Raw genomic sequence first — 115,573 nt, 5'->3', positions numbered from 1 at the left:
GGATCAGTTACTATAATGATTTGTGGAAAATTACAGCGCATTAACATTAGGCCCAGCGGTATAGATCTGCTTGTACATGTTAGATAAACACAAACACAACATTTAAACACAAAATGTTTTTTTCTTTGATTTTTAGTTAAAATAATCTAAATATTTTAACTGTCACATACTCACAGTCAGCCTTTATAACTTTACTACACAATACATGTTATGAGTACGTCTCTTCATTCAGATATGGTTTTATAATGTTGATTGAGACATAGGACGTTTTTATAGTCAGACACTAGGCCATCATAATAATTTGCTGTAAAAAATACCACGTGTTAGATTGTGTCGTGTACTGTACTGTACTGTACTGTAATGTACTGTTTACCACTTTTTTAACAGCATTTTTGTTAACCAGTGATTATGTTCTTTATGTACTATTTCAGTGAAGTGGAGGATTTTAATCGAATCATAGACAAACAATTGAGAAAAGAGGGGAGAGCATCCATTTGGTAGTGCTGCTGCATACATCACAATGTGTCCTTTAAATACTTAATATTTATATTTCTCTCTCTCTATGATTATTTTTTTTCTCAGTACAGATGGACTTTATTGACATGAATGTTTCAAGAACCTTTGTTCCTATATTGAAATGAACAGTAAGCAATAACAGTAATATGAACATTACCTATGTTGTTCACGTCATGAACAAACTTGTTTTTGTGTGTGTTCAAATTTGCTTGTTGCAATATATAATTTTATACAATATACACGAATTTTAAATCTACCCTTAGAGTCGTCCTTGTGTATTCCCTCTGTACTTGAATATGTGATTGACTAAAAAGGCTATACATGTAGTATGATTCCTTGTTTATTTTACTTGTTGAGTTATTAAATTATACAATTTAGACCCAATAATTACTCAAAATTCCTAGAAACCAGATTTAATTTCAATAAAAAAAGCATGCAGTATTTGGGTGTAATAAACCTTAAAAACATCTAAAACTCTAAAAGTAGTAAAAATTGGGTAAAGGCATCTGCCTGCACAACCGGAGGCTGCAGTTTCGCTAGGTGGCGCTGTCACAAAAAAACTAGGGTCCTAGAACTGCGGTCCTGAAACTGCGGTCCTGATACTGCAGCCTTGGTTGTGCAGACTGATGTCACACTGACGGGTGCCAAAAAACTCTCGCAATGGCAAGGCGGGCTCGTTGGATTCTGCAGTCGGGCGCAGTTGCTCTCCACCGACTGCGTTGACGAAAAGCATGATGGCAAAAGACTTCCTGACGACATAGCTTAAAGCTCATTGGCCCGGGGATATCAGCTGATGACTTTTTAATTTTAAAAACCCCACTTACTCTAGTGGTTTTTTAACCACTAATCTAAATGCATTCGTTGGTATTTCAGTTGCATCTATTTAATCCGCGATAAAATACGCGAACGCAATCTCTTCCATTGCTGACGTTTGCAGTCCACAACACTGGAAGGAAGTGTCCGGCTTGCCTGCACTTTCACAACTCCCCTTACTGCAGCCGCCTACTCTCGCCTTTATTTCAGGCTAGGCAAGGTGCATTACATTTCAAACAAGCCTTATGTTTTCACTTCAAGAGGTCAATAAGAATAGTTTCATAAAGCGATGCATGCCTTGTTCACCAAAACCAATTGACATCTGCAAGCCCCAACCTGAAACAACACATAGAGGTAAGTGTTAGTAATGTCTATTTGGACACTTTTAATGGTCATTTCACACACTGAGTGTTTTTTTGTCATATGCACTCTTGTGCAAGCGATACAAACAACACATGTTCACATCTGCACATTTCCATATCATTTTCCCACAAAACTAAAAAAACTGAACAGCATAATGTAAGGACGTCTTACATGTATACACAAATCCGGACACATCACTAATGTGTAGAAAATACATTCAAATAAACAGGATTGTATTTTATTTAAATTCTTCCTAAAGAATGTATACACTTATAAAAATAAAAGAATAAAGTATGTATTTAAAGAAACATGTATTATATATTATAATAAATGTAGAGTTGGTTTGCACAAACAAATAAGTTCCATATGAAATTCTAAAATGATCACCAGGGGGCCCCCAATCGTTTTTTTTTTTTTTTTTTGTTAACATTTCAAGTGATTTTAAACAATTTAACCAGCAAAAAGGCGCTAAAGTTAGCAGCTTTTTGGACGCACGTGCGGTTGAATGTGTCCAGTCCAGCTCCAGTCAGACTATGCCCTTCTGAGATCAGAACTCTTGATGTTTAAACTTTAGAGAGAGTTACGCTACTGTGTTTCATACTGTAGTCCATTAATATACATTTGAGGAATAGAGCACTGAAAAACAACACAACGTTTTTGTGCTGCGCCATTTGTAATTCGTTATCCGTCTGTGTGTGCGTGCGTTTAAGTGCACTCAGTAGTGCACACATGGAGAGACGCATTTCAGAAAGCAAACGAACATAAAATCTTTCTGTTCTTGACAGGGCACATACAAACACAATGATCTCCACAGTACTCTTTTTCCAAAAAAAATTTTGTTTATGTCTTAGGTTTATGTATAGATAGGCAGAAACCAGGTTCTCTTAAAGAGACGACGTCACGTCGTGACCGACGAATTGGGAACTCGCTTAGAGAGACCAATCTGCTTCGTTTACTACTAAAACGCCAATGAACTTGGCATTGAGATATTTGCATAATGCTGGCGCCGCCCCGCCAGGTGCGTATATAAGCAGCAGGTGCAAATATGGAAAATAGCTTTTTCGCTTCGAAAGCTGGCATATCTGCTACTGAGAAGCTACTCTCTGCTCTTCTGGGAACGGTTGATGAAGTTGGTTTGACAAGCAGTACTACCACAGCGGACACCACAGTTCCACTGCTCTTCTTTATTATTTTGAGTTTCAGTGTGTGCGTTGCCTCTCCCTGTGCACATCACCAGCTGAGCACCTATAGAGTGATTTCCCTGAAAGAGTGATACGTGAGAGCTCTGTGTCTTGTTAAAGACAGCCACTCTCTCGTATATTCGGAGATCAGCGTCCTTTTCAGGATAGCTTTTTTCAGGTCCCGATGGAGACCGCAGACTCGTGTTCTACAATTTCTGCCTAATCCAGTGGACCTCCTTCTGTTCCCGTCACTTCAGCAGCATCAGAGGGGAGCCCCCTTTCCATCCGAGGCGGAGTCGTCCCAGAGATAGCGGCCGTGCCCGCTCGAGCGGCAGAAGGGGTAGAGTTGGAGGGGTTAACCCCCCTCTGCCCAAACCGTCCCGCCTGCATGATTGGTACTTCGGAGCTGCTCGGGCCTCTCGGTCCTCACCTCCTGTGCCTTTCCCGTGGGCACGAAGAGCTGACTCGAACATGAAATTTTTGGCCGTCTACGGCTGTTCAGCCTTCACCCCTCACCTCCCTTGCTGATGGAGCCGCTAAGGGTTATGTCAGCTTCCTTTTGGTGAGCGGGGGGTCGCGATGCAACTGTGTCCGGCCCCCGCTGCCTCCTGGAAGGACCGGCCGACCCTTCCTTCGCGGGCTTGGAGTCCGAGCCTGTGGAGAGGCGGCATCCGTTGCATGCTATCCGTTGCATGCCATGGGACGTGCAGGTCCAAGTGAAGGCTTTAAGATCTGCGCGAGGGAGGCCACGACCCACGGTCATGCGATGTCCACCACAGTGGTCCAAGAACGCCACCTTTGGCTGTGTCTGGCTGACGCGACGGACGCAGACAAGAACAACTTCCTGAATGCTCCTGTCTGACAGACCGCCCTCTTCTGCTAGTCCGGGAGTCGTTCAGCTCCACGACGCAGACTGAGGCGTTCTCCTAGGTCGTGCCCTGACGGAAGAGAGCTGCCCTGGTCCACCAACGCCGGCTCCTCAGTCTGCCTCTCGCCGAGGCCGTCCTGCGAACCGGTCGTCAGCAGCTCGCCCTGCCCGCTCAGCCCGTTACCCGTGGCAAACGGAGGTTCAGCGGTCCCGAGTCGGGCGACCCGGAGTTGGAGAGGATCACTCTTCAGGAGACAGTGAAGGCACCGCTCCCTCCCCCGGAAGAGGGCCGGGGGAAAATCTTTGGTTTCGTTTTGTTCCACCGGCTCTCCAGGTCTCCAGAGGATCGAGAGTGCCGAGAGCGGGCACACACCAGCTCACCCTCCTCCTCCTCTATTGCTAGCGGGTGTTTTTCCAGAGTCTGCGCTTTCCGCGCAGGAGACCAGACGACCGTCACCCTCAGCGGGCTCAGGTCAGTGTCACACACTCACTGTAGATGTTTGTGCTCCCAAGGCACAAGCACCGGCAGTCACACCTGCCCCGCTCAGCTGCCCCACCGCGGGTACTTCGGTAGTGCTGTTAATTCCCCTCATACGGTCCCGGGATGCTTGGCTTTAGCTCCCCAGCCCGTCTGGTTGGGTTTTACGCATGATCCGCCTCGGTACGATATACAATTCAACCGGCACACCCACAAATTCTCGGGCACTCGTTCACTATAGTGAAAGCGTCCGATGCACATGTACTGCATGCAGAAGTCGATGTCCTGCTGGTGAAGGACGTATCAAGCCGGTCCCTCTTACCGAGATGATGATAGGGTTTTTCCAGCCTTTATCTCATAGTACCCAAAATACGCGGCAGATTACGACCGATTTTGATTTACGCGCCTGGCTCTCCAAATGAGACCCTTCAGGATGATAACACTGAAGCACATATTTCAATGTTCAGATCGGTTTGCAGCCTTAGACCAAGACGTGTACTTCATGTGTCCATCTCCCCTCGCCACAGGCCGTTTCTTCGCTCTGCGTTCATGGGGAGGGCATATTAATACAGAGTACCTCCATTGGAGCTGTATCTCTCCCTGTGTCTCCACGAAAGTGCTAGACACGGCATTAAAACCCCCGAGAGAGAGCCTTGTTCGCATTCTGCTTATATTTACGTCGGCTTATAATAGCTCGTTCTCGGCAGAGGCTGCGCGAACACAGAGATTTAATGCTTCGGCATCTCGCTCGTTTAAGTCTTCAGGTCAACTGGGAAAAGAGCAAACTTTGCCCCGTGCAGAGGATCTTTTTTCTCGGTGTGGAAATAGACTCGATCGATTTATCGGCGTGTTTAACAGAAGCGTGCATCCAGTCAATTCTGACTTGCCTCGGTTAATTTCGTGGGGAAGAACGCGGTCCCTCTGAAACCATTTCAGAAGCTCCTGGGGCATATGGCAGCATATGCCCCAGGAGCTAACCAAGGGCAGCCTCGGCGTGGATGCGTTGGCACACAGCTGGCCGCGGGGGATGCGCAAATACGCATTCCCTCCAGTGAGCTTAATCGCACAGACGCTGTGCAAGGTCAGGCAGGACGAGGAGAGCCTTCTACTGGTCGGGCCTTACTGGACGACCAGGAATTGGTTCCCAGAACTATGCTCCTCACGACAGCACCTCCCTGGCAAATTCCCCTGAGGAAGGATCTTCTTTCTCAAGGAGGGGGCACGTTATGGCACACGCGCCCCGACCTCAGGGCCGGGTTATCCAATGGGCATTATGGCACGTGCCCAGGGGCCCACGCGCAGTTCGGGCCCAAGCGACGAGAGAAAGTAAAATATAAAATCTATTGTTAATTATTTAGATTAACTATTTAAGCGCAAATAACCCCGCGCTGAATCGAGCGGACTGTGGGTGGCATTAGTCTTTATAGTTTAAGTTCAGAATGAGTGAGAAAAGCAGCAGTGCACAGTTGATTTATCAGATGGTCCATTACTTTTCTTCATCTATCCCGAATTTGTGAATGTCCTGTAAATGTAAATAATCAGTGCTGCTCTGACAGCCTGGTAAAGTAATCATTTGTATAAGAAAACATTTGTACTGCATGTCGAACGGAGCCATCCGCGCTTGTCTGTGGTTTAATATGCTTTGCATGGAAGCTGCGCGAAAACGCGCCCGCGAGACAAAGACAGACGCGTAAAGTTTGTCATATTTGCCCTTCCTCCTCTGCATCTGTGCGCAACAGTGCAACACACATCGCCAACAGACAGACAGGTAGGCATGAGCGTTCCCCATTAGTGTAAAGATGTGTTAACACCAAAGTCACATTCTTCCAGCTTTCTCAGCGAAAAGAAGCTAATTTCCATGTTTGCACCTGCTGCTTATATACGCACCTGGCGGGGCGGCGTCAGCATTATGCAAATATCTCAATGCCAAGTTCATTGGTGTTTTAGTAGTAAACGAAGCAGAATGGTCTCTCTAAGCGAGTTCCCAATTCGTCTGTCACGACGTGACGTCTCCGTTCCCTTCTTCAGGGAACGAGGGTTACATCCGTAACCGAGACGTTTATGTGGTGCAGCTGGTCTTAATTTACAAAAAGTTATTCATCTGGTAATGAGCAGATTTAACAAACCATTAAATGAGGTTATAAGTGATTATAGGGAATGAGCAGATACACAGCTTTTTGTTGTCATTTTGTTATTTCACTTACCATTATCCTCACACATGTAAATGTCATCTGTGTTTTGATATGTAGTTGGATTTTTAAAGGCAATTATTTCCATAGGAGTCTCCTCCACTTTGGGTATTTTGGGAATCTGTCTGTCCTGATTCTTCATATTATCCTCATCTGTACAGATCAAAATAACCATAATAATTTTATATCACTGTCAAACATGTTTTAACTCTGTATGCTGATATGTTTTTCATGTTAGCAGCATCTGAAGTTCAGACTTACTATGTATTTGTGCATTTCCTCTGAAGCCTTTGAAGTTTCTGAAACATATAAGTAATCGTTTTCTTCTGTTATTTTTATATTTAAAGCTTTCAAAATATTTTATACTGACAAGTTTACTTTAAAAGTTTTAATCACCATTATAGCACCATTTATTCTACAAATACGGTATATTGCAGTGACTTTAGACAGTATGTGACAACATGCTTATTTTATGACCAGTGTTGCGTAAGTTAATCAAAAAAGAAATGAATCAAAAGTTACTAATTACATCTTCAATCATGTAATTAGATTAATTTACAAATTACACTCTCCAAAAAGTATTTACTTATTACTTTCTAAATCCTATTTAGTACATGATATAAATGGCTCAAATGAAAATAATATTTGAAAGTACATCAATTATTCTGGTCACTTTAGGGTCCAATTCTCTCTATTAACTATTTACTACTTTTGCTTCAATATACACCCAACTACTGCTTATTAGTACTAAAGAAGTTATTAATTTTAAGTATTGGAAAAAATGAGGAGGGTTAAGGATGTAGAATAAGGTTTTGCAGAATCAGGCATTAATATGTGCTATTTAAGTATTAATAAACAGCCAACATCTCATTAATATTAATGCTAACAATCAACCAGTTAATAGTGAGAATTGTGAACTAAAACCACGTTAAATCCACTATTGTATTATAGTATACATAATTGTTTTACAGTCCATATACAGTATTTAGTTACATCAGAAGTAACTGTAATTAGATTACAAGAAAGATAAGAGTAATCCCTTACTTTACTTTTTTCAATGGAAAGGTAATAAAATTACAGTTACTAATTACTTAGTAAATACTTACACTCAACACTGTTTATGACTTACCGAAAGTTGAAAAACATACTAACTGCCAACAGCACTAGTAATATAACTCCCACTACGATGCCTGCTATTTCTCCAGGAGTCAGCACAGAGGTACCTTTAGTACACAGACAACCCACACATCATTTACAGGAGTCCAAAGTATTTAAAAAACCTAAAGCACATCACTTACAAATGTCTTCATATCATTTCAGAATATTGAAATAAGTGGCATTTTTGGAAGACAAAAGGAAAAACTCTAACATTCCACTTTAACAGGCTTCAAATACACTCACCGGCCACTTTTGTAAAGGACACATTGCTAGTACCGGTTTGGTTTAATTATTTGTGATTAGATTCAACAAGGTGTTTGAAACTGATAGATTTTAGGATCTAAGGATTCTTAAAAGCATCCGTTGTATGTCTGTGTATTAGAGAGATGACTCGAGAGTGTTGTATTTCATTTAATTTCATATTTTTTACTAGTTTTTATGCATTTAATTTCTTAGTTATCTTCATTTCATTCTATCTAGTCATTATATTCTCCATTATACTGTTGTTTAATCTTATTGTTGGTATTGTCTTTGAATGCTGATATGAGTCTCCAATGGTCTCCATCTTAAGGTTTTATTAGTGTCACAAGAATGTTCTGAACCATACATTTCCACGGTCTGTGATTGGTATAAAATCACCTGCTAAATTAGCTTCTAGTCAGACAAAGTTAGCCAGAACAATTTTTTTCATCAAAAAAAATTTTTCTGAGTGGTTTGGCAAACACATTATCAAGTGATTGAAACTAAACTTTTATGAAAACTCTTGCTAGGGTGAAGATTTTCAGAAACTGTTTGCAACGTTGTGGTGTAGCTAGTTTTTGGCTTTTGAGGTTGTTGTTCGTGCTGAAGCAAGATTCTGCAATGGTTTCTGATTGGCCTACAGTTGTTCTTTCTGGCCTTGCTGATGTCTATATGGTTAGAGATGTATCCCATGTGTTGGTTTGGCATGCTATTTACAGTGCTTTATTCTGGGTTTTTCATGTTTGTGTGGATGCTGGAGATTTTTTGAAGAAGCAGTGAAAAACTCGTGTATGAGTGGACTAGGCCTTGGTCCATTCATTGACAAAGTTAGACGAAGCTAATCAGACCATCGACAAAGCTAAACTGAGCATTGAACGCAACTAAGATTATTCAATAAACCATCTTTATTATTACAGTACATCACTGTGGGATGGACATGATCAGCAACAATACTCAGGTAGGTTGTGGAATTTAAACAATGCTTAGTTGGTAAGGGGCTCAGAGTGTGCCAAGAAAATGCCCCCCACACCATTACACCACCAGCAGCCTGAACAGTTGATACAAGACAGGATAGATCCATGCTTACACCAAATTCTGATCAAAATTTTTCCAATCTTATATCGTACAATTTAAATGAGCCTGTGCAAACTGTAGCCTCAGTTTTTTGTTCATAGCTGACAGGAGTGGCACCCGGTGTGGTCTTCTGCTGCTGTAGACATCTGCTTCATGGTTTGACGTGTTGTGTGTTTAGAGATGCTATTCTGCATAACTTGATTGTAACAAGTGGTTATTTGAGTTACAATTGTCTTTCTATCATCTCAAACCAGTCTGCCCATCCTCAGACATCTGACATCACTTGATATTTTGTATTTTTGTTAAATCCCCTTCTTTCCCCATTCTGATGCTTGGGTTTGAATTTCAGCAAGTCGTCTTCACAACATGACGTCTAAATGCAGTTTTGCCATGTGATTGGCCAATTAGCAATTTGTGTTAACAAGCAATTGAACAGGTGTACCTAGTAAAGTGACTGGTGAGTATATACACTAAAGAAAATTATACATTTTTGCCCCCATATTTCATGAGCTGAACTTAAATATCTAAGACTTTTTTACAAAAAAGGCCTATTTCTTCTCTTTAAAAAGGCAGTGCTTTGCGCCTTGCGTTTCCAAGCGTTTAAAGGAACACGCCCAGATTTTGGGAATTTAGCTTATTCACCGTATCCCCCAGAGTTAGATAAGTCCATACATAGCTTTCTCATCTCTGTGCGTGCTGTAACTCTGTCTGACTCTGACCGAACTCTCTGCTCCTCACCAGGGGCTTCTCAGGTGCTGTGAGCAAATTACTCCGCCCAAGTAGCAGTGCTTCTTCTTCTGAGAAAATAGTTCCCAGTATGTATACTGTTAAAAGATGGCTGTGTCTCATATGACCTTGTTATTTGTACACGGTGCGACTATACAAATCACAACACATAATTAGGAAAATGTTCGCGTTATTTTGTCACTTATTGGGAGCAGTATGCTAGCTGGAGCCATTCACTTCCAGTCTTTGTGCTAAGCTAAGCTAGCGGGGGCTGTGTCAGACAGAGTTACAGCACGCACGGAGATGAGAAAGGTATGTATGGACTTATCTAACTCTGGGGGATACGGTGAATAAGCTAAATTCCCAAAATCTGGGCGTGTTCCTTTAAAGCGTGTTTGGTGTGATTAACCCCTTAGGCAAGACAAACATAAATGTCAGGAAAACATAGCCTATATGCCAATGTCCACAGACTATTAGTTGTTTTGGTCACTGTTAAGTCCAACTAAATTCAATTTAAGCTAATAATAGTCAGTTTTACTGCCGTTTTTCGCCGCAGCCGCAATGAAAATCAGCCATTTTGTTGAATTTTTTGCCACTCAACAGGGCGACCTCCGGCATGGTCACGTGGAAAAGTGAAGTCAGTGCATACTCGCTCTCGTATGCATTTCTTGACGTCATCCGCCTGTCGGTTCTTGCGGCACCGCATGAAGTCAAACACGTGTAAAATTGCTGACCTCGACATAATGGAGCAGCTGTATTTGCAAATACAAACACACGAAACGAGTTTGCACAAACATAAATGTGATCATGGAAGTGTTCAGAGTGGCAGTCACATGTAAACATAGGTTCGCACTTTTGACATAGGTGCCAGCTCTGGCACGAGCTCTGTCGCATACTGTGACGTTGGCTGCCTAAACATCCGTTTGTCTCACTTTACATGCAAGCGTGCAAACAAAGGTTTTCAAAATCTCCACTTTGGCCGGAGTTTTAAGAAAAAATCGGTTTCAGAAGCTAAACCTACGTTTAAGTGTAAACGAAGTTAACCCTTATGTGTTGTTGGGGCCATTTTTGGCCATTTTTGCAATTTTTTTGTCTTAATTTGGCCACAACTTTCTCTGTGTTTCAGCAAATGGAATGATTTTTGGTGACAAATCTTATATTTACACATATTTTAAGAAAATGCTTTGAAATTTTTCAAAAACTTAACAATATACCGTGGGCAAATTTACTACCCTTACGTGTTGTTAGCGGCCAAAAAAGGCCACTAAATTAAACTGCTGTAAAATTTTATCGGATGAAATTTTTTTCACATTTTTTTTGCATAAATCTGTTAATCAACCTCAGTACTGATCAAAACTACCAAATGTTTGCAAAAATTCCATGATTTTAACTCTTTCATTGCCAAGTTTATAAGTAGTGTCACTGATTTGGGGAAAAAAAACACACAAAATGACAGATTTTCAATATAAAACGTGACTGTGGACTGGATTTTCTTTTACCTTTTTTACAGTCTTGGGCATGCCAAAGATTGGTAAAAACATTGGCTTTGATGCATTTTTAGTTTTTGTGCAGCATCAGATTAAATTTTTTTCTCCCTCATTTATTGTTTGTGGCCATTTTTTCCCCATTGACTTCCATTATAACAACATTTTTTGATTGCTGAGCCATGACACCTTATTACCATGCATTCTTGATTCTTTGTGCCTTTTCCTTTTGCAAAGAGGTAAAATTTGTCATTTTTACTGTTGATCACCATGTGGCACCATTAACCCTTTAGTAGCCTGTGCAAAAAAACAGAGCATAAATTCTGGTTTGTACATTGAGTTATATGGACTATAAAACCATTGTGTGTGTACGAGTGTGTGTGTACGAGTGTGTGTGTGTGTACGAGTGTGTGTGTGTGTGTGTGTGTGTGTGTGTGTGTGTGTGTGTAGGGTTAGTGTTAGTATTGAGGAGAGAGCACCTCCCTCGCGCACCAGTTAGTGCTGCACTGGTGAGAGGGATTTAGTCTCCTGTAGCTGTCCCTCTAGACACAAATCCACAGACACCAGCAGGCACCAGCAGCTCAGGAGTGAAGAGGGGAACATGCAAGTGGTGTACAGAACCAAAAAAAGAACAGTCAGCATTTGTATCCGTTGTGGTAGACACACTTGCAGAGAGCACCAAGTAATATGCTGCAAGTCCTGATAAAAAGACTGAACACACACACGTACACATATACACACCAAAAAATTAGTTTGATTGTTTAGTTCTCCATCCATCCTCTACTCTTGCTTCATTGTTCAGTTTATTTGAAGTTGTTTTTGCATTTTGGTTCATAATAAATGTTGTTAATAAATCTGATGAAGAGAAGATTTTTTACAGATTTTTCCACACAGACGCACACACATGCAAGCACGCACGCACACACACGCACGCACGCACGCACGCACGCACGCACGCACGCACGCACGCACACACACACACACACACACACACACACACACACACACACACACACACACACACACACACACACACTCTCTCTCTCTCTCTCTCTCTCTCTCTCTCTCTCTCTAATATGCTGTTATAGTCCATATAACTCAATGTACAATCCAGAATTCAAGCTCTTTTTTTGCACAGGCTACTAAAGGGTTAATTGTGCCACATGGTGATCAACAGTAAAAATGACAAATTTTACCTCTTTGCAAAAACTAAAACCACAAAGAATCAAAAATGCATGGTAATAAGGTGTCATGGCTCTGCAATCAAAAAATGTTGTTATAATGGAAGTCAATGGGGAAAAAATGGCCACAAACAATAAATGAGGGAGAAAAAAATTTAATCTGATGCTGCACAAAAACTAAAAATGCATCAAAGCCAATGTTTTTACCAATTTTTGGCATGCCCAAGACTGTGAAAAGGGTGAAAAAAAATTCAGTCCACAATCACTTTTTATATTGAAAATCAGTGATTTTGTGTTTTTTTTTTCTCAAATCAGTGGCATCACTTATGAGCTTGGCAATTAAAGAGTTAAAATCATGAAATTTTTGGAAACATTTGGTAGTTTTGATCAGTTCTGAGGTTGATTAACAGATTTATGCAAAAAAATTTGAAAAAAATATTAATCTGATACATTTTTACAGCCGTTTAATTTAGTGGCCTTTTTTGGCCGCTAACAACACGAAAGGGTAGTGAATTGGAACAAGGCACAAGGGTTAAATGTCTCCGTTTTTCAAAATAACCATGTACGTGTAACCTAGCACAGATTTAGACCGATTTGTTATAAATATTTAAGAAAAATAGGCCTTTTGTGTACATAGAAAATGTCTTAGATCTTTCAGCCAGCTCATGAAAAATTTGTATGTATCCATTGCCTGTTGTTTCAGTTTTAGACAATATGTTTAAGTTTTAAATAAGATACTGTTAAAACCTGAGTTACCTCGTACTGTGAGGGTGTGTTTTGCAGATCTTATTTCTCCAGTGATGTTGTTTGATGCTGAGCAGGTATAGATTCCACTGTGGCTCAATCTGCTGTTCTCTTGCATGTATAAAGCTGAGGTTCCAGCATCCTTATAATTTACTGTCCATATGAGAGAAGCTGGAGGTGCAGACGACACTAAGCAGTACAAAAGGATGTCTGAGCCTTCATCCAATATCTCTGCACCAAGTATCTTCACATCAGGCCCATCTTTTACACAAAATAACCCCATCAATGATTACTCACGTTATCACTGTTACATTTTGTATTACATTACATATAAAATGTACCCATTGAATTTTCCATGCACATATTATACTTTATATACATATCTTTTATATGTTTCTAATATCCTAAATCCTATTTTTTTTTAGCATTGTGCAATGGAATTCAACAGATGTAAAACTATAATAAATTTTTGCATACATTCAGGGAAAATGGTACAAAGCTATACCTTGGATGGTACCCTTTAAAAAGGTCCTGTATACATTTGGTGCTGATATGTGCCTTTGATGTACTAATATGTTCTGTACTCTTTAGGTACAAATGTGTACTTTTTGAAAGGTTACTGCCCCAGTGACAGCTTTTATAACTTTATCTGAGTGTGAAGGACAACATTATGCAAAATATCTTATAGACCAACTTTAACATAACATATTGAATACTCACAGAATACAGTAATGCTGTAATTAGCCTGATCATGTATGATAGGATTGCTGAGGTTGCAAATGTATTCCCCACTGTCTGATCTGCTCACTGGATTGATCGACACTGATCTGTTATCAGCTGAGAAGATGATGCGGTCGCTTTCAGATAGACGTTGTCCATCCTTCAACCACTCAGTAGTAGTGATGCTACCTTTTCCATCACAGCTGAATTTAGCTGAGGTTTTACCCTCCACAAGAGTGATGTTCGGACCCGTGATCGATACATTAGTCACTGGATCTAAAAAAAAGAGAACCATAAAGTGAAGTTAATGAGTATTATAGTAATAAGTTGAAACTATAATGTCTGGTCAAAATATTTATTTAGATGCTTTGGATGAGTGTTTTAGCCCATTGTTTAGTGGTTGCTAGGGTATTCTAGGTGTTGCTATGGTGTACGTCTGACGGTTTTTTTTTTTTTTTAAATAACAGCACTCAACAAGCTGAATGATTTGAGGTAATAAATGTGTCAATTTATAAATGCATGGATCATACACAAATTGCTCCTATATTGTTGGGAGAAGTTTTGGACATTTTGATATCATTCTTGTCTGTGCTTTTTGGGACAATTACGAGAGAGCACACATGAATGGTCTCCGGATGCTTCATGTTGGCAAGTCACAGGACTCATGGTAGCGTTCGCCTTTTCTTCACCAGACAATCGATTTTCCAGATGCCCCAAACAGTTGAAATGGAGCTCGTCGTACTCCCTGCAGAATTCCAATATTGAACAAGTTCTGTTCTTGATGATCCGGTAAATGTTTATTTCACGTGCAATATTCTTTGTAACATTCTTTCTGTGTTTCTGAAGCTTTGATTGTGTTTACAGTGTGGAATATAACGTGTTCATGTTTTACGTGTAAAAAAATGTGGTATTTTTTAAAAAAATTACTTATCTCTATAGCTGTTTTCACTGTCCTAAAAACAGGCTGATGTCTTCCTTGTTCTATGAAGTCGCTCCTTCAGAAATACGTAATGAGTTCTGATTGTGTTGCTTGTTTAGTGTGTTGTGATTCAACAGCAGCTTAGCTTAGCAGAGCCATTTAAGCTTAGCTGGCGACTGTCGTATTCCTGTGGGTGGAGTTTAGTCAAAAACTCTTATATTTACGTCAATTAACTGGGAAGTAGAGGGCTGTAGCCCAAACCGGTCGTTGCTGTAGGTTTTGAAATGGGACTTTTGTTAAAGAAAATATATCGCTTGGCAGTGAACTTTGAGCTTTATCATTTGGCAGGTATTATTTATGATCTAACAGCAACATTACACACAAACTAAAGTAAATATATTAACTTATCATAAATTCTGTGTAATCAAACTGAAAAATAAGACTACTAGCTAACAGCAATACGTTGTTTCATTTAATATGTTTTGTTTTGTTTAGTTTAATTAAAATTCCAGGTTTGAGATTGTGTCATTAATTTCTTTTTGGGGGTCCGGGGCACGAAGGGATGCACCGTACACAGGGAGGGGTGGAATGGGGTTGCATGCCAAAATGTTTGAGAACCACTGACTTAAAGGAATAGTCTACCCTTTTGCCATAAACTATGTTATTACCTCAACTTAGACGAATTAATACATATCTATCTTTTTTCAATGCGTGCACTGTACAGCGCGTTGTGAATGTGTTAGCATTTAGCCTAGACCCATTCATTCCTATGGTACCAAACAGGGAAGCCACCAAACACTTCTGTGTTTTCCCTATTTAAAGACTGTTACATGAGGAGTCATACCAGTAAGTATGGTGCCACAAAATAAAACTTTTTTTTTGGTACCATAGGAATGAATGGGGCTAGGCTAAATGCTAACACATTCACAATGCGCTGTACAGTATACGCATTGAAAAAAGATAGGTATGTATTAATTCGTCTAGATTGAGGTAATAACATTTACAAAACATTTAATAGGGCAAAAGGGAAGACTATTCCTTTAAGTTCTCATTTCCAATACTCTTTTCACCAGTGGTTCGATCCCATTTTGTCATACATACAGACTTTAGATTGATTTTATATGCAGGCTTACTGTGAATGACAGACTTCCTGATGTACAACCTATTGCTCAATATAAATTAATAAATTAAATTTTCTTATTGAAAAATGGTTCAGCAGAGAAATATTACTCACCAAACACCTCTAATACAGTCCTTCCATACAGTGATTGTGACCCATCTGCTGGTACTAGAGTCAAAGAATACACTCCAGAGTCAGTCAGCTTTAACTTTTGTAATGTCAGATCCCCAGTGGTTTTATTCAGAGTCACTCTGCCTTTATATTCTGAACCCACAATGTCAGGGGCTGGAGGGGACCATGTTATGACGTTCATGCCCCCAATGCTCCAGCTGATGCTCATAAATTCCAGCAGGGGAGGAATAAAGATGGTGTTGAACTGCACCTCGTCCCCTGTGCTGCTATATACAGGCCCTGAGTCCAAAACATTTTCAGCCCAGCTATATCCTGAGGAGATAACAGTGATTTTATCAGACTGTTTCTTTTAATGACACATACTTTTTTCTTGTTTATTACTTCCTTGTAATGTATAGGCTCTTAGTGTTTCTTCAAACATAATTTTCATCATGGACTCTACTGTTTTTATTCCTTGTCCTGAAGTCTTTGTTTAGTGTCTGAGGTTAATGTTTCTTTTATGTGTATTTGTATTTCTTTTAAATTTACATTAAAAGCCTTCTCGAATCCAAAGTCTAATTCAGAATTACTAAACTACACAATAAGGTGGTTTCCCGATAGGGCTTATCCTACTGCCAAACTAAAATGCATGTTTGAGCTGCCTTAATTTAAAAACATTTATCAAACAGTGCCATTGGTTTATCTCAAGATGCACACCAGTATTGTTTTTGGTAAGGTAGCCCTATGTTTGTAAAAACTACTTAAATGTCTTAATATAAATAAGGACCTTCTGGATTGATCAAAAACCCTGTCTGGGAAACCACCCTATAGTATGGTAAATATGTACGGTAAGTGATCTAATAAAAGCTATCGACTGACAGAGGTGAACAAAGTACACAACTTCCTTAGGTAAGTGGAAGTACTATTGCTATTTTGTTTGTAATACCTTTAGTACCTTATGGCTCCACAGCAACCTAGTAAATATACTGACAATGTGGAAACTTTTAAAATGTTACAAAACCTATAGAAATTAAACAACCTCACATTGCTAGCCTATCTCACGGCAAGTTGTGTTATAGTCACGAATAATAATTTTTTATTAATTTATTAGTGTTATTGACATGATTTTTCACTATTTTTCATGCCACTGGAGCCAAAATGTCTTTTTTGTTTCACTCAGAACGAATTTCTATAAATAGTTTTTCGTGTCTGTGGCATGACTTTATTACGGAGCCCCTAAGGGGACATGGAGCAACGTGAGCACGCAAAAGTTTCATGCGAGCACGCGAAAGTTTCACGTGAACACATGAAACTAAACTTTGGATATTTTTTACTCCAATGTCACCTTAGGGGCTCGGTACTATCTTAATCGTGTAATTTTTTTTCTCGTTGTTATTTCCTATTTTTAAATCTTTGTCGCTTGTGGTTATGGTTAGATTCAGGGTTTGCATTATGATGTAATTTTATGCATTAGTTTACATGTTTTTCTTACGCTTTTAAAATTATTCTCGCTTGAAGTTGGGGTTAGAGTTGGGGTTTGGGTTAGGATGTCGCAGAAAGTGATTCTAAAAAAATAGGAAAAAACTAAATATAAAATGACACGATAAAGAAAGTCATTCCACACACACGAAAAACTATTTATAGAAATTTATGATGAGCAGTGTTGGGGAAAGTTACTTTTAAAAGTAATGCATTACAATATTAAGTTACTCCCCAAAAAAGTAACTAATCATGGAAAGTAATGCTTACGTTACTTTTTAGTTACTTTTGCGTTACTTTTTCTTATTTGGTCTGAGGCTTAATCTCTTTCAGGCCTTGCAGGTGGCTTTTATGACTGAGAAGTTCTGCCTTCAGAAATTGCATATTTCCATCGCAAAAATGCTCTGGCCTGCCATCTCCGTTTCTGATTGAAACTGTTCCCGCTCAGGCGCGCACGCATAGAGTGCGTAAATCTACGTTAATATGTTCAGTTTAATGCAATACATTGGTTTTTCACATCAAATTTACAAAATCAACTGAAAAGTAACTTGCATTATTTATTATTATTATTATTTACTGACTTGCATTAAATATTAATATGTACATTTATAAAGTAATGCATTACTTTTCTCGTTACTTCTCATTACTTGTAATGCGTTACCCACAACACTGATGATGAGTGACACGAAAAAGACATTCGTGCTCCAGTGGCACGGAAAACAGCAGAAAATCGTGTCAACACAAATAAATGAATTAAAAATTTAGTGACTATAACATGACTTTCCATGAGATTAAAGACAGCCATGATCATCTTCATTTTTTTATTTAACACTCCTACCACCCCATCAATGCTTGTAAACTATCATTATTACCAATGTGCAAAGATATGGCAAATAGGCAAGCAAATACATAATTTTCCTGACAATTCTTTATAAACTCTTAAAAATAAAGGTGCATAAAAAGGTTCTTCACAGCGATGCCATAGAAAAAGAAACATTTAAGGTTCTTTAAATAACCATTTTTTCATTCCTTTGAAAAATCTATTTTGTGAAACAGAAATGTTCTTCAGATGTTAAAGGTTCTTTATAAAACCATTTAGACAAAAATGTTCATCTGTGGCATCGTAAATCACCTTTATTTTTAAATTGTGTACTGGCATACACTTTAAGTATGGCCATGGATGTGCTCACTGCACTGAGAATCTGCCTTTGTCCATTTGCCATGAATGCCACCAGTTGATCATTATTGGTAACACTACAGTAAGTTTGTATTTGTTAACATTAGTAAACGCATTAGCTATCATGAACTAACAACGAACAATATAGTTTTCAGCATTAATTAATTTAGAATAGATTAAATACCTATTAGCAGGATGATGGTAAAGCTGGTGAACACAGGTCTTTTCATGGTGACACCGTTCTTATGATTTAATCGAGGCTGACTAGTTTCACTCTCTTATCTCAAAATCCTAAAGAGACATTGTATAAATGCAGCTGTTAACAACCCTATAATGTAGTGCCCTTTGATTCATGGATCTAGACAATACATCATTTTATGATACTGACACATTTACTATAACAGTTACTGTAAATTATGTAGGCCCCAGGGGTGTGTTTTTAATAAATGTTTTTGTTTGTGTGCTTGCTTGTGTATTTGTTTGTTCGTCTGCAGTCATACTTTAGTTAAAGCTGTTTATTTTTTATTATTATTCTTAAAAATAAAAGCTTTTCTGTGAGCTTCTAAAGTGTATAAGTATAATGTAAAGTATAATACACAATGAACAGCAGATGGAGACAGATATTTCCGTTTTATCTACACAGAACTAATTGTTATGCACATATCACTGCTGATGAATGTGTTTGTTATATACATAAATAAAATACAAGTATTTAACTAAATAGACACATATATTTTTTTTGGGCCATTTTTGCCTTTATTGATACACAGTAGTTTGAGAGACGACAGGAAAGTAGAGGGTGGAGAGAGGCGTATGGGATCGGCAAAGGCCTCGAGCCGGGTTTTCGAACTCGGGTCGCCGGAAGTGCGTTTGCACATATGTCGGAGCGCTGCCCACTACACCATCGGCTCCGACATCTAAATAGACACATGAAGACATCAAGAATCAGCATATAAAGCTAAACAATGGTCACAATCCACAAAAAGCATCATGCCACAATGCATGCTGGGTACACAAGTCAAAGTGTAAAGTGTTATCAATATATATTTTTTTAGAAAACCAGAAAAGATTGAATACCTGTTAGATGAAGGTAAAGCTGGTCACTCTTCATGGTGACTCTCGTCTTCTGATTTACTTGAGGCAGGGTTTAAAATCTCAATGCCCCAAAGGGTTATTGTAATAATGCAGGTGTTTAACAACCCAACAAGGAAGTGCCCACGTTTATCGATCAGGGCAGTTAATCATGTTATTATCTGACATGTTTACTGAAACAGTGATTGTAAACTGCACAGCATGTATGTAGGCCTCACCTGGGGTGTGTTTTCTCAGCTGGGGAAATGATTTGTTAATGTGGAGTGTTTTTTAGGACTTTTTCATACAACTTAATAATAAGGTTTTGAAAAGTTTTTTGTGTAGCTAGCTAGATGGTTCAAGAACCTTGATATAACATCCACAAAACCTCTCTGTCAAAAAATGTCCTCTGTAGTTTCTGCAAAACTATTAAAAGGTAAGAAATGAATGTTTCTTTACTTTAAATTTAATTTTGTAAAACTAATAATTATTATTCAATGGCATCACTGTGTGAAAACTTTACCCTAAATATAAAGCAGTGGTCACCAATCATGTTTCTGTAGATCTAGGCTGTGTCTCAAGGCTTAGGCAGCTGACTTGTTGCCTCACTGCCGAGACAAGGACTTTGGAGGCATGAAGGCAGCTTCGAGAAACACATTTGGAGAGACCATATTTGGTTTCTTCGCGATGACTAATCCCATATTTGAAAACTACAATAGGCTACAAATGTCTTGCTAAAAATGCAATTAAAATATAACTTTATGTATTAAATGTAAAAATTGGTGCTCCAGCCACATTTTTTTTTCGAACTTGACCAGGCTCAACCAAGAACATTCTCTGTGGATGCCCGCACATAGAATTGTGGGACAGGACAATAAGGGTATCTCAGGAGACGTAAGTAAACCTAACATTGGATTCAGCCGTGCCTTGATGCCTTGGAATGTTGCCACATAGTAGCCCCGGCAGTCATTAGCAATGAATTATATTTATCGTCAACATTAAAACACCTTAAATCAGTATTTATTCAAACTGATTTTATTTATGAGTAAAATACCACATTTGGCAAGTAAATTAAAGCAGAGTAACAACACAATAAACAGCAGATGGAGACAGATATAACCAAGAGATTCACTTTTATAACAGCAGAATATTTTTTCCATCAGAGATAAACATTTTGTAGAGAAACATATCATGTGTTTCTTAAGAAATGTTCAACTATTGCAGTGTCATACAGTTAATCATTTAAAATACTGTAGCACATGGTACCACACATTCAATATACTGACAATAATGCTAAAACAAAAGAACCTGCATAATATTGCTGGCTTATTTTATCATTTACATCAATTCATCAATAGTCATGATAGAAAATATTAAGTTGTAATTTGATTAAACTTAAAAAAATTAAGTCAGCTACATTTTTTACAGTGAGATACCAGTCGAGTAAAATATGTTACAGCCCACCATTTAGAAAAAATAAGAGGTTTAAAAAATAATGGTAAGGAAGAATTAGCATTCTGAGAACAGGCACTGAAGTGTTTATTACCAAATTATATATAAAAAATGGCCAAAAACATATATGTGCTGAAATATATTTTGAAATATGTTTAGAAATATATATTTTTCACCAATATATTTTGTGGGCATTTTTGGAATATTTTGAAATATACTTTGTAAAATGAAAAAAAAAAATTTTAATGAAATGAAAGCATTTATATTTACATTGCATTGGCAAACTTTGTTTATGTTGCAAACCTGTAAACATATCAGGTTTGAAAAGGTTAAAATTAAATATATTTTAAAACTGCAAACATATAAACTTTTATATTTTGGCCAGAAAAAAATATTTTTTGCTGTATGGTTTGTAAAAGTAAAAATGTTGCCCCTGAAATATATGAAGGATAAAACTAAATATATTTTCAAATGTAAAAAAATATATTTAATTAAGCCTTAATTGATACAATGTATATTTAAAACATATTTTTGGTCAGGAAAATAAATGTATTTGCTCTATGGGATTCAAATGCATTTCGTGTGAACAGGACTTGCAGATTGAGATAAACTTTTGCCTTCTCTAGATATGCGGCAGTTTTTGTGTGTTCTTACATCACAGGAAATGGCAAAGTGTTTCCTTTTGTGCACCCAGTAAATTTCCTGTAACATTCCTTCAAGACTGAGCACAGATTGATGGAGAGATGTACTGAAGAGGGAGAAGCCTTCATCATGTTCTTTGAATTTACTGCACTTTTACACTGTCACTCTTTTTAAAACAACTTCTGCATAATCATTAACTAACACTAAATTACCTTCTTGTCTTTCTCTTCTGGCTTTCATCCTTCTCTTCTTCATCAAGAAACGGAATCCATTCACAACACCTACAAGTCCTATACTGGTAAGAAGCACGACCAATCCAAGAGTCAGTAGGTGTGATGGACCACTGTTCTTATACACTGAATGATCCCATAACCCCAATGCCACCACACTCAAACCAACCAGACTTCCCCAAACCCCAAAGGTCAACATACAGGAATTGCAGGACAGCTCCGCTCCTCCAGTGACCACAGTGACACCTGCCACAGAAACCACTCCAGGTGGTAATGTTACTGTTTCAGACTTTGGATCATAAGTCACGGATTGAGTCGGGTTAGGTTGAACTGGAAGGTCCACGTTTGTTGCCATTAATAATGCGTTCCAAAAAAGTAATGTCTCAAAATCATATAACGAGTTGAAAAACTTTAAAGTTACATTGGCTTAGAGTTTTGCCAGAATCTGTGTAGTTATGTATTGAGCACAACCAAGTTTTTAGAAAGCTTGTGTGATCTTCATTGAACTCCAAGGCTGTGCTGCTGCTTGCAGTTGTTTTATACTTGCTTGTCGTTTCTAATCTCCTGTAAATTATATAAAAAATAAAAATATATTTTATTCATATTATGTATCACCACACAAACTGAATACACTGTAAAAAGTGAAAGTTGGGACTACTTAAACAAATTACTTCAATTGGTAACACTTAAAACAATTATGTAAAGTGGGCAAATGTAAGTTGAAATGCAATCTTGTAGGTTTTACCAATTTAAGGTTTTTTTTATCTAACTTTTACAGTGTAGTTTGTCTATAAAGCCTATAAATTTCAACAAATAAAACATGGATTGTTTTATAGATATAGATTCTGAACAGATTAACCAATATCTTTGTTAAAAAAAATAGACATTAATTTATTAATATAACATGCTAATATAATTTTTTTATGCCAGAAGACCAAGCGGTGTAGTTATAAAATATAAAAGAATAATATTGCCTGTAAGAGTGTTAATATTTTATTCATTAAGCGCATATAATAAAAAAAATTTCTATCTATTCCCAGTATACCAGTTAATAGATGTGATGTAAATGTCAATGTAAAACAAAAATGTACAATACACAAACATGTATTTCTTACCTTTGTTTCTTGCTGGAAAAGGATTTTTTTCCAAACCATTAAAAATGATTTCCCCTTTACAAACTGAACAGATTTGTTTATTAATCCAGACTTTTTCTCCTAAAATTTCCATTCAACACCATGTTCAGAGACAAGTTTCATCTAAAACAAGAACACGCTGAATGCCAGTACAATGTTCTGGAGGTGTACTGTTTATCACTTGTAGACTGAGCTATGCCAGCCACAGAGCCAGTGAACTTCTGTTATTATTTTGCTTATCATTTGTTTGTTTCCATTGCCCTTTGTGAAAACTATGTCTGTCATTAGACTTCATTATGAACCATTAACTTGTATTTATCTAAGACCCCCTCCCTTCCTCTTCTCCTTCTTCACTCCACCCTTTGCTTTAGACCTGGTTGGATTTTTAAAGGAGGTATTGTTTTCTAGACAGAAAGTTTGGTCTGTCTTTTGAAAGAAACTTCCCTTTTTCGTCTCTCCTGACATTTTAATTTCTATACAGTACTACAGGCTTAGTCTTACAAAAATGAATTCAGTCAACTCTTGGTCAACTCTCATTAAACCCAACCTCTGAAAACCCCAAGTTATTTTTTTGTGTGATTTACTGTTCGGTCAATGACTGAAATCAAACTTAAATGCTTATCTTTTTATGAGACTTTATCTTAATTATGCTAATATAACAAAATTATGCTATTTTATTACATGAGCCTTTTCAGTAATTAATACTGAATTGAGATGGAATTTTTGATCATTGTTTTTTTAAATATATTTATTTTTTTGGTTCTATGTTTCATGTTTGTGTATATTTCTGTTTTGTATTTGCATTTGTTTTTTTGTTTTTTTCCAGGTCCATATAAACAGTGTTGGGAAAAAGTTACTTTTAAAAGTAATGCATTACAATATTAAGTTACTCCCCAAAAAAGTAACTAATTGCGTTACTTAATTACTTTTCATGGAAAGTAATACTTACGTTACATTTTAGTTACTTTTGCATTACTTTTTTTGGCTGAGGCTTGATCACCTTCAAGCCTTGCAGGTGTTTATGACTGAAAAGTTCTGCATTCAGAAATAGCATATTTCATCAGAAAAATGTCGAGCCATCTCAGTTTCTGACTCAAACTGTCCCCACACAAGCGTGTATGCATAGAGTGCATAATTTGACCAAGTTTAGTTTATAATTCAGTACATTTTTTTCAAGCTAATTAATTAACTAAAAAAGTAACTTGCATTACTTTTTTTAAAAAGTAATGTGTACATTTAAACAGTAATGCGTTACTTAACTCGTTACTTCAGAAAAGTAATATTATTACGTAATGCACGTTACTTGTAATGCGTTACCCCCACACTGCACATAAACGTGCCCTCAAATGATATCCCACACAAAACCATCCAGTATAAGCTAATAGTACACTGTTAGATGTCGCTGTAGATTTAGCAGTACATTACTGTAAAAATCCACAGTACTATACTGTATGTGTACATTACAGTACAGTACTGCAGTTCATAATGCATTCTGGGTAAATTTGTTTGAGCGGGAAAATTTTACAGTATATTTTGGTCTTGATGTAACCTTGCTGTAGCCATTGCTGTAATGTGCCAGGTGTACTTGCAATAATCAGAGAAAGGGCGCCAACGTCAAATCACACAGAGGGAGAGAGAGCACAACTCTTGGCTGCAGCTGAAGGAGGACGATTGATTTCTGGCAGTTCGGTAAGTTTGAAATATTTCTGTTTCATGAAAACTTAATTTTTAGTTTAAGAATGTTGTCAATATTTTGTCACAATATTGTTTTAAACGTGCAATGAGAGAGAAAAACGGTCGCCAACAAAGTTTCAATCTCCCTCAGAAAGTAAGCTAACGTTACACCCAGATGTCTACCGCTGCTTTAACTCGCTTTATACCCTTATTAATGAATATAGGGTTGTTTTAACTAAATTATGAGGGTTTTGGTGAGTTTATATTGTGTTGAAAGTGTGGTGACAATGAAACTATTTTTAACGAAATGGACAAAGACCACCCGCCAGCGCAATCTTGCGGTCCCAGCATAATGGTCGTTTATCTCTGCGTTTCATCCGTTCAGTTAGCGTCAGAGAAAAGTATTAAGTTTGACTGTTTGGCAAGGCTGACTCGTGGTTGTAAACAGACAGGACTTGACACGCCGTACACAGCATACTGTAGTACCGAACTCCTCCACAGAAGTGAAAACAAGAAACCTCATATTTAACTGGATACATGCATCGAACTCATCGCAGCTTTAACTTCGACCAAATATCATTCAGACCTGGGCTCATCTTAATATCAGATGAACGAAAGGGATTGCCGCGCTTATTGTTATTATATTACGGTAACGTATATCAGCAAAAGCAGAGAATATCTTCTCTAAAGCGTTTTTCACGTCCAGTAAGTTGTCCAATACATTTTTATGGCATATTGTTTCCACCACTTCAGATGCATTACATGCAGTATATATAAGTTTCCAAAACACATCAAATCAATGCACGAAAAGAGAATGGGCTCCGCATTTACGTACCTTTGTCTTCTCGTCTCTGTCATCTGATCCTTCATCTCTGGATGTAAAATAGTCCATAATAACATCGTGTAGGAAACTGGCATCACCAGGATTGCTCAGATTTAGGCGATCATGTTTATCTTTAAAGTGAGCAGCTAGCTACTAACTTAGTTAAAAAACTTTGCGTGAAATAGTGTTACACCGCAGCCGTCCGGGTAAAACATTAAAGGGACAGTCTTTTTACCTTGTCACTATAAATCGCTATTTTCTGCACTAAACGAGACATTTTCAGAGATTTTCTGTAGACAAGATATAGAATAATAATAAAAAAAGACTTATTTAGATATTTATATATAATATATAATATAACAACTAATATATATATATATTTGTTTTACAACTGACTAAACACTTACAGAAAGGTTTTATTTGTTAGCATAGCATGATAATTAATACATTTTTAAATCAATCACTTTGTCTCTGCACAATGAACATTATCAAATATTATTAATGTTGTAAAATATATTGTTCATTGTTAGTTCATATTAGCTAAGGCATTACCAAATGTTAAGGAATAAACTATTGTAGGAAAGTGTTACTAAATTTTCTTTTACCATTTCTTTCACAATGTCTACTTATTTCTATGGCTAACAGATTTTGTAACATTTGTCTTTTTTACAGTCTTACCATTGCTTGTAAGCTGGATTGGGTAAGATCGATCATCTTTAAAGGCACAGGCAAGTACATGAAGTACAGTTACAAGTCATGTATTTTTTGACTGCAATATTAAATGCTTTCACGTCACATGTAAAAGTACACAGGAATGTGGCTGATCACTTTTTATTTGTAGTTTACCTGAGTGTCCTTGCACTTTTCAGGAGTTAAGGCAGATGTGGAGGCACAACGGGTGATACCAGACACACACCAAGCACATTGTGTTCGGTAAGTTTGTACTTTACCACTACAGTTTCTTTAAATACCCATGTATACACTCATTCACAATTCCCACACACAACACTGTAACACGACCATACACAACATGTACACAATTGTCTTTGTTTGCCATGTAGAAATATACAAACTATTCAGAATATTCAGACTTTGGTTATAAGAAATTAAATAATTGTATTTATTTAGCAGAGGTGTCCCTGGACTTTATTGACAAAAGATTTTGTTTTCAGAATAAAAAGTTGTGTCCAAATCAGTAACAATTGCACTTTCTGTTCAGGACATTCAATCATGACAGGATCCAGGTGGATGCTGTCCATTGAGGAAAGAGTTTGTTCAGCGGTAAGTGAATCTTCTGTATTTTAATGTAATTAGGTGTGGAACAGTAGAATAAGAGCAAAAGGTTTCAGAATAGGGGTAAATTCAAGGCTGAGTTAAATTTTTTAAGAATCTTTTTCTATCTTATATTTGTTGACTTAATGTTTATGATATTTCTAACAGGTTTCTGGATAGAATTAATTCCAAAGATGGGAAAAAGTGCACATCCAGACAAGGAGCAAGCAAAAAGACAAGGAACTTGGTGCAGAGAAAAGCTGTGGCCATTAACCCCCATGTGAACAGCTTCATGCAGTCCCTGATTGAGTTCGAATGGACGACTTCAAAGTAAAGGCCACTGTGGTCTGTCTGCCACAGTTTCATTTTTAATTTATTTTTAGTGTTCAATGAAATTCAAGTAGAATATTTAAAACTATGGGCCAGTGTTGTTTTTACCACAGTGAAATGTTACCTTTTAGTCGATGATGGACTTTAAACTGAAAACTTCAAACTATGGAACAGTGTTCTATTTGCCAGAGTTAAATATGTTACAGCAGGGGTCTCCAAACTTGTTTATACTTATTGATTTTATTTTATTTAACTTGTTTATATGTTTATTATTGTTTAAAATCTTGTTTTAAATATGTTTTGTTTCAATTAAATGTTTTTTTTTAATAAAATTTTGATACATACATTGCTTGGATTGCCTTTTAATTCATTATGTTTTAATTTAGCATTTTTACCATATTAATAACTATAGATTTAAACCTAAATATCTAGCTATTATATATAATATTATTGTATTAACTGTAATAAGTAATAAATAGTATTTATGGGTCAATATAGACATTACAGTAAATTACTGTAAAAATAGACTACTGTAATAAAATATTGTAAAATTACAGTACAGTACTGCTTTGTAACTATACAGTACTAGTTTGTGTACTGTAAAATGTTATTACAGTACAGTACTGTAAAACTAAGATACAGTAACTTACTGGCAACCGTGCTGCCAGTACCGTACTGTAAAAATACAGGGAAATCGTTAACAGTGTACCAGCAACTCTTGTTTTGTACAACGCATGTCACAGTTAGCTGTTAAGGTGAGCACACTGTAATTATCTCTGACAGTTAATCCAATATACATGCATTTGGTATTCCTGGAATAGCACAGAGTAGCAAATCCCTGCGCCAGAAGAGGGAAGAGTGACTACTGTATGATTTTTTCAAAGGAGTTAAATAAATCCTGTGAGATTAGAACCTGTAACACATACATGTTTTGGTAAATTACAGTTAAAAAAAAACAGCTAAATGTGTAACAAGAATTCACATACTGTCGGAAAAAAGTATAACCTTACCTACATACGGCTTAATAACTGATTCAATAATTATTTTTATGTGTAGTTTTGAAATTGTTAAAAACAACAAATGTATCAAGTGTAGGATGTACGGCAAAAACTCTGGCAATTGTTTTTGTTTGCTAGGGAATTAAATAGGACAAGAAATGGCCAAAAAGAAACAAAAGTATAGGGAAAGGATAAAAGGAAAGTTGTGGAGAAGTAAGAAGGTTAACCAAGAAGATTAAAAAAGTGGGATGAGGGATAGTTCTTGTTAAGGCGGTTATATAGCAGATGTCAGGTCTGAGCTTAAGGATCCCCTTATTATCACATGCCACTGAAACAGCACCAAACAAAACACAGAGGTGTTTTAATAACATTGAATGGACTTGATATCAGCAATATCACTGCTTCACACTTTGTGAATGTGTTGACTAAAAATTCATTTTTGCATTGCATTTTAATTTTTTTCCCCAATGTAAATTATTTAAAATGTCAACCTTGTTTTTAATGTACCTATTCTTATTAATTTTTCCTAATGTATATCTAGAATAGAATAGAATAGAAACTGTGTAATTACATCCATATTGCGTTCATTATTGCAGGTGATTCATTTGCAATATTAACGTGACATTGCTTTTAAGTGAATTATGGCTCTGTGTAGTAAATGTGTAGCTCCATCTGAAAGCAGGTGATGCCAGGTAATTTACTACTAATTACAGAGCCGGCTTTACTGGTGAAAATGCGCATGACAATCACATCTGATATATCACCCATCCCTATTCTTCAGTGTTGGGCAGTAACTTGTTACTAGATATTACAAAAAAAATGATAAGTTACTCATTACTTTTTGTCAAAGTCCACCAAGTTGTTTAAAAATAGTTTGAGCCAGTTTTATGGATTTACATAATGTAATAATTACCCATTTTTTGAGATGTAAAGAAGTAATGTAACTAGTATTGTAACTGATTACTGTTGTTGGCTGTAAGTTAAATTAACCCAGATAATCTTTATATTTGACCCAACAATGGCTTAAATAACCCAACATTTTTACCATTAAATTACAACCCAAATGGTTAGGTTCGTACTGTTTTGACACAAAGATAACCAAGCATTTTTAGAGTGTATTTTACTGAATTAGTGATATAAACAAGCGCTCAATATTACCTCCACCACTCATCGTTTCTCTGATTCTGTGAGCTCTGAATAAGGGCTTAAATTGTATCCAGGCTCTGTTTGGAAGAGGATAGACCCGAGCTGTTGATCTGAGGCTCAGCGTCTCAGCCATGTCAAATCCCTTAAAGACTTAAACCTGCATTCAAAGGTAACGGCCTAAGTTCACCTGCCCCACCTCCATACATCTCTCCATCTCTGCTACAGTCATCAATCTGTGCCTCATTTCATTCTGTACATTAGAGAGTTTCATTCTGAAGACGCCTTATATTAGATGCTGGTCTGGTAACATCTGTTGCTTTGATCTTTTGGCCATATTACATCATTTTTATCGACTTTATTATTAAGGCACCTGACCAAAGAGAAAAGAGATCATCTAGTTATTATTATATACAAAATTTGTTTGGACCTGAAGAATAATTAGTACTTGCTTGATCTTGCCTGTGATCAACTCTCAACAATGGGAAACGCCAAAAGCAGCGCTATGTCCAAGGCGATTTTGGAGGACCTGAAACTTAACACCAGATTTTCAGAAGAAGAGCTGTCACAGTGGTACGAGAATTTTCAGAAGCAGTGCCCATCCGGCCGAATCACACCTGCTGAGTTTACAAAGATCTACGAACGGTTCTTCCCAGACAGTGACACCGCGTGTTACGCCCAGCATGTATTCCGCTCATTTGATACAAACGATGATGGGACGCTGGATTTCAAGGAATACATCATTGCTCTCCATATGACGTCGACTGGAAAGACGGAGCGTAAACTGGAGTGGGCCTTCTCACTGTTTGATGTTGACAAGAATGGCTACATCACCAAGGCAGAAGTGAAGGAAATATGCCAGGTATGTACAAGATATAAACAAATGGGAGTATAGATGGTTGAATCTTCTGTATATTCACATAGTGTACAGATAAATGCCACTGAACTACGAGTTGAACAGTAAAATAAGCAACCAAGCAAGTTAAAACATAAATGTATAACATTTAAGTACAACTATGTTCATCTGAAAAATGATTGGGGATGTCTTGAGGGTAAGTAAATCATAAGGTTTTGGATAAACTATCCCTTTAACTAACTATTGAGGGCCAGCTCAAGATCATGAGCCTGCACTGTAGTTCTGCAATTATTATTTTCAGTGAATTTTCATGTGTGGATTACTTAGATCCTATTTTATTATTAAGTCTTTGTGGGCAGTGCTCAAAGCAAAGGATTTTTTTGCTAGCTTGGTCAGGCAAGTGGTTAAAATTTTTACTCTCCCTGCAAAAAACTGTCCCTGGCCGCACCGTAAAATTTTAAAAATAAACAAAATCAAATAGGTCTAATTATTGCTTTTGACTCATTTTAATTTAAAACCGTACTTATTATACGCCTAATTTTTATAAATTTTAAATATTGTTAAAGTATACAGTCAGTAGTAACATAAGAACAATCAGATTATGGGAACAATATAACAGCAGAAATATGTATATTAAAATACACGTTGGAGTTCAGCTTTCTCTGGATGATCTATCACCAGTTTTCAGGTTCAAAAGCAGAATAGTAGTTATCAAAGTGCCTAGTCTTCAATGTGTATGTTAAATATTAATTCTTATCAAAGTTAGAAAAGTGAATTCATCAACAATACAATACTGTACACATGTGTTTTATGTTGTGGGCAAGGCCACTGTAGACTGTCACAAGAAAGCAAAATGTGACCCTGTTTAATCTAAATATGAGATTAGCATGAAATTTTGATTTCGTTCATTAATTTCATTTTAATTTCAATCTTTAAATATTTTAATACTAAAGATATCAAGGTTACATTTACACAGAATGATCTTCATCTTATGCAGGATGATTTTTTGTATCTTCACTTTTATTCGTGTTATTCCAGATTTTGGACCTACAATTTTCTTTCACCTTTTATTTCAGGCCATCTTTAAGCTGATCCCCAAAGAAGAACAAGAGAATCTTCCAGATGATGAAAACACTCCAGAAAAAAGAGCAAACAAACTGTGGTCTTTCTTCGATAAGAAAGATAATGGTAATAGTTTAAACATATCTGTTAAAATGATCATCTGTCAATTAAGTATTGTTTTGAATTGATGTATTTCTGTGGACAAAGTAATCCTGATGCTTGTTTTCATATTGTTTCTCACACAGAACGGCTGGCTGAGGGGGAGTTTATTCAGGGCATTCTCGACAATGAGGATGCTCTTCACTTCATTCAGTATGAGCCCCCAAAGTAAGATAAATAAAGACAATCAAATTATATTTTCGCTTTCATGCCACTTCCTCTGCCCATGTGCTTTTCTTTCATTTTTCATTTTGTTTTGTTGTAACTTTCATCCTTTTAATCTGTTTCTATTCTTGCATCAGTGCTACAATCTCTTTGTAAATATCACCCAAAAACCCATTACCTCCAGTGTATTTTAAATGAGTACTGGCATGAGAGAAGTGGCAGGATACATTATATTTACTCTTTACAATGCCTATAATTATGACTGATAGTGAGGCATGTCTTTTGGGAGTATACTAATGTGTGTAGACTACAATCCCAGATCTCAGATGATTTTAATGATGCTCAGTGCACTTTCTCAAGTTCTTAAGCAAACGCATCTAAAATGTCTTAAATTTAAAGAAAGTCAAACAAGCAAAATATCAAATTTTCTGTTATTATTCCTGTGACACAATTAAAGTACATATCGAGCCGATACAGCTACGAGATTGTGTTGGAATAAAAAAACACCAGGATATGAAACAATAACTTTTGTCATTTGTATTACGCAAACCTTGTTCCCATGAGAATTTGTGTGCTGTTGAATAAAACTGAAACTGAAAAACATGTCTAGGATAATTCTCTGTGTGTTTGTGCATGTGTGCCGGCCTGTGTGTAATTTTGTAGAGTAGGTAAACAGACAGGACAACCACTAGTATGGCCAGCACACTAATCTCTAACTGTCTAGAGAGGTTTACCATTCGTGTGGCAATATTTACCCTTAATCCGGGATTATCTCTGTTTGTGGCAACTGCAAAGCTGGGCCAAAGAGTGTTAAACACAATTTTTGCTGGGTGCATTCAGGTAAATGTCACCCTATGTACCAGCAGATTTGTTAAAAGAAAAGCATTTTCTCTTTATTTGTACTTTAACCTTCTTTAGGATTATCGATGTAATGGTTTGTCCAACATAGTAAAAAACAGTACAATAATTTCTGAATCTCCTTTCTTTTATCAGAATCAATTTTAGCTCTGTAGCTTTTCTTCATCCTTGTTTTGCCATGTTGAAAATTTGTCAGCATATAAGGACAAAACAGATGAAGAATACAATACATAGAGCAATATAGGAACAGATTGGGTGTCATTATTTACAGTTCATAAAATAAGTACCGTGTTATGCTAATGAACAATTTATTCAATTTTATGGATTCAACCCAAACCTTATTTACAGTGGATTTGACAGCAACATCCATGTAAGAGATTTTTGGTGAGAAGAATATAACCAAAGTCCCTTTAGGAAAGTCGCGCCACTAGGGGGCCATGTTAATAAAGCCTCCAGGCCATTATTTCCACAGATATGTATAATAAAAGCTAGATGATGGAGGTCGATGTCCGCACCTGGCGCCCATCTTACCTCAGACAGCACTCTCACTCATAGCAGTTTTAATGGTGCATGTACTTTTAAATAACCATAACTTACTCAATTTTCTTCCGATTTTCAAATTGTTTGGTTTGATAAAAATGTCAGAGATGTACCTATGACATATGAATAATTTTCATGAAACATGTTAAAGCCTCCAGAATTATAGCCGCGTTAATAATGCTTGTAAGAAACCAAACCATTTGAAAATCGATAGAAAATTTAGCAAGTTATTGTGATTTAAAAGTACATGTACCGTTAAAACACAATGCTACGAGTAAGCGAGTTGACTGAGGTAAGATGGTCGCCAGATGATGACGTTAGAGACTGCAGCATAAGACAACTAGCCTTTATTATTCATATCTATGGTTATTTCAGTCATGTAAAATTAAAGGGTTTATTATAGTTGTGCGTAGGTCCTACCGCGTAGCCACGATGATGTAGGCCAGTGGTTTTCAAACTGGAGGCCGCGAGATAGTGCCAGGGGGCCCCAGTTTTATGAAATACATTAATTTATCGTGAATTCTGTGTAATTAAACTTAAAAAAAAAAATAAGGCTACTAACCAAAAGCACAATTTTTTTGTATAATTTAATGTTCTTTTATTAAAATGTTGAGTTTTAGAACAGTTTTTAGTCACAAATTTTCTCTGGGGGGGCCGCAAAGGAATGCACCGTACACAAGGGGGGCCGCAGGCTGAAAAAGTTTGGGAACCACTGACGTAGGCTACACGTTGGTTTTTATGTATATTCCTCTGTGTCGTTGTTAATAAAGAAGATAAAGAAGTTTGTTTTGTATGATTTGAGACGACCAGCAGTGATGGAGGTAAATAAACAGCAACTTTGTTTCTTAAATCACTCCTTAACTTAGCCCATCTTTTTTCTGATGAGAGGGGTTCTATTGGACCAATCATAGTGCTTGAGATCTGCATAGAATGGACGCGTTGTAAAATTTTTAGCGAGGTGCGCATAAGGCTATGCAGAGCTACGGACGGCCTACGCAAAGCTTATGGTGTAGCTACACCTTAGAACTTACGCACATCTATAAATTACACTATCCTATCTTGAATAGGGAAAAACATCTCACAATTTGTACATATTTTACGAGTTGGCTAAATCTTGTGAATTCGAATTAAGTTAATCATGCAAAAACATACAATTATCATGAAAAAGACAATAAGAAACCCCAACCATAACCCCAACGTCACATGGGTCAAGGCAAATCATACAATAATGTATAATTGTGGTTGTCGTACGAATGAATAAAAATGTGTACGAAATTAGTAAAATATGTACGCATTGCCATGAGATAGCATTGGATATCTTTAAAACTGTGTGCTAAAATAACAATTAAACAAATATTTCTGACCAACAATTAAATCTGCCATCAACCTTTATTCCTAAATCTCAAATTTTACTAAAACTGCATTTTTCAAGCATTGTGCATGTGCACAGGTTGGCAAGCCCGGCTACCCCAGAGGATCATCAGTCTTTATCGATTGATGTTTGGTTCTTTTAACCGGAAGGCGGGACTTCCAGCAGCAGATCAGCCATATTGAGCGGTGTTCAGTCTTGTTAGTTCCAATATCTTTGATTTAACTGGACATCTGCCAGATATGACTTCACACCAGTCTCTGTGACAGCTGTAAAACTAAACAGATTTCCAGGCTATCTCTGTTGACCACATGGTGAACAGGAAAACTTGAAAGAACAAAACCGCAAATTAGCTCACCCCAATCGGAAAAGGTCAACAATTGTTTCAATCATAAGAACCTTCCTCTAAAAGCGTCAGCATGACTGCTAGATGAACACAATGCTTTTACAGTACCCTAGCAGTATACAGTAAAGCTATAATGTATACTGTATAATAAACAATAGTGCATGTAATTATAACGTAATCATTCTGTATCGTTTACAGTATAGTTTAAATATACTGTTTTTAAAAATTACAAATTCACGTCCTGAAAAAACTTCTGATAATTGTAACAAACAGATTTTAAAATTCTGGCCACTTTAAATGGTAATAGGATGGCATTGACTTCTGTGGCAACTGTACATTTATCACCATCTTTAAAGGCAACACATATTTCCATTTGCCATTTTGCATTGGACAACAAGTTATTAGAAGAGTACTGTATAAGAAATTTCACATGGACTAACAAGAGATGACATCATTCCTTTTACATCGTCAGTGACTGCTTTGGGTTCTTATTTATGAACTTCTATGGCTTGGGTGTTAATCCGACACCAAATAAAATAAAGAAAACACATAGATTTGACTTCAGAACTGATAATAACACAGGCTTTGTGATCTGACATGATCTCTGTATAATCCAATTGAAAGTCTAATACTATTCCAGAAATCAAAAAATCCTGGCGCTGTGAAATCCACTTATTGCAGGATTACACACAGAAGGTGACACCTGTCTCACACCTGCTTCCTTTTATACTGCCCAGATTTTAGCATATCATGCATTAAAAAATCATCCATAAACATAAATACTTTTTCCAAAATTCACTCTGCTGATGAGACAAATATAACATAAGGCTTTTAACAAGGTGAGTCTTTTCCTTTCAAGGCTTCCTTCAACTCGTCCAATTCTCTCTCGCAGTCCTCGCATGCGCCTGTTCCACACCCACCAACCAGCATCAGGGTGGGCACATCCTGTTCTCTCATCATTCCCATGTTCCCATCTGATGCCCACATAGAGTCCATCATCACATCTGGGCACTGTAACAGGCCGCTGACAGAGTACAACCCGCCTCCTGGAACCACCTCATCATAAGATGGGGCGTGGCTTGTAGCACGAGCCTCCTCCAGTCGAAGCCTCTGTCGGTGACGAAGCTCAATGATTGTTTTGGTATAAGAATTAAGAGTCATAACTGCAGCACCCATGCAGCAGCTAAAAGACACCCATGCCAGCCTTGGAATTAAAGAGTCGGGCAGGACAGTCACCATGCAAAGATAAAGAGGATCAGATGGGATGAATTATTAAACTGTTGATAAAATAATCAGGGTGTCTTATATACTAGAGGAGAGTATACTAAGTAAACAAAGGAGTGTACTTACGCAAATGACCAGCCATAGTCCCACGTCTGTGGTCTCCAGTCTTTAGGCCCTACAATCACAGTCAGCTGAAATACAGTGGTGTACATCATATGAGCCACCATCCCTAATAATCCTGAAAGACATGAATAGGAGATAACAGGAAATGTAAAATAATTGAGATTAGTTTGCAAACAAATGCTTTGAATGGCCCACAAAGTAATATTTATTACATGTACATTAAGGCATTATCACATATTTTTATCCAAAGCAATATAAAACAATATAGCTATTCAAAATATGAGAAGTGCAACAGAAGTGAGCTTTCAAAATGTCCCTGTACAGAATATATGAAAAATATATTTCTTTAGCTGTTTTTAAACTCTCCCTGTAGTCAAAACACATCTTTGAGCATCATATAAAAGTTTTACCAGTCACAGTAAGTTCTTTATGCTTTAAAACAGCTTGAATGCAACTGTACACCCTTGCCTCATGTAGTATACGCAAAACATGAATATGCTAATTATTCAAATAAATATATGTAAATAGATGCTACATTCAGCAGTTTTAGACATAACTGCTAAGTTCGGTTTCATAAAATGTATACGTGCTGCAAACGTTTCACCGAAGTCATTCATACATAATATCTACTGATCCATGCATTCAACTGTGTTGATATGATTGGTTACATGTGACATTGGAAACCAAAGCAATTTTAAACACTAGGAATGAGAGACACTTTTAATGGAGAAAATACTTGGTGAATTTGCATGTGGCTTGTATTTAAACATTAAAAACACCACATAGACATATAAACAACAATGAAAACCTGATTTTTCAGATTTTTCCCACATGGGGACTTTAAATATATTTAGTATACTAAATATACTGATATAAATTAGAGGCAGTGGTGGCTTGTGACTGCTCTTCCGAGGGGAACAAATTTAAAATATTGAATTTGTGTCATGTGTGTTGCTCGTGTTTTCAAAATATGTGTTTGTTGGGTCATGTTTTTGTCAAAATAAATGCCTGCTGCACACGCGTCAAAACCGTTTCTGATAAAAGAGATGCTCACATTCACAAAATACACGCAAGACACTCCCTCAACAGTAAACTCTGAATTTATGCGAGTATCTGGCAAATGCGAGCGTCTCTTTTATCATAAACCCTTTAGACACGTCTGCAGCAGGCACTTATTTTGGCAAAACATGTGTTGAACATAGGTTCACTCGACGCGCCGAACACATATTTTGAAATTACGAACCACACACATGACGGGCTACATACATGTTGATGAACTTCGCACTGTGCACCCTCGAAAAAAACAAGTCACCGGCCGGCACTGATTAAAGGGAACCTATTTCATTGCTAAAAAAACAACATTATTTTGTGTATTTGGCATAATACAATGTGTTTGTGTGGTATATGATTAAAAAACACATTATTTTTGACATACAGTACATTTTTGTAGCTCCAGATTTCACTCTCTTCCTGAAACGCACTGGTTCATGTAAACTCATCGATCTGAAAAGCACTGATCTGTACGTTGTGATTGGCCTGAATACTTCTGACGTCAGCTGGAAATGTGACGCTCCTTACCATGTTTGAAAAATTCAGTCACAATGCTAAATAAAACAAGTTAACTTACAGGCTGTGAGTCCAAGCAGGAGGAATTATGATAATGTCAGTATTCACTACATCACCAATCCCAGGAAGTAAACTGTTGCCTACAATCCGTGTGTTTGTTGTAGTCCAAGAAAAGAGATTAATGTTGGAAAGGAGAACTCGCATCATCGTTTACCTTGGGATTTGTACCTTTTGCATATTGTTAACATGTACTAACACACACTTACACAGCAAAGGAAATGTAAAATCGTGAATCGGATAATTGGTGCTCTTTAAATAGTTCAGAATCAGAATCAGAAGTGGCCCTTTGAGAAGGGTGGGCTCACTAAAGCATAACATTTGATCCTGGGAAGGGGGCTCAACCTCAAACAATTGTGTCTCAGGCTTCTCAAAATTAACAGCCATCGACTGAACAATACTAATACAACCATACAGGTAATACATTCTGCAATTCGTGTGCAAAAAAAGCTTTCCTGCCCTGATCCAATAATTACAGTAATTAGCAAAGAAACACAGGTCTCTTACCTGAGAGAACGATGCAAATGGCTGCGAAGGCGTTGATTTTGAGCACATGCATTTCTTTATGAAAGCACAGGACTTCCACCCACATGAGTAGAAACCCCATCCCCAATAAACTGATGTACATGAACTCAGCGATCATTGACAACCACAGAACACCTGCAGAAGGTAGAGAGAGATACACTTAGATAAGCATACTTACACATATAGAGAAAGGCTTGTATGTACAGATATAACACATTTCATTTGTGTTCGTGTTACACACTCATACTGCACTCTCACCGTGAGTCTCTCCAGGTGTAAGATCTAAAAACCTGCGACATCGTTCACCTGTTAAATATAAACACCAGTGAAATTCAATGTTATCTATTTATCTTAATTATACAGGTTTTGGAAATAAAAGTGATTAAATAATGACAGATTTTTTTCTTTCTTCTTAATGCACTATGTCTCACTTTTTTATTCTTACCATCAGCATGCTTTTCACAAGACTCCCAAAATCCTGTGTGGAAATATCGGAAAGTGTACTTGTCTTCTCCTGTCTCCCAAATGTAGTGGACGGCATTGGCCAATTGCCTCTGTCGAATCTTAGCAAGTTCCTCCCTTCGCTTTGGTGATAAAGTTCTATTGGATGGACCCCGAGGATCTGGGGTGGGGCTATCTGAGTAAATTAAATGAATAATAATGACTCATTTAGATCATGCTATTGTAGTCAATTTTAAATATTCAATGGAAGAAGATTTTTGTATGACATGTACGTTTAAAAGTATGCGCATGTGTACACATCAAATATAAGCAATCATCAATTTAAACCAGTGTTAATATTATAATTAAAGCAATATTTTTTATTTTGCATATTTTCTTTAACCTTATCTTTATGATAATGTTTGACAATGAGGAATCAGCTTAGTCTAGATACATTGTAAACCAATAAGCAGACGAAGCAGTTCATAACAGTGATTGTAGATATGGCAAAGCACAGTGTCTAATGTCAAAAACAACGTAGTTCAAGGTCAGATTAAAAACATGCAACCTAGAACAAGTCTTAACAGATTAAATATATAAAAAAACTTTTTCAAAAAATCTTTCTATTCCACCAGGGATGAGATTTCATTCCTGACAATCACATTACATAGCAAAAGTGTTACATACATTATGTCATACCTGTAGTGTACGGCTCACTGTTGTTCTGGCCGCAGTTCTTCATCTTTACAGGTGAAAGACAGAGAGGTTTGACCACCTTGTGTGTTCCCTCACACCAGTAAGATGTGCAGAAAGCCAGCACAGATAAAGCCAGGGCAAGAGAGGTCAAGAGAAGAGACAGCAGGGAGCGAGAACGTCTGGACATGTGGTCCAACATGCTGACCAGAGGAAGAACAAAGGAGATGAAATGTTGACCAGAAGTTGTTGTGGTAGAATAGATGAAGTGCAAACATAGATATATGACCAAAGACAAACAATCCTATATGATATATTATGAATGAAATGAAGATATTGTTTAAAGCAGATGGTACAGTAAATGAAGATGTGGATTTACAAAAGGACATCAGGGTCACATTAGAGGGAACTTTGATTAGAGAGGAAAAAGGACATAAGTTACAGACTTATAGTATACATTTAAAGTATGTCCTAAGCGCATTTTCTATGCAATATGTGTTTAGGATATGGACTATATGCATGTATTAATGCAAGACAATTGTATTGTTCATCTTTGTTTTTTTAATTACAATATGAGCAGATTTTGAATTCATTGTTTTGTAATATATACATACATACATACATATTAAAATAGCCTTTCAAATTTAGTCATGTACCTTGCACTTCTCTGTCAAAATATAAAATTCTAAAAGATAAATAATTAAACCTTCTAATATTATCTTTCATTATTTTAAAACATTCTTTGAAATCCATTAGTAATGCATATTACTAATGGTTTAAATACCATGTGATAAACTCCTTCTTCCTTATCTTAATCAATCCTAAATCTTTTTTGTACCCATCAAAATTAATCTGGTGCAAAATATTAAAAATATGTAATGAATAAATTATATATAACACTTCCATTTTATTGATTTTTTTACTTATGCATGTCCCCAGTATCCCAGTGAATAGGATTAAAATGAGAAAAAGGGGAGAGGGAATTCAAAGGATTACATCTGAAGTTACGTGATGAAACTATTAGTTAAGCTCTTGCATTAAATCAAACTTTACTTGTAATCCTCTAATAATCTGTTTTAATCTGTTTGGGTTTTGTAGGTGTGCCTGAGTGTTTTTCATTTTAACTCATTTAACCGAAAATAATGGTAACCGAAAACACTTTACAATAAGGTAGCATTTGTTGGGATTAGTAAATGCATTAACAAATATTATCTAACATTGAGAAATATAGTTTTCCAGCTATTATTAATCTTTGCTATTGTTAATGCTAGTTAATGGCAATATGATTGTTCATTGTGTATTAACTAATGTTAACAGTTACAACTTTAAATTTAGTAATTACTGAAAATTGTATAAACTAAGATTACTTATAGAAATTGTTCATTGTTAGTTAATTTTAGTTAACCCATTTTATAATTTTATAATAAAGCATAAAATACCCAAGGTGCTTTTGAACCATGTCTTTCCTCAACAGAAAATCGTATTATAATTTTTAATCTTGCGAACAGCAAATGTTCTTATTTTAAGTCAAGATTTTTTTTAAATTTACAATTACAATTGAAGTTACAATAATATAAAAAATGTAAAATATGAAAGAGATGTTAAAGACGTAGTAGATCTACTGATCAGTGATAATAAAACCTTTCATTAATAGTACAGTAGGTTAATATTTGAATGAGAGCGATATGTTTGCATATAACATAAATTACTGCAATATTGATACATTTGACAGTTATGCATCTAATATATATTATATTTAACAGAATATGAATTCCATTCAAAATAAAAATTTTACCTGAACATCTCAGTCGTCCTATGTCATTTCATGGTCATTTCTTCCTACTTGAATCCATTTATTTTCCCTTCTTTTTGTATCTTTTATGTCCTTGTCTTTTTGCTAGAGCAGTCTGTGTCTATCTTTATTCTCTTAATTCAGGTTTTCCACTTTTTGGTGCAGTCCTGTTCCATCTCCTCCTTTTCCTGCCTGTCTTTGGCAATTGCTATCACAGTCTACACCCAGCACCCATAATCCCTGTTCAGTCCATCTGTTAGCCCTGTCTCGATCTTTCTATCTTTTCACTTTCACATCGCTCCATTCCACCTGTTCTTCACACCCTCCTCCATCCCATAACATTCGGCATATTAACCCATCCTCATGTTAAAAAGTAATCTACTATGTACTACTGAAAATCATATAATGTCCCGCCTTTGTAGATTATTATTATATCATGAGCTTTAATCATTCAAATATCTGTGTTGCTAAATGTGTTTGTAATTCTGCATTTTTAACCAAATTCTCTCTGCTTCAAAATTACCACCAGATGAAACAATGTTTAACAATATTATTTACACTTTATTATTTACAATAACAACACATGAAAAATCAATAAGTTAAAAAAAAATGATGTGTAAATGGGTTTTGATGCCGTGTGTGTGCGCGCAAGTGTACACATGAAAAAGACAGAAAGAGGTCAAGAAATGGAGAACCAAGCTCATCCCCAGGCCTGGGACTTGCAATAATGGAGAACCAGTTTTCCATCACTCCCAAAACACTGGAAAGGAAAATCACATCAAGTCAATTTTAGTTTGCAGAAAGACAGAAGAGGAAGATCAGCATTTGAAATCTTTGGGAAAACTCAAAGAGCATACCTCAAAGAGCACACCCACTTCTTGGTCTGGTGATGGAGAAAATGACTGATTGACATAAATGAACTGTTGGCAGATAAGAAAGAAAGGGTTTAAGTAAACAATCAATGTATAGAATTGCATTAGAAAACGTTTTAAAATAAACTTAATCTGTCAATTTATTTTTGCTGTTTGATAACATGAGCGATCATTCAAATCCAGGACTAATGAATTATGTGTTAATGGTGGAGGTGAATGCTTTACCAGTTGTTCACTAGGCTCCAGCTTGAGGAAGCGTGAGATGAACTGAGAGAGTGACTGTATTGTTCTTCCTCTCTCTACAGACCATTTCTTTGTCTTCATGATGGGTGTATCACCGACTGCCTTTAACAGTATATCAACTGTTCAAAATAATGTAGAGGATAAAAATTCAATAACGAATCTTTCAAGCATTAAATCTGAATATTTCTCATAAAAGAAAACATTTTAGAGTGGAAACATGTTTAAATGAAAATAAATACAGATTTCTTGCACTAAATGCCTTTAATCGTCCTTATTGGGAATATGCTGGATTGTACAGTACATACATACAGTACATTTTAATTGTTTACTTAATATGTATGTATTAATGTATAATGTATAAATTGTATATATATTATTATCAAATCCAGACCTTCTTTTTATTGAAAATGTAATGATATATTCAAGATATATATATTTCACAAAGGACATAAACAAACAACCCTGCTGAAATTAATATCCACTATAATATTGTTTACAATACACACATTTTTTCTGATTCGGATTTTGTCAAGATGTCTAGACATATGATATCATTATTTGCAATGGCAGCTCCCAAAACCCCCATTTAGCCCTGTAGCTAGCTTCAGTTTTGAGGATTGTCTGATTGAACACCCAACGCATGAGTAATTCTGACATAACACAATAATTGTTTACGTGTGTAAAATTATTAAGTTACTTTAATGGATACCTTACAAGCAACATTTATACGTTTTAAATCGTTTAACACTGCCACTACTTTTAAAAACACTGCCATGGTTGAGAAGCACATGCCTGCTTGTCATTGGTTGTGCACATAAAAACCGCAACTTCATTGGCTCCCAACGCTGCCAATCTTTGTAAAATTGCGGAAGTAGGCAGCTGAAAATACTATACAGCAGCGCTTAGAAATAAATGTAAACTAGTTCATTTCTACTGTATATGAATCTAAAAGCATACTCTTTTTCTTTTCATCCGATGATCCTGTGTGTTCAGTGACAGTGTGTTGTGTAGAAGGCTCATCTTTTTGATTTTCTGTGGGAGATTCTGCGTTGTCAGACATCCTACAGCGACACGAAACAAATGTACTGTCACTGTTTAGCTGATTTTTCAAAATAAAAGTTAAATTAGGTCATTATTGAATATTTTATATTGTGGATGTTGCTTATAAAAAAGACATTCAGAAAAAGACTAAAATTGTTTAATTTAAAATAAAGATTTTTACGTATTTATTTAAGTATTCGGTATTTAATTTAGGTCAACAGATTTTAAAATAAAACGTTTTGCCAAAATAAACCACTAGATGGCAACATTTACAAAATGGAAAGTTGGATTTTAATGTGCTGTTTAAAGTGTTGGGTAAGTTACTCAAAGAAAGTAATTAACTTCTAGTTGCTAATTACATCTTCAATCATGTAATTATATAACTATACAAATTACTCTCTCCAAAAAACTTAATACTAATTACTTTTTAAATTCTATATAGTAAATGATAAGGATAGGCAAGGATGAAATGGCTCGAATAAATTATATAAAAGTACATACATTATTCTGGTCCCACTTTAGGGTCCAATTCTCACAATTAACTACTTTTGGCTCAATATACTCCAACTACTGCTTATTAACACTTAGTAAAGTTAATTTTAATAGGGGGTTTAAGGCTGTAGAATAAGGTTTTGCAGAATAAGGCTTTACTTAAATAGCAAGAATAAGGCCAACATATCAATAATATTAATGCTAATAAATAACCAGTTAATAGTGACAATTTACTAAAGTTTTTAAAGTGAGAAGGATACATTAAAAACATGCATTTTAACATTAGACTTTAGAATTTTGATGTTAAATCAATTATTTTATTACAGTATACATAATTTACAGTCTATAGACCATTTTGCAGGATATAAACAACACTGGTCCAGAAGCACTTCCTGTTTTATTTGTATAAAATAAAAAAACATTAAAATTACATAATATTTGAACAAAATACAACCAAAAGATTTAGAACCAAATAAAAATGTAAAAAATGAATGAATGAATGAATGAATGAATAATTTTATTATTGTGCCTTGCATACTACTGTATGCCCAGCCCTAATAGGCTTATAAGACACCAATATCACCAGCATAAAAAAAACAATTAGCAAACAATAAGCACAACTTAAACTTATTTAAATAGGCAAGTCTGTCGCCTCTTCCACGCTTTACAAACAAAGTAGCCAATTTAAACACATTTTGATTAAACAACCATTTCATCTTTTCATCATCACTAATCCAAAACATTTCAGGCTTTTTAACAAACAATTTACCAATTAGTACATTTCTAAAGTCATCATACCGTGGACAATATAACACAAAATGATTTTCATTTTTTTTTTTAAATAAATGTGAACTAAAAACTTGAAAACAACAGGAAGTGCTTCTGGACCAATGTTGTTTACATCTTGCTAAATGCTCTATACAATTACATAAGAAGTAACTGTAATTAAATTACAGTAAAAATAGGAGTAATCTTTTTTTAGTTTTTCAAGGAAAAAGTTATGAAATTACAATAACTAATTACTTATTACTTAGTAATTACCCAACACTGGTTGTTTTTATATAAAGATTTTATATTATTTTATGTGTTAGTATTAAATTCAAGGTCACTATACTAAATCAGATCTGTTGTGTTGTATTTTTTTAAATCATTGATTTTGGGATTATTTTAAGTTCATTTTACCACTCCACACATTTTGTTATCTTGGCAACCAATTGAAGTTAATCTTACTGAAAATCTCCCACCCCTGTTAATCCAGTACAAGTTTTGGTTCTGGCACAGTGAAGACAATAAATATTTAACCTTTGATTCAGGTAATCTAGTAAACCACTCCTTCAGAAATATGGGTTTATGTATGATGTCATACACTGGCAACACTTGCATCCTTGTCGTTTCCAGTAGAGCAGCATTGTACTTAAAAAGGAGGAAGTGATGTGATTCACTGCTCAGCTGCAGCATCCTTGAATTCTCTTATCCCAGTCAGGAAATCTAGGACATGAGAACTGAAAAAGATCATTCATATGTCTGTTCTAGCCTTTAGTCATAGTTCATTTTCAGATCATTGTGTTCTAAAACTAAACCTTTGAACTTTATTTTTAAAAGGGTCCAACTTTTTTTAATTATTTCTTCACCATGTTTTTTTGCACCTCAATTATGACATCAATGGTAAAAGTGATATTAACAGAGATAATAGAGTTGACTATGTTGACACGTTTTGCTGCAATAAGAACGGCTTGAAATGTTGAAAGACAGGATTCCTCAAGTGTTTTCAATAATTATTGTGTAGGGTATTCCATCCATGGCAATAAATGCAAGGAATGCTACATGTTGCAAAGCAAACAGTCTACATAAAGACGAAAGAATCATAAGAATTGAAAAAATTCTGTATACTGTAGTATTTACTATAGTTAACCATAGTAACCATAGTAATTATACTACATTATAGTTTAATTACTTCATTATATTGTAGTATTTTGCCATATTAACTATATTAAGTTAAAATGTAGTAAATGCTGTAGTACACTGTAATATTTATTATAATAACATTTGAAAACACTATACAATGATATCTATGAATTTTACTTTAGTTTACTGTAATAAATAGTATTAAATACTATAGTATTTTTCATGTGGGTTGTTACAATAAAAAATTCCCTCACTTTTGACATTGTGGGGCTGTTCCCCAGCCAGAGTTTAGATTAATCCAGCACTAGTTATATTAGGACATGTAAGAAGTTTTTACAAACAAACCTTACAAAAAAACAATACTGGTGTGCATATTGAAACAAAATGGTAGTGATATATGTTAAGATATGTCAATGCAAAATGTTTTTAAATTAAGGCAGCTCAAACATGCATTTTAGTTTAGGATAATCCCTGTCCAGGATACCACATGTCCCCCCTCTAAAAAAATAACTATGCTTTAAAATGTTGCCCTAACTTTTTAACATTTTCTTAGTTACACACTTGGGTAGGGCTGGGAATTGTTTACACTTTAGGAGTAAGAAAAACTGTCTACAACATAGCAGATCATTCTAAAAAGCTGGTCTTGTTATGAGGGTAAAAGTATAGAGATAGGAGTTACGTCAGTTCTTTCACGCACTCACAGCTGGATCCATAGCGCTCCCATATTACAGGCACGTCACTTCCTTGCCCATCCCTAAAGGAAAAAAAGAAATACCGGAGAGAACACGACGCTAGAAAAGTAAGTAAAAGAACGAAAGAGAAGGCATTTATAGAAACCGCTGGTTAAAAGAACAACAAATAGGCTGAAATTCATTGATAAACAAGCACTGACGCCGATCAAAGTACGTTTTTTCCTTGTTTAGAAGTAAACCGATTCGATAACTCCGGAAAAAAACAGTGGGGCGTGCAACTTTTACAGTTACTCTCAGTGTAACAGACTTTTCATATCACTGAACTGTACTAAACTTGAGACTAATGTTTCTGTACTATTACAGCTTCACTGGACGAGATAAAGCATTACTGGACTAAAGGCAGATCGTCTGCTTATACCACTGGTAAGATTTGTCTTATTTATTTGACTCTTTGGTTTGCTCCTAACGTTTATAAAAGTTAGTATAAACTTTTTTAAATTATGTTTTATATTATATATTAATTAAATTAACGTCAGAAATTTGCATTTAAAAAGTAAGTGAATCTGGTGAATGGGCACATAATTCTCTTTCCCGCTGTTGCTGATGCTAGGTTTCACGAAAATGGCTGAAATAAAGTTTCACTTTTATTATAATTATACCAATGAAACTAACCAATTATATATAAAAAAATTAAAAAATAAATACGACGGTACTCTGTGAAACTACTGATTCGCGACTTTTTCTTTTGGATTCCGCAGTGCTAAGTTAACGTCACACTGCACTGGAAATCAAGGCCACACTTCGGACTCTTTAAGTAAAACTAACTACTCAATCATTAATCGTTAGCTAAACATTTAAAGAGAAAGGTATAAAAAGGGACACGGTCATAGTGTACTAGTTCTCACGGGCCTGCAGGGAAGAATGCTTTTAAGCACGCACTTCACGTGCAAGTCTGAGCCTGGCGTTGGCGTCTGTCAACTCTTTTTCACAACTCTTACGCAATCTGAGCTCTTTTGGCGCGCCATATGCGTAACGAGATATACATGATTAAAATCAATTTAATCGCCCATATAGACCTATAAATATAATTAAAACACCCATGTAGACTATAAGCTGAGACATTAGGCACATAAGACAACATTTTAATGTTTTTTTACTGAGAAATTGTATATTAAGTTTTTAATTATCATTTTATTAAACTTATACATTTTATCTGCATCTGCTAATTTTTCTCAGTTGCTACCATGCCTCTCCACAAATCATCTCGAGCCCCCCGACTGGACCCTACAATGATCTCCGCTCCGCTGGGTGATTTTCGTCACACCATGCACATTGGTCGTGGTGGAGACGCTTTCGGTGACACCTCTTTCCTGTCCAGCCATGGCCCTTCTAATTCTAATCCCAACCCTGAATCACCAGTCACGCCATCCACTGTAGCGACCACAGAGATTCAAAATAACCATGATGCCAGTAGTGGATATGCAGAAGAGACCTATGGAGGGGAGCTGCACCATTCAGATTCAGTTTCCTCCTTTGATCTTGACCTGGATTTGGGGCCATCCATTTTAGGAGATGTACTGGGAGTGATGGATGGACTGGCGGTGGGTTTCGATTGGACAGGGGGGAAAGACAATGAAGAGGTGTTTAGCCCCAGCAAGAGCCCATTGGATGCGATGATGTCACCAAGGAATGCTGCGAATGAGTTGAATGAGAGGAAGAGCATGGAAAGTATGACCACAGAGGTGAGCCAAAGAGAAGAGCAACTAAACGAGATGAATGGTGTCAAATCAAAAGGGCTCAGGCCTAAAGTGAGATTTAGTGACAAGAGAGATGAGATCATTGGTCGACAGGATGCAATTGAAGTGCTGGATGTCGTAGGTGAGGAAGAAATGTGCTTGAGACAAAACAAAGGGATGCAGGAGATCACTGGGAGAATGGCTGACCCAGGACAACTAGAGCTGAGTAATCAGGGGGTGGACAACACTTCAACCCCCTCTTCATCAGTCAGCTCAGAATATGAGGGAGTCTCGCCATTGGACAGAAGGAGAGAAGAACAGCGGTTTTCAGAAACAGATTCAGAAGAAGAGAATGCCAATGGAGAGCAAGGATACACATTTGAGGACGAGTTTGATGATGAGATTGGCCTATAAGATGACACTGTAAGTGATTTGTGAACAAAAAAAACAATTCATAGCATTCATCATTGGCATCATGCGACAAATTGATGAGCCATTGCATGTGAACAGATTCCTTCAGTATCGTAAAAAGTTATTGAGGACTTACTACATATCTGGACTATTTGGAATTTTCATTTTCCACACTTTCGCAGTTTTTCTTAAGTTTGGATCTTCTATGAAAGGAAGACCATGTTACACCTTTCTCTTTGGATTATATAACTACAAATTTGAAAGTTTTCTCATGAACAGTGTGATGTAACCATGAGAAACTCAAGAATAGATATTTTTATAATTTTTATAAGGTTTAGCTGTAACTGGACATAGCTTTAATCTCAGTGGAGAATGAAAACCTGCAGTTAAACACCCCAAATAATCACTTGACGAGCACAGTTGTTGATTTCTGTGTTGAAATATTTCATATTGAAACCGAAAGTTGGGGCTTGCCATTATTTTTAAATAGCCAGTAACCTTTAGTTTGCTATTTATCCAATTTTGGTCAATATTTTTGGTCAATTTTCCCTAAAGATATAGAAGTGTGTGATTCTTAAAATTACATTTGGATGCTTATAAATCCAAAGATCAAAGTTATAAATTACTATTTTTTTTAATATTATGATTATATAGAGTGCCTTACATGAAGATGTTTGCTATCTCATAATTCACACGTATTTTACGAAGTGGCTAATTTGTATTAATTCATACATCCACGTACGATTTGCTTTTGGCCCTGTGATGATGTAGTTTGGGGCGTGGTTTTGTTATTATGTTTTTATGATAATCGTATGTTTTTGTATGATTCACTTCGTACAAATTAGCTAACTAGTAAAATACGTACAAATTCTCATGAGATCAGGCTGTTTTCCCATTTTTACTTAAAACTCTTGTATTTGTATGATGTATCTTGCTCACTTTTGCTAAAAAACTTTTGAGTGCAGGTTCAAGGTTGCTTATGCCTTTACAAATGCTGGAATTATCTCTTGGGAGTTTTTATTAATCCATATACATATAAATTTTTTACATGAGGGCAGTTAGCTTATTGGTTTGTGCCCATTAAAAAAGAAATACCATAGCTAGACACTACAAAAATAGTAGGCTTAATAGTTCAAAAAATTTAAACTGTGAATGAAAACCAACTCACTTGTTGAGTTGGAACCTTAATGTCTGGCTCATGACCAAATTAATAAAGGGAAGCATGAAAATTGCAGACAATCAGCCATTCTTTGAAATTGCCTATTAAAACATGTACATATCTAAAGATTGTAGACTGAACTAGACCAAATATGAAATTAAAGTTTTTAAAAGTATTCTTGGTATTTTGCACTTCTTTAAGTTTGGCATACTTCAGCAATTTTCTTCTATATTACAATTATTCTTTCTAACCAATTTAAAATAGTGTTTTTACTATTTTGAAAAGAGCCATGGATGAAATTTAGAGAATTCTTTATTCCCTTGGATTCATACAATCTCAAAACAATGCAAAACTAAGCATTTCCAAATGTAGCCACGTTAAAACACATTTGTTAAAACTGATTAGGGCTGTGTATCAGCAGGAATCTCATGATACGTTGGTTGCGGTGCAACGTGTTGCGATACTGTAAAGCAGGTCAATTGGGATATTTCCTGTTTTTGGAATATAATAGGATGGTTTTAGGAAAGCTGTCATTGAAAACATATGCAAACCATATGGGGTGCATCCATATGCTAGAACTTCCTGTCACTGTTTTAAGTTCAAAGAGATAAAGAATGCTATCTAGTGGTCTGGATGTAACCTCCAAACGAAACAACTGCAATAATTCTTGTATGTTTTTTATTAAATATTGATAATTTTTTATAATCGATACAGTATTGTCAAACTAAATATCAAGCTACTCTCATTTCGATATTTTCTTAAACTCCAACTGACCATTTTCAGTAATCTTTAAAATCTACTTTACATTTAAAAAAAAACTAACATATTAGGCATGTTACTTAAAATTCATTTGTTACTTGACAAAGAACCCAAGGAATTTTCCTTCATCATTTAGATTTAAAACAACTAAATAATGCTTATAAACAAACGATAGACAGGTGATACAGAAAGCATTTTTACTGGTACAAACTTCATTGCATACAAGATTTCTTTGTCAAGCAACAACTTTCAGAAGGACAATGAAAGGGGAGGAAAAAATAACAGAAATTAATATATACACAAGTCACTCAGACATTCCATTCATCCGTGCATGTAGATTAAAAATAAATTCCATGCACATATTTTCGGTTTGTTTAAAATATAACTGTCCATTCTCTCTCTCTCTCACACTCTTACATAAAGTTATACAGAAATCGTTCGGAAGACGTTGAATCCTGACAATGCTGTGGAAATGAGAACTCCAGGAATCTGTGGGTGCCAGTGGAGTTCCTTAACTTCTTTCTGACCCTGGTGAAGGAAGAGCAGCTGTGGTGGCAGTTGTTTTAAGCCCTCTGCTTGTTCTCCCACATCACATGACTCCACCGACAGATCCCATTGGCTGACGACGTCATCAGCTGCAGAGGCAGCGAACACACTGGAGTCAATAGGGCTCCACTCCACTGAGGTCACAGGTGCACTGTGCTGCTTAAAGCTAGCCACTGGACGTCCCGACTAAGAACAATTAAAAGAGGAGAGAGGGAAAGACAAAACGCATAATCAATTTAAAGGAAAGGGTTGGTGGCACAATGGTAGCTAGAAGAGCAACAGTATTGAACTGGCCTAATTTTCCTAATGCAACAAGGACACTATTTATAAGAGATCCATTTGAATAGATACATTTGTATATCTGATTGTATAAACAGAACAGTTCCGTCTCAATTTGATTACAGAAGTATTCTAATATGGGTGTCATCTTTATCAAATGAATATTAATTAACCATGACTATGCTAATTATTATTATGCTAAACATTAGGATACCAGTGTCAAACTAAGAGTTTATTTTGCTTTAGCAATAATTAAACCCACAGCTTTTTTGGTAGAATACCACATTCATATTGGTTTCCTAAGCTCACCTGGAATTGCCTCAAATCCCAGACTTTCAGTACACCATCATCCCCTCCAGACAAAATGAAAGGTTCAGTTCTATTCCAGCTGATAACATTGATATCTGAAGAATGAGCTTCATCGGCTGAAAGCATAGAATTTGGTGGTGCCCTTATGTCCCAGATACGGATGGACTGATCCACAGAGCAGGATGCAAAAACCTGGGGGTAAAAGTGAAGCACTAAGCACTTTCATTCTTTCATATAAACATCAAGAGAAAGATTTAGATATTTTATCATCATATTTTTTTTATTGACATACTGTGGCTTCAGTAGGTGACCACTGGAGGTCCTCTACAGACTTGGTGTGTGAGCTAAAAGGTCTTTGGTCAATTTTCCAGGAAGTCCCACCCTCCTGTGGCTCCCAGACGTGAATGTTCTTCTTGCAATCGCCGCTCACCAGCCGCCCTAGAGGCAAAGATTGTATATAAACAACAAAGCCGTTACGATTTAAAACAAAGAAACATGCTGGACCCCATTCTGTCTGTTTATTTAAAGTTTAACAGCAAGGTAGATGGGATCATATATTCATTCATTCACTCACCTGGAACCTTTGGTGACCAATCAACAGCAAATCCTTCTGTCATGTGACCAGAAAAACTGAAAAGAGGTGTGGCTTCTTTCTGCTGCTTGATAAAGGCTGACATCGCTGAGGAATTGTGTACTGCTTCCAGCTGGGATCGGAGGTCAAAAATCTCTACCTGCCCTTTCTCTGACCAAACAGCAGCCAATGTCTGCTCCCCTCGCTGGGTGACCTGATACAAATAAAACAGGGTTTCCGATTTCTCAGTTTACCTGTTGCAGAAAATACCTAAACTATTTCTGGCTTGTTTAAAACAAATTTTTATATATAATAACCACTTCACTTACTCTGATTCTGTTTATCCCGCCATAATGTGGCATCATGGCCAGCTCCAACTGTGGTTTTCTGTCTTGATCCTCCTCATCATCTTCATCACTTTCTCCATCACTGCTTTCATTCTCTTCTTTTTCTTGGTCGTTTCCATAAAGATTGTGCATCCGCATCACAATAATTCTGTACAAAGAGAATACTTCATCATCTGCTGGCCATTGTTGCAAGTCAAACAACACAAAAGTCTTCTGAAAATGGATGAAAGTAATCTTTTTATTTTTTACTGCAAATGAGTATTAAAAAAATATATATAAAGTGCTGACAATGCTCTTGTCAGTTTACCTGTTGCTTAATGCAGTGTCTGCTTGAGTACCAGCACACAGCACCATCGAGAGAGGAAACTGCTCTCTGCCCTCTCCGTCACCATCACGCACCACATCAAAACTCAGACATGGGGAACCTGCAGGAAAGATGCTGCTGGTTAATACATAAATCAACTACAGATGCACATGAAAAACAACTATTTATTTTGCAAGAAAGAGTAATCAGAAGGTCAGAGGAAACATTAGGTTAAGAAACAAATGACATTTAGCCATTAGTCATTTTTCTCTTGGTTCCAGCTTTACAGATTTCAATAATGCAAAAATATCTGTGAAATTACATCTGAGACACAGTCTTTGGACAAACTAATTATATTAGACAAGAATATTTTGCTACCCTGATGTGTGTGTGTACCATAGAATTCACGTGACACCCCAAAGAATGAACACTATTGTACCCCCAACTTCTCATGACTCCCAAAAACACATGGTGCTACTTTTAACTACTTGTTTGTTGATGACAACATACCAGATGTTACCCACTTACACATACAAGCAAATAATCGATCACATCATTGTTTATGGGTACAGTAATCGGGAATTTTCAGCCGCGCACTGACCTGTCTGGCATTCGTGATACATGCGGTAAGCGGATCGATCCATCTCGAGCTCTTCTCCCGGCTGGAGCGGCTCCAGACCGGGGATATAAACCTTAGTCTCCGACTCTCCGTTCTCCCCCTCTCCTTCCATATCATCCTCATCACTACCACTCGCCTCCATCTCCTCAAACCCGTCATCCTCTTGAGGCAACGTGTTTTCATCGGCCGCGGACATTTTGAGAGAAAGAAAAGTATTTCCGTTCTACGTCACGTGGTTTAAAGCGCACGCTGTTCCCAAGTCAATGCACTCGAAGGCCATATTTATAAGACCATGGGAAGACTGTAATAATTTTAGAAACTCTTGCTAAGTATAACAACATATTTCCGGTCAACAATTATATCTGATATCAACGTCATCTCATATTTTGTTTGCAGAGTTTAAATTGCGATTTTTAACACTTTTCCATGGTTTTTTTGGGGGGGGTATTGCGCATGTGCAAAGATTGAAAAGAGTTCAGTTTCTCTGTATCGTGCTCAGGCTGAGGCCGAACAGATAAGCGTATTTGTGTAGGTAATGTTCAATTTGCACCAAAACACCAAAATGCAGCTGGTCTATTTTGCACTACTTTTATTCTCCACAGAAAAAACTAAATTACCAGTATTTTTTCTGTTAACACGGCAGTGATTATATTCTCCTGAATTAATTTATTAGAGGAAAATATAGGTTAAAAATAAAGGGAACATTTAATTATTGGTAGTGTTGTTATACTTCACAATCTGGGGATTAGCCTATTTAAAGGTAGGGAAAAGTCAGATGTCAAAAATACTACATTATTATTATTATATTATTTCTATTCTGATTTCTTGTAGCTTCTTCTATATATTAATTTTGTCTAAAAAAATCACTTCTATTGATAAGAACGTTTAAAAAAATAGTGTTGCCAAAGCACAAAAATAAATCAAATTATTATTAACTTTATCATTTAGATCTATTTTCATATTATTTTACTAATTCAATTTTAATTATATCCTGTGCCCTCCAAAAATTGTTAGGCCCGTAAACTTGCTCTGTTTGATGGAGTCAAGAAATCTGTAATATTAAAGATGAATATGAGGCAAAAGTACAGAATTTTATATTTTATTATTGGCTGTTTCAGCACATATGTCTTTTAACAAGGAAGAAGAATAGCACTTCATCCCTGTATCTAAGGTGAGTATATTGGGACAACTTAATTTCAAACAAATGTACAATATTCAAAAGCTATTTAGTTGCAAATCGCTTTTATGCGATCACAGTAGTGAATCTATGATATTGAATGTATCCCTTAAAATGCTTTTCCGAGCTTTAAATGCAGTTATTTTCAAACATAGCTTGTTTTGAGGAGTTTGCTTTCAGTATGCTTTTCAACTGGTCAAATGGAGATTGACTTGGCCATTCATTTCTTTTCCCTAATAAACTCTTTGTTTGAGTTGTGTTTTGGGTCATTATCCAGTGCCACCACAAAATGTTTCCTAATGAGTCTAGTCGTGGCATTTTTTTTTAACATTGCTTGCGAAAATGGTTTGGTTTTCTTCTGAATTCATTTTAGTACTGTCATCATTTATTAAGTCAACAGTAAAGATGAGTGTAAGTTGAAGCAACCATGCATGATTTGATGCTCTGGATCACATGCAGTTCTCCACACTTTTGTTTCTCTTTCAGTTTCTCCACACTTTTGCTTTCCCATCACTTTGATAAAGGGTAAGCGTTGTCTCATAATACTCTATTGGTTCATGTCTGCGCTTATTTGCAAACTCTTATCTGGTCTTTCTATTTTTGGTGCTGATCATAGCTTTGCATTTTGATGTGTAGCCTCCTGGGAACTTGGACTGCACCATATTGTTTCAGCATCAACATCGCACTGTGCATGTCTGCAATAGTCACATCACAGAACATGCGGTGCATTTTTTCGAAAGAAAAAATATTTGAGATGCCTTTGCCAGTGTTACACTAAAATGAAATCACAGGTTCAATAACATTTCATTTCAGTAACATATTGCAAACAAATGGCGACACATGCTGGTCAAATTTGTTAATGCAATAAAAATAGAAATTCTGTTGAATGAAAGTGCTTGGGCCAGTTTTGATATTGGCTGTCTTATTACTCAATAAAATATTCATTGGAGAAAACATAAAATAAGTTTAAATTTATATGTATTATTCCCGGTCTGTTGAAATTGCGCCTGGTTCTTTCTCCACCTCCACCGCAGTTTACAAAGGGATAGTTTACACAAAAATGAAAATTCTGTCATCATTTACTCACACTCGTGTTGTTACAAGCCTGTATACAGTTCCTTGTTCTTCTGATGAACACAAATGAAGATATTTTAAGGAATGTTCGTTATCAAACAGTTTGTGAGCCCTATTCACTTTCATATTCTTTTTTGCTTTATGAAAGTGAATGGGGCATGAACGGTTTGATTGCAAACATTCCTCAAAATATCTTCCTTTGTGTTCATCAAAACAAAGAAATTTATACAGGTTTATAACAACATGAGAGTTAATAAATGATGACAGAATTTTCGTTTTTGGGTGAACTATCCCTTTAAAATCCTTCACTGCACGGCAGGCAGTTACATATTGTATAATGTTATTAACAAGTTAAGATTTTTATATTTTAATACTGAAAAGTAATCTAAAATCACCCTAAAAACCACCCCCTAAAAATAAAACCCTTTCCAACTACCGCCCTTTTAAAAAAATGATTTGTCCTTTCCACCACTGTATAATCTTAAAGCTTCACATTTTTTATCTCAGTCAAACTCTGCACGGCACAGTAAGTGTGGACTGTTGCCATTTTCTTTAACATAAGGGGGTAGTTTCCTGGACAGGGATTAACTTAAACCAGGACTAGGCCTTAGATTTATTAGGAAATATAACTAGTTTTAACAAACATGCCTTACTAAAAACATATTACTTGTGTGCATCTATTTTAAGATATTTCAGTGCAAGTTGTTTAAGTTTGGAACAGCTCTTACATTTATTTAGTCTAGGACTAGCCTAATTCTTGTCCAGGAAACCTTCCTAAAGTTGGCATGGCATTTTGCATTTTTCTTTGCAGTGGTGGGATTTTTTTATACTGGAGCCAACCAGTAGAGTGCAGAGTTACCATAGCACACAGTTGGAAAACAACCAGATTAGTGAGCTAGCGGGAACTGGTGTCACAGAATTTCCAGTAATCGCTCTTGAAATAAACCTGCTTTAAAAAAATGTACATGTAAAATATTGTTCATAAGTATGCTTAGAACCACTGTTTCTATCTAAATTGCACAAAATGATTTGAGCTAATGTTCAAACCAACTTATCCGACCTGCCTGCATGCACTTTGGCTCAAATGAGTAAGTCAATTTCTTAAATACTGTATAACTAAAACCTTTATACTAGTGATGCACCGATGTATCGGCCGCCGATATTTATCGGCCGATTTTTGATGAATTTGAAACCATCGGCATATCGGCAATAGCACGAGAAAGGCCGATACCAATTGTTTATTAATTAACTGCATAAAGAAATCTGTAAAAAATGAGTTAATGTTGTTAATAAAATAAATGCTGAATTGCAAAAACCACCTTTGAAGGTTGTCATGCTGTATTATTATATTTGTTTTAGCTTAATTTGTGCCTCTCTTATTATGTTGGTCAGTTGAATGTTACTTAGATCCAATCCATGTTCAGTAAAAATAATTTGATGCAGAAATAAACTAGTTAATAGACCAACTGTATAGTATTGTATACAAGTGTTTAATATCGGTATCGGCCAGAAGTTGTCTGTTTTAATCGGTATCTGTATCGGCCCAAAAAAATCCTATCGGTGCATCCCTACTTTATACACCTGAATCTGTATTCATGGTGTGGTAATGAATATGTGAATAAATTATTATTTAATTGGATCATCAGCTTTAGTATTTGTATATTTAGTTTATGTATTTAAAGGGTCAATTTCTATGTCATGACTGGCTAATTGTGTTTTTATGTGTGCTTGTTGTTGCATCTCGAGCGTGACCCAGCTATCTAGTGTGTTAGGACATCAAAAGTGTGTGAACAAAAGCTCTCTGTGGATTTGCTCTTGTTTGTGCCATCATCTGCAAGTCCCTCCATTCAGCTGAGACTAGAGAAAGTCCTCATACATATACTGAGTACTTGTATTAACTGTGTAATTCTAGTATAATATCCAAGTTTTTCATTTAAATCTTTATAAGTCAGTCCATGCAAACATTTAATACATTTTGAAGAGATTTTATTTAAAAATCTATATTCAAAAAGAGAGACAAAAAAGATCTTTAGTAGTTTGCTCAGCCAGCACAGATTGATGATAAACTATGCTACAGTTTTATGTAGTATTGGAGTTTAGTGGTTTAATATCGAATGCTGAGCAATAAGCAATGTTTGGCTTCATGTATTCTTTTTTTTTAATACAACATTCAATGTTAAAAACACTTAGGTTTTTAGGTTTTACCTCAACTATGATGCAAGACACATGATTCCCTGTACAAAATGATAAAAAGTGATAAACCATTAAGTGTTAAGCAATGTTGCTTGTCACAAATGGGTTTGTACATAGTTGTGCTACAAGTATATATGCCACGCTTCACATATGCCATGCCATTGTTCCAAAAAACAGAGTCCAGTAGTGGCTGTCTGTAGATATCTCTTGATCATCAACCACTTGATTCAAAAAGCAATTTCTTTCGAAGACAGATCAAAGTCAAGGCAACACAGTCACTTTCCTTGCAAAGTAAGGTCTTGAAGCCTTTCATCCATAGTATTTGTAACATTTAAAACAATGAGATCAGAAATGCATGTGTTGCGATCCATAGAAAATATAAGATCCACCGAAAGAAACCTGGGAAACATAACTCAGTATATCCACTGGTAGGAACATAGTCAAGCTGTCTTTTACTTATCTGTCCTTCTATTACAGGCTGTGGCTCATCCATCTGGTCACTAATTTCCCTATTCTCCTCCTCCTTTGACTCCAAATCGTCTTCATCTTCTTCACTTGGTATAGGAAAGATGCAGCGATGCTCTCCGAAAGCACAATCCAAACGGAGCCATTTTGAAAAGAGCGATGAGGTGAAAGATAGCAGGTCTTCTGGTGTTGACTGAATCGATGGGAAATTTGCGATATCTGGAGTTTCCTGAAACTTCTATTTAAAGATGAATACAAAAAATTATAACAGCTATACGCAACTCAAATGGTGCAACATAAATTAAATACAAATTTATACAATCTGTCTAAAATAGAAGTAAGAATATATAGCTTCTTGATCCAACATAATATGTAATATTAAGGCATGTTAACATATATAATCATGTATAAGATGATCCAATCCCTGACCTTCTCTGTTAGTTTGTCCAGTGTGTATATCAGCTCACTGATTAAACGGTATTTAAGGTGAACTCGGTTGAGATGCTGAAGAAGTTTACTCCAGGAATTAGACAAGAACACTGCACCACTGAGCACACAACACTAAACACACGGAAGAAGAACACAAGACATTTGTTTATGATTAACTACTCAAACCAAAACAAAAGCGTTTAGGTCACATAAAAACACACATGAAAAAATACTGTTGTATAGTTTAGTGTTTACTATAGTAAAATGTAGTATACTGTAGTATACTACATTTACTTAACTTTAGTAGATTTACTTAACTTTAGTAGATTGATAAATTGTAGAAAATAGTGTAGTATACTTTATTATTTACTAGAGTAAATTAGAGTATATTACAGCAGTTACTACACTTTGATAATATATACTGTAGTATTTTGAAGTATTAACTAAAGTGAATTAATAAACTATAGTAAACATTGTAGTATACTTTATTATTTACTAGAGTAAACTGTATTATAGTATATATCATAGTAATCACAATGCTTTAATAATCTATACTAAAGAATTTTTAGTGTTAATTTAAGTATATTAATAAACTATAGTAAATTCTGTTTACTAGATTAAACTTTAGTATATTAAAGTAATATTATAGTAATCACTTCACTTATAATTATGATAATCTTCTATAGTATTTTTTAGTTTTAACAAAAAAATAATTAATAAACTATAGTAAAATACTGTAGTATACTTTATTATTTACTAAAGTCCCTGTAGTAAACTGTATAGTGTATTGTGGTAGAGTATAGTAATTACTACACTTTGTTAATGTATACTACATTTTGTTACTACAGCTTTTCAATGAATTGACAAACTGTAGTAAATACTGTAGAATACTTTAATATTTACTATGGTAAGGTTCAAAAGTAATATATACCTAGGAATTTTACTCCAGTTTATCATAGTAAATATTAAAGTATACTACAGTATTTTCATGTGGGCCTTTGCAAAACAATTCTCTGTAATATGGGATGTCAATATAGTGAAGTAAACTGAAGTGTAGTAAATTGTAGTCTACTGGTATAGTATTGTATACAGTGTTTTGTGGTATAGTAAATTATATTGTATTGTACTACACTTTGTTAATGTGTACTACAGTGTAGTATTAACTATACTATGGTAAGGTTCAAAATGAATTTTACACCATAGTAAATACTGAAGTAGCCTAAGTATACAACAGCATTTTCATGTGGGGGCTTTGCAAAACATTTCTATTTAATATGGTCATTCTTACCGGTTCATTACACACAGCGCTGTCGTTAAAATAATGAGACACCAAGTAGTTTTTTGGAAACACTTCTTGCTGTAACAGATATTAAAATTTGACATTGTTTCATTTAACATTAGACGAATCAATCTTGAGATAACACACTGCAGATTTCAACAACATACCAGACAGATACATGTAAGTACTTTACAAATACCGAGTAAACATGGCCCAGATTCTACAATGTATAATAAATCAAAATGCGAAACTTACAAATTTCGTCTTCTCTCCGTCGACAGTACGTTGAAGATTTCTCACCGTCGTCTTCATAAATTCATCGCACCCACTTCCTTGAACAGTCAATATTGATAGAAGTAACAGCACTGAAAGGTAAACGACATGTTGATCATTATAACACCTCAATATTTTTAATAAGCAAATGCATTTTCTGCTCTTAATGACGTCATCATTCCAGATAGCATTTTACACGCGCATCATTTGATGGTTCGTCACACTAAACACGCGTATTGTCACGTTAGCTGTACCTGTTGGTAACATGCTTCTACCGGCCAGTGTTGGCCATATTTCGCATGTTCTTCTCAGAGAAGTCCTTTTGCACGACAGATAGCTGATGGAAAGTTAGGGATTATCTCTGTGGTTTCCCAGCAGCCTCTTGAGGAAACGACAAAAACCTCTGTCTCCTGTTTTTACTCCTTAATCCAGCATTGACAGCTGCGCTCCATATTGTCTCTTCGGTTCATTCCCAGCCACACACTTGGAATTTCCAAATTTTCTGGAAAAAAATCTGATGCATGATATATCTTAGTTTCTTGTTCGGTCTTACTTTGCTTTTTATGCCCCCCTTCTCATTCAGTGGTTTTATTTGAGCCTTTAATAACAACTCCTCTCTCTTGGCACAGTGATTGGTCTGTTACAGAAAGCCAGCTTGCTTGCTGAAAGTGAAAGTCTCAAAAGCTCAATGCTCCTCTCTTCTCCCCCGGTCTCTTTAAAGCTCCCACCCCTTTACCTCTTTTTAGCCAGCATGCACTCCCCCCTCTTAATCAGCTCCCAATGCACGGCCTTTCCCGGACTTGTTGTGCATTTTGCCAGTGTGTTTTTTTTTCAATCCCCCTTACCTACTCGTTTGAGATGTCTGTGCCCCATCCATGTGACCCCATCCCACTACACCCACGACAATGTGATGACTAAGCCTGTTGGGATTCAGATTTGAAATAAAAACAAGTATTTTATGCACTTTTATGTTTTTTATATTGTTAAAGATTACTCATCATCAGACATGTGATGCTTATAAAATGAGGAGGGAATGCTGTCATTTTTATAGACAAAGCATTGATAGTTTGTCACATGGCTGCATCAAAGCAGCATTGTTCTGAATGCATCAAATGTGTGTGTACGGCCAAGCTGACCATACAAAATTGGTATAGTTGTAAATATAAATCAGTGTCAAAGAAAATGTTACAGTAAAGTGAACTTTATGTTCATGAATGCATGATAAACAGTGTTGCACAAGATATATCCTGGCTGTTATCCAGCAAATCCTACACACTGCAGTCAATCAGCTTGTACAAACAGGAAGTATCTTGCAAATTTGACCTGTGGGTTACACTCTGTCCTGCCATTATTAAAATCCTTTTAACCACAGTGACAAATCAAATACAGGATTTTACAACAAATTACACTCATTTTAGGAACTGTGTAACAATTACCTACTACAATTTAACTACAATGATCGCCTTGTATTGGTAGAAATACACTTATTTAGCCCAATCTCCCTCAAATGAAACTAGTGCATATTATCTGAGAGCTGCTTATGTTGAGTATATGTTAGCAGTGTTTATTGAATGGCTTGAATTCATGTAGCATGCTGTAACAAGTTGTAAAAATGGTAATTGGTTTTGTGTTGTTATAAAATTTTGTTACAGCAATAAATGTCACTTTTAGCAATTGCAAGAATTAATTTAGATTACAATTTTAACAAGCTGTACAGATTCTTTATTTATTATGTCTAATGTTACAGTAAAATCCGTTGATAGAAGTTATCAAACAAGAATAAATACATTGCAAATAAAATTAATATTTTCTCTCTGAGAGTCACAAACAGAACATGTGATGACGTGAATGTAAGTGCACCGTTATCCTCCATTAGACGTACACAAATACCCAGTGATTAAGACATGCCTGGTCATGACAGTAAAACAACATTCCATTTAAATGCACATCTCTAACTAAATCTTTCCAAGGCTTCAATTACAGCGATTGCCTTATCTTTCTCTCTGAGAAAAATTTCCTTATACTATACAGAAAACCATTCTTTCAAAAGGGCCACGACCTGGTCGCCTTTTCCTATAATTCACACATGCACACATGCTTTCCTTTCATCATACCCAAGCAATGAGTCCTTTGTCCCCCTGCCCACCCTCCCTCCCTTACTCCCTCTCTCTCTCACTGGCTCAGACTTCTCACAGCTGTCATCAGATGGCTCTTGTAGGTCTTGCTGAGTCCTGTCATCCAAAACTTAAGAAGCCGCACGTTGTCTTCTTCACCTGGTCCTGTGGCCCCCAGTAGGACTAAGATCTTCTGCGTGTCTTCTTTACCTCTGCCGTCCACCTTGGAGAACTTAAATAGAACTTTGACTTTGCTGTAAACAAAGAAAACAAGACGACCAGGTGTTGAGAAACAGCACATAGGGTCAGAACAAGAACAATAGACACAAAAAAAGAAAACAGGACATAAAGGAAATTGCGAGGTAAAGAAGGAAGGAGAACTGCGCGAACAGGGAATATGAAAGGAAAGCTGAAAAAATGTTTTTCATTTAAACCACCACAATATTTTAAATGGTTTGTACAATGTGTAATAAAAGCATTGTGAAGTGTTCCATAACTTCTTTTATAACAGTATATGAGAAACAATTTAAAGGAATAGTACCCCAAAATAAAAAATCTGTCATCATTTACTCACTCTCATGTAGTTATAAACCTGTATGAGTTTCTTTATTCTGTTAAATGCAGAAGATGTTTTAATAAATTATCATTTTCTTATTTTGTGTTTAAAATAATAAAGAACAGGTTTAAAAAACATGATTTGAGTAAATGGTGACAGAATTCTCAGTTTTGGGTGAACATTGCCTAAGCTAATACAGTGAAGTTCACAAATATAAGACTACTAGTAAAAATTTGACTGTTTAGCATTTTTCTACAGGAACGCAATTTTTTTAAAGCAACAATATGTAAGATTTTTGTAATAAAATATCCAAATACCACTTACACAGTGTAATATATTTAAGGCAGTTGTGTACTTACATGCAGGGTTCCCACACCTTAGTTAACTTCAAATTCAAGGACCTTTCAAGGACTTTCCAGGTCCAATACCCTCAAATTCAAGGACTAAATTTGGGGACACATTTCAAATGAGAGCAAGGTTACATCGTGTTACCTTTTAAGATACATTGTTACAGTTCCCTTTCGAGGGAACTCGCGCTGCATCACTGCAGTGACACTTTGGGGACGCTTACAGGGGTAAGTGTGTCTGAATGTGTATATCAAATTCAACCAATGGTGAGGCTTAACGACAAAGACAGGTTGACGCGGGAGTCAGGAAGTATATCGCTATCTGAAATCTTGCCAAAGACGGTGTTACAGGGACGCAGGAAGTATGGCAAGGGAGACGCAGCGTCTCGTTCCCTTTCTCAGGGAATAACAGTTACATACGTAACCCGAGACGTTTTCATGTGTCAAACACAACTATGCAAAAAAGCATTTTGGTATAAACCAACATTAGCATACAGAAGATATAAGCATTTAAAGCAAACAGTTTCCATGTGTGCTTAAAACATCTAGAATTTTTTTTGATGATATTATCCTACACAAAACTGTATGGATTTTTTTCCAGAAAACTTCTTGCATAAAATAGATTCAAGCACTTTCAAAGATCTGTATCTATGTATGTATATTTTCAAAAACTTCCCAGGGCCTTTAATTTTCCCCCAGATTCACAAATTTTCAAGGATTTCAAAGGACCCGTGGGAACCCGTTATTCCAAAAGTGACCAAGGATTTGAAAATCCTGAGAAATTTCTATTTTTAATAATGGTGTGTCCTCTACAGCAAATGTTTCACCCATTGTTATAAAATATATCTGCTGCTGAATTACTAAGTAAAATGGACTGTTCCATCATTGCTCAGAGGAACAATGCAATTTGATTATAAAGTTGATTTAAGAGGAGAAAACATATAAAGAAATGCAGCAACGTTTATGATGCTCAGCTAAAATGATCTCAAATGCTTTCAAATGGCAACAAAACCCCAAAGCACATGGAAGAAAACAAGCAACTACTGGTACAGATTGAATAATAGTCAGGAATGCAAAAGGTTCAGCCTTTCATCACCTCTAGAAAGATCAAAGATGATCTAAAATGATCTGCAAGTACATGACAGTCAAAAGACATCTGAATGAAGCTGTTTGCAAGAAGCTCCCACAAAGCACCAGTGTTGAAAAAAGACATCTGCAGAATCACATCAACTGTGGTGGTCTGATGAGAGTAAAATTGTTCTTTTTGGGTCAAGTGGTTATCGACAGAACCTCGGGTGACCCCGGGTACTGAATTCGAGCAACAGTACAGTAATCATCTATGGAGCACAAATCATGATATGGAGATTTCTATACTACCGTGTTGGGCCTATTTATCGTATACAAGGGAACATGGATCAGTTTGAATACATCAGAATAGTTGAAGAGACTATGTTGCCCTTTGCAGAAGAGGAAATGCCCCGATAATGGGTGTTTCAACAAGACAACAAGCCCAAACACACAAGCAAGAGGGCAAAGTCTTGGTTCCAGACAAAAAGGATTGAGGTTATGGAGTGGCCAGCTCAATTCCCTATCTCTACCCCAATGAAAACTTATGGGGTGACATTAAAAATGCAGTTTCTGAAGCAAAACCTAAAATTTAATAGGAACTTTGGATCCTGGGCTGAAATGTCTGTTACTAGGTGCCAGAAGTTGGTTGACTCGATTTGACACAGATGTGCAGCAGTTATCAACAACAAGGGTTATGCAACTAAATATGAGTAATTCAATAACTTAAAATGGAGTTAAAGAGTCTTCAGTTTATAAGTATCTAAAGAGAAAAATGTTGACACTTTGAACTGCTTTATATTCATTTTCTAACTCCATACATTTATGTAAAACCTAAGCCATGCTAAACATGAAAATAGCATCTTGTATGCATCAGTTGAAGAAAGTAAATCTGACCCTACAAAAAGCAAATACTCTCAGAGGTTTGCTTAATTGTTAAGAAATATTTCTTATTTTTTAATATTAGACCTTTGAACCCCACTGTATATGATGAATACAATTAAAAGCTACTACACAGTGGCAAGAAAACGTATGTGAACCTTTTGGAATTTCATGGTTTTCTATATAAATTTGTAATAAAATGTGATCTGATCTTCATCTAAGTCAAGAGTATTGACAAACATAATGTGTCTAAAAAATATTACACAAAAAAATGTCTGATCTTTCATGTCTTTATTGAGAACAACCAAAAAAAACTCATAGTGCTTCTGGAAAAAGTATGTGAACCCTTGAGTTAATGACCTCAAAAAAGCTTATTGGAGTCTTAGCACACCTAGAGTCTCATTAAGATGTATTGTGGAGGTGTATTATGCCTCGCCAAAAAGAGCTTTAAGAGGAGAAACGATTAAGAATTGTTTGAAAGATATTTTAAAGACTTTAGAAATTCACCTCTTCAGTTAGGCAAACACTCTACAAGGGACTATTGCTAATCTACCAAAAAGTAGGCGCCCAGTCAAAATGACACCAAGAGCGCATTGAAGACTCTTTAATGAGGTAAAGAAACAACCCATAATGACAGCCAAAGATTTGAAGGCATCATTGGAACTTGCTAACATCTCTGTTCATGACTCTACAATACGTAAAACACTGAACAAGCAGGGTATCCAAGGCAGAACACCACGAAGGAAGCCATTGCTTACTAAAAAGAAGATTGCTGCACGCCTGAAGTTTGCAAAAGAGCACATTGACATTCCACAGCGATATTGGCAAAATGTTTTGTTGACTGATGAAACTAAGATTGAACTATTTGGAAAACACCCACATCTGGCGTAGAAAGGGCACGGCATATTATTATGAAAACATCATCCCAAATGTAAATTATGGTGGAGGAAACATCATGATTTGGGCCTGCTTTGCTGCATCAGGGCCTGGTCAGCTTGCAATCATTGAGAGGAAGATGAATTCCCAAGTATATCAGACAATTCTTCTGGATAATGTGAGAATGTCTGTACGTCAGCTAAAACTGTGTAGAAGGACACAATCCAAAACACCGGAGCAAGTACACAAAAGAATGGCTTCAGAAAAACATAATCCACCTTACAAAGTCAGAGTCCAGACCTCAACCCAATAAAGATGCTATGGATTGACTTGAAGAAGGCCATGCACATGAGACGTCCAAAGAATATGACAGAGCTAAAGCAGTTTTGTCCAGGAGGAATGGGCTAAAATTCCTCCTCAACAATGTGCAGGATCCACAGCTACGGGAAGTGTCTGTATAAGGTTATTGCTGCCAAGAGGGTTCAACCAGTTATTAATTCTAGGGGTTCACTTACTTTTTTCATTGCCATTTTGAATGTTGAATGAGTGTGTTCAATAAAGACATGAAAGATCAACATTTTTGTGTAATTATTTTTAGACATTATGTTTGTCAATACCCTTAACTTCACAAATTATTCCATGAAATTCCAAAAGGTTTACATACTTTTTCTTGCCACTGTTTCTATACCATATCAACTAAAGAGTTAGAGATTGTCATGGATCTCTATTGATTTCAGACTGAAGAGATAGAAGTAAAATATTATATGTATGTATGTATGTATGTATATGTATATGAAGACAAAATATGAGTTTACTTCATCCACTCTTCTTTGAGACACAGCAGACAGAGAGACACCACCTCCACTGACAGATTCTCATTACAAAGAGCCACTTCAATCTTATTCAAAAGAGTTGGACCTGAGAAAAAAGACAAATTATGGTTTGGTGATAGAAAGTGTGTCTTTTAGGCTATACATAAATAAAGACACATAACATCAGAATAGTTTTGCACCCCCTGCCATTTACCTCTGTCCACGGGTTGCGTGTTGGCACTGCTAATGTTGAACTGGTAAAGTGAGAGAATGTAGTCATCCGACATAGGATTTACACATCCACGCTCGACATTAAGAACATCCACCAGCACTGAAAACTCTGTGAGACAGATTGACAGACAAAAAAAGTAAGATAAATAGGGTTTAGAGAAAAATAATAATGGCTGTCTAGCCATGCAAGGGTGCCCCATGAGCGATGAACTTCCAGATGAACTTGACACTTGAGTTATAAAACAATTTTAATGTGTTTTGAAAGAAAACAGACACACAAAAGTTGAGAAATTTGCAGAATCTTACAATAAATACTCTCTATTTCACCTCTACTCATTGTCTTGAACAATATGATATAATTATAACATATAATCTATAATATATCATATTATATAATAAAATCAATATTCACTTATAAACATCTTGTTATAAAAAATTATCTTTCCCTAATAGGCAGAACATCAAATGAAGTGATTCTGTTCTTTAATACAGATGATGCTGAGCTTTTCTCTGTGTACACATATCTATACAAGTACAATTTTGACTGTATTATTTGTGTCCCCTTAAAAATGTATGAGTCAGTGATGTGTGGGTTGATCCAAAATGAGCGGGTGCCTGCGGTCACCCAGGGCTATGAGTCATCCAAAAATATTTTTAATGATATTCGGGTCGGTCGGGTTGTTTGAATAAAAGATGCCAATTAACTATTTTAAACAATGCCTACTTTTAAAAAATGCGGATCGGGCCAGGAAGCGGATCGGGTACAATTGTTTTTTTTTGCAGAGTTGCGGGTGGGTTAGTTGAAAACATCGGTCAGATGCGGGTTGTTTCCCCAGAATGGTTGGATGAGAATTATAAAACATTTCCATTGCTGAAAGGAGTGCAGCTGTTCAGTGTTAATGGGGGACCTCAGGATTGGGATATTATACTGTAAATATACAGTAGATGTTTAATAACTTGTTATGTATAGTGAACCCTAAAGAATTCACAGATTTTTCAATGCACACACTAACAAAATGTACCTGATGAACTGACATGGGCTGGGATCTGTACATCTGGGCTTATCCCAAGGAAGTTGCATCGATATGCTTCCTCATAGTGAGGACTGTATGGAACTGCTCGAACACAGCCAACAGGAAGCAAAGCCTTCAAAATGATTAAAAATAAGAATCAGAACTACATTGGAAGCAATAATAAACACACTGCCAGTGTCTACTTACTATATAATATAGGCCTGGGCATTTTATGCTGTTGACATATCACACCGGTGTGATGGAAAATCTGCATAAGTTTTTAGCTGACCTTTAATACATTAAAAGCTGACTGGATGAGTCCAGGATCTGCACTTCTCCATATGACTTGGTTTCCCATGAGAACATGCCATGCCAGCTGTCGAAAATCTGCAGCACCAAGGACCTGACAATCAATCATATTTCGGTAAGTAATTTATGGTTAGTAAATAAACTTTTGAGTTAAGTGATTGAGAACACATTCACCTGTCTTAAATGTCTCAGTGATTTGAACTTTGGCCCAAGAAGATCCTCCTGCGTCCCATCATCACATTGAAAATCTTTGACCAGCATACTATCCGATTGGCTGGGTTGAGGGTTAGATCCGCCCCCTTCAGCACCATCCCAGACAGTCATCTCTTCTTCTTGTTCTGTGAGAGAATTATACAAAAATTCACTGTCAACTTTTTCCCTAAAACTTTTATGCAAAGTCATTACTTTTATTCTGTTAATTTAATACTAAATTGAAGTAATAACTGAAGGGTTTTTCAGACTTACAAACAAAATGTTGGGTCAATAGGCGAAAACTTTTTTATTAGCATGTTTGGTCTAAGTTGTTCTTACGTTTTTTGCATACATTTAAATAAATTTTAGTATGAAAGTTTTTGTTGAATCATGATTTGTAAGTTAAAACTTCCGTACGCACATTTTGCAAACAAATTTGTGCGTACGCTTGCTTAGTGAATGACACCCATTGTTTTTATATTTTCCAGTCTAAACAAAAACATTTTTTTTGGGTTTCAATAGTAATACTGTTGTGTGTTGTATAATGTTACCAGTTTGTCTTTCAATGAGAACCAGTGTGTCTTCTGTGGGTGCTCCTTCCAAAAGCTTTTCAGTTAACCGGCTGCCACAAGCTTTCAGTAACCTACAAAACCCAGACAATTAACAAGTAATTCAAAAGCAAGCAGGAAATACAAAACACATACATAGTATGTTTGTTTAGTGTTTTTTGCTATTATTTTTTACAAAATATTTAATGTTAGGGATTTAAACAAACAAGTAACCCCAAACAACCTTACAATTTTGCCCCAAGGCAAAAAGTGGTACTCTACAAGCAAGTTTGGATAAGGGTGTGTCTTTGTCCAAATTCTTATATACACATCCACAGTGTTTTACGCACCAGCTGAATGCGGAATGTAGACTGGCCCACAGGTTGGGATGCTGGGTCAGGGATGTGAGTGAGCGGGCCGCATTGCCGCTACGCTGATGGGGGAACACCGCAGGAGAAAATGCACTGTTCATACGCACCGCCCTTTGAGGACACACACACTGCTCGCTGTCAAACACCTGCAGTAAAAATGTAATCAGTAATTTCAATTGGGTTGTATAAACCTCACCACTTGGATATAAAAAACAAAAAGAGTTAGAATGAAAGCATACAGTGCTGACAAAACTAGTTGCAATGCATCACACGCCCAGTTGTATTTCTAGTACTCCTATAAATATCACTCAAGTACCTTGAGTGCTGTGCTTTGTAAACTGTGAATGGTTAGCCGCAGGTGGCGCAGCAGGAATGGCCAGGAGTTGATAAGGTAGATCCTGTCCATTGCCACCACAACAATGCTGTACCAGCGCTGAAAGCCCCGTGCAAGGCTGTCTTTAATGAAAAATGTATGGGAGAAAACAAATCCATGCTGTTCATCTCCAAAGAAGATAGGCCCCTCCCTACCAGGACAAACCTAAAGAGCAATACACAAATAAGTCAAAATTAGTGACATAAATTTTATATTTACACAAACTGAATGATGCAACCAATACTCTATTTGTAAAAACAATATTTAACACATGCACACACCTCACAGCTAAGGCTCCGCACACATGCCTGTCGCACCACGCTGAAGAGCTGCGGCTGGCGTGGGTGCTGATGGCTGATGTAGCGAATACCCGTCTCACTGTCCACACTCACAAACCCTGGGTGGGATGCAGGAAGTGAACGACAGCCCTGATGAGAAAAGTACAGATATTAAAAGATGCATGAGAAATTGATAAAATAGAGAGAACGTTTGGATGAAAACTAAAATTCGAAATGCGATATTTTTCTGGCTTACCTCGCACATATCGGCTTTCTGCGTGGCAGAGCTGTTGGCTCTCATGGTGAGACCCTCGCCCTCCCTGTCCATGTCTCGGTCCCGGTCACCAGGAATGGCTGACCCAGCCTGCGAGGGAGACGGGGAGGGAGGGTGAACGGCCTCTGTACAAAACAGTGTCCGTGGCCCATGGAGTTCACAAAAGTGGCAAAGAGCAACTAAAGCGTTCATCTGGAGAAACATCAAACCATCATATTTATGTTAAGATAAACATAAACAATGCAACACAATACAACAATATAATCAGATGTTCAACAATATAAAAATACATATATGATAATATGAGTGTGTGTGCGTGTGTGTGTGTGTGTGTGTGAGAGAGAGAGAGAGAGAGAGAGAGAGAGAGAGAGAGAGAGAGAGAGAGAGAGAGAGAGAGAGAGAGAGAGAGAGAGAGAGAGAGAGAGAGAGAGATCAAATAGTAATAAGAGTTGACTGTAAATAAATAAAATATCTCAACACAGTACAAAAAAACATCCTTACCTTTGCTAACAAGCTGGTAGAGCTGTAGTACCGACTGTTACGGCCAGTAAACTATAAAGAACAAAACACTGCAACGGAAAGCATTGCCAGCAACTTCATCTGTATGTGTTATAGATGTTACTTACAATACAATAGTTTCTTATTACGCTTCGCAGTCAACATAATGGTACGCCATCCTCAACGACGTACTACTTTCCAAATTCGTACAGAAACACGATCCTAATTATTAGTTTTATTGTGTTTACATCGTTAAGTCCATCCTTGCTTAGTCTAGTTTGTCATGTGACGGTGGATGTCACGCGCTTGGAGCATAACATCGCGTACGTGACTCACAGCTGGTCTTGTCTCTCACGATGAATGGACATTGTCGACGTCTATACATTCCAGTTAAAACCATGTTATATAAATTTTTATTGTTGTAGTCATATGTCAACGCCAAGTATATGTTTGTTATCTAAAGAGCGAAAGAGCACGCTCAGTGTTTTAAATGTAACTCTCTCGAAAACAACAGTTCCCATCAGCAATCGCGCGGCGATACCGGAAGTTACGTTTGTGACCATTACGTAAGGGCCCTGGTTGTTAGCAGCTCAGTAAGTACATTTGTAAATAACGATTTTATAAATGATACAGATAACTTTAAATATTTTAAATACAAAGAGTATGTTAAGAACCATACGAGTTAAGTAAGTTGCGGGTTACGTTGTGTCACGCGTGTCTAATAAAGTTAAGTAAAGCAGAGAATGATTAATATGAGTCATTTGTAGAATGTGATGTCACCATGTAGTTGCATTTCACTTCAACTTCTAGCCTAGTTGTATTGTTCTGTGTCTGAAGGTAACTTAGGCTAGTTCATCATCTCTGATTTTCTATAACTATATATTTGGGTGTATGAAATCTGTTTTTTTACTTCGTATCTTCATGAATTATGTTGCTTTTTTAATGTAATTGGCTGTAAGAACTTGTCTGTTTTAATGAAGCTTAAGGTGAAGCTGTCAAATATGGAGTTCAGTGACGAGAAGAATACACAGCAAAACATTACAGAGGATTCTAATAAACACATACAAAGCGGTAAGTCGACTGTTTAAAGTAATGTCGGGTTAATTATTGCAAAATATGCGTATAAAATCTTGTGTGGTATTGTTTAATCATTTACAGCGACTGTCAATTGTAGGTTTGCTCTATTTCAGTACGAATTTTCGCCTGTCGCTAATTCAGAAAGAATTAAAAGTTACTAATTTGTCTAACTTGGTCATAATCTTGTTTGTTAAAGCCCAGTTCAAAAAGTATTTGTTAAATTTAGAAGCTATAGTTTAGTTCTTTTGTTCACTATGCAAATGACCTGAAGAGGGCAGTGAAAAGCCTTTCAAAAGCAGGTGTGTTTGACGTCACTTCACGCGACGCAGCGCAGACTTTATGGCTGATGACATCGAAGTACCGCGAGAGCTATTGGAACGCACAGATTTCGGATCGCTCTCGCGGTACTTCTATGCAGTAAGTTTATTATACACACGTATATTAATCAGCCTGTTTACTGTACGAGCAGGAAGCACAGTACATACTCTTAATATAAACAAGATCTGCATCTCAGCAATACTAATCTTACCAGTACTTATGGGGAAAGCCGTTACTGTACTGTTTTCAGTTAAAAACTTTTTATCCGAAAGTATTCAAAAGTGACTGATAAAATATCTGTGCTCAATTGTGGCGCCTGAATAGGTATTTGTTTTAAGGTGTACCTTTCTTTCAGGTAGATGTAAGGGTTAAAGGTTTGTTTGTTTATTACGTCAAACCAGTGTTAAAGCGTAGGTGGTGGGTGGGGTTGAAGACATGGATTTAAATCCCTATACGCCCTACAAGTTTGGTTTACTTTTCACTCGCATCTTTACATACCATCAATAAAGGAAACATAAGACGCTTCTTTTCTCTTTTAACTCCTAATGCCTTTTTACTAAGGACTTGTGTATGCTGTCTGTATATGAATATATGTATATTGCTGAATGTTCTGGTTGCTTTGTGACAGGCCTATGTTATGACTTTACTCTACTTTTGTTTCCCTTGCCTTTAGATGAGACAAAACAAGAAACAAGCAAAGACACTATTTGCCGGCACTTCCTCTTGGGCAGATGTCATTTTGGAGACAGATGTCGACTGTCTCACAGGTTTGTCATTTCTCTTTTGATAGCAGTGTATTAACTGAAGCAAATAATGCCTTGGCTCTTTTCTAATATTATATTATATTATTTTCTATAATATTCTAAGATAGTGTGTCTGATGTCCCTCACTGTGGAAAATGATGTCAAATCAACATATATTTTTATGTTACTTCAACTTAACAATTTAAGTGAAACAATTTCAACTTGTTTTTATATGTTATGTCAATTTATAACAAGTCAAAGCTTAAAATAGCAGGTTGAATTGACCTGCTAAACCCAAGTTGTTTTAACTTCATGCTGCATTTCTTTTTTACAGTACTCAAACCACACTGTCAGAGGACGATGACAAAATGGTTACAGACAAGCAGGGTATCAGCCCGAAAAATAGGACAAAAATTCATACGGATAAGAAAGAAAAGCACCATATGAGTAGAGATAGAGAAGGTGTGTTACTACAGATGATTTAATAATGAAATTTCAGTAGACAAAAAGCAAAAACACTTTAACCTTTAAAATGTGCAGCTTATAATTACAAATGGTTGCCCTTTATGCCACAGAGCGAATGAAAAAGCCACGCATGCGTACTGCAGATGATGTCATCTCGAGAATTATATGGGACCCCACAGCTGACCCAGCTGATTTTATAGTTGGTCATCTGGATCGTTTTCTTGGCGTGCTGGAACGCCCATTCTCTGACTTCTCATGGGATACTCAAGTGTGTAACACCTTCATATGATACATTATCCTATATAAAGTTTATCAATTAAGGCAAGTGGTCAAATATCTAAATGATCAAAGCCATAAGCAGCTTTAGACTTTTATGATTTATGGTATTACTAGCGGCATTTCTACCAGTTAAGTTACAGGGCACTAAAGACTTTATAATGTTTTTGAAAGGTATGCGACTGTGACTTCTCTGAGGAACTGGCTCTCCCCCGTCATAGGATCCAATATTTTAGCTACAAAGGCCAGCGTGTGTGGGACAGAGATAGTCGTACTGACAGGGTGTTCGGCTCCACAGGGCAAACCATCGTGCCTCCTTTTGCTAGTGAAAATCAACAAGGTAAGAGTCTTATGTTGGTTGGGAGTCTTTTCCACCAATGTTGTGTTTACTAGTCTTTGTCAGAAAGCTGGTATTGAACATGCATGAATTATCTGAACTTTTAAATGGATAAAATTTTTACATTTATTGGAATGATTCAATCTTTAGAAACAGCTGACCCTGGGCAACACGAAGAGACTACAAACGCAGCAGATGTTTCAAATGATCTAGAGGAAACAACTTCTGATTTTTCTAAAGAACAGGATGATGCATCTACATCAAACAAACAAGAGCTGGGAGATGACGGAAATGCTGATGATGAAGTCAGTGGAGACAGTGCACTTTTTGAAAATGAAGACAAAAAGATGGAGGTTGCTGAAAATTCTTTGCCTCATCTGGCAGAGGAGCTATCCATCACTCAGCAGGAAAACCCTAAAATAGAGGAAGAATGGAAAGACAGCTGGGATGGAGATATGGTTGCAGAGTCAGTATCATCTATACCACAAGAGCCGAGATCAGCCCGTCAACCACGTAAACCCACCCACTTTATCTGCTTTCGCGTTGACTCTCCCGCTGCTCTCCAGGCCTACCATCGCGTTCAGAGGAAAGTTCTCTCTCACGTTCCCCAGTCAATGCCGATATGGGTCGACCCTGCAACCTTGCACGTTACCCTTTCCTTGCTTGTCCTCAAGAGCCCTGAGGAGGTCAGTGCTGCCTCTGAACTCCTCTGTACCACAGTCAGAAACTCTCACAAAGCGCCTATTTCTGTGTCCTTCACCCCAAAACTTAAGCATTTTAATGGGACTGTTCTACACATAACCCCTCAGCCCATCCCTGATATCCAGAGCCTGAATACCCCTTTGCAGGAGGTATTCAGGGAGAAGGGCTGGCTTCATCGTCATTCACGAAGCCCCTCGTACCATCTTACCTTGGCCAAACCACAGGAGAAAATGACAGAGAAGATGTTTGAAGGAATAGGGTCTGTGAAACTGGCCAAAGATGTGAACTTTGGAAAGCTTGAAGTAAATAAACTGTATCTTTGTGTGAACGGTCAGCCTAAAACTGAAAGCGGTTTCTACCAAGCTGTATGTGTTGTGCAGCTGCCAAATGTGTAAACGTTCTTGTTTTTGTAGAATCAAAACTCAGGGATGGTGATTACAACCACATCATATAAGGATTTATTTTTAATGAAGTTTATTTAACAAAGTTTTAAAAGACCATTATAATATAAATCTTCGTATAAATAGCTATCCTTCACTAGTATCAATCCACTCCATCACCTCGGCTGGTACCCATCACAGTTAAGGAGGAGGGAGTACTCTGGGTTCATGCCAAATTCTGCGTTGCGCTGAATAGGTTTTTTCAAAACATGGCAGCTTAGCCTTTAAAAAAATTCATATTTTCAAAGTCAATATATTAGCTTCATAGTTTTTTTAAACCAATGTTTATAACCATTTTAGTGAGAGAAAGTAGGGACTGGTCCTTCTGTAACATTTGACTGGATTTTTATATTTAGTAATTTCATAGTAACTAAACAGCTTAGATGTAAACACCACCTCTGTCAAAAATGTAATAATGATACTGGCCGAATGCTCTTGGCACTTATTATACATTCATCAAACACTTTCACTTCAAATACGCTTAATTCCGGCCTCAGGCCATTCAAAAACCGGTTTGTTTGCCATAATCTGTGTTTAACGCCACAGTGATTTTTTCAGCAAGTCCTCAAAGTGCCCAGAAGTGTCATAGGATGAGAAATGTTGCGCAGAAGTTAAGAGTTTTTTCTCGGTTTACCGAATATATTAGGACAATGACTGATTTTTTAACCTTTTAACTGTATTCATAAAAAGAATAGTGAAGTGTAGATGTACTTAGAGGGTTTTGCCTCAAAAGACACCAATAAAATGACTAAAGTCAGATTTGTAAAAAATAAGGTGCATTTTAATTACTCCGTAATAACCTTTTTCATTGCTATTAAAGTGAAATTAAATTACTAAACCTAAACACGAGCCTGTTAAAAAAATGCTCATTTACAAGAAAACATGTCAGACGGACTTAAATGGTTTTGCTTCAACTGTAATCTTTATGTTTAATAATTTATTACTAAATATGGTTTAATAATAAATGGTTCGTGGTTAATGGTTTATATATATAAAGGTCCCATTTTAATGCAAAAACTATATTGAATGCTCAGGTAATATTACTTGACATCTTGCACACCTGAATACAATTCAGATGAATCGTAGAACTATAGTACAATGTGCACTTTCAATTTTATTTTTACATCTCTATACAAATAAAAAAGTATTTTTCCTTGAGGTTTGTGTTATGCATTTGCTTTTTTAATTGTTTAGATAAATACACACAGCACCCAGTTTTTGAAGTCTGCCATTCACCTTTATCTTTGTTTTTCTATTTTTAATTCCTGTACAAGGCGTGTCATTTTATATCACATATTGAATTGGATGTGAGGATGATGGTATAATTTTGGTTGAAAGTGGACTGCATATAAATAAGTAAAACAGCATGTATTTCAACTGTTTTTATAGCACAAGCATTAAATTATTCAAGATCCAACAGCTCTTAACAGCCGACACATTTAGTCTCTTGAATGTCCCGAGACCTATTATTTCAAAACAAAGAGCGTGTCAAACTGAATGATGCATTTTATGATTATTTTACTTGCTTTCTATGAGTGCTTCGCTTTTTTGTGCGATACAGTAGCAGCACTCCTCGTGATATCATTGGGGAAGTCTTGCATACGTAATATAATTTTCTCTTTCCTTTTGGATGCATGCATACTCTGCAAGTGTATGAGTGGTGGTGTGCTCAGTCTCCATCCCTCCTCCTGTGCTTCTCTATCTAGCACCCTTCCCCCATCCTCTCTCGCTTTTTCTTTCAGTGACACAGAAAAACCAACACTACCCTCCCTCTCTCATGCATTCATACCCCCCCATATTCCCCATACACACAAATACCCATCTCTCCATCCCTCGCTAGAGTGCTTTTGTTTTCATTGTGTTTTAAATCCCTCTAACTCGGTCAAACCTCTATAGAGGCATATCTTTGTTGCTTAGCATTTGCTTTATGTGGTAAATAAGCAAAATATTTCTTGAGGATTTATGTTAAACTGAACACATTATATGTGTAAATCTTTGCCTTTTTACTCTCTTCTATTAACAAGAGAGTTCTTTTTATAAAATGCGTATTTCAATCTTTCTCATAACGAGTGCATATTATGCTGTGTATAAATACAGTACATGTGTAAATCCCTTCCATCCCTTGCACAAACAGACAGAAAGAAAGAGAGTGTGAGTGAGTGAGAGAGAGAGAGAGAGAGAGAGAGACAGTGAACCACAGCCAACTTCAGTCCTGATCAACGGGACCCTCAGGACCACACCAATCTTAATATGACATCCATTCCCTTTTATTAGACTGTTTAAAATAAAGGGGAAAATAAAAATAAATCGACATTTTAACAGAAAAATAAAGAAAATGCACACTTAACCGTAGTTAAACATTTTAAAGGACATACCGCGCTAACTGGATATTATTCGCTCTGGATATTAAGGATTTCCCACTTCTGCAGACTGAACATTTATGTCGCGTGGACGCGACACCGACGACAGCATAGCGGTGGATTTCTTGATGTGAATTTTGAAAGAAGTTTGTCGTTTCAATGAATCTTTCAGTCTATACAAAACACCCGTCACGATGAATGAAGTTCTCATCGGATTTCACATCTACTAGGTGCGATTTAAACAGAGAAACTGACGGACAAAGAGTCATCTATCACCTGAACCATCCCTCGAGGATTCTCCCTCTCTCGCTTTCTCTCTCTGAAGACCTGTTTCGCATCCATCCACAAGTACATACTTCACCCACAAGACTTTATTTTGCCTTGACCTTCAACTTTAAAGTAACTGTCAAAATTTTGCCTTTCATATAGCAGGTCAATACAGCAAATGTGATCCCTCAGGATGCAGCGCGTTTTAAGGCTCGACGGCCACATTGAAAGCCTATAATTGAAAACAAAAGCACACGCGAGCGTGAGAGACCTGGAAGCACCACACATAAAGCTGCAAAGTAAGGTGGGCTGAATTTATGATCTAACGTACAGTTTATCGCGTACGGTTCATTTGCCATGTCAGTGGTCTGCCAAATGTGTGAAAATTAACGAGAATCATGAGACGAATGTTCAACATATTGTCCAGACAGTACGCTGAATGTTGTTGGACATGACCGACATAAACAATATAACTCAGAGATATCGATTGGTTCCTGAACTCAAGTGCACAAGTTCAGTCAGTGCTAATTTTTGCCCTTTTTTATGTCTGATAAGTGTAGGTATAGCCTATATATTGGATCAGGATCCGTATGGAATTGTTGTCTTTTTATAAATACCCTAATACTGTATGTGAGCTTCTTTAGGTAAAAACGAAATGGAAGTGGCTCACAGTAATCTATATGAACTCTCATTAGACCACACTTTTTGTTGGGTCAGCCATTAATGAATTATCAGTTATTCTGAATCAAAATACTTTTTTCAGTTTTAAATGCCATTACAAAGACAGACCACTATTTTTTAACAGTGCAGATGATGAGGTTTGGAAATCTAATCCTGTCACATCTGTGCTTTATAGTTACAGGGCAACCGCAAGTCTAGTCAAGTGTTGAGAGCAGTCAGCTCATTAGTTAAATTGAGTATTATAATAGCACTTTTAAATATTCATGCTGTATGACTAACTACTTTTTTTTGGAGCACTTCAGATTTATTACCTATTAAAGGCAACTCAGAGATTTTGGAGATTCGACAGAGATTGAGTCATTTAATTTTTAAAATATTTTTTAGTTTCAATATCGTATTAATTGGTTTATTTGATTGGTTTTAACAAAGTGTTAGATTACAACGTCAATTGCAGGGTTTTTCTGTAATTAAATCAGACAAAGTGAGTTAACAAGACTACACAGGGGTATTCTAAAGATATTACAAGAATCTGTCGCCATTTTTGTTGGATTATTTAATCATTACATCACTATTTGAAAATTTTGTTGAGTGACATCATTAGTAATGTCTGAAAAGGAGCATTTATGCTGTCGTGAACAACTACAGTGATGCTATAGAAATTTGTACAATTCTGTATTTTTTCCTTGATCTCCAGACTTTCCTTGTGTTATGCAATGTAAGCCATCCTTATAACAAGCTGACAGAGTGCATTATGTTCAGATGTCCTGTAGTATTCCTGTAGTGAGTCACGTTTCGGTTGTTAAACTGTTCTTGCACTGTTTCAAATTAACTAGACATTACCACAATTCATCATCTTATTGTCTTGACTAAATGCAGGCTTATAGTCTGCTCTGATAGTAAATGAAGAGCTCACAGATTATTGTGAACAAAAGCACACAAGACATTCCTGTAGGCGTTTTAATAATGGTGGCGACATTTTATGTGTGAAATATTCACTGTTACAACATAGGAGTGATCAGATAGCATATTTAGATTAAAGAATTTATAAAGAAATTATTTAAAAATGTGTTTAGTTTTTATTTCACATTTTAAAGGGTTTCTGTTGAGAAATAGTGTCTGGTGGTCAACATTAAATGGGCACCTCTGTGGATCATTGTCAGGGTGCATGTGTGGGCTACCCTGCCTGTTTGTATGCATGCACAAATATTAAACAAGAAAGCAGAAGGGGCAATACTGAATGTTCGGTACACGATAGCAAATATCATTTTTGCATGTTTTTTTTTAGGCAGTAGTGCAGAAATTGCATGCTTCCCCATTAAAGGTTAAATTCCTGACCTGTGATTTCTTATCTTTTATCTTGTAGTGAGTTATATTTCCTCATAGATAACAAGATTAAACGTGAGATGTTTCTAGCTCACAGATAGTCATTGTTAAGGGGAGTGGTCCCTCTGCAGCAGGCTCACATATTTGAATGTAAAGTCGCATCATGAGGTTATATTGATGTCAGAATGTACAGCCTATAATCAGGTTATAATAACCAGTTTGTGATGTACAGTATATTCCCTACATGAAGTCATAATGATGATGGATAATGCTACATCTGATAATTCATAAAATTATTAGAATATATACAGGTACTGTAATAATGAGACAGCACAGATGAGGTCATACTGGCACATATAAAATCTGATGATGACATCATGACCTTAGAATTTGAAACCACCAGGTCATAAAAAATAAGATGCAAATGCATTGCGATGATGTCATCATAATTTTGAAGTGTAGTATTCCATTATAAGCACATAATTGTAATAAAAATTTATTACATTGCATGAGACCTACATGATTCTGGATTGCACTCCTGCATGAAGTCATATTTATGTTGTAACATGACCTCCCAAATAATGTTTTTATTTTATCTTATGTATAGACCCTTTCGTGTGAGCACACAGTTATTGAGTATCATAGCCATCTAAGAAACATCTCATTAAATTGATGATTGTATCACTTAGTTGCAGTGTCAGTGTTACTCAGGTTTTTGTAATGAAAGTATTTTTGTGTGTTATCCTGCAGCTGCTATATACTACTGTTGTCTTGTTTTTTAATGTCAGAAAGTATAAGTCTGGCTCAACATGATTGTGTGTCTTTTTTTAAATGTTTCTCAACCATTACAGACACTTTCAGGGGTTGGTGGTTGACAGCAGACATGGCTGCCATAGCAGTTGTCCCCAACTACACCCCATCAGTATGGGTACGGTTATGCCATGCCATTCCCCGCCTAGACTTGACCCTGCAGATCCGAGATAGTGTGTTCACGCCAGACAGCTGGGAGTACCAGCAGGTAATTCTCACTCTCACTTATTCTCACGTGACCTCTCCTTGTTTCTCAACCTCACAGACAATTTTCACCTGACAGCACACTTGTCTCACCCTATATTTTCGCATCTCTGTGTAAACCCAAAATTATATTCTATAAATATCTCATATTTTAGGGACTGCCATACAACACTTTTGGTATTGCTGTCAGCATTATATGCAGATGTTACTTTTTTAAAGTGCAATGTGACACACATATTTCATGTTTGTGGTTTGGGATTTTGTGGGTTTTCACTGCGCCTCAACCAATGCTGGAAACAAGCAGCAGAAATAGAAACCAAACGATCGATGAAATGTTGAATTGCTCTTGGCTTGATGCAGTCATGGGCTGTTAGAAGGCTGATTTACTTGGAAGAAATCGCTATTATTGCTTTTCGGTGATTTGATAAACATCAGTTTGTATCTAATATTCTTTGATGTTCAGTTTTTTGACGATTTGTAGTGACTTTGATGTTTCAGACTAAAAGCATGATGTACTGATGTAAGAAGCAGATTATAAAATCCATATTTGCATTACCGTACATTCCTGCATCGCTTATACATTACATTTATGCATTTGGCAGATGCTTTTATCCAAAGCATGCATTATATATTTGAAAAGTATTTGTGTTCTCTGGAATTGAACCCACAACATTTGTGCTGTTAATGCAATGCTTTAGTACCACGCCATAGTTTAAACCAGGGGTCTCCAACGTATTAGTTGCACTTCAATTGCAATATTTATTTATTACATATTTTTTAGTAGCTTGGCTTGGTTTAACATTTTAAACAATACTAAAACATATCAACAAGTAAAATAAAATGAAATCAACAAGTGAAACAAAAAAATTTGAGTAGATTATATTAAAAAGTAGCCCTCAAGATTGTTTTAGCCATTGTGGTAGCCCTTGCTCACAAAAAGGTTGGAGACCCCTGATTTAAACAATGTAACAAAAACTATTGCATTCAGCTTGCTTCCTTAAACTGACTGTAGTAAAGTTACAGGCAGCAATAGAAATTCCCAGCTTGACCACAAACGGAGAAAACAGGAAGAGACAAAGCCAGATTATAGGATGGAAGCTGGAATAGGTTTACAGGATAAGGGGGAGATGATGAGAGAGAGAAATTGATATGGTAGAAAACGGGTGAATGTGAGAGGGTGAGGTAAATGCAAAAGAAAGAATTGAACAGTGGGAATTTGAAGAGCGGAAAAATGAACAATTTGGATAAAAGGAGCGGGAATAGTGAGAGACAGAGGGGAAAAGCACTGAATGTATTTAAGTAGGTCACAGATTATTAATAGAGATCCAGTGGTGTGGATGAAAAGAATGAAAGGGGAGAAGTGAGGGATGAGTGTGCAGGAAAGAAAGCGTGTTGAGCAGGGGACGGGGAGAGTGGGAAGAGACTGATAGAGAGAGAAATTGAGTTAGATGGATTGGGACCAGATGGATTGCAGATGTATAGCCTATGAATGCACAATATGTGGGACTGACGTATGAATCATACAGCAAACGTAATTGAGGAAAATAGAGAAAATACAACCATGTTTTATTAGTGATATTAAAGGGACATCCTTCATTTCATACTGCTTTCCGTGTAAGCACTATGTAATCATGTACTATGTATATTTTGTGTATGTATTTAGGATTAATTAATTAATGCACCATGAACTAACATGAATAACTGTATTGACATTAATGAACATTAACACATGCTAAAAAACTCTATTTTTCATTTAGTTAATGCATTTACTTTTTGTAAAGTGTTACCGTTTCACTTTTTGGAGATCTGTGACATCACAAGCATGCATTATCGTTTCACTTTTTGGAGATCTGTGACATCACGAGCATGCATTATCCAAAATAAATAATAATGTAAAATATTGTTAAAAGAAAAAAATCCATCCATATTCTGGCAATGTCTCCTCTTTTCTTTCTTTAGACTCTTCTGGTCCTCTCCAGCTTTTCCGCCATCGCTCTCCTCCTCTCGTTACTTGTCGTTCTTTCCTTCCTCATCCACTACTGCTGCTGCCATCGCGGTGAAGGGGGCAGGGACGCAGATGAAGAAGAGGAGGACGACGATGCCAGCGGTGGCCATGGATACGGCAGCAGAAAGGGGCGTGGCATCTGTTGTGTCACATGGGTATCGGTCACGGCGGTGATATTGTGTTGGTAATACCTGTTCGTGACAGTCATTTCCAAATGCCACTGATTATTATTTTACTGAGCAGAAGTTTTACATTTGATGATGACAGAAGCTCATGTAAAAGGGACTTTGAAAGGATAGTTAACCAAGAAATTCCAATTTTGTCATCATACCCACCCTCGCATTGTTCAAAACCTTTCCTAATGTGGCGCACAAAGAGGGATAATTAAATAAAGCTGTTTGAGTGAATTCGATATAATGGCAGTCCATTATGACTCCCTTTATGACCACTAAACTGATCAAACTATTTAAATCATTTAGAGGGCGGAAGACATTTAGCACCTGACATCATCCATTCATTCCCAGCGGGATAGTACTTATAAGAGAGACAGATGTTCCCTACTGTATTTAACATTCACACATTAGATTACAGTATCTATTCAGAGGTCTTTTTCTTATCAAATGAACAACTTTACACTGCTGCCCATGTTTGTAAAAGCACTGTAAGATTTAATTCATTTTTATTAGAGATTAAAATATAATACTTGTTCTTAATTTTAATTAAGCTCAATTAGAAGTTATTTCATAAATCAGTAATAATTGCCTTTCTTTGTGTGATGTCATGATGCAGACATTCAAATGTGACACATGTTATGCCTATGGACCTGTCGGGATGACATCACCATCTTCTTATTTATGCTGACCTCTTTTCTGAAATATTTTAAAGCTAAACACTGATAAACAGTGCAGATGATTCATATATATACATATAGAGAGCAGCTGTACCTTTGTTAGCAATGCTAAATGTATGAATTACTGTGCCGGACACAAAGATGCACGCTTGTGTTTCTTTGGCTTAATCTGGGTCAAACTGTTAGTGAGACTGCGTGCGTGTTACTATTTTTGGCGGGTGGAAAGGATTTAACAAACATTCGGCCCAAGCCTTAATCTGAATACGTAAATATGAGAGATATATGTAATTGAAACTGGATTTAAAGGGAACATTTCACAAGACTTTTTAAAGACGCAAAATAAATCTTTGGTGTCCCTAGAGTATGTATGTGAAGTTCTAGCTCAAACTACCATATAGATCATTTATTATAGCATGTTAAAAATGCCACTTTGTAGGTGTAAGCAAAATTAATAATATTAATGTAGTGTCTGTGACGTCACCCATAGCTTTTTTGAAGTTTAAAGTAGGCGGTGCCTGCCGTCGCCATCTTGGCCGCGTGTCACCGCTCATCACTCGTGGATAATCAAAAATGGGTAAATCTGAGGTGGCTGGTTGCTGAAACCACGCCCGTCTAGCTCAACTTTAGTGACAGCAGTGGCATTTCACCCATCACTCAAGTGGCCACGCCCTTAATTATGCAGAACTTTAAGGCTTAATATGATTTAAACAGATGAGTTACAAAATATGTACCCGGCTCACAGTTGTCATGAAGGGCAAAATTAGCTATATAGAACACTATATACATTTTGTACCAGGCTGTAAACATATTATTTTCTACTGTAAAGTTGGGCATTTTGACATGTTGGTCTATGGGAATTGACTCCCTTTTGGAGCCAGCCTCTAGCGGACAGTCGATGAATTGCAGTTTAAGTTCCTATTGGCTTTATTAGAGAGATTGCAAGGTTGCCCTTCTGCAAAACTGTACTGTTTGTGTCAAACGTGCAAAAATGTGTCCTTTAGCTGATCTCTGCATTAAATGGCAGTGCCGTGGTTGGATAGTGCAAATTAAGGGGCGGTATTATCCCCTTCTTACATCACAAGGAGAACCAAATTTCAATGACCAATTTTTTTCTCATGCTTGCAGAGAATGGTTTACCAAAACTAAGTAACTGGGTTGACCTTTTTCACATTTTCTAGGTTAATAGAAGCACTGGGGACCCAATTATAGCACTTAAACATGGAAAAGGTCAGATTTTCATGATATGTCCCCTTTAAAGTGTCACAGGGTAGGCACAGTGTGGATCTTCAGATACTCTTTTCTAGTGTTCTCTGTTTGAACATGCCATTTAATATGTGCATAAAACTAGATTAAAAATGACTCATTGTGTTACCCCCACACTCTTATTCCTCTGAGTTTTTCCTCTTCTTTTATTCTTTCTTCATATTTCTGCTTTTTGTAGTGTTGCCATAGGCGTTGGTTTCTACGGCAACAGTGAGGCGAACGATGGGATGTATCAGTTGACCTCATCTTTGCTCACTGCCAATTACACGCTGGCTTCCATCGATCTACTGGTGAGAATGCAAACACACACACATACACACACACTCCTACATACACAAAAGCTTTTTGCATCAATCTCCTTTGGAGCCTCAGGGGACCAAAAGCTTAAGAAATGTAGCATGCTCAGTACACACACACAGTACATGAATTTATGACTGTGATTGCATGAACTAAGTATGAGTGTGTGTGTGAGAGAGAAAGAGAGAAGCTTTGAATACATTTGTGTTAGAGAGCGACAGATAAAATCCACTTTAAATATTGACTGGTTGGTTGCTCATACTGTCAATCAATATATATGTGCCAATCTGATTTCATGACCTACTTTACTTATACTGTACTTTTATATTGTGCATTATTCAAGCTCGATCATGACTCCTCTCTCTTCTTCTCTTTCACACCCAGGTTTCAGACACTGTGACCGGGCTGCAGCAATCTATCTCAGGTCCCTTGACCTCCATGGAGGAGGTGTTTGGAGGACATAAACCAGCTCTCGTACCCACGCGCTCCTGCAGGCGTCTGTCAGAGCGGGTGGTGTCTCTCCTTTCCAACCTGACATTGGGAAAAGGTCTGATACCTGTCAATGATGGAATTTACAGGGCCAATGGAAGTGAAAGCATAGTGGGAGCCCTGACCCCAGCTCCACCATCTGTGACCCTAACCCTCAGTCCATCCTCCAATAACGTTCCTGTGCCATTCGCTCCAGGCTGGGCAGCCAACACGCTCATGGTAAATGAAGACTACAGGTGAGGAACTACTGGAGATACAGGGAATAGTGTATATTGTTAAACTGTACGAGACCACAGTACTACTATTAACAATACTTAAAGTTCACCTAATATGGCAACTTTTCTAAATGTAATGTTAGTCTGAAGAACCCCCATTATCCGTCAAGATTCAGGTACCTAAAAATATACATTGTTTTTAATAAGACAATCACCTTACTTCATTGTTCATAATGCATGTGTGGTAATGCATTACATAAAGAAGATTTAAATTAGAAATGTTGACCTATCTGTGGTCTTTGAACGGTTGTGGGCAGGGCCTGTGCAAAGGGAACTGCTTGTCCTATGAGATTCTTAAGGTGTTCGAGATTTTAACTTTTCCCCACCAGTGTTTTTTTTTTAGTTGGCAGCCAGCACAAGCATTTTTATAATTTTCACAAAAGTTTAATGCCTTCCAGAAAATTTTCTTCTTTAAATATATTAACATAGAATATATCAAATGAAAGAACGGACCCTCTGCTTTCAAAAAAAAAAAAAATGCTTCATTTGTTCTCTTTTTACCTCTCAATTATGGGTAGGTTATTAAAAAATACAAAATTTTGAGCAAAAAGCTTAGATAATTGTGGTTTTGTGAATGACTTTTGATAGAGATCAGATTCAGAGCGATCCTCAAAACATACACAGAGTTTGAACTGTTTTCCCTAAGGAAATACTTCAGGGTTTTCTAAGTTGGGTAAGAGCACCACCTGGTGGATAATAGTGGAAAAACTCGTCATTGGCAGGGAAGCGTTTTCTCTTAATTGACAAGTTAAAGGAATAGTCTACCTTTTTGCCATATTAAACTATGTTATTACCTCAACTTAGACAAATTAATACATATCTATATTTTTTCAATGCGTGCACTGTACAGCGCGTCGTGAATGTCTTAGCATTTAGCCTAGACCCATTCATTCCTATGGTACCGAACAGGGAAGCCACCAAACACTTCCGTGTTTTCCCTATTTAAAGACTGTTACATGAGGAGTTATACCAGTAAGTATGGTGCCACAAAATAAAACTTTTTTTTGGTACCATAGGAATGAATGGGGCTAGGCTAAATGCTAACACATTCACAACGCGCTGTACAGTGCACGCATTGAAAAAAGATAGGTATGTATTAATTCGTCACGGTTGAGGTAATAACATAGTTTAATATGGCAAAAGGGTAGACTATTCCTTTAACTCGTCAATGGCGGGGAAAGAGTTAAAGGGGTGGCCAGATTTTTATCATTACAGGGTGGTTGTATACACACACACAGGCAACACACAATTATATATTTAAATATATAAGTGAATGTCTCATATTATTACCTTTAAAGTCAGTATGTGTAAAGCCCTGTTACAATGTTAGTCAAGATTTGGGAACCTGGCTGTATTTTATGTTCTGAAAACATGTTGTGCTTATTGTTAAGGTGGCTGTCATACGTGCTGTTGCTTTTGCTGGATTTGGTGGTGTGTTTCTTTATTCTTCTTGGTTTGGCCAAACAGGCCCGCTGGCTACTTATCCTGTGAGTACCTGCTGATCTGCACTAAAGTGTTAGTTGGCTTATGTAGTGCAGTAGTATGCAGATTTTTGTATTGCACTTTGCTAGTACAAACATTACTCATTTAAAACTTACACATAATTTGCTGCATAATGTAAAAGATTAAAACATTATTTATCAGGATGAAATCCTTAAATTAGAAATGCTTAAGGTTTAAAGAGCAGTTTATTTTTTGCTGTGGTCCACAGAGAGGCAGACAATTGAAAATGTGTTTGTGTGTATTTGCAGGATGACAGTGCTGACCTGGCTGGCTCTGTTTCTGAGTTGGGGTTCTCTTGGACTTGAGACAGCCACTGTGGTTGTGAGTATTCAGGAAGCGTCAACCCTGAAAGAAAAACAATGAGTTTTCTGCAGGCGGACATCCAGAAGCCAGCCATCTGTGTGTGTGTGTCAATGAATATGTGTGTCTGTGCACTTTAAGGGACATTTGTGTTAACTAAAAGCCAAAACTCTGTGAATGTGACTTTTTAAAGTTTTAAAAGGTCAGACCAGCCAAGATGCAGTCACTTATTGTGCGCTTATGAAAGAAAGAATGAAGAGAGAGAGAGAGAGAGAGAGAGAGAGAGAGAGAGAGAGAGTAAGTGCGTGTGTTATAGAGGAAAATGGTTGTCCTCTCTGGGAACTCAGCAGTCTTGGCACCATCCCAAAAAGCCGAGAAAATAGGGCAGGGATTAAAGTGTGTGTGTGTGTGTGTGGGGTGGGGGGGGGGGGTGGGGGGCGAGATGCTGAGTTAAAGAGCATAAGAGGTTTTAAGAGCAACAGAATCTGAAAAGAAGAAAGTGATGTTAAGGAAAAGATGGCACTAATAGTCTATTTTCAGTGGACGTTTTAGAGAGAGAGATAAAGACAGAAAAAAAGATTGTTAATTCTTATAGATAATACATTTTTTGCAAATAATATATCTTGTTAATAAAATTACTTTTATTTTTCCTTAAAGGGGACAGAGAATGAAAAACCATTTTTTCCTTGTCTTTGTTGAATAATGGTAGTCTACTCGCATTCACGAACATACAAAAAGTGCTAGACATGCTAAACATCTCAGTCTCATAGTAATTCCTCTTTTAGAAATGTCAGTCAGAAAACGGCTTCTCACTGCCCCTCCACTTTAAAATAATTGGCTACATTTTTTGAGTGGCAGCAAAGTCAGCCAATCAGTAATGAGATTGCAAGTTAAGCCAGTAGGGGGAGCCAAATAGGTGTAAAACCACTTGTTTAAAATGCCCCACGCTAATAGAGCTATCTGAAAGAGGTTTTTAGGAAGCTTCTAAGGCATTACAGACCCAAACAAAAACATTTTTGTCTACATGTCACATCACAGAACAAGGATAAATACCCCGTTCAATCATTCTATGTCCACTTTAATCCGGTGGCAAATAGGTTGTTTTTTGTTATTTTGAATAAACATATTTAGAATTATTCTCAAGGTAAACTTATTTCAAGATAAGTTCTCAGAAAACAAATCTTCCTTTTTGCTACTCCAGTAAATGTATCTCATTTTAAGGAAGTTCAGATATTTTTAATGAAAACAAAATATAAATCATAATGGTTACACTTTAAAGGGTTTTTGTTTATATTAGTAAATGCATTAGCTAACATGAACAAATTTTTTTTTTTCAGCATTTATTCATTTTTGTTAATGTTAAGACAAGTGGTTTAGGAGATTTTGATTTAACCACTTTAGACAAGATTTTTCAGGCGTTTAAATCAGTGTGCCTTAATATGAGTGGTTGATCAGCATTTTTTGTTGGTTTGAACCACAAAACATGTGATGTCCATTCCAGTAGAAGCAGGGTCTGAAGGGGTTAAATTAAAAATGTATTGATAAATGCGGAAATTAACATGAACTAGATTAATTAGTAATAAGCAGTAATAAGTATTGTTCATTGTTCATTCATGTTAACAAAGGTCTTAACTTATGTTTACAAATGTAACCTTAGTGTTACCAAAGCTTTTAATACAAAAATGTATGATAATAGTAATGTTTTTGCAGAAATACATAAAGAAAGAAAGAAAGAAAGGAAAGAAAGAAAGAAAGAAAGAAAGATGTGACAGGAAGAGATGTCAGTTGCTGGCTCTCCAAACAAGAGTTTCATTGTCCAGATGCAGCCAACAGGAACAATTGCCTCACGCTTCCCTTTTTAGCACATACAAACACACACATACTTGCTCTTTATATCATCTGTCTCTCTCTTCTCTGCACTCTCTCCAGTCCTCTTGTGAGGCTCTTAGTAATACTGAGTCTTTTTCACTTTGATAATGAACGAGAGAGAGAGAGAGAGACAGACGGTAAAGTGATGGTAGGACTGGTTATGTTGCAGGAGATAAGAAAGGGATGAGAAAGAAAGAAATCTGAGAATGAGGTGATGATTTATGTGTGTCAGTGGATGCTGTAGATCAATAGCACTCAATGAAGCTGAGATAAGTATGTCACTTGGTCACTGTGCCACTCTCTGCTGTATTCACTTTTATGCTGCCGCCTTTCTTGTTTTCTTTCTTTCCTTCCTTTCAACATTTACAAATCAATGTTTTGCACTAAAAAAGTTACAGATTGCCTTTCTCCTTTTTCTGACTCTTTTAGGCTCTAAGTGATTTCTGCTTTGACCCAAACACATTTGTTCTGAACTCCACTCACTTCAACTCTAAGACAAGTACAGGTGCTGTATAGCTCTTTGTCACACACACACACACATCTCTCTTTGCCTATGACATATACACACACGTGCACGCACACACACGCATTACTTTGCCGCTCAATGTTATGTTATTTTTTCTCTCCCTTGTGTTTAATTAGAAATCCTGGACTACTACTTAACCTGCAACAGGAGAATGAACAGCCCATTTCAGCAGGTGCACAATCTTGTTATGTGATGCTGCAGACAGTGATGTCATAGGAAATACAAAAATCTGTAATTATTTCCTTAAATAGAAAGAATTATAATAATACCACAAATCACAGATTAAAAAGCAATGCAATTTATGCGATTCACAGTGGGATGAGGAGGATTATGACATTACAATCATGATTTTGTCAACAAGACCTAGAATCTTTTTGGTAGTATAGGCTAAAAATGAATAAAGCAATGTGATTAATGAAATTATAAAGAGATAACAATGTTATACCAAAATTCAAAGTATGCATTTAAGTAGTTGCAATTACAAGTTTAAATTTGTGAAATCAAGTATTTTAATGAAATCAGCAATAATTTTGTTTGTTAAACTGGAAAAAGCTACTGACCCAGTCCCAGAGAGCACTGTCCAGCATTCACTCCCATCTGTCCAATCTGGAGAGAGATGCCCTTCCTCGGTTTCCAAAGGCAGAGGTGTGTTAAAATTGCAATTTTATTGCTTACTGAGGCCTAAAATAGCTAAAGTAGATAGGATACAACATGCTGTCAACATGCCTGCTGTGTCATTTTTCTTTAGAAGTCACTCAGGGAGGTACAGCAGATCCTTAACTCTACTGAAGGCAACTTCCATCAGCTTGTAGCTCTTCTTAACTGCAGAGGGCTGAACAAGGTAACCATAGCAACTTATTCTCCAGCTCAGCCTGACTACAAGTAATTGAGGATAATGAGCTGCATCTTATTGTAAAACAAACTGTCTCACTCTACTCTGTTCTTCTCACCTCATCTGTTTCTTTCACAGGATTATGTTGACTCATTGAAGGGCCTGTGCTATGATGGGATGGAGGGGTTGCTCTATCTTTCCCTCTACTCGTTTCTCTCAGCTTTGGCATTCACAGCCATTCTTTGCTCGCTCCCCGGAGCCTGGAGGAGCTTTCACAGGTGCGTTTCATTCCTCTGCACCCTGCAACATCCAGTTATTTACAGGGATGGCATTTCTAATTATATTTGTGCATAATTATTTTGAGGACAGTGCATAGATTGAGCTACATACATGCAAAATATTGAACCCAACTTGGTTAGTGGGCCACATTTAAAGCTTGAGCATGATCAAGCTTTAAGTGCACATTTTTTACATTTAGACTTTTACTTTTTAATTTTCTTTTAATATGATCCCAGTCTGTAAAGACCCAGCCAAAGTCATTCTACATAAAAAAAAATATCCTACATAATGTAAAGAACATTCTGTCAAAATACCGTCTTGATATCTTTAATATTGCCTAAGTAAATAAAAGTGTTCTTAATATGCACGTAATACATTTCAGTTTGAACAGTGCAATGCAAATACCTTTGATAATAAATTCAAATGGAAGTTTTCATTTTTCTGGTGAGTTATGAATATGTGATACGCTTACCAGAATATCCCAGGTGCTACACAGCAAGATTAATTTTTTATAGGAAAAAATAAAGCAATAAACAGCTATATGTATTGTACAGTGATGACCTTGCAAATACACATCCCTCATAATTACATTATGAGGCATTAGCGTGGTTTCACAGACACATTTTAATGGAGACTGAACACTCGGTCTAGTTCTAGCTCAACTTTTGTCCAGTTTGACACAAATGGGCCTTTGGAAACAGGGTAGATGCTTTTAACCGCTTTCATCAAAATTGCACAGTTGAAAGAAATATGATTTTCCTTAAGGACATTAATGCAAAAATGCACTTTTCTGCTTTTATCTGAATATGGAATTAATGCTTACCATTAGTTCCCTTTCAGTCGGTCACTACGACGTCACGTGGTGACCGACGAATTGGGAACTCGCTTAGAGAGACCAATCTGCTTCGAATACTACTAAAACGCCAATGAACTTGGCATTGAGATATTTGCATAATGCTGGCGCCGCCCCGCCAGGTGCGTATATAAGCAGCAGGTGCAAATAGGGAAATTAGCTTTTATTCGCTTCGAAAGCCTGCAGTATCTGCTACTGAGAAGCTACTTTACTCTGTTGGGATTTGATTGCTGAAGTTGGTTGAACTAGCAGTATCACAGAGGACGCTTCGCTTATTCCACGGCTCTACATCTGTTTATTGTTTTGAGTTTAGTGTGTGCGTTGCCTTCCTGTGCGCTCATCAACTAAGCATCTGAGTGAATTTCCCTAAAAGAGTGATACGAGAGAGCTTTGTGCCTTGTTAAAGGCAGCCACTCTCTCGTATATGCGGGGATCAGTGTCCTTTTCAGGATAGCTTTTCGCCCGTGCGATCTTGGATGCGAGAAGTATAAGGGTTCCAGTGACGGTCACGAGCGCTGTCTTCGTGCTCAGGCATCGAGCACTCCGGGGCTGCGTTCGTGGAGAGTTTCTGTTCTCTCTGTGAGAGCATAACCCTCTTGGATTGCGGAGACGACTGTCGTTTCTACGGGAACGCTGTCCGCGCCTTTGCAGTGCTGACGCCGCCATGGTGCGGCTGTCAAGCGCTCGCAAGGCGCCCTTCGCGTCACTACGCTGAGTAGGACGGAGGATGCGTCCTCCACCTACCGGCCTTCTCATCCTCAGCCGGTTGAGGCTCCGGTGGAGACTGCAGAGTCGTGTTCTACGATGTCTGCCGAATCCATTGGACCTCCTGCTGGTCCCGTCACTTCTGCAGCATCAGAGGGGTGTCCATTTTTCCTCCGAGGCAGAGTCGTTCCGGAGATGGCGGCCGTGCCCGCGAGCGGCGGAGACGGTAGAGTTGGAAAGGTTAACCCCTCTCCGCCCGAACCGTCCCGCCCACATGATTGGTACTTCGGAGCTGCTCGGGCCTCTCGGTCCTCTCCTCCTGTGCCTTTCTTCCCCGACGGCACGAAGAGCTGACGTGATTTGCGGCCGTCCGGCCATTCAGCTTTCACCCCTCACCTCCCTCACCAACGGAGCCGCTAAGGGCGGGGACCCCTTCAGTGGAGCGGGATGCGTTCCTGGAGGGACCACCCAACCCTTCCCTCCCGTGTTTGTAGACAGTCGTCCGGTTACGGACGCTGCCCATCAGGCATGCCGGAGAGGCGGCTTCAGCCCTGCACGTAATAACGTTGCTGCAGGCTCACAAAGGATTTACCAGGGAGGCCGCGACCTTCAGTCGTGCGATGTCCACCTCAGTGGTTCAAGATCGCCACCTTTGGCTGTGTCTGGCTGACATGACGGACGCAGACGAGAACAACTTGAATGCTCCTGTCTCACAGACTGGCCTCTTCGGCGAGCCAGGGGAGTCGTACAGCTCCGCTGCACAGACTGAGGCGATCTCCTAGGTCATGCCCCGGCGGAACAGAGCTGCCCTTGGTCCACCACGCCGGCTCCTCAGTCTGCCTCTCGCCGTCGGCGTCCTGCGGCGACCACCTCCGTTCCCCTCCTCGGACCCCATCTCGGCAGCGCAGGGGAACCGGTCGTCAGCAGCTCGCCCCGCCCGCTTAGCCGCTTCCCGTGAAAATCGGGAGTTTAAGTGGCCAGTGAAGGGCGACCCGGATTGGCAGAGGATCACTCTTCAGGAGATGGAGCTCCTTCCCCCGATAGAGGGTCGGGTGGAAAATCCTTGGTTTGCATATGTTCCACCGGCTGTTTAGCCGGTACCCACTAACCACACATAGAGTGCATTCCTCTTCCCTCTCCAGGTCTCCAGAGGATCGAGAGAGCCGTGAGCGGGCACACACCAGCTCACCCTACCTCTCCTCTATCGCCAGCGGGTGACCTGAGGAGTCCGAGCTCTCCGCTGAGGAGACTGGACCACCAGCACCCTTATCGGAGTCTGCGCTCTCCGCAGAGGAGACCAGACGACCGTCACCCTCAGCGGGCTCAGGTCAGTGTCACACACACATACTGTAGATGTTTATGCTGTCACAGCAGACGCACCGGCAGTCCCACCTGTCTCGCTTCGCTGCCCCACCGCGGGTACTTCGGTAGTGTCGTTATTTCTCCTCGTACGGTGCCTGGGTGCTTGGCTTCAGTTCCCAGCCCGTTTCGTTGGGTTTTACGCACGATCCGCCTCGGTTACGAATCCGGCACACCCCAAAATTCGGGCTTTCGTTTCACTGTAGTGAAAGCGTCCGATGCACATGTACTGCGTGCAAAAGTCGATATCCTGTTGGCGAAGGATGTTCGAGCCGGTCCCTCTTACCGAGATGATGATGATAGGGTTTTTCCAGCCTTTATCTCATAGTACCCAAAATACGCGGCGGGTTACGATCGATTTGATTTACGCACCGGCTCTACGAAGGTGTTCTTTTTGGATGATAACGCCGAGGCTCGTATTTCAATATTCAGATCGGTTTGCAGCCTTAGACCTGTAGACGTGTACTTTATGTGTCCATCTCCCCTCGCTTTAGACCGTTTTTCGCTCTGCGTCGTGGGGTGGGCATATTAATACGAAGTACACCATTCGAGCTGTCTCTCTCTCTCTCTCTCCGTGTCTCCATGTGCTAGTCACGGCATTAAAATGTCAGAGAGAGAGCGTTGTTCGCATTCTGCTTTTTTCTACGTCGACTTATAATAGCCCTTTCTTGGCAGACGTGCGCGAACACAGAGAGTTAATGCTTTGGCATCTCGCTCGTTTAAGTCTTCAGGTCGACTGGGAAAGAGCAACTTTGCCCCGTGCAGAGGATCCTTTTTCTCAGTATGGAAATAAGACTCGATCGACTAATTGGCGTGTTTAACAAGAGCGCGCAACCAGTCAGTTCTGACTTGCCTCGGTTTAATTCGAGGGAAGTACGCGGTCCCTCTGAAACAATTTCAGAAGCTCCTGGACATATGACAGCATGCTGCGGCTGTGACGCCGCCCGAGCTGCTTCATATGAGACCGCTTCAGCGTTGGCTTACGATCGAGTCTCGAGGAGAGCGTGGCACACCGACATACACTGTGTAAACATTGCACCTGCGTGTCATTTAAATTTTTCCCCGTGGTAGACCCGGCATTTCGATAGAAGATATGCCCCTGAGGGGTCTCCTGGCATTCTGTATATTGCAATGCCCTCAGCACGGGATGATCAGCCACGTATGACGGGCTTGCAGTCTCAGGGGTGTGCATAGCACCCCAACTGCCGCGAGCGGTGCGCTGTATATCTGGGACTTGTACGCTCCGCTATGGAGATGCGAGGGAAGGATGTATTAGCCGACACCAATAACATTGCGACTGTTGCGTTATTTACCGTTAAGGCGGTTTTGCGCTCTCGTCACCTGTCGCATCTCGCTCGTCATCTCCTCCTTTGGAGTCAGAAGCATCTGAGGTCCCTTCGTGCCATTTACATCCCGGGTTCGCTCAGTACAGCGGCAGACGCGCTTCCCGAGCTGCGCCCCCGGCGAATGGCGACTCCACCTCCAGACGGTCCAGCTAATTTGGAAGAAGTTCGGTTGTGCGTAGATAGATCTGTTTGCGTCGCCGGACGATACCCACTGTCGCCTATTTTATTCACTAACCGAGGGCAGCCTCGGCGTGGATGCGTTGGCACACAGCTGGCCGTGGGGGGTGCGTAAATACGCATTCCTTCCAGTGAACTTTATTTCGCAGACACTGTGCAAAGTCAGGCAGGACCAGGAGAGCCTTTATTAATCGTCCGTACTGGACGACCAAGAATTGGTTTTTCATAGTTAATGCTCCTCGCGACAGCCCTCCCTGGCGAATTCCCCTGAGGAAGGACTTTCTTTCTCAAGGAGCGGGCACATTGGCACTCGCGCCCGACCTGTGCGATCTCCATGTATGGTCGTTGAGCGCGCGCAAGGTTTAGGTGATTTATCGCAAGCGGTATCTAACACCATCGACGCGGTTCAAGCACCGTCCACAAGACGGGCTTACGCGCTTAATGAAACCTTTTTCGTCACCCGGTGCTCTTCGCAACGCGAGGACCCCAGAGAATGCCCATTAACATTGTGCTTTTATGTCTTTAACATAGGTTAGATGGTAGGCTGTCCCTCCGCCATTTAAGTTGATATCGCCGCTATTTCTGCTCATCACTCACTTATCAACGGCAGATCAGTTGGCCAGCATGATTTAATTATTACATTTTAAGAGGCGCTCGCAGGCTAAACCCCTCGCGCCCTCCCTCTTTCCTCCTGAGACCTGTCCATGGTGCTGAAGCCTTCAGGTCTCCCTTTTGAGCCTTTGCAGTCTACGAGTCTGATGTTTTTATCAATGAAAACTCTGACCCTGATAGCATTGGCCTCCATGAAGAGAGTAGGGGATTTACATGCATTCTCTGTTGACGATTCGTGCTTTTAGTTTGGTCCTGCTGTCTCACTGAGACCCAGACCAGGCTACGTGCCCAAAGTTCCCACCACTCACTTCAGAGATAAGGTGGTGAGCTTGCAAGCGCTGCCCCCGGAGGACGCAGACCCAACCATGGCTTTGTTGTGCCCCGTACGCGCACTGCGACTCTACGTGGTTTGCACGCAAAGCCTCAGGACCTCAGACCAGCTCTTTGTTTGTTATGGTGGCCAGCAGAAAGGGAAAGCTGTCACTAGCAGAGGATTGTTCTTTGGATAGTTGATACTATCGCCCTGGCTTATAATCTTCAGGGTATTCCTTGCCCCTTTAAATTGAGAGCGCACTCCACACGGAGCGTTGCCTCATCTTGGGCTTTAGCTCGTGGTTCCTCGCTAACAGACATCTGCAGAGCTGCTGGTTGGGCGACACCTAATACGTTCATTAGATTTTACAGTGTTCGTATCGAGCCTGTATCCTCTCGTGTTCTTTCCTCACCAGGGAGGGCACGGAGAGCAGACTCGCAAGTCGGCTTGCAGCCTCCAACTGACGCTTCATAACTGTGTCAGTATGGAAGGCCTTCAGAACAAAAATGCGTAATGGTTTGAATTGTTCTTCCTCCGCTGCCTGGCAGCCTTTGTTGCGGAGCATTGGCTGTCAGCCTTTCACTAGCTGTATCCTCGCGAACCTATGTGTCTGGCTCGGGCTCCACATTGTGTCCCACCGGGTTCCTTTGTGAGTATTTTTCCGTGGGGTTAATCCTACCAGCCCACGTTTCCCTTAGCAGAGCACTGCTTTGCTTACACAGCCACGGCTGTCTTTATTCCTCAACTACGGTTGACTTTCGCCCACCATTAGCCCTTAAGAGGGGCGGTGGCTTCCGCAGCGTTCCTATCCCGCTCAGGTAGGGCGCTTCCCAGTCGCTGGCACTACTGTGGGGTTATGGAACATCTAGTGCCCGGCCTTCTGCCTTAAAACCTATCTCCTCCTCCTTAAGTGGAACCGGAGGGCTTTACGCAGACACTGGAAGAGGTCAGCCCCTAGTGGCGTTTTGGTAGGGATTCCCAATTCGTCGGTCACGACGTGACGTCGTAGTGACCGACTGAAAGGGAACGTCTCGGTTACGGATGTAACCCTCGTTCCCTGAAGGAGGGAACGGAGACGTCACGTCCCGTCGCCACAGGTGCTGCCACCTGCTGTTACGGCCGGTCACACTTTCCGGCTTTCTCAGCGAAAAAGAAGCTAATTTCCCTATTTGCACCTGCTGCTTATATACGCACCTGGCGGGGCGGCGCCAGCATTATGCAAATATCTCAATGCCAAGTTCATTGGCGTTTTAGTAGTATTCGAAGCAGATTGGTCTCTCTAAGCGAGTTCCCAATTCGTCGGTCACGACGTGACGTCTCCGTTCCCTCCTTCAGGGAACGAGGGTTACATCCGTAACCGAGACGTTCCCTTTATGAGCCCATATTGATTCATCTTTTCTTTTGGTACACTCACTTGAAGTGCTTGATGTTAGCAAATCCAATTTTGTAAGTAACAAAGGTGACTATTGCAGTAAAACTGTGCCTAGATAGAGTTCATTTGCATAGACGTTAGATGGCAAATGCATAGATTACTACAAAAGCAAAGAGGAAGGTTTCAGAGCGACATGGATTAAAGTATTACCTACTAGACTAGGATTATTTTCTTTAAATTGACAATATCACATGTATAGTTACGGGCTACATTTGTGATGTTCAGTAAATGCCTTTAAAGGGATAGTTCACCCAAAAATGAAAATTCTGTGATCATTTATTCACTCTCATGTTGTTATAACCTGTATAAATTTCTTTTTTCTGATGAACACAAAGGAAGGAATGTTTGTAACCAAACCTATCAGAGGCCCCATTGACTTCCATAGTATTCTTTATTCCTACTATGGAAGTCAATGGGGCTCCTCAATTTATCTTCATTCGTTTTCATCAGAACAAAGCAATTTATACAGGTTTTGTAACAACATGAGAGTGAGAAAATGATGATAGAATTTAAGTTTTTGGATGAACTATCCCTTTAAAGGCTTATGTTTTCCAAAAGCAGCGAACACATAGTTGACACTTGTTTATTGTTTAACTAACCTGTTTTTATTTTCCATAACTCTTGCTGCATGGAACAGCGATTCAGAGGAATACGAGGACTCGGACAGCGAAAGCGAGGACCCCTTCACTTCTCATCAGGCACGTAGACAGACGACCATGGGCTCCCAGCGAGGGGCCTTGCCCCCCTTCTATAATTACCAGGGGGCCGCCTGGACTCCCCCATTTTCTAGCGCGCCACCTTTACCGTGAGTAGCACACGCACAGACACACAGACAGACAGACAGACAGTGAGCGTACCCCTACACTACTACAAGGTTGTGTAGATCACCCACACATAGTCCAGCACCAATCACTTTGATGGTGAATCATAATGTAGACACTTGATCATTATTAATTGTACATTTTTTCTACGCAAGTGTAGTTAAAAACAGGAAATCAAGACTTCTAGCTCTGTCCTGAGTAACTAAGCATGGAGGTTTGTACAAGGAAGTAACCACGTAAAATAAACATACATAGGCTTATAACACTGATAACCAGAATCATCTGTGTCATGCATAGGCAGGCAAACACATTAAGCAATAAAGCATCAATCATAGTCAGGTAGACAGACAGATGTTAGATAGGGAACACAGCAGACAGACAGACAAACATAAACACATCCACACACACAGACAGACACACAGACAGGTGTATATGTCAAACACAGCCTAGCCGATAAAACAGACATGAGTCTAGAGGTCTGTCTGTCTGTGTGTCTGTCTATCGGTCTGTCCGTCATTCCAAGACAGACATAGATCCACCAATCAGACGATGCACAATATAGGTAAATCTCGCCCCCTCCAATATTTCTGTCGAAAACTTCTGTTGTCCAGACTCCATCACTTTTTCAAATCTCTTGCAATGTGCCTTGCTGTTTATTTCTTCCTGTCTTTTCTTTCTATTTGGTTTTTAAGGTTACACTTTGGGATATCAGACTCTGTCTTATTACAGTAGTCCAGATTTTTTGTAAAAGAAAAAATCACAACGAGAAAATGTCACATCTCTCTAATGCACTTCTACCTTCTCTTCTGTTTCCACCCTGGTTCCTGCTTCTGCTCCTTCCCTGCTTTGTTTCCGTTGGTGTGGCATGTCACTGTCTTTACTGTTTGATCTTCTGCCTTCCTTCTCCATCTTTGTTCCTGTCTTCACCTCTTTTTTTCTCAATGCAGGACTCCAAACGTTTCCTCCAATGGCAACCCTGGTTATGAGAACCTGCCTTTGAGTGACAGGCAGTCCCCACCCCCCTCTGTGAGTTCCCTTGTCTTTGTGACAACATTGTTATCTGTGGCATTCTCATAATTCATTGTTTTAAGACTGTAAACGTTGTGATCAACCGCCTTTAAAATATTACAGACCAATCTTACTCTAGCACAGTGGCGGCCGGTGACTTATTTTGTAGAGGGCGCTCGAATCGAATTTCATTACAAAATGCATGTAGCCCATCGTGTGTGGTCCGTAATTTCAAAATATGTGTTCTGCGCGTCGAGTGATCCTATGTGCATCACGTGTCTTGTCAAAATAAGTGCCTGCTGCAGACGCGTCTAAAGGGTTTATGATAAAAGAGACGCTTGTGTTTGCCAGATACTCACATAATCTCATGCGTAATCAGAGTTTACTGTTAAGGGAGTGTCTTGCGTGTATTTTGTATCTCTTTTATCATAAACGGTTTTGACGTGTGTGCAGCAGGCACTTATTTTAACAAAACACGTGATTCACATGACGCAACAAACACATATTTTGAAAACACAAGCAATACACATGACCCTCCGAACACTTATTTTGAATTTGCGCACCTCGGATGAGCAGTCACAAGCCGCCACTTCTTTAGCAACTGCAGCTTTTTGCCATCTAGTGCCTAGGGAGGTCATGTATGTTTGGAAGTTAGCAACCAAGGAGGCGGAGCTTAGAGTCTGAGATTGACATTAAATGTAATTATGCTTAATCCGCAGAATGAAAAGAGCACTATTTCATCTTTTGTATTGTAGGTTATGCACTAAAATTATTAATTTTTTCTTTCTTTCTTTCCTCCCTTTGGTGCAACTTTGGTGTCCGTGGATCCTCGTCCATCCAATTATATGTGGCTGAAACTACAGTACTCTCCCAGCATGCTGACTGGCTATGGGGGCAGTCAATCACACCCCAACCCTGCCCATTCCAGAAACATGTACTCGCACTAATGATTTTTTATGTATAGTAGAAAAAATGTATAGGAAGGTTAATTTTCATATGGATGGACACTTGAGAGACTAATTTAAAAGAAATTTTAATTCTAGATGTTAAATATCTGTGACGTCAGTACCATTAAGTCCTTGAAGCGTCTGAGTTTAACCAACCTGATCTCATGGGAATCATATGTATTTTACAAGTTGGCAAATTCGTATAAAATAAACTGTACTTAAATGTATGATTATTAGAAATAAAAAACAATAATGATATCCCACTTCCTTAACCACGTCCCTAAACCCAACTTCATAGGGACGAAAGCAGAAACGTACAAATTCTTAAATAGCCATCTTGTTAAAATGCCGTGAGATTGTGTTGGTGTTAAAATGACTGTATGTTCATTTAGTCGTATGGACCTCTCACTTCCTCTTCCTGTAGTGTCATTGTATAAATCGCTCTGAGATGGAAACAGGACGGTATTGACGTTACACTAGTGGTCTATTTTTAAATGTACTGTATAACCACTTTAATTTTGTAGTTTTTATATTGTTATATGTAGTCACAGATACTTAGTGGCAATGGCACAATTTTGTTGTAAGATTATGCAGTTTTCTTTTCACATTTTTAAAAAAAATATTTGACAGGGCCCTGTTTTATAAGTGGCAGTTCTGTATTACCTTGTATACCTTCTGATACTATATAATACTGATTTATTTATATAATATAAATATATATATTCAATGTATAAATGTTTGATTGTTAATGCTGTTTGATGATCAACAAAACATCAGTAAAACATTGTTGAGGGCTGGTGCCCATTTCCTCTGCTGGCTTTGAGCAATACAACTGAGTTTTGCCATTTGCAAACATTGGCCATAATGTAAGCAGCAATAATCATCAGGACTTGCAAGCACCATTTGTCTCTCTGTGTGTGTGAGTATATACAGTGTATATATATGGCTATCAACCTGTTGTTAATCCTTAAAAATGAGTTTCTATGGTTTAATGCTCCTTTTGAATGGCATCCTTTTTCACTAAAGAGTCTAATATAAAAGAAATAAAAATACAGTAACAAAAGTTAAATGTTTCGGTATGTTGGTGTTTTTATACCTGCAGAACTCCAATAAACTCAAATAAGCATACACACACACTTATGGATACAGCTACACACAGGTGCATAAAATAAAGGATAAAATCTTTTTTTTACTTTTTGGGTCCATTTTCTGTATTCTGCAAAAAGTGAGATGAGTGAAACTATTTACATAACTTTTCTTCAGGTAAAGTTTGGAAAATTGCAAGGTTAAAGTTATAAAACAAACTAAACTCTAAATAGTTTAAAAAAGGAGCGAGTGTAAGAGGAGTGAGAGTAAGTGTGAATGTTTTGTGATTGTGTGAAAAGTTAACAGAAATGAGTTAAGCAAAAAACCTGTAACATCCTGTGAAATCTTCACAGACGAGTAGAAACTGTTATAGCAGAGGAGGAACTACTCCTCATTAATGCCAATTCTTTGTTAACATTTAATGTATTTGGGTCTTTCCACATGTTAAAATATGTAGTGCATATTGATTTACATATTAAAAAAAGTAATATCCTCAGTGGTCCCTCACTATGTCAGATCCAGAAGATAACTGGTCATTAAGACAACAAATGAAATTTATAGCAACATTTCATCACAAAAATATGACACTTGATCCACAATGGTTCATTATTAACTCCTTTAGTCTAATATGGTATCATGGTGTCATGATTGGTGATCATAAGAAGTTGCACTTGTTATTGTGAAGTTAGTCAAGTCTTTTTCCTGTTATTGGTTATAGTCTTGTTTTGTCTTGTTTGCCCCATCGTGTTTTTTTGTTTTCCTGTTTTTTTCTGTCATTAAAGTTGTAAAATATTGTTCATTTTGTCTGCGCTTGGGTTCATTCTCTGAAAACCTTAACAGGATGGTTTAATTTTTATTTAAACATTGGCTTAATTTTACTTCATAGATGGGTTGATGTTATTATTTTTATTTTCATTTTGTTACTTTATTGCAGATGTCAACATGGTATCCCCTTAACTTTTTATTAATAACATTACATGTGCTATAATTCACATTATTTGTGCTGTAATACAGTTTACATCAATCAAAAATATCTAACTTAGAATAAAACTTAATCACAATAAATACATATTTCACCAGAAAAAAAGATAACTTTAGTCTTGAGAAGTGCTGACTAGAGTCTGATGGTCCAAACATCTAAACGTACTCAACTGTGCTATTTTGTGACACCATAAAATGTGCTTAAAATGTATAAAAAAAAAATATTTAGGTAACACTTTGTAAGAAAGATGGGTTCAAGTTTACAAGTGGTAACAAAATAATATTTTTAAGCAGAGATAGTATGTTAAAAGCACATTTTAATTTATATTCATTTGGGGAAATTTGGTACGTACATAACACCTAAAGTGTGGACACCAGTTGAGGTCATAAATGTTGCACGGAAGCTGTAAGTACATCATTAAAAGAGAACCACTAACAGAAGCACAAAATGTCTGCTAAGGGTCACATAAGTCTGCTGGGACTCATCATTTTCAGTTCATCTCTCACAGGTAAAGAATAAGACAATATCAAATATCTGTATGGTGTGTACATCTATTTAATGATAGACAGAGTCTATAAAGTGTTAGCTCAATTTGGTGTTTGGTATCTCATGTTGTGTTTTGGTATACTGCTTTAATATAGTCAACACTTGAAGGGGATCAAAAAGACAAGAAAGGGTATTGGGTCTTGATTCACTTTAGATGTTGATAAGTGTATAGGCATTAATCATAATGTGTTTGTAATATTCTCACATTCAAAGGTCCAGAGGTGTATACTACTTAAGTATTTTTAATTTCTACATAAAAGTACATTTTCAAATATTCGTATTTTATTAGTGTTTTTCTTTGGAAAACATACATTCCAAAGCATATATCATAATTTTTACTCCACTACATTTCATAATTTCAAGTTTTTGGTTTATATTTAATATTTAAGTACATTTAGTAATTTTTTGTACTTTTAACCAAGAAAGTTATAGTACGCAATTTTATGTAATTAGGTATTAAATCAATTTTAACATGCAAAATTTTTTCCCAAGACAAAGCACAGATGCGTGGAAAATGTAACTAAAATACTTAAGTAGTATATACCTCTGCAAAGGTCTGATATCAAGAGTAAGTTATAAAGTGATCTGAACCACTGTGAGATCAATTCCTGTGATATTTACAATGTTCAACACCAGTTAGTCTGAATATTCCTGTTTATACTAAAGCAATGTGTTATTATTTTTTGCTTTCGTTTTTCATAATCAAAAGAATCCTTTTTGCTCTTTGTCAATAAGAATAAATATTTACCCCTGTGTTTATTAAAACAAGTACCTAACAAAATTTATTTTAGGTACAACTGCAGAGACTCGTGTGTTCAGAAGTTCAGGTGAAAATGTCTCTCTGCCCTGTATTAATGCTCTTTCTGACTGCACATCAACTACATGGAACTACAACAAACATAGTTCATCAGCTGTAGTAGAACTGATTGGTTTAGGAATAAAGAATAAAAACACAGAGAGAGCTGAGAAACTGAGTCTGGGGTCTGACTGCTCTCTGAACATCTATAAAACAACAGAAGATGATCGTGGACAATACACCTGCAGACAATATGTGAAAGATAAACAACATGGAACTGATGCACTGGTTTTTCTATATGTTCTTCATGGTCAGTGTTTTTTTTGGTTAGGATTTCATGTTTAACTGAAATCTGACATTTTAACTAAAGTTGTGTGTTGTTTCAATTTTAGTCTCTTCATCATCATCATCACAGACTGAGACAAAACCAGGCAGATCTTTGACTCTCACCTGTCAGCTTTTGCCATATGAAGACTCTGGTAATACTTTGGTCCATTCTGATGGAATTCAGCTGTTCTGGGTGAATCAGGCTGGTGTTAATCTACAGACAGACTCCGAATATCAGATTTCACGATCAGGACACTGTTTCATCGCTCTGAGTACAACACTCCAGAATGAAGACAACAACACAGAGTGGAGATGTTTGGTTAAAAAGATGAAAGAAACTAAGACCTCAGCCAGCTATACTGTCAAGTTTAGGGGTAAGAAATCTAAATATTAGACATAAAGGCACGTTAAGGGTGAATACTGTTATTTAAAAAGGATAAACATTCATGGTGACATAAATGCATTCTCAAGTATGATGTAGATGTTGATGATATGATGTTTTGTTTGAATCCCTCATTATTTGTCAACTAAATCGACATCTGTTAAATAGGTCCATCTGACCCAAATCCAGCAGTCACCACCACAAACTATGAGACGATATCAACTATAAATGCATCAGAAAGTGAAGGCAGTAAGATTTGTGTGTCATTATACAGAGGTATGAAGCACCGCATAGTCGTACATTTAGGCTTATAACTGTACATATCAGTGAACCGATGAAACACAGTTTGTCATTATGTTGCTTAATATTTTTATACCCTTAATTTAATATGTAAAGACAATGGATTTAATTTCTCTGGATGTCCACACATCTGTCTTATAGTGATTATAGTGATTGTTGAGATAACAGCATTCGCTGCTCCTACTGTGATTCTTCTTCAGATCGTCTGTACAGAAAGAGCTGGTGAGTTTAACCCATCATACTGTATCTGATGATTCACACTGGCTATGTTTACATGCACAAAATTTTGTCAAACCGATTAACAAAATTTTCAAAATACAAAATACTATATTTGTATTTAAATATATTTTTCCACACAGTATTTTGTATTTGTATTTAAATACATTTTTCCCCACTGTAAATTGTATTTGTATTTGAAATACATTTCCATTTATTTATGTCCATCTCTGGCCACTGCCTTACTATTGCGTGTTTCTGTGACGAGAATCATGTGATAAAATGGTTTATTATAAGACGTGAACTTGAGCACAAATGTTCTGCGCATGTGCATAATGTATTTTTGCATCCGATTGAGAAAATACTATGATTCAAGCATTTACATGCATATTTTTTTCCTGCGGATCGGATCACAGATCGGAGTACACCACCCCCTTCAATACGATCCAAATTTGCATCCGATGGTCCTCAATCGTATTGATTAAGGTGTTTACATGAAGGCTTTTCAATACAATTGAGCCATCAATATGATTACAAACGGATTATTTGGTTGCATGTAAACGTAAACGTGCTTAAAGTTATATGAGAAGTTTTTTAAGTTTTATTTATGTTTTTCTTCCCAGAAAACAGAAGAAAGACTCCCTGAAGACAGTGATATCAGCAGTCTATTAATAAAATACTATTTAAAAATAATAAGCAAGTTAACAGGGAAATTTATTTTATAGGATTTTTAAAGGAATATGCTTACAAAATCATTTTCCAGTGATCCTTATTGTAATAATAACCGCTTTAAATATAACACAGAGAAGCTGTTTGCGTAATCTTCTGTCAGCTCTGTGTAACCGCTGAGTTCAATCTTGTGTCATCTCTGTAAATTACTGTTTCAGTGAGTTTTAATTTTGCATGATTTCCTACTAAAATCTCTGAATTTGTTACAAATACAGTGTACAGAGTCTTTATCTTCTACAGTAAGTTACTGGCAACCAGCTGCATACCCTTACGAAAAAGAAGTTTATTCAAGTGTGCTATAAGTATACTTCTTTTAAACTTAAAATAAAAAAGTATACTTTCAGTTTACTTTTTATGTACCTCTCTAAAATGTACTTTAGGTACTTCTCAGAAATATACTTAAATTGTACTAAAGTATACTTGACCTATACTGACCGAAATGTCTAAGTATATTTGGCCTATACTTGTTTACTGACATATACTTAAAAGTATTAAGTAAAAATGCAACAACGAAAGCTACATCAAGAAAGCTGCAAAAAGCCATATGAATAGCCCTGGTAAAAAATAAATATACTTTATTGTATTTCAAGTATATTTAACTTAGCATGTACCAACTTTTAATATATTGAAAGTATGCTTACAACATATTTGCTTACAATTAAACTTTTAATATATTTCAAAATAATTATAATTTAATATATTTTCTAAAAGTATACTTTAAAAAAATATACTTGGAGTTAAAGTTCTGTGCAATTTTTAAAGTATACTAATTTGAACTTATTTTAAAGTTTATTTTAGGTATACTTTATCTGTTAAAGTTATCATTATAATAATGCACTGACAGCATATTTATAAAATACATTATTTAGCATCCTTTAGAAACAGTATATTTTAAGTAAATTTTGAAAGTATATGTAGTGTACAGTACAAATGTGTATTATCTTCATGGAGAATCTTTAGTGTTAGTAAACTAGTAGGTTATTAATTTGGTGCTGCAGGTATACTTGCAAGTATTCTTTTACTATACTTTTAGTTAACTAGTGTACTCATACTGAAAGTGTACATGCAAGTGTTCTGTTAGTGTACTCTTAGTAAACTAGTAAGTTACTAATTGTGTGCTGCAGGTATACTTGCAAGTATTCTTTTACTATACTTTTAGTTAACTAGTGAACTCATACTGAAAGTGTACATGCAAGTGTTCTGTTAGTGTGCTCTTAGTAAACTAGTAAGTTACTAATTGTGTGCTGCAGGTATACTTGCAAGTATTCTTTTACTATACTTTTAGTTAACTAGTAGTTTACTACTCAACTTTACTTTAAGTGAACTTAACATCATACTATATATATATATATATATATATATATATATATATATATATATATATATGTATATATGTATTGCACTTAAAGTACAATAAATTGTTCCTGTGTATTAATTTTTATACCTGACATATACCTTAATTGTACTTTCAATTTGAAGCTAAATCTTTCGGATGCTATCAGTGAGATAATCAAACAATAAAAAAAGAAAAAAAAATATATATATGGGACACTACAGTGGACACTGTAGAATATGTGAGTAAAAAAAGGAATGGAATAATTTGCAAATCTCATAAATTTATATTTTATTCACAATAGAATATAGACTATCTCTGCCCATCTTGACTTCTGAGAGGCACTGCCACACTTTTTATACCCAATCATGTTGCCAATTAAGTTGCAAATTGGTCCTTTAGTTGTTCCTTATGTACATTTAACTTTTATACTCTTATTGCTACCTGTCCCAACTTTTTTTGGAATGTGTAGCTCTCATAAAATCCAAATTGAGCCAATATTTGGAATGACATTTCAAAATGTCTCACTTCAACATTTGATATGTTATCTATATTCTATTGTGAATAAAATATACGTTTATGAGATTTGTAAATTATTCCATTCCTTTTTTACTCACAATTTCTACAGTGTCCCAACTTTTTCTGATTTGAGGTTGTATATATATCTATATATATGGCTGAACCCCCTGAATATTAACTTTCGTTCTGGACTCCATTTCCCATAATCCCGCATGCCTGGACTGATTAATCTGCACCTGAAACTCATTGGACAGCCTATATAAACTCTCTGGAAACATTCAGTCAGTGCAAAGTCTTGATTTGTACCAGCTGTCATTGCTGAGTGGTTTGCCTGCCTGCTTATCTATCTGTATTTATTGATCTTTATTTGTTTTACCCGGTTTATGAGTATGTTGCCTGCCCTGACCCTTTTGCCTGTTTCACGACTACGAGATTTGCCTGCCTTACATTGCTGTGTTTGCTGTTGTTTGACCTTGCCTGTTGGAATATGAGTGTGTTTAATAAAAACCTGCAGATGGATCCTCAGTGTCAAAGTGCTTTGTTACACAAGCAGTATACAATAAGTTACATACTAGTTTACTAAGAGTACACTAACAGAACACTTCTGCATGTACACTTGAAGTATATGACTAATAAACTACTAGTTAACTAAAAGTATATTAAAAGAACACTTGGAAGTATACCTGCAGCACATAATAAGTAACCTACTAGTTAACTAAGAGTACACTAACAGAACACTTGCATGTACACTGTCAGTATATGACTAGTAAACTACTAGTTAACTAAAAGTATATTAAAAGAACACTTGGAAGTATACCTGCAGCACACAATAAGTAACTTCTAGTTTACTAAGAGTACAGAATATTTGCATGTACACTTGAAGTATAAGTCTAGAAAACTACTAGTATACTCATGAGTTCACTTGCATTACAAATGAAGAACTAATTGTGCACTAGTTGTACACTTAAAGTTGACTACTCTTACACTTATAGTACACTTAGAAGTATACTTTTATATACTAAAAGTGGGCCAATTTAGTCCCAAGCGGTATTCAAGCAGTACACTTACAAGTATACTACTAGAACATAAATGTTAGTACACTTACTACATAAAGTATACTTAAAACTATACTCCAACATTACTTAAGTATACTTAATAAAATTAACTTGAAGTGTACTTCTTTTTCGTAAGGGTAACAACAGCTAATTTTTTACAGTCTGTATATCGCTTTACAATAATTGATTCAGCCAGGTGCATAAAATAAAGAATAGAGTCTTCTTTACTTTCTTGGTCCATGAATAACAATAACAGCGCCATATGCAAAAGTAAGGTAAATAAATAGAGTCTGGGATCAGTTGAAATACATGCTGTGAACCTGGTCACATCACCCTACATAAGTGTTTGACCGCAGTGATGCGCCGTCTCTGCAGCAAAGTTTTGCAGTTTTACAAAATTGCTTACAAGCTAAAAGTGGTACTGAAGGCTTACTGAGCTAAAATATTTACTCACAAAAGTTCTCTTCAGTCCAAGTTTGAAGTTATAAAAAGAAACAAACTCTAAACAGTTCTCTACAAGTTAGAGGAAAAGGGTGAGTATAAGAGGAGTGAGAGGAAGGGGGGGGGGGGGCGAGGAAGAGAACAAAGTGAAGGAGAACAGGAGGAAGATCCAGAAGATAATTGGTCATTGTGTAAGACATATCAAATTCATAGCAATATTTCATCATCAACCCCTTTAGTCTATTAAGTTATCATGACCATCAGGAAGTTGTAAACCACAGTTAAAGTCACAAATGTTGCAAGAGAAAGCTATAAGTACATCATTTAAAGAGAACCACTAACAGAAGCAGAACATGGCTGTTAAGAGTCATATAAGTCTGCTGGGACTCATCATGATCTGCTCATCTCTCACAGGTAAAATATATAAGACAATATCAAATATCTGCATGGTGTACATCCATTTAATAATCAGTAAGAGAGTCTGGTAAATTGTTAGCTTAAACATGCTTAGTTTCATCTTCCTAAAAAAAAAACTCATGTTGTGTTTGGTACATAATACTTTAATATACAGTGGACTAATATTTATAAAAATGTATGAGTCTCATTCTCACATTAAAAAGTCTGATGTCAAGAGTAAGTTATACCACTATGAGATCAATTTCTGTGATATTTACATCATTTTAGTCTGCTTGGACTGTGTTGTTTTTTGCTTTAGTTTGTATGTGCATTTACGGTTAGTAGTTATGGTAGTGTCTTTATGTCAAAATATGATTAATGACCCCCTGTCAATCAACCATGATTTATGCTCGCACCCCATCAATCAACAAATTTACAAGTTGGACAGTTTTGAGTGACGTTTCATGGGTTTTTAGCCTCAGTCTGTTTGACAGTCATTTTATGATGTGCCAATGAAACCTTGCATTCCTTTTTATGTCTGTTTGTTTTTATAATGTGTCAATAAAAGGTTGGTATTTTTTGAAGGTTAGTGTGTATTAAAAGTTGTACAGAGATTTTTTTGGCCTGTCATTTTTAGGTGTGTGTGTGTGTGTGTGTGTGTGTGTGTGTGTGTGTGTGTGTGTGTGTGTGTGTGTGTGTGTGTGTGTGTGTGTGTGTGTGTGTGTGTGTGTGTGTGTGTGTGTGTGTGTGTGTGTGTGTGTGTGTGTGTGTGTGTGTGTGTGTGTGTGTGTGTGTGTGTGTGTGTGTGTGTGTGTGTGTGTGTGTGTGTGTGTGTGTGTGTGTGTGTGTGTGTGTGTGTGTGTGTGTGTGTGTGTGTGTGTGTGTGTGTGTGTGTGTGTGTGTGTGTGTGTGTGTGTGTGTGTGTGTGTGTGTGTGTGTGTGTGTGTGTGTGTGTGTGTGTGTGTGTGTGTGTGTGTGTGTGTGTGTGTGTGTGTGTGTGTGTGTGTGTGTGTGTGTGTGTGTGTGTGTGTGTGTGTGTGTGTGTGTGTGTGTGTGTGTGTGTGTGTGTGTGTGTGTGTGTGTGTGTGTGTGTGTGTGTGTGTGTGTGTGTGTGTGTGTGTGTGTGTGTGTGTGTGTGTGTGTGTGTGTGTGTGTGTGTGTGTGTGTGTGTGTGTGTGTGTGTGTGTGTGTGTGTGTGTGTGTGTGTGTGTGTGTGTGTGTGTGTGTGTCCTCTCTCCCCCTCCCCCACACCAACATACCTTTTCACTTCTACGTCTTTGTAAATGAGTGGATGTGTGTTTCTAAAACATTGATGGTAAAATAAATTTAATTCGAACCATTCTGACAAAATTAAATATCTGATATCGCTTGAACAGATGTCAGCCCATGCTGTGTTCTGAATAAAGTTTAGTATTTTTGTTCCCGTTTCTAAAACAGACATGGTGTTCAGATGTTGCTCTCACACACGTGTGTGCGTGTATAGAAAAACAACGTGATTATTTAATTTGATATGTAAGGATTTATCTTGTTTTTATATAATGATTTGTTTATTTAGACTACGACACTAAGGTGGTTAAGACTATGCATAAAGAATTTATTTAAAGAAATATTTAGTACATGTTTAGTTTTTACCAGGGCTTTGAACCAGAATTTTTTCCCAATTGGTTCGTTCCGAACAGAACGTTATCTGTATGGATCAAGGATCAACTGCGATTCGTTACACCACTAATTAGTTTTAAAAAAACAAACATCTTGAAATATAGCCTACAATATTTACCTCTTATGATTGAGCATTAGAGACTTGGGCTTGAGTAGGCTACTTGCTGGTGGCAAGCCTCTGATTTCTCAGATGAGTCAACCGAGTATTGCACAGAAATCTTGTCAAAGCATGCCACCAGCATACCAGCACCAAAACACAACATATGCTGGTCTAGCTGGTATGACCAGCATGGGATGCTGGTGCTAGTGCTGGTTTGGTGCTGGTTTAGCTGGTGTTGATGCTGGTGCTGGTTTAGCTGGTGTTCACTTGCAAACCAGCACTAAAACACAACATATGCTGGTCTTGCTGGCTTTTTCAGCAGGGTAATAAAACCTAAATTTAAGATAAACCGTTAATTTTGTCAGAATGGTCAGAATTATATTTATTTTACCATCAATGTTTTAGAAAAACACATCCACTCGTTTATAAAGACCATGTGGTGAAACGGTATGTTGGTGTGGGGGAGAGAGGACACACACACACACACACACACACGCGCATACACATGCACGCACACACACACGCGCACACACACATTCTGGTTTCCATGTTTTATGGGGACATTCCATAGACGTAATGCATTTTATACTGTACAAACTGTATATACTATTCCCCTTACCTACCCCATTCCCTAACCCCAACCATCACAGAAACCTTTCTTGTACCTTAGATTTTTAATAAACATCATCTTGTTTGATTTATAAGCTTGTTTCCTCATGGGGACATCAAAATGTCCCCACAAGGTCACAAAACCACTGGTATTCCTAACAACGTGATAATTACCAGGCACACACACACACACACACACACACACACACACACACACACACACACACACACACACACACACACACAAGGGCCATATAAATGACAGGCCAAAAAAAATCTCTGTACAACTTTTAACTCACACTAACCTCCAAAAAAACCAACCTTTTTTGATTGACACATTGTAAAAATTACAAACAAGTTGCCTGACAACAGACATGAAAAGGAATGCAAGGTTTGATTGACACATCATAAAATGATCTGAACCACTGTATGAGATCAATTTCTGTTCAGTTAGTCTGAATACTCATGTCTGAATGTTTTTTGCTTTAATTTTTCATAATCCAAAGGATCTTTTTTTGCTTTTTGTCATTAGAAATTTATATTTACCCCTGTACTAAAATCCCTGTTTATATTTATTAGTACAAACAACCTAATTTCCTTTTTTTAGGTACAACTGCAGAGACTGATGTGTTCAGTAGTTCTGGTGAAAATGTCACTCTGCCCTGTATTAATGCTCTTTCTGACTGCACCTCAACTACATGGAACTACAACAAACATAGTTCATCAGCTGTAGTAGAACTGATTGCTCAAGGAATAAAGAAGAAAAACACAGAGAGAGCTGAGAGACTGAGTCTGGGGTCTGACTGCTCTCTGAACATCTATAAAACAACAGAAGATGATCGTGGACAATACATCTGCCAACAATATGTGAATGAACAAAAACATGGAAATGATGCACAGGTTTATCTACATGTTCTTCATGGTCAGTGTTTTTTTTGGTTAGGATTTCATGTTTAACTGAAATCTGACATTTTAACTTTGTCTGTTGTTTCAATTTTAGTCTCTTCATCATCATCACAGACTGAGATAAAACCAGGCGGATCTTTGACTCTCATCTGTCAGCTGTTACCATATGAAGACTCTTGTAATACTTTGGTCCATTCTGAAGATCTTCAGCTGTCCTGGGTGAATCAGGCTGATGTTAATCTACAGACAGACTACAGATATCAGATATTACGATCAGGACACTGTTTCATCGCTCTGACTACAACAATCCAGAATGAAGAAAACAACACAGAGTGGAGATGTTTGGTTAAAAAGAAGAATGAGATTAAAACCTCAGCCAGCTACACTGTCAAGTTTAGGGGTAAGAAATCAAAATATTAGACATAAAGGCACGTTTAGGGTGAATACTGTTATTTAAAAAGGATAAACGTTCATGGTGACATAAATGCATTCTCAAGTATGTAGATGTTGATGATATGATGTTTTGTTTGAATCCCTCATTATTTTTCAACTAAATCGACATCTGTTAAATAGGTCCATCTGACCCAAATCCAGCAGTCACCACCACAAACTATGAGACGATATCAACTATAAATGCATCAGAAAGTGAAGGCAGTAAAATTTGTGTGTCATTTTTCAGAGGTATGAAGTGTTATAGCACCATACGGCCTTTCATAAATGCTGATATGTACATCACTGAAACTATCAGTGAACCGATGAAACACAGTTTGTATGTTGCTTTGTTTTATACCCTTAATTTAATCTGTAAAGACAATGGATTTAATCTCTGTATGTTATTCACTTTCCACACATCTGTCTTATAGTGATTATAGTGATTGTTGAGATAACAGCATTTGCTGCTCCTACATTAAGGCTTATAACTGTACATATCAGTGAACCGATGAAACACAGTTTGTCATTATGTTGTTTGATATTTTTATACCCTTAATTTAATCTGTAAAGACAATCGATTTAATCTCTCTGTCCACACATCTGTTTTATAGTGATTATAGTGATTGTTGAGATAACAGCATTTGCTGCTCCTACTGTGATTCTTCTTCAGATCGTCTGTACAGAAAGAGCTGGTGAGTTTAACCCATCATACAATCTGATGATTCACACTGAGCTTCAACAATCTGTGCTTAAAGTTATTTGAGAAGTACTTTAAGTTTTATTTATGTTTTTCTTCCCAGAAAACAGAAGAAAGACTCCGATCACCCCCTGAAGACAGTGATATCAGCAATTTCTAAATACAACACCATTTACAAATAATAAGCAAGTTAACAGGGAAATGTATTTTTATTGATTTTTAAAGGAATATGCTTACACAATTATTTTCCAGGGATCTATATTCTAATAATGACTGCTTTAATTATAACATAAACCCAGACAGACTGTTTGAGTAATCTTTTGTCAGCTCTGTGTAACCGCTGAGTTCAGTCTAAGTTCATCTCGGTTACTTCCTATTACAGTGAGTTTTAATTATTAAGCTTATTTTGCTACTAAAATATCTGGATTTGTTACCAATATATTGTGATTCCATTAAAATAATTAAAATATATGTGCAAAGCATATTATTACTATTAGTATTATCATATTTGATTTTGGTAATTTATAATATTATTTTGGTCAGTTTAGAAATCTACACTGATAAGCGCATGACTTCCATATGCATCACTTATTCTCACAACTACTCTTATAATATATATATATATATATATATATATATATATATATATATATATATATATATATATATATATGCTTTAAAAAACAATTTTAACCACATGATGAAGACTCCATTTGTATTGTAATGCTAATATTTGTGATTAAATAAAGCCACAATATGTAAGATTTTTGTAAAAAATACCCAAAACCACTTGCACTGTGTTATTTATTTCATGGAGTTGTGTAGGCAATTTTAAATAATGAGTGCGTTTACATGCACAGAATAAGTGGATAACTATTAAAAATCTGCTTATTATAGAAAACTGTTTTCATGCGTTTACATGCAAATCAATAAGCCTGCTATGCAGTCAACTGCGTTTACATGGGACTTGGAGAATTATCAGTTTTCTCGCAGGCAGTG

The 115,573-nt window shown here is 37.2% G+C and overlaps 13 protein-coding genes and 1 long non-coding RNA gene across 20 annotated transcripts; 7 read left to right on the top strand and 7 right to left on the bottom strand.

Moving 5' to 3' along the window:
• Nucleotides 1–1,585: 1,585 nt before the first annotated feature.
• On the bottom strand, nt 1,586–14,401 carry LOC135728031 (cell adhesion molecule CEACAM1-like). The gene is made up of 7 exons (XM_073811711.1): nt 14,356–14,401; nt 13,736–14,011; nt 13,028–13,276; nt 7,538–7,631; nt 6,670–6,707; nt 6,424–6,561; nt 1,586–1,665 (listed from the first exon to the last, which is right to left on the bottom strand). The coding sequence occupies exons 1-7, from the start codon at nt 14,399–14,401 to the stop codon at nt 1,586–1,588; spliced, it is 921 nt and encodes a 306-aa protein (XP_073667812.1).
• A 6,278-nt stretch (nt 14,402–20,679) lies between these two features.
• Nucleotides 20,680–23,311, bottom strand: LOC135743192 (transmembrane protein 100). Its single transcript, XM_065260773.2, has 2 exons — nt 23,052–23,311; nt 20,680–22,500 (listed from the first exon to the last, which is right to left on the bottom strand). The coding sequence occupies exon 2, from the start codon at nt 22,289–22,291 to the stop codon at nt 21,860–21,862; it is 432 nt and encodes a 143-aa protein (XP_065116845.1). The 5' UTR covers nt 22,292–22,500; nt 23,052–23,311; the 3' UTR covers nt 20,680–21,859.
• A 3,037-nt stretch (nt 23,312–26,348) lies between these two features.
• LOC141279991 (uncharacterized) lies at nt 26,349–27,384 on the top strand. The gene is made up of 3 exons (XR_012334789.1): nt 26,349–26,499; nt 26,786–26,847; nt 27,007–27,384. It is a non-coding gene; the product is annotated as an uncharacterized lncRNA (long non-coding RNA).
• A 2,406-nt stretch (nt 27,385–29,790) lies between these two features.
• On the top strand, nt 29,791–32,011 carry rcvrn2 (recoverin 2). The gene is made up of 3 exons (XM_065261238.2): nt 29,791–30,171; nt 31,242–31,353; nt 31,473–32,011. The coding sequence occupies exons 1-3, from the start codon at nt 29,791–29,793 to the stop codon at nt 31,556–31,558; spliced, it is 579 nt and encodes a 192-aa protein (XP_065117310.1). The 3' UTR covers nt 31,559–32,011.
• Nucleotides 32,012–34,166: 2,155 nt separating this feature from the next.
• On the bottom strand, nt 34,167–41,221 carry LOC135743495 (germ cell-specific gene 1-like protein). Its single transcript, XM_065261237.2, has 7 exons — nt 41,089–41,221; nt 39,300–39,496; nt 38,605–38,796; nt 38,418–38,465; nt 38,142–38,294; nt 36,015–36,126; nt 34,167–35,868 (listed from the first exon to the last, which is right to left on the bottom strand). Exons 1-7 carry the CDS (start codon nt 41,094–41,096, stop codon nt 35,496–35,498), a joined length of 1,083 nt encoding a protein of 360 aa, XP_065117309.1. The 5' UTR covers nt 41,097–41,221; the 3' UTR covers nt 34,167–35,495.
• A 485-nt stretch (nt 41,222–41,706) lies between these two features.
• On the bottom strand, nt 41,707–43,307 carry atg12 (ATG12 autophagy related 12 homolog (S. cerevisiae)). The gene is made up of 4 exons (XM_065261239.2): nt 43,158–43,307; nt 42,183–42,319; nt 41,943–42,005; nt 41,707–41,845 (listed from the first exon to the last, which is right to left on the bottom strand). The coding sequence occupies exons 1-4, from the start codon at nt 43,258–43,260 to the stop codon at nt 41,786–41,788; spliced, it is 363 nt and encodes a 120-aa protein (XP_065117311.1). The 5' UTR covers nt 43,261–43,307; the 3' UTR covers nt 41,707–41,785.
• A 3,072-nt stretch (nt 43,308–46,379) lies between these two features.
• On the top strand, nt 46,380–49,811 carry cdc42ep5 (CDC42 effector protein (Rho GTPase binding) 5). Its single transcript, XM_065261235.2, has 3 exons — nt 46,380–46,437; nt 46,694–46,753; nt 47,567–49,811. Exon 3 carries the CDS (start codon nt 47,575–47,577, stop codon nt 48,478–48,480), a length of 906 nt encoding a protein of 301 aa, XP_065117307.1. The 5' UTR covers nt 46,380–46,437; nt 46,694–46,753; nt 47,567–47,574; the 3' UTR covers nt 48,481–49,811.
• Nucleotides 49,812–50,300: 489 nt separating this feature from the next.
• Nucleotides 50,301–53,586, bottom strand: grwd1 (glutamate-rich WD repeat containing 1). Its single transcript, XM_065261236.1, has 7 exons — nt 53,353–53,586; nt 52,755–52,872; nt 52,430–52,595; nt 52,104–52,314; nt 51,822–51,967; nt 51,530–51,721; nt 50,301–51,127 (listed from the first exon to the last, which is right to left on the bottom strand). The coding sequence occupies exons 1-7, from the start codon at nt 53,564–53,566 to the stop codon at nt 50,819–50,821; spliced, it is 1,356 nt and encodes a 451-aa protein (XP_065117308.1). The 5' UTR covers nt 53,567–53,586; the 3' UTR covers nt 50,301–50,818.
• Nucleotides 53,587–57,593: 4,007 nt separating this feature from the next.
• LOC135743492 (uncharacterized) lies at nt 57,594–60,988 on the bottom strand. Of its 2 annotated transcripts, none has more exons than XM_073811635.1 (5): nt 60,512–60,988; nt 60,243–60,355; nt 59,997–60,065; nt 58,709–58,840; nt 57,594–58,517 (listed from the first exon to the last, which is right to left on the bottom strand). In XM_073811635.1, exons 1-5 carry the CDS (start codon nt 60,525–60,527, stop codon nt 58,146–58,148), a joined length of 702 nt encoding a protein of 233 aa, XP_073667736.1. In that variant the 5' UTR covers nt 60,528–60,988; the 3' UTR covers nt 57,594–58,145. The 2 variants fall into 2 exon arrangements, with proteins under 2 accessions (XP_073667736.1, XP_065117305.1); XM_065261233.2 differs by having other exon boundaries at nt 57,597–58,517; nt 60,243–60,352; nt 60,515–60,987.
• A 971-nt stretch (nt 60,989–61,959) lies between these two features.
• flcn (folliculin) lies at nt 61,960–71,278 on the bottom strand. Its single transcript, XM_065261229.2, has 12 exons — nt 71,003–71,278; nt 70,484–70,693; nt 70,231–70,377; nt 69,893–70,114; nt 69,556–69,722; nt 69,209–69,300; nt 68,640–68,803; nt 68,446–68,559; nt 68,166–68,289; nt 67,127–67,252; nt 66,916–67,018; nt 61,960–62,628 (listed from the first exon to the last, which is right to left on the bottom strand). The coding sequence occupies exons 2-12, from the start codon at nt 70,691–70,693 to the stop codon at nt 62,433–62,435; spliced, it is 1,665 nt and encodes a 554-aa protein (XP_065117301.1). The 5' UTR covers nt 71,003–71,278; the 3' UTR covers nt 61,960–62,432.
• Nucleotides 71,279–71,449: 171 nt separating this feature from the next.
• On the top strand, nt 71,450–76,515 carry leng9 (leukocyte receptor cluster (LRC) member 9). Of its 2 annotated transcripts, none has more exons than XM_065261230.2 (7): nt 71,450–71,592; nt 71,980–72,070; nt 73,068–73,161; nt 73,472–73,599; nt 73,713–73,870; nt 74,053–74,218; nt 74,366–76,515. In XM_065261230.2, the coding sequence occupies exons 2-7, from the start codon at nt 72,001–72,003 to the stop codon at nt 75,310–75,312; spliced, it is 1,563 nt and encodes a 520-aa protein (XP_065117302.1). In that variant the 5' UTR covers nt 71,450–71,592; nt 71,980–72,000; the 3' UTR covers nt 75,313–76,515. The 2 variants fall into 2 exon arrangements, with proteins under 2 accessions (XP_065117302.1, XP_065117303.1); XM_065261231.2 differs by lacking the exon at nt 71,450–71,592 and adding an exon at nt 71,705–71,836.
• Nucleotides 76,516–77,555: 1,040 nt separating this feature from the next.
• ttyh1 (tweety family member 1) lies at nt 77,556–102,830 on the top strand. 5 transcript variants are annotated; one of them, XM_065261226.2, is made up of 16 exons: nt 77,556–78,065; nt 78,150–78,288; nt 80,840–81,006; nt 82,962–83,191; nt 85,299–85,410; nt 85,802–86,142; nt 87,573–87,668; nt 87,933–88,005; nt 90,283–90,358; nt 90,496–90,551; nt 90,932–91,024; nt 91,128–91,220; nt 91,350–91,489; nt 98,925–99,092; nt 100,056–100,134; nt 100,980–102,829. In XM_065261226.2, exons 3-16 carry the CDS (start codon nt 80,872–80,874, stop codon nt 101,061–101,063), a joined length of 1,776 nt encoding a protein of 591 aa, XP_065117298.1. In that variant the 5' UTR covers nt 77,556–78,065; nt 78,150–78,288; nt 80,840–80,871; the 3' UTR covers nt 101,064–102,829. The 5 variants fall into 5 exon arrangements, with proteins under 5 accessions (XP_065117298.1, XP_065117297.1, XP_065117299.1 ...); XM_065261225.2 differs by having other exon boundaries at nt 78,147–78,288; XM_065261227.2 differs by having other exon boundaries at nt 77,556–78,283; nt 100,980–102,830.
• A 748-nt stretch (nt 102,831–103,578) lies between these two features.
• LOC135743191 (uncharacterized) lies at nt 103,579–106,686 on the top strand. Its single transcript, XM_073811634.1, has 6 exons — nt 103,579–103,639; nt 104,469–104,783; nt 104,866–105,174; nt 105,351–105,458; nt 105,624–105,704; nt 106,322–106,686. The coding sequence occupies exons 1-6, from the start codon at nt 103,579–103,581 to the stop codon at nt 106,342–106,344; spliced, it is 897 nt and encodes a 298-aa protein (XP_073667735.1). The 3' UTR covers nt 106,345–106,686.
• Nucleotides 106,687–109,966: 3,280 nt separating this feature from the next.
• On the top strand, nt 109,967–115,076 carry LOC135743161 (uncharacterized). The gene is made up of 6 exons (XM_073811633.1): nt 109,967–110,189; nt 113,147–113,461; nt 113,540–113,845; nt 114,019–114,126; nt 114,489–114,569; nt 114,678–115,076. Exons 1-6 carry the CDS (start codon nt 110,129–110,131, stop codon nt 114,707–114,709), a joined length of 903 nt encoding a protein of 300 aa, XP_073667734.1. The 5' UTR covers nt 109,967–110,128; the 3' UTR covers nt 114,710–115,076.
• The last annotated feature ends 497 nt before the right edge of the window (nt 115,077–115,573 follow it).

Source organism: Paramisgurnus dabryanus, chromosome 13, assembly GCF_030506205.2.
Source record: "Paramisgurnus dabryanus chromosome 13, PD_genome_1.1, whole genome shotgun sequence".
NCBI lineage: Eukaryota > Metazoa > Chordata > Actinopteri > Cypriniformes > Cobitidae > Paramisgurnus > Paramisgurnus dabryanus.
The sequence above is the reverse complement of the archived record's forward strand: the minus strand, read 5'-3'. Positions and strand labels throughout refer to the sequence as shown.

Excerpts from the sequence above, each read along its gene's own strand:
- LOC135728031 (XM_073811711.1), bottom strand. The coding sequence starts at position 14,401 with ATGAGTCCTGTGACTTGCCAACATGAAGCATCCGGAGACCATTCAT. Across the intron at positions 14,012-14,355 it reads AGCATCCGGAGACCATTCAT|ATCCAGTGACTAATGTATCG; the intron begins GTGTGCTCTCTC and ends TCTTTTTTTTAG. Across the intron at positions 6,562-6,669 it reads AGGAAATGCACAAATACATA|ATGAGGATAATATGAAGAAT; the intron begins GTAAGTCTGAAC and ends TGATCTGTACAG.
- LOC135743192 (XM_065260773.2), bottom strand. The coding sequence starts at position 22,291 with ATGGCAACAAACGTGGACCTTCCAGTTCAACCTAACCCGACTCAATCC.
- rcvrn2 (XM_065261238.2), top strand. The coding sequence starts at position 29,791 with ATGGGAAACGCCAAAAGCAGCGCTATGTCCAAGGCGATTTTGGAGGAC. Across the intron at positions 30,172-31,241 it reads AAGTGAAGGAAATATGCCAG|GCCATCTTTAAGCTGATCCC; the intron begins GTATGTACAAGA and ends CTTTTATTTCAG. Across the intron at positions 31,354-31,472 it reads CTTCGATAAGAAAGATAATG|AACGGCTGGCTGAGGGGGAG; the intron begins GTAATAGTTTAA and ends TTTCTCACACAG.
- LOC135743495 (XM_065261237.2), bottom strand. Across the intron at positions 36,127-38,141 it reads CATTTGCATCGTTCTCTCAG|GATTATTAGGGATGGTGGCT; the intron begins GTAAGAGACCTG and ends CATGTCTTTCAG. Across the intron at positions 35,869-36,014 it reads GACTATGGCTGGTCATTTGC|GCTGGCATGGGTGTCTTTTA; the intron begins GTAAGTACACTC and ends TTTAATTCCAAG.
- atg12 (XM_065261239.2), bottom strand. The coding sequence starts at position 43,260 with ATGTCTGACAACGCAGAATCTCCCACAGAAAATCAAAAAGATGAGCCT. Across the intron at positions 42,320-43,157 it reads ATCGGATGAAAAGAAAAAGA|TTGATATACTGTTAAAGGCA; the intron begins GTATGCTTTTAG and ends TATTTTGAACAG. Across the intron at positions 42,006-42,182 it reads TGGAGCCTAGTGAACAACTG|TTCATTTATGTCAATCAGTC; the intron begins GTAAAGCATTCA and ends ATCTGCCAACAG.
- cdc42ep5 (XM_065261235.2), top strand. The coding sequence starts at position 47,575 with ATGCCTCTCCACAAATCATCTCGAGCCCCCCGACTGGACCCTACAATG.
- grwd1 (XM_065261236.1), bottom strand. The coding sequence starts at position 53,566 with ATGTCCGCGGCCGATGAAAACACGTTGCCTCAAGAGGATGACGGGTTT. Across the intron at positions 52,315-52,429 it reads GCGGGATAAACAGAATCAGA|GTCACCCAGCGAGGGGAGCA; the intron begins GTAAGTGAAGTG and ends TATTTGTATCAG. Across the intron at positions 51,968-52,103 it reads TTGGTCACCAAAGGTTCCAG|GGCGGCTGGTGAGCGGCGAT; the intron begins GTGAGTGAATGA and ends CTTTGCCTCTAG.
- LOC135743492 (XM_073811635.1), bottom strand. Across the intron at positions 60,066-60,242 it reads ACGGAGAGAAGACGAAATTT|CAAGAAGTGTTTCCAAAAAA; the intron begins GTAAGTTTCGCA and ends TATCTGTTACAG. Across the intron at positions 58,518-58,708 it reads TGGACAAACTAACAGAGAAG|AAGTTTCAGGAAACTCCAGA; the intron begins GTCAGGGATTGG and ends ATCTTTAAATAG.
- flcn (XM_065261229.2), bottom strand. The coding sequence starts at position 70,693 with ATGAACGCTTTAGTTGCTCTTTGCCACTTTTGTGAACTCCATGGGCCA. Across the intron at positions 69,301-69,555 it reads CTACATTCCGCATTCAGCTG|GTTACTGAAAGCTTGTGGCA; the intron begins GTGCGTAAAACA and ends TGGGTTTTGTAG. Across the intron at positions 68,804-69,208 it reads TCTCATTGAAAGACAAACTG|AACAAGAAGAAGAGATGACT; the intron begins GTAACATTATAC and ends ATTCTCTCACAG.
- leng9 (XM_065261230.2), top strand. The coding sequence starts at position 72,001 with ATGGAGTTCAGTGACGAGAAGAATACACAGCAAAACATTACAGAGGAT. Across the intron at positions 73,162-73,471 it reads AGATGTCGACTGTCTCACAG|TACTCAAACCACACTGTCAG; the intron begins GTTTGTCATTTC and ends TCTTTTTTACAG. Across the intron at positions 73,871-74,052 it reads ACTTCTCATGGGATACTCAA|GTATGCGACTGTGACTTCTC; the intron begins GTGTGTAACACC and ends TGTTTTTGAAAG.
- ttyh1 (XM_065261227.2), top strand. The coding sequence starts at position 80,872 with ATGGCTGCCATAGCAGTTGTCCCCAACTACACCCCATCAGTATGGGTA. Across the intron at positions 83,192-85,298 it reads ACGGCGGTGATATTGTGTTG|TGTTGCCATAGGCGTTGGTT; the intron begins GTAATACCTGTT and ends TGCTTTTTGTAG. Across the intron at positions 88,006-90,282 it reads TTGAGACAGCCACTGTGGTT|GCTCTAAGTGATTTCTGCTT; the intron begins GTGAGTATTCAG and ends TGACTCTTTTAG.
- LOC135743191 (XM_073811634.1), top strand. The coding sequence starts at position 103,579 with ATGTCTGCTAAGGGTCACATAAGTCTGCTGGGACTCATCATTTTCAGT. Across the intron at positions 103,640-104,468 it reads TTTCAGTTCATCTCTCACAG|GTACAACTGCAGAGACTCGT; the intron begins GTAAAGAATAAG and ends AATTTATTTTAG. Across the intron at positions 104,784-104,865 it reads TTTTCTATATGTTCTTCATG|TCTCTTCATCATCATCATCA; the intron begins GTCAGTGTTTTT and ends TTTCAATTTTAG.
- LOC135743161 (XM_073811633.1), top strand. The coding sequence starts at position 110,129 with ATGGCTGTTAAGAGTCATATAAGTCTGCTGGGACTCATCATGATCTGC. Across the intron at positions 110,190-113,146 it reads GATCTGCTCATCTCTCACAG|GTACAACTGCAGAGACTGAT; the intron begins GTAAAATATATA and ends TCCTTTTTTTAG. Across the intron at positions 113,462-113,539 it reads TTATCTACATGTTCTTCATG|TCTCTTCATCATCATCACAG; the intron begins GTCAGTGTTTTT and ends TTTCAATTTTAG.